This window comes from Bufo bufo, chromosome 3 (genome assembly GCF_905171765.1).
Source record: "Bufo bufo chromosome 3, aBufBuf1.1, whole genome shotgun sequence".
NCBI classification, from domain to species: Eukaryota; Metazoa; Chordata; class Amphibia; order Anura; family Bufonidae; genus Bufo; species Bufo bufo.
Window position 1 is genome coordinate 698330411 of NC_053391.1, and position 144179 is coordinate 698474589.

At 46.0% G+C, this 144179-nt stretch overlaps 1 protein-coding gene across 1 annotated transcript; it reads left to right on the top strand.

Annotated features, from left to right (window-relative positions):
• Positions 1-33734: 33734 nt before the first annotated feature.
• LOC120996610 (ecto-ADP-ribosyltransferase 5-like) lies at positions 33735-117802 on the top strand. The gene is made up of 7 exons (XM_040426649.1): positions 33735-33850; positions 91477-91535; positions 93867-94566; positions 95140-95172; positions 109542-109769; positions 110607-110741; positions 117374-117802. The coding sequence occupies exons 1-7, from the start codon at positions 33736-33738 to the stop codon at positions 117472-117474; spliced, it is 1371 nt and encodes a 456-aa protein (XP_040282583.1). The 5' UTR covers position 33735; the 3' UTR covers positions 117475-117802.
• Positions 117803-144179: the final 26377 nt, after the last annotated feature.

The following is a 144179-nucleotide window of genomic DNA, read 5'->3' on the forward strand; positions in this document are numbered from 1 at the left end:
TTCCCCCACACTGCCCCATATCGTAATTTCTCCCACACTGCTCCATATAGTAATTTCCCCCACACTGCCCCATATAGTAATTTCCCCCACACTGTCCCCATATAGTAATTTCCCCCACACTGCCCCCATATAGTAATTTCCCCCACACTTCCCCATATAGTAATTTCCCCCACATTACCCCCATATAGTAATTTCCCCCACACTGCCTCATATAGTAATTTCCCACACACTGCCCCCATATAGTAATTCCCCCCACACTACCCCATATAGTAATTTCCCCCACACTGCCCCATATAGTAATTTCCCCCCACACTGCCCCCATATAGTAATTTCCCCCACACTGCCCCCATATAGTAATTTCCCCCACACTGCCCCCATATAGTAATTTCCCCCACACTGCCCCATATAGTAATTTCCCCCACACTGCCCCATATAGTAATTTCCCCCACACTGCCCCATATAGTAATTTCCTCCACAATGCCCCATATAGTAATTTCCCCCACACTGCCCCATATAGTAATTTCCCCCACACTGCCCCATATAGTAATTTCCTCCACACTGCCCCCATATAGTAATTTCCTCCACACTGCCCCCATATAGTAATTTCCTCCACACTGCCCCCATATAGTAATTCCCCCCCACACTGCCCCATATAGTAATTTCCCCCACACTGCCCCCATATAGTAATTTCCCCCACACTGACCCCATATAGTCATTTCCCCCACACTGCCCCATATAGTAATTTCCCCCACACTGCCCCATATAGTAATTTCCCCCACACTGCCCCATATAGTAATTTCCCCCACACTGCCCCCATATAGTAATTTCCTCCACACTGCCCCCATATAGTAATTTCCTCCACACTGCCCCATATAGTAATTCCCCCCCACACTGCCCCATATAGTAATTTCCCCCACACTGCCCCATATAGTAATTTCCCCCACACTGCCCCCATATAGTAATTTCCCCCACACTGCCCCATATAGTAATTTCCCCCACACTGCCCCATATAGTAATTTCCCCCACACTGCCCCATATAGTAATTTCCCCCACACTGCCCCATATAGTAATTTCCCCCACACTGCCCCCATATCGTAATTTCTCCCACACTGCTCCATATAGTAATTTCCCCCACACTGCCCCATATAGTAATTTCCTCCACACTGCCCCATATAGTAATTTCCCCCACACTGCCCCATATAGTAATTTCCTCCACACTGCCCCATATAGTAATTTCCCCCACACTGCCCCATATAGTAATTTCCCCCACACTGCTCCATATAGTAATTTCCTCCACACTGCCCCATATAGTAATTTCCCCCACACTGCCCCATATAGTAATTTCCCCCACACTGCCCCATATAGTAATTTCCCCCCACACTGCCCCCATATAGTAATTTCCCCCACACTGCCCCATATAGTAATTTCCTCCACACTCCCCCGTATAGTAATTTCCTCCACACTCCCCCGTATAGTAATTTCCACCACACTGCCCCATATAGTAATTTTCCCCACACTGCCCCATATAGTAATTTCCCCCACACTGCCCCATATAGTAATTTCCCCCACACTGCCCCATATAGTAATTTCCCTCACACTGCCCCATATAGTAATTTCCTCCACACTCCCCCGTATAGTAATTTCCACCACACTGCCCCATATAGTAATTTCCCCCACACTGCCCCATATAGTAATTTCCCCCACACTGCCCCATATAGTAATTTCCCCCACACTGCCCCCATATCGTAATTTCTCCCACACTGCTCCATATAGTAATTTCCCCCACACTGCCCCATATAGTAATTTCCTCCACACTGCCCCATATAGTAATTTCCCCCACACTGCCCCATATAGTAATTTCCTCCACACTGCCCCATATAGTAATTTCCCCCACACTGCCCCATATAGTAATTTCCCCCACACTGCTCCATATAGTAATTTCCTCCACACTGCCCCATATAGTAATTTCCCCCACACTGCCCCATATAGTAATTTCCCCCACACTGCCCCATATAGTAATTTCCCCCCACACTGCCCCCATATAGTAATTTCCCCCACACTGCCCCATATAGTAATTTCCTCCACACTCCCCCGTATAGTAATTTCCTCCACACTCCCCCGTATAGTAATTTCCACCACACTGCCCCATATAGTAATTTTGCCCACACTGCCCCATATAGTAATTTCCCCCACACTGCCCCATATAGTAATTTCCCCCACACTGCCCCATATAGTAATTTCCCCCACACTGCCCCATATAGTAATTTCCCTCACACTGCCCCATATAGTAATTTCCTCCACACTCCCCCGTATAGTAATTTCCACCACACTGCCCCATATAGTAATTTTCCCCACACTGCCCCATATAGTAATTTCCCCCACACTGCCCCATATAGTAATTTCCCCCACACTGCCCCATATCGTAATTTCTCCCACACTGCTCCATATAGTAATTTCCCCCACACTGCCCCATATAGTAATTTCCCCCACACTGTCCCCATATAGTAATTTCCCCCACACTGCCCCCATATAGTAATTTCCCCCACACTTCCCCATATAGTAATTTCCCCCACATTACCCCCATATAGTAATTTCCCCCACACTGCCTCATATAGTAATTTCCCACACACTGCCCCCATATAGTAATTCCCCCCACACTACCCCATATAGTAATTTCCTCCACACTACCCCATATAGTAATTCCCCCCACACTGCCCCATATAGTAATTTCCCCCACACTGCCCCCATATGGTAATTTCCTCCACACTGCCCCATATAGTAATTTCCCCCACACTGCCCCATATAGTAATTTCCCCCACACTGCCCCCACATAGTAATTTGCCCCCACACTGCCCCCATATAGTAATTTCCCCCACACTGCTCCATATAGTAATTTCCCCCACACTGCCCCATATAGTAATTTCCCCCACACTGCCCCATATAGTAATTTCCCCCACACTGCCCCATATAGTAATTTCCTCCACAATGCCCCATATAGTAATTTCCCCCACACTGCCCCATATAGTAATTTCCTCCACAATGCCCCATATAGTAATTTCCCCCACACTGCCCCATATAGTAATTTCCCCCACACTGCCCCATATAGTAATTTCCCCCACACTGCCCCATATAGTAATTTCCCCCACACTGCTCCCATATAGTAATTTCCACCACACTGCCCCCATATAGTAATTTCCCCCACATTACCCCCATATAGTAATTTCCCTTACACCGCCCCCATATAGTAATTTCCCCCACACTGCCCCATATAGTAATTTCCCCCACATTGTCCCCATATAGTAATTTCCCCCACACTGCCCCATATAGTAATTTCCCCCACACTGCCCCATATACTAATTTCCCCCACACTGCCCCCATATAGTAATTTCCCCCACACTGCCCCATATAGTAATTTCCCCCACACTGCCCCCATATAGTAATTTCCCCCACACTGCCCCCATATACTAATTTCCCCCACACTGCCCCCATATAGTAATTTCCCCCACATTGCCCCATATAGTAATTTCCCCCACACTGCCCCATATAGTAATTTCCTCCACACTGCCCCCATATAGTAATTTCCCCCACACTGCCCCATATAGTAATTTCCCCCACACTGCCCCATATAGTAATTTCCTCCACACTGCCCCATATAGTAATTTCCCCCACACTGCCCCATATAGTAATTTCCCCCACACTGCCCCCATATAGTAATTTCCCCCACACTGCCCCCATATAGTAATTTCCCCCACACTGCCCCCATATAGTAATTTCCCCCACACTGCCCCCATATAGTAATTTCCCCCACACTGCCCCATATAGTAATTTCCCCCACACTGCCCCCATATAGTAATTTCCCCCACACTGCCCCCATATAGTAATTTCCCCCACACTGCCCCCATATAGTAATTTCCCCCACACTGCCCCCATATAGTAATTTCCCCCACACTGCCCCCATATAGTAATTTCCCCCACACTGCCCCATATAGTAATTTCTCCCACACTGCCCCCATATAGTAATTTATCCCACACTACCACCATGTAGTAGTTTGCCCCCACACTGCCCCCATATAGTAATTTCCCTCACACTGCCCCCATATAGCAATTTCTCCTACACTGCCCCCCATGAAGTAGTTTGCCCCCAAACTGTTGATAGAGATGTGGACTACATTCTTTGAATTCAGCTAAGAAAGCTCCCACGCTCTTTAGCTCTCAGACAACACCTTATCTTCTCCAGAGCACAAAGGTTCCATCCTGCCGAAGAGAACCCGTCTCCGTGCTACGTCATATATGCTTTTTCTGCTGTTAGAGAACTCCATTACAAGATGGCGCTTACAGCTAGATATTTACATAGTTCACATACCACAGTTAGTAAAACAATGCACAATGGGCAGATACCAAGTGTTATCTCTTGTCTTATTTTCATATTTCAGCCAATGTAACAATGCCACATGCCTCTGGGGTAATGCCCCTCTGATGTCTATATAAACTGCTGTACTTCTTGTAATAAACAAGAATTTGCTTTGACCCCAGTGTGTGTGTCACAGTTTTTTTTTTCCATGCACGTAAAACCCTTGGGTTACTATTAATTTGGAGCAGTAGAGCAAATGTGATCGGCCTTGATTAGGGGCATCTTTCTCAGTTGGCGCCCAACGTGGGGCTCAGAAGAAGTAACGTTGCTAGCAGAAGTTTTAGGGTTCCCAGAGCACGGTAGACCGCGGTTGATGAGGAGGACTGTGAGAAAATTTTGGTTATCTCACCTGCCTCTTGCTGCTCCACTGTGCTGTGGTAATCTGCTCTGCTATTGAGGTTACGTACGTAGTAGCAACTTCAGTTGATGGAAAATCCTGAGTTCCTAGAATCCTTCTTTTGACTTTGCTCTTCTGTGTTTGTGTTTTGTCTGTGTGGTTTGCATAGCAAGAGATTTACCCTGGGGCTACTAAATTATCTATCCTGTTTAGAGAGAGGGTGTAGCCCCGAGGTGCTCCGGGACGGGGCTTGATTTAGGGGTTACTGATTTATCTGTCTTAGTGACGGAGGGTGTAACCCCGGGTAGCCCTGAGTGGGACTCAAATTAAGGGCCACTAAATTATCCTAGTGATGGAGGGTGTGGTCCTGGGGAGGACTATAAATGATCTGCCTGGACTGGCGGAGAGTTAGTCCTGGACTGGCGAACCAGACGTGGTAGCCAGGGAATTCACAGTTAATAACCTGCACAGGGGTGAGCCCTGCTGCTTGGGAGTGTGAAGGAGAAGAAGGTGCCAGCTTCTGTCTTGGTTGTAAGTGAGTGAGTAAATCCATGGGAATCTTAACCCTAGGAGTACTAGTACGGTGGCACCCTGATTTAGGGAGGAAGCTCCGAGGAAGCTAGTCTGGGAAAGATTCAAAAATACACATTGTGTGTATGTTATAAAGGATCATAGATGTGAAGAAGTTGACGATTACAGGATGTGATTTTAAATGGAGAATTGAGTGCGTGGAAGTATGTGAAGCATTGTGTCTCTGTTGCCCAGTGAATATAGAGGGAGAGACAGGGGGCCGTAGCTGCACTGGGAAGGGGGGGGGGGGGGAGTGACGTCATGACATTGGAATGTGTGATAGTGAGAACACTGCAATGCTAAGATATATTGGATATAATCAAAAGAAAATGTGCGTGAGGTACTGAGTGTGTGTGTATGGAGCACATATGTATGGTATTTGTATGTTATTCGTTAATAAGTTCAAACACTTGTGTGTGTAAAAGTATGAGAAAGTGTTCTATATGGCTGTTCGACATTGAATGTTATCTCTATTTGCACCGGGAATCTGACCTTGTGTGTTGCCAACTAGAAAACTGACTAGTAGAGGAAGGTCACGCCGCCAAGTCTACTGTGAGCGAAATCAGCTCTACCGATGTGATGATGAGGTCAAATTAAGAGTTAAGTCGAGAATGAAGAAGATCATCACACAGGGAGGGGTGTGCGTTCTGGCTTTAGGCCAAAAAGGAGCAGAATTATTACAGAGTTTCTCGCAGGAGTGAACACAGGACATTCTGCCTTGAATTTAGAACATTCTATTCTTGATTATTATAAAAAACCAATGCAAGATCAACATGAAAATAATTAAGTATAAGAAATTAGGCTGGACAGAAATGTATGACGCCGCTGACACTACCCTCCAAGATGGCGCTGTGAGACCCTACCACACCTCCCCGCATCCATCTTAACTGAGGTAACTTCCTCAACAGTGGACATCTTAACTAATCCAATTTCCAGCCTGGCTGCCATCTTAACTCCTGTAACTTCTTGCAGGCCCAGCGGCCATCTTAACTGAGGGAACTTTCTGCCCGGCAGCCATCTTAGTTACTGGTATTTCTCCGGACACGGCTACAATCGTGAAACAATACCCATAGATCCAAGTAGCAAACACAAGGGGTACTCACTCGAGTCAGTACATGAAGGATACACGTATAACTATAATTAGTCATGACCGGTAGTATTGTTTAATTGTTTATTCAGATGGAATCTTTTAACTTTTATGTTTTTCAAGTGAAGTCCCCCCTCCTGCTAGAACCGCAAAAGGAGGGGATTGTGATGGAGATGGTCTCAACTGTGGTAAACTGTAGCTTTAAAGAGGACCTTTCATTACGATAAAAAATCTAAACTAAGTATACAGACATGGAGAGCGGCGCCCAGGGATCTCCCTGCACTTACTATTATCCCTGGGCGCCGCTCCGTTCTCCCGGTATAGGCTCCGGTATCTTCAGATTTTCGGCTCAACTGGGAGGAGCCTGCTCTTATTCTCCTGGGCGTCTCCTTCTCCCAGGCTGTAGCGCTGGCCAATCGCAGCGCTTAGCTCATAACCTGAGAGGTTTTTTCTCCCAGGCTATGAGCTGAGTGCTGCGATTGGCCAATTCGGAGAAGGAGACGCCCAGGAGAACAAGAGCAGGCTCCTCCCGGTTGAGCTGAAAATCTGAAGATACCGGAGGCTATACCGGGAGAACGGAGCGGCGCCCAGGGATAATAGTAAGTGCAGGGAGATCCCTGGGCGCCGCTCTCCATGTCTGTATACTTGGTTTAGATTTAATAATGAAATGAAATAAAAGGGCCTCTTTAAGCCCGGACAGGTTCATTTTTTTTTTTTCTGTATTTCATATGATGTTGCTGAAAAATGCTAACCTTGAGATAAGATACTGCAGAATGTAAACAGGCAGTGAAAAACATCAGCAAGCTAATGAAAGTGTAAACATGCCCCCAATCTCTGATGGTAAACTGAGAGTAGTAGTGAGAAAAAGCATGTAGGGAGATATAGGGTGGCTGAAAGATAACCAGCTCACAGAACGGACAGACGTGTTCCTGCGAGAGGCAAGTGTATAGAGGAGGAGGTGGAGAGAGGCAGGGAAAGTCGGGTCGTGAATGTTATCAGGGTAATGATAAACCACCTCCCCAACAGAGAACGGAAACAGTAGGTCTTCCACCCTGTAATGGTCCTGGGGGATGGACCTGCAGAGTCTGTGGGACCCAGAACCCAGATGGGAGAGAGAGTTGTGCTGTGTGTGGTACTCCTCATCCACACCACACGAGAGGATCGTATTCTGTGTTGCCTGGATCACTGTCCCCACAGACACCCATGTTTTGTCATTAGGATGACACAGGTGAGGGCGGAAAGTTAGAACAAGATTAGGAAACAGGCAATCCAGTACCTCCAGTATCGGCTGTGCTTTTAAACATTTAGCAGATTCAAGTCCAGTCCCAATGATATCCCTCACCAATGATATCCCTCACTCTGGGTGATGAAGAAGTAGTCCCATTTTGATTGATACTGGAGCAGCCAAGACAATTGTGTAGCAAATATGGCCTCCCCTGACTTAATCTCCAAGAACACCTGTCCTTGGGTAGAAGTGGATGGGAAAGTAGTACACTCCCCTTTTTAACAGAACCCATCTGTGTTAGATTTGCCCTTACCCAAGATATACTTGCCCGTCTGCTGGTCAGTGATAACGTCCCCTGTTGCCTCCTGCGTGCAGACTTGCTTGGAAAAGTACGTGCCAGCATCTCATACCAGGAGGATGGCACTGTGAAGCTCACAGGTGCCCTCAATGGCCAGGAACTATGTTTATTAGCCGTTAGTGATAGAACTCCCTGGTCCATCTGTTTGTCAGTACTCCTAGAAGATGAGAAGGAAGCCCTGCTTGCGGGAATGTCGGGCCGTCTGTGGGCTATTGGACCTATGGATGTTGGCAAGCTCCCAGTTCCTCCTGTGGAAGTGGTGATGAAACCTGGTGCCCCACGTCCCAGGAAGATGCAGTATCTCTTGGGTATGGCACAGTCAGCAGTATCTCTTGGGTAGTTCATGTCATGGACTTTCATTCCAGATTGTATTACCTTTCTTGGCTTCTCACAATTGGCACTGTTACAGACGATCATGACGTATCGCAAACTTATTTCCTGAAGCTTATAGAGCAAGTGTTTTATGTACCATCATGGATTCATCGTGTTGATTATTTGTCCTAATTACTAATATATGGGACCACTCTAGATAATATTATCTGTATAGACTTGTTTCTCTATCACAGAATTCCAGCTATTGTAACTTTTTCCATCAATCTATTCATCAAAATATTGTGCCTATCAGGGATATTATTGTGTTGATGTAGGATCATCCACTTTATTTGATTAATGTAATGTGTTTTCGTTGACAAAGGGTTTTCATATGATACCTAAAATGTTCAAAAATGTAATGTTTGGGATCGAGCCACCCTGTTGCCTCTGGAGCAAGGGGGGAGGGAAGAGTTAGGGCACTTCAACTTTTCTTCCAGACTTTCAGATCCAGAGGAAGAGGCTCATGACTGTTTGCAGATAGCGGGATTTGGTAAATCCGCTATTCGATAATCCAGATCATGTGCTCTTTGTGGATGGATCGAGGTATGGCCAGGATGGCAGGTACAACACAGGTTGGGCAGTGGTGATTAAACATGACACTAAGAAGCAGAGTCCTTACCACCACACATCTGCCCAAGAAGCAGAGCTGAGGGCTCTGGAGATGGCTTGCAGATATGCAGATGGAAAAGCAGCCAACATTTACGCTGATTCCAGGTACAGCCTATGACTATGGGCCCATTTGAAAGCCAGAGACTTCCTGACCGCTTCAGATAAACCCATCAAAATGCGAAACCAGTGAGGTCTCTGATGGAAGCCCTCATGTCGCCAACTTGAGTGGCGGTGAAAAAAACAAAGGTTACTGTAAAACAGACTCAGAGGAGGCAAAGGGAAAAGCCAAGGTAGATCAGGCGGCAACAATGGCTGCCAAATTGCCTAGGCAGACCCCTGCCTTAGTGGTCATGGCTCAGGTCCCTGAAATAACTCCTCCTGTCTCCCTGGAAGTTCTTAAGACCTTACAGAACCAGGCGGGGAAGGAGGAAAGGGACTGGTGGATGTAAAAAGTGGGGACGGCAAGGGAAACTCTGCCTTCCTAGGTCCCTCTAATCCAGGATGGCACAGGCAACCCATGGGGTGACGCACCAGTCAGAGGCTGCTGTGTGGTATTTAGTACATGGTAGGCCCCAGGGTTCAGCACTGTAGCAGTTAGATATACTCAAGGATGTAGGATTTTTGCCCAGAACAACGTGAGACAAGGTGGTTAAGGTACCCCAAAAACACACGCCTTGCCCTTTGTATCTGTTTCAACGCTTGAAGACTACCTTCACCTACCCAAGGTGGGCATGTATGAGTATGTATTGGTGTGAGATGACTTGTTTTCAGGATGGCCAGAAGCATACCCGGTCGCTAAGACCACAGCAAAGAAGATTATGGCCGAAGTTGTATGCAGGTATGGGGTACCTGAGGCTATTGAAAGTGACAGAGGTGTTCACTGCACACGTGAAGTGATGCAGGAGATGATGAAGGTTTTGGGTGTAGAACAGGCCTTACATGCTTTGTACCATCCACAAAGCAGCGGTGGAGTAGGAAAAAGGAACAGAACGGGACACTCAGGTTAAAGATTAAAAAAGCCATTGCAGAGACTGGTAAGCCATGGACAGAGTGCCTGCTGGTAGCCGTATTTTCAGTAAGGTATACCCCTAACCGTGAGACAGGCCCTTGTCCCTATAAGGTCCTTAGTGGGTCAGCCCCTAGGACAGGATTGTATTTCCCACAGCAGCTCCAGATGCAACATGGTTGTCCGACAGATTATGTGATCAGTTTGCACAAGCATTTGACTAAAATACGTTCTCGAATTTCACTTCCAGATCTTGATAAAGCGCAAGGAACCCACCCACTTGTGCCTGGAGATTGGGTGCTGGTAAAAAGACACGTTACAAAAGTCCTGTCCTCAAATCTTGGTTTGATGGTCCATTCCGAGTGTTCTTGACCACAAGCACATCAGTGAAGCTTGAAAGGATGTTTCTTGTCCCCCCTTGTGTGACTGCTGATCCTGACTAAAAGAATATGGATTCTTATTGAGATAGTAAAAATAGGTTTCTGGGCTGGGGAAGAGGTGTGCAAAAGGAAGAACAAAGTTTCTACAGTCCGATACTTCTAGCCCAGTGACCCATTAATAGTGTAGCCCAAAGACTCACAGTATTGATAGTTCTTATGTTCACACTAATCAATGACCAGGTCATGAATGCCCTAAAAGGACTTACTTCCTATTCCTGAATTTTATCTTTAATTCTGCTATTTGCGTTAATTGTTTGTTGTGTCATCCCCTACATTAGGAGGTTTTTGTTCAAAGTCGTAGCTGAGGCTACCCCAGAGACGCTCATGGAGACCTCCGTGAGGATGGGAGACAAGGTCCACTTCGCTCTGTTGCTCCCCCTACCCCCCTGCTTACGACGCCACCTGGAGATCATCGACTGACCTCTGACTTTCCCATGCTAAGTCCAGTGTCATGGGAGGCTATAGACTAGGCTAGGTTGTCATGGAAGCTGGCGAAGAGGATTCGAAGCATGGGGACACATGTGCTAGGCTTTCGTTAGGGAAAGAATGAGGACCAAGGGGGGACTGATAGAGATGTGGACTACATTCTTTGAATTCAGCTAAGAATGCTTTCACATACTTTAGCTCTCAGACAACACCTTATCTTCTCCAGAGCACAACGGTTCCATCCTACTGAAGAGAACCCGCCTCCGTGCTACCTCATATCTGCTTTTTCTGCTGTTCGAGAACTCCATTACAAGATGGCGCTTACAGCTAGATATTTGCATAGTGCACATGCCACAGTTAGTAAAACAATGCACAATGGGCAGATACCAAGTGTTATCTCTTGTCTTATTTTCATATTTCAGCCAATGTAACAATGCCACGTGCCTCTGGGGTAATGCCCCTCTGATGTCTATATAAACTGCTGGACTTCCTGTAATAAACAAGAATTTGCTTTGACCCCAGTGTGTGTGTCACAGTTATTTTCTTCCGTGGACATAAAACCCTTGGGTTACTATTAATTTTGAGCAGTAGAGCAAACATAATCGGCCCTGATTAGGGGCATCTTTATCACTGTCCCCATTAAGTAATTTGCCCCCATGTAATCATTTGCCCCCCACTGTCCCTGCAGTAATATGACCTGTTCTGCCCCCCAAAGTTGGCGCACACAAAAAAAAACAAAAAAAACGAAAGGCTAATACTTACCTGTGTCCGTGATGGTGAGGCAGGCATGCATACCTCAAAGCCCTGTGCCCCGGCCCATGCGCGCGATGACGTCATTGCACGTGATGATAGAGATGTTGATATCATTCTTGATTAAAGGGGTATTCCCATCTCGGACAATTGGGGCATATCGCTAGGATTTCCCGGGATCCGTCCACCAACAAGCGCTGCTCTCATAGAAGTGAATGGGAGCGCACCGCACATGCGCAGCCCATCCTCCCATTCATTCATTCCCAGCGCTCGGCTATTTTCGGCGGCCCCATAGAAATGAATGGAGGGCGCCTACGCATGCGCAATGCGTCCTCCATTTATTTCCCGGTTCCGTTCTCATTGTAGGTGCGGGTCCCAGCGGTGGGACCCGCACCTATCTGACAATGGGGGCATATCCTAGCAATATGCCCCCATTGTCTGAGATGGGAATACCCCTTTAAGTAAGATGGCCCCCATATTCTCCAGCTCTCAGCGCCATCTTGGAGGGTAGTATCAGCGGCATGTAAAAATAATTACTTGTCTGTCCATCATACATTTCTGTCCAGCCTAATTTCATATACTTAATTATTTTCATGCTGATGCTTGGATTGTTATTCATAATATCTAGAACAGAATGCTCTGAATTCAAGGCCGACTGTCCTGTGTTCACTCCTGTGAGAAACTTTGTAATAATTTCCCTCCTTTTTGGCCTAAAGCCAGAGCTCACCCCTCCCTGCGTCTCTGTGAGGATTTCGTTCATGGAAAGGTAACTCTTAATTTGGTCTCAGAATGAAAATGTGGGGGCGCACCGAATATACATCCTAGAGTGCAAGCTGCGGCATCAAAACCATAAGAAATGTTCGATAGACTATTGGCTCTGTCACCCCCTCTCCAGCACTGGATCGGCCAGGTGTCCTCCTGGCAACGCTCTAGAAATGGTTGACCTGGTGGAGCACTACGAGGCTACTAAGACTGTTACAGGGTTTTTTTTTAGGAGGGGGGCAGTTAAACCCCGTAAATCTCCACCCCAGACTCGGCGACTTGTACCAACCAAACCCACCCGGGGTGTACCCTCTACGGACCTGGCTCCGATAGTCTGCTGGCAGTGTCAGGAGCCGGGCCACATAAGAGCTGACTGTCCACATCAGGTGGAACCCATGGATACTAACTATGGCTACCATAAGTCGCTATATGCCAGGAAGCTGTGATCAGCAGGTACCCCAGAAACTCTAAACCACCTGTGCCAGGTGGAGGTAGGAGACACTCCATCAGAGGCCCTGCTGGACTCAGGGAATCTGGTGTCCCTAGTAAGGGCTCCCCTGGTACGATCAGCAGAGTATAATGGCCGGAAAGTCGGGGTCATGTGCATCCATGGAGACTTAAAAGACTATCCCACCGCCCTGGTGTCTCTAACCACAGCGGCTGGCAGATGGATGCACGAAGTGACAGTTGCCCCAAATTTACACTACAAACTTATAATAGGGAGAGACTTCCCGAGCTTCTTGGCACTGTGGCCTGCTATGTGACTGATACCCATGAGACAGGGATAACCCTAGTTGAGTGGCCCGGTTCAAGGGGGAGACCAGAACCCTGGGAACCTGAGACCGAAGGGCCAGCAGTAGGGGTGACCGCCACTTCAGTGGAAGAGGGGGAAACAACCACTCTAAGTGTGATGGTGGGAGACGTGGAGGACTTGCCGCCGGGTCCTAAATTGGCAGACCTCAATGTCTCCGGGGTTAATTTTAGTACCGCCCAACGTCGGGACCCAACCCTATCCCGTGTCTGGGAAAATGTGTTAATAGTAGATGGTAAACCACAACAACCAGAGTCAGTGGTTCCCCGTTTTGAGGTTTACCAGGATATGTTGTATCGGGTAAACTAACTACGGGGTGAGCCTATTGTACAGTTGGTGGTCCCCAAGGCTTATCGCAAGCTTGTTTTAGATCTAGCCCACTAACACATTCTCGGGGGGTCACATGGGGCTGCAGAAAAATCGGGATTGTATTCTACAGCGGTTTTACTGGCCAAGCATATTCAAAGTGGAGGTGTTTTGTAAGCCTTGCCCAACCTGCCAGCAGGGCCGGAGCTACCAGTAAGGTGAACTAGGCAGTCGCCTAGGGCGCCATTTAGCAGGGGGCGCCCGTTGCGGCTTAAAAAAAACAAAAACATTGGTTATAATTTAAGTTCGGCCGGCCGGCGGCGCCCCTCATGCAGCGCTGCACCGCCTGAGGGTGAGCGCTTTGCAGCTCTAAAGAATCTCCGGCCGGGCGGCTCACAGTCACTGCTGTCGTCTGAGTCTGACTCCTACTAGTGAGTAGTGAGTCAGTGACTAACTGCGGTCTGCGCCTGCTGTGCACAGTGCTAGCTTACCTTACCTGGCTCTGGCTGGCTGCTGAGGGTTATGGAACGGAGGCGGAGCTCTGCCGCCCTCCCAGGCTCCCTGAATGATCTTGAATCGATCTGAACTGTCTGAACAACCCTGACCCCTCCCACTCTTGAGCACGTCACGTGACACAGAGAATGAGAGGGGTGGAGGCGGAGCGAAGGCTGCACACTGAGCAGCAGCCCAGCAGCCACCAGCAATTTGCCTCCCCCGACCCCCAGTGCGGCAGCAGCGGCGGCAGTGCCTAAAGTCCTAGACAGTTCTTCTGGGACAGAACAGAACAGAAGTGGGCTCCAGTCCAGACCATCCTCCCTGGATTGGAGTGCAGCAGGACAGGTGCAGCTGCTTTCTTCTTCCACAGGACGGACGGATGGACCCCAGGGCGACATTGGTGAATTACTACCTACCGTGTGTTTGTCTCCAGGAGGATCAGTCCCCAGAGCCAGACTGCAGGTGAGACCAGCTCATCTTATTGTCCTGGACTGGTAAGTACTCAGTAGACAATGCAATATGTTTATTATTTACTGTATTTTTTGCCTTATAAGACGCACTCCCCCCCCCCCCCAAAAGTGGGGGGAAAATGGCCGTGCGTCTTATAAAGCGGATTGCGGATACTTCGCTGGCCGCTATGCTGCACAGCGCGGCCAGAGAAGTATCAGTGTGGAGGGAGGAGACGGGGACACTCATGGCGGGGCCCGGGGCAGTGACTCTACTCTAATACTCCAGGCCCTGCAGCTGAGGAGGGTTCTGCCGGTCTGCGCCGTCTTAATGCTATACATAAGTTACTACAGTAAGTACAGTACAGTAATTGCGGACCCATTCGGATTGAATGTACTTAACAGCTGCAGTGAGGCCCGGTGTATTAGAGTAGAATCACTGCATCGGGCCCCACCATGAGTGTCTCCGCCTCCTCCCTCCACACTGATGCATCTGATGGGGGATCTGTGGATGACATAAGTGTCATCCACAGATCCTCCCATAACAGTGCGTCACCCACAGATCCCCCCCATAACAGTGCGTCATCCACAGATCCCCCCCCATAACAGTGCGTCACCCACAGATCCCCCCCATAACAGTGCGTCACCCACAGATCCCCCCACAACAGTGCGTCACCCACAGATCCCCCCATAACAGTGCGTCACCCACAGATCCCCCCCATAACAGTGCGTCACCCACAGATCCCCCCCATAACAGTGCGTCACCCACAGATCCCCCCCATAACAGTGCGTCACCCACAGATCCCCCCCATAACAGTGCGTCACCCACAGATCCCCCCCCATAACAGTGCGTCATCCGCAGATCCCCCCATAACAGTGCGCCATCCGCCGATCCCTCCATAACAGTGCGTCATCCACAGATCCTCCCCCATAACAGTGCGTCATCCACAGATCCTCCCCCATAACAGTGCGTCATCCACAGATCCTCCCCCATAACAGTGCGTCATCCACAGATCCTCCCATAACAGTGCGTCATCCACAGATCCCCCCCATAACAGTGCGTCACCCACAGATCCCCCCCATAACAGTGCGTCACCCACAGATCCCCCCCCATAACAGTGCGTCATCCGCAGATCCCCCCATAACAGTGCGCCATCCGCCGATCCCTCCATAACAGTGCGTCATCCACAGATCCTCCCCCATAACAGTGCGTCATCCACAGATCCTCCCCCATAACAGTGCGTCATCCACAGATCCTCCCATAACAGTGCGTCACCCACAGATCCCCCCCATAACAGTGCGTCATCCACAGATCTCAGTGAAGCCGGGGGGGGGGGGGGCAATTTTTATCTTGCCTAGGGCGGCAAAAATCCTTGCACCGGCCCTGCCTGCCAGATAACTAGCCCCCAGCCACATTTCTGTAGTCCCCTAGTACCTCTCCCGATTATTGAAGTACCGTTTGACCGAATAGCTATGGACCTCATAGGCCCAGAACCGAAGTCCGCCACAGGGCATCAACACATCTTAGTCATTCTAGACTACGCGACTCGGTACCCGGAGGCTGTGACACTGCGACATACCTCAGCCAAACTCATAGCTAAGGAGTTAATGGAGATGTTTTCCTGAGTAGGACTACCTAAAGAGGTTCTGACCGATCAAGGGACCCCTTTTATGTCCAAGGTGATGATGGAACTCTGTAAGTTGCTGCACATAAAACAACTACGGACGTCCGTCCGTTTACCATCCGCAAACGGACGGTCTGGTAGAACGGTTTAACCAAACATTAAAAAATATGTTGAAAAAGGTAGTGTCTAAAGTTGGGAAGGACTGGGACCTCCTTCTGCCCTATCTCATGTTCGCAGGTTCTCGCCCTTCAAACTGCTATATGGCAGACACCCTCGCGGTCTCTTGGACGTGGCCAAAGAGGCGTGGGAACAACAACCCACTCCACATAAAAGTGTCATTGAGTACGTTACCCTGATGCAAGATCGGATAGAGACAGTGTTGCCTCTTGTTAGGGAGCATATGGAGGCAGCTCAGCGAGCCCAGAGTCGGGTCTATAATCTGCAGGCTCGGGTCCGGATCTTTAACCCGGGTGATCGGGTTTTGGTTCTGTTGCCGACCGTGGACAGTAAGTTCCTGGCTAGGTGGCAGGGGCCCTACGAGGTACTCGAGAAAATTGTATATGTAAACTACAAGGTACACCAGCCAGGGCGGCGAAAGCCGGAGCAGGTTTACCATGTGAATTTACTCAAACCTTGGAAAGATAGTGAAACCTGTACAGAAGACAGCCCGTGGCCAGGTTTTCTAGGAGAAGAGGTACTGGCCTCTCTGATGCAAAGAAGTGGCTGCCACAGTAAAAATTGCTGACAGCCTCTCCTCTAATCAGACTCAGGAGGCCAGGGAGTTCGTTAGTCGGAACACAGATGTATTCTCGGACCTCCCTGGATGCACTTCCATAATCCAGCATGACATTGTTATTAAGCCTCAGGCAAAAGTCCGATTAAAACCACTCCGGATGCCCAAGGCTCGGCGACAAGCCATGTTGGAGGAGGTGCAGCTAATGTTGCAGCTAGATGTCATTGAGAAGTCAAAAAGTGAGTGGGCCTGTCCAATAGTATTGATACCCAAGCCAGATGGGATGTTGTGGTTTTGTACTGACTTTCAAAAACTTAACGAGGTTTCCAAATTTGATGCGTATCCCATGCCCCGGGTGGATGAGCTCATCGAGAGGTTAGGACAAGCCCGGAATTTTTCTGTTTTGGAGCTTACGAAAGGGTACTGGCAGGTGCCCTTAACGGAGGCTGCCAAAGAGAAAACTGCCTTCATCACGCCTGAGGGGCTGTACCAATATAAGGTGTTACACTTTGGTCTGCATGGCGCCCCCGCCACTTTTCAGCGACTTATGGACATTGTGCTTCGTCCACATAGTCGGTACGCTTCGGCTTACCTGGACGATATTGTCATCCACAGTACCGACTGGGAAAGTCACCTACCCAAAGTGCAGGCTGTAGTGGACTTCCTTCGGAAAACTGGCCTAATCACTAACCCTAAAAAATGTGTGATAGGGTTAGAGGAGACTAAGTACCTGGGGTATGTCATTGGGCGCGGAGTCATCAAACCCCAAGTGAACAAAATTGGCCCTGACCTGACACCACTAGGCAAGTAAAGTCATTCCTGGGAATGGTGGGCTATTACATGAGGTTTGTTCCCCACTTTGTTACTCTAGCCACACCCTTGATAGGGCTCTTGAAGGGACTAAAATCAGTGATGGTTCGCTGGGATGATCGGGCGGAAGAGGCTTTTGCCGCTTCAAAGTCGTCCCTGTGTGGGTCACCGGTTTTGGTGACGCCCTACTTCAAGAGGGAGTTCGTGGTACAAACCGCTGCCTCCAAAGTAGTCTCAGGAAGTCAAGGGGGAGGAGCATCCAGTTGTCTTCCTAAGCCGCAAGTTCACCCCAGCCGAAACCAGGTACAGTATAGTGGAGAGAGAGTGCCTGGCCATCAAGTGGCACTCGAGTCTCTCCGCTACTGTTGGGGAGAAAATTCCGCCTGGTGACTGAACACTCCCCTCTTAAGTCGTTGAGCCAGGCCAATGCCTGAGTCACCAGAGGGTTTTTGGCTCTGCAGAACATTAAGTTCTCGGTAGAACACAGAGCAGGCCGGTTGCAGGGAAACGTGCATGCTCTGTCCCGGGTGCATTGTCTGGAGTCTGTCCACCCCCTCAAGGTTGAACAAAGGGGAAGGTATGTGACACAGTGAGAGGGTGTGTCTGGCAAGGCAGGTATTTTCTTCCCAGCATGTGCGGCTGGGCTGGTTTCCAGCAAGGTGAGGGCAAATACTGAACCGGAGTTTAAGTGCTGATCCAGGTTTTGGCAGCACCTGGCTGTCTAAGGCTTTGTGCCTTGCTGGAACGCTGAGATCCGCACGCTGAGGAAACAGGCCCCCTAAAGCCTGCTGTGGACTACTGGAGGCAGAACTGCCAGCAAGGTGACTTGTGTTATATGAATTTTCCATTGTGTGTGAATTAACACCAAGACTGCAAAGTTACTGCTGTTTTGTGCAATTGCCTCAAGTGTGAATAAACACTGATGTTTTGAGTTAAAAAACTTCGCCCGCTTACCCTATCTACAGAGCGAAACCCCACAATGTAGTCAGAACATGATTATATTATTCATACTAAACCTCAAATAGTCATAATTATAATACCAGGCATACACCAATAAGTAAACCCATGAGCCGGCACCAGTAAGGCACCACGTGTTAAAGGGTCAAATTGAATAAATGTTGAAGTCAAAGAGAATCAAAAAAAACATGATATTCAAGTACATTTAGTACATGTCCTATGTATATAAAGTCCTGGGGGGTCGGGGTCCACGGACTTGAGAGGGGCGGATTCTGAGATGTCCTCACAAATCCATCCGAGACTCTTCTAGTGTGCTTATTTCCGTGAGATCCATACGAAAGTGCCATGTGCTAGTGACATCCCTCCTCGGGGCAAATCCAGTCCAAACGTGCCAAACTAAGTGTGATCAACCTAAACAAATAAATAAATAAAACAAAACAAAAATGTGAACAACAACAATTACATGTAATATTGTAACAGTCACGTACACACACACACACAGGGTGAGGGAAGTGACCACTGCGCTCCACCCTTACCCCTGGCCCTGCCTACTTGCCTCGCGAGTCCTAATGACAGGGGACAACTGGACGGCAATCCCTAACTTGGAGTAAGTGCAGGGATGACAGTAGTGGCGTCGCTAGGGGGGGGGCGAGGGGGGCAATCGCCCCCCCCTATGTTGTCCTTTGCCCCCCCCGGTTGCCCCCCCGCTGATTCCCCCCACGTGAATACTAATGAGCGCTTCCATTATGGAAGCGCTCATTAGAACCGAGAGACCAGGAAGTGGTGAACGCTCTGTACTCACCACTTCCTGGTCCTCGGCTGTGAAGGGCTGCGCACAGCGTGAGGGCGCTCTGAGGAGAGGCAGGCGGCACAGTCGACTGAGGAGAGGCAGGCGGCGTCCAGGAGCAGGAGAGGTAAGTGATTTTTTATTTTATAAACTATGTGGCTGCTGGGGGCATAAGGGGGGCTAATGATGAGAGGCATATGGGGGGCCGGGGCTAATGATGAGAGGCATATGGTGGGCCAGGGCTAATGATGAGAGGTATATGGGGGGCCAGGGCTAATGATGAGAGGTATATGGGGGGCCAGGGCTAATGATGAGAGGTATATGGGGGGCCAGGGCTAATGATGAGAGGCATTTGGGGGGCTAATGATGAGAGGCATATGGGGGGCTAATGATGAGAGGCATTTGGGGGGCTAATGATGAGAGGCATTTGGGGGGCTAATGATGAGGCATTTGGGGGGCTAATGATGAGAGGCATTTGGGGGGCTAATGATGAGAGGCATATGGGGGGCTAATGATGAGAGGCATTGGGGGGGCTAATGATGAGAGGCATATGGGGGGCTAATGATGAGAGGCATTGGGGGGGCTAATGATGAGAGGCATTTGGGGGGCTAATGATGAGAGGCATTTGGGGGGCTAATGATGAGAGGCATTTGGGGGGCTAATGATGAGAGGCATTTGGGGGGCTAATGATGAGAGGCATTTGGGGGGCTAATGAGGAGAGGCATTTGGGGGCTAATGATGAGAGGCATATGGGGGGCTAATGATGAGAGGCATATGGGGGGCTAATGATGAGAGGCATATGGGGGCTAATGATGAGAGGCATATGGGGGGCTAATGATGAGGCATTTGGGGGGCTAATGATGAGAGGCATATGGGGGCTAATGATGAGAGGCATTTGGGGGGCTAATGATGAGAGGCATTTGGGGGGCTAATGATGAGAGGCATTTGGGGGGCTAATGATGAGGCATTTGGGGGGCTAATGATGAGGCATTTGGGGGGCTAATGATGAGAGGCATAAGGGGGGCTAATGATGAGAGGCATATGGGGGGCTAATGATTAGAGGCATTGGGGGGGCTAATGATGAGAGGCATTTGGGGGGCTAATGATGAGAGGCATTTGGGGGGCTAATGATGAGAGGCATAAGGGGGCTAATGATGAGAGGCATAAGGGGGCTAATGATGAGAGGCATAAGGGGGCTAATGATGAGAGGCATAAGGGGGCTAATGATGAGAGGCATAAGGGGGCTAATGAGAGTCATATGGGGGCTAATTAAGAGAGGCATTTGGGGGGCTAATGATGAGAGGCATATGGGGGGCTAATGATGAGAGGCATTTGGGGGGCTAATGATGAGAGGCATTTGGGGGGCTAATGATGAGAGGCATTTGGAGGGCTAATGATGAGAGGCATTTGGGGGGCTAATGATGAGAGGCATTTGGGGGGCTAATGATGAGAGGCATTTGGGGGGCTAATGATGAGAGGCATTTGGAGGGCTAATGATGAGAGGCATATGGGGGGCTAATGATGAGAGGCATATGGGGGGCTAATGATGAGAGGCATATGGGGGCTAATGATGAGAGGCATATGGGGGCTAATGATGAGAGGCATATGGGGGCTAATGATGAGAGGCATATGGGGGCTAATGAGAGGCATAATGGGGGCTAATAAGAGGCATAATAACAGTGTCTTCCACAGATGCCCCCATAACAGTGTGTATTCCACAGATCCACCATAACAATGCGACTGCGCACTGATGAGAGACAGAAAGAAGGGGAAAGAATCCGCAGAAGCAAGAAGAGGACGGCTCAGCAGATCACTGAATGGCTTCTTTTGTAAGTAAATAGTTTTATTATAAATGTATCCCTGCAGACCGCAATTCTCTGGTATTTTGTAATCCTATTTATATATACTTAATTTGTTTTTGCCCCCCCATTTTTGACTGTGGTATCTTTGTGCCCCCCCCTATATATTGATCCTAGAGTCGCCACTGGATGACAGACAGACAAACAACAGGACGTGAACGGACCGAGTCAATACCAGGAAAGCTGCAAAGTACAAATGGAGCAAGCAGAGAATTGTCAGGAGAAGCCGGGGTTTATAAATACCAGGAGAGCAGAGAAGTACAAGAGGAGTCCTAAGAGAGTAGTCAGGTGGAGGCCGGGGTCACAATACCAGGACGGAAGCGCAGTACAGGAGGATCAGGCAAAAGGATGGTCAGGGAACAGGATCAGGTAAGTATTCAGCAGTCCAACAAATAGCCAGGAACCTAGAAATTAACAGGCAACCTGTAGCCAGCAGGCTGCCTGTATTTATAGTGGGAAGTGAGGGTCATGTGACGTGGCCAGCGTCACATGACCGACAGACCAACCAGTCGAGCACCGAGTGATCAGCTCGGCGCTCAAGGCAGACTAGGAGCAGGGAGCCACCCAGCTAGTAAAGCCGCCCTGGGAATGAGGTCAAACACAGAACCTCATTCCAAAAGCTAAGCAACAGTTCTGCGGGTGATGGGGGACCGAGTGCACCTTCAGAACCCCGTGACAAATATCCTGTGAAAGTAGGTTCTTCATTTAAACAATGAGATGTAAGAGAATGTAGGTTATAAATCCACCTAGATTCAGATTTCAACAATTGTTGAACTACGGGTGCTCCCCTGATATTATTATAAATACGATTCAGACCCGCGATCCTCAAGCCACTACACCTACCTCCATGGTATTCCAGGAAATGTGATGCAACAGACGTCAAAGATTTATCTTTTCTGGATTTGTCTGGTGATGCCAAGCTAATGTTGGAGAGGTGTTGTATTCTCTTGCGTAGCTCCTGTGTTGTTTGTCCAACATACATTTTTCCACATGGACACAGAAGGGCAAAAACCACATTTCTAGAGCGACGGTTCACATAGTTTCTCAAAAGGATATTCCTCTGATTGCTCAAATTTGTGAAAGTATCAGAGCAAAGCATAAATTGGCATACGTTACAATTGCCACATGGGTAAGTGCATTTCAATTTGGTACCCCGATCCGTCTTACCTGTGGGACGTTGGAAATGGCAACGCACCATTTTATCCTTCAAATTAGGTGCCCTACGAGCGACTAGCCTTGGTTTGGCATCAATATATGGAGTGAGTTTTATGTCAGAGGTAAGTACAGGGTGGGCCATTTATATGGATACACCTTAATAAAATGGTAATGGTTGGTGATATTAACTTCCTGTTTGTGGCACATTAGTATATGTGAGGGGGGAAACTTTTCAACTTTTCAAGATGGGTGGTGACCATGACGGCCATTTTGAAGTCGGCCATTTTGAATCCAACTTTTGTTTTTTCAATAGGAAGAGGGTCATGTGACACAACTTATTGGGAATTTCACAAGAAAAACAATGGTGTGCTTGGTTTTAACGTAACTTTATTCTTTCATGAGTTATTTACAAGTTTCTGACCACTTAGAAAATGTGTTCAATGTGCTGCCCATTGTGTTGGATTGTCAATGCAACCCTCTTCTCCCAGTCTTCACACACTGATAGCAACACTGCAGGAGAAATGCTAGCACAGTCTTCCAGTATCTGTAGTTTCAGGTGCTGCACATCTCGTATCTTCACAGCATAGACAATTGCCTTCAGATGACCCCAAAGATAAAAGTCTAAGGGGGTCAGATCGGGAGACCTTGGGGGCCATTCAACTGGCCCACGACGACCAATCCACTTTCCAGGAAACTGTTCATCTAGGAATGCTCGGACCTGACACCCATAATGTGGTGGTGCACCATCTTGCTGGAAAAACTCAGGGAACGTGCCAGCTTCAGTGCATAAAGAGGGAAACACATCATCATGTAGCAATTTCGCATATCCAGTGGCCTTGAGGTTTCCATTGATGAAGAATGGCCCCACTATCTTTGTACCCCATATACCACACCATACCAGTCTTGGAGGGATCTATCCAATGTGGGTTAGTGTCAGACCAATAGCGGTGGTTTTGTTTGTTAACTTCACCATTCACATAAAAGTTTGCCTCATCACTGAACAAAATCTTCTGCGTAAACTGAGGGTCCTGTTCCAATTTTTGTTTTGCCCATTCTGCAAATTCAGTGCGCCGATCTGGGTCATCCTCGTTGAGATGCTGCAGTAGCTGGAGTTTGTAAGGGCGCCATTTGTGAGTAGCTAATATCCGCCGAAGGGATGTTCGACTAATGCCACTCTCCAGTGACATGCGGCGAGTGCTACGCTGTGGGCTCTTGCTGAATGAAGCTAGGACAGCCACTGAGGTTTCTTCATTAGAGACAGATTTCATGCGTCCACATTTTGGCAAATCCAACACTGAACCAGTTTCACGAAACTTAGCAAGCAGTTTGCTAACTGTAGCATGGGAGATGGGTGGTCTCGTAGGGTGTCTTGCATTGAAATCTGCTGCAATGACCCGGTTACTGCGTTCACCAGACATCAACACAATTTCTATCCGCTCCTCACGTGTTAACCTCGGCGACATGTCAATGGCTGTAAACAAAGAGAAACTTGTAAATAACTCATGAAAGAATAAAGTTACGTAAAAAACCAAGCACACCATTGTTTTTCGTGTGAAATTCCCAATAAGTTTGATGTGTCACATGACCCTCTTCCTATTGAAAAAACAAAAGTTGGATTCAAAATGGCCGACTTCAAAATGGCCGCCATGGTCACCACCCATTTTGAAAAGTTTCCCCCCTCACATATACTAATGTGCCACAAAGAGGAAGTTAATATCACCAACCATTCCCATTTTATTAAGGTGTATCCATATAAATGGCCCACCCTGTAGATACCAATGTGTATCCAAAATCTTGTATAGATCTGCCCATTGATTATTGTATCAGGTGATGGGACGCACTTTATTATCGCGAGTCTTCAGTTTTGGTTAAAACAGATCATGACGATTAGGACCTTGAGCCACATGAAAGGCTTGTGAAATGATCTTTTTCGTATATATCCCCTCTTCTGGAAACGTAAAGATAGATCAGCCGAAGTCTCCCTAAAATCTGTCATGGATTTAGAATTTCGGCGAAGTCTTAAAAACTGGCCTTCTGGTATTCCCTTTCTCAAATGTGTGGGATGGAAACTCCGATAGTGAAGTAAACTGTTGGTGGCGGTCTCCTTACGGAACAATGATGTAACAATGTGGGAGCCCTCAACCCCCCGGACTTTCAAATCAAGAAAATCGACCCTCACATCCGATATTTTGTACGTCAAGGAAATGTTAAGCCGATTTTGATTTAATAGGCCTATAAACTGTTCACACACTTCACTTGACCCCAAAAAGGTATGGTGGTATACAGATGTTCCTATTTAGAACCAGGTTGTTGTGGGCCTGTGTGTTGGATATATTGTGGATCCACACACAATGTCATACAATGATTTTATCTTGTGTTTTGTGTTCCTCAATAAATTACCTTTTTTAATCAGAGGTGCAGCTGGTGTATGCAGCGTTTCTTTTTCTCATTTCTTATGGTTTCGTTTTGATGCCGCAGCTTGCACTCTAGGATTTATATTCGGTGTGCCCCCACATTTTCATTCTTTGTCTAAATTCATTCTGCAGGGTCTTCTTACTCCTGCATTTCCTGGGTTGTGGCACCCATTGCTTTTGTTATGGCGATCAATTTGGAGGCAGGGGAGGCCTCTTGGAGCTCACACATTCAATCTGTGTTCCATGAGGAAGTTGTTGGTGATTATAGAGGGGATTTCATGGAGTCATGGAGGCACACAAATTATTTACGCGAGTGTGGTGGAATGTCAGGAGTCTAGAAGAATACCTTAAATGTTCTATTGTTCCCAGGGGATTGAGAATGCAGAAAGTTCCAGCATGGGAAGTGACCCCAGAAACTACATGGGAGCAAGGTTCACTGCAGTGCTCTAAAATATTGATGGCAATGCTTATTGATCATGACAAGGAATTATTGTGACAGACTAAAAGTAGATTGGGTGAACTTGAGTCCAGACTTATGCCATGTGATAAGGACAAGGTGGAAAGGTTTTTTGATAAATTGAAAGATACATTGGAAAATTATGACAAGGAAATAATGGTTGGTAAAAAATCTAAATCCCATCGGGATAAATTGGATTTTGGTAGGAAACAGGTCTTTAAATGGAAGCACACATGGTCAAAAGAAAAAAAGGGAATGACAATAAAGCAGCAAAAACTGTGGTCAACACTTCTGCGAGCAGCACAAGTGATGGGGATTTTTTATCCGAAACCAGCAACAACGGAGGATTAGGAGGGGATTACGCAAACCCCAAAAAAAGAGGTCCCCAGCATCGCAAGGGCAACAACTGTACGTCATTCCACAAGAAACGTCTGGAGCAACAGTAGCTCCACAAAGTACTGACTCTCTCCAAGTGATTAACCTCTCTTCACACGTTTTGATGTTGGAGAAGTCAGTATTAGAGAAAGGACTATCCCATGTGTACTCTGGATAAATTTGATTTGTTACGGACACTTATTTATTTTGTAGACAACTCTGCTTTAGATTGTTATATGATCAACCATCGATGATTTAAGATCTGGGCGAAGGTGAACGAGGGGTTTTCCTGGACCTTATGCTTCGGGAAAATGACACAAGAACAGGTAGGAGACTCTTTACATTACAGGGACCATCCACGATTACACCTTCTCTTGGCTTTTTTCCTAACATTGGCCTGTTCTTCCAAGCAATTTTGCAGGAGATTCGGAAATTGACACCAAATACCTTCTATGGTAGGAATCTGGGAAAAACAGAACTTACCACAATCTGGAAATTGCAACAGAATTCGTTATTTGTGATCAAGGAGGCTGACAAAGGTGGGAATGTTGTGCTATGGGATGTTAATTTATATACATGTGAGGCTAGGGGACAGCCTAATAATAGAGCATTATATACTCCCTTACCTTCAGATCCCACCGAAATATTCAAAAAGAAGTTAGATAAACCTTTGACTACAGCCCATAGTATGAACATCATTACAAAGAGGGGACTACAGTTCTTGGAAGTTTGCCATCCTGTCATCCCAACTTTCTATATGTTACCAAAGGTACATAAGAATTTACCTAACCCTTTCGTCCAATTGTGGCAGGAATTGGTGGTCTCTGTGAGAAGGCCGGTGTTTATTTGGATTTTTTTCTTCATCCCTTTGTATAAGACCTGGAATCTTATGTTCGTGACTCCATGCATCTGATTGAGAGTCTACATGATGTCACATTACCGGCGAGTACTTTGTTAGTTACATGCGACGTTGAATCGCTATAGTCGAACATCTCACACACAGATGGCCTTTCTGACACAAAATACTTTCTGGCTAAATCTTCGGGAGGTGACCCAGCCACCATACCTTTTTGGTAAGCTTATTGGAATTTATCCTTAACCATAATTATTTTGTTTTTGATCAAACTTTTCATAAAAAGATATCCGTAAAGGCATTGGGTGCCCGCTGTGCGCCCAACTATTTCTAGGTTGGTGGGAGGAGACATGCGTGCACCCATTGGACTTGTTCCGTTAACATGTTGTGGGCTGGTACTGGTTTATTGAAGATGTATTTTTTTTCTTTGGCAGAGGTCAAGAGAAGTGTGTGAACAGTTTATAGGCTTATTAAATCAAAATCGGCTTAACATTTCCTTGACGGATGTGGGGGTCGATTTTCTTGATTTGAAAGACCGGGGGGTTGATGGCTCCCACATTGTTACATCATTGTTCCGTAAAGAGACCGCCACCAACAGTTTACTTCACTATCGGAGTTTCCATCCCACACATTTGAGAAAGGGAATACCAGAAGGCCAGTTTTTAAGACTTCGCCGAAATTCTAAATCCATGACAGATTTTAGGGAGACTTCGGCTGATCTATCTTTACGTTTCCAGAAGAGGGGATATATACGAAAAAGATAATTTCACAAGCCTTTCGTGTGGCTCAAGGTCCTAATCGTCATGATCTGTTTCAACCAAAACTGAGGACTCGCGATAATAAAGTGCGTCCCATCACCTGATAGTATTTTTAATACTTTCACAAATATGATGCTGCCTGGTTTCTTTTTCTCTTCCGCACAAGATGGCACCGTTCTGGGTATCGCTGATGCCGCCAGGAGAACACATTCAATGCTGCAATCAAACATGATTAAAGGGGTTATCACGTTCGTGTGTATGAGACCTTATATAGTTTTATGGGTTTTGTTTTTACAGTGTTCCTTATGAGATAAAACTGACCTGTTTATTTATTTATTTTATGCACTATAACGCTACTATATTCCGCAGCGCTTTACAGACATTAGCAACCAACTGTCCCCAATGGGGCTCACAATCTAAGGTCCCTATCAGTATTGTCTTTGGAGTGTGGGAGGAAACCGGAGAAAACCCGGAGGAAACCCACGCAAACACGGGGGGAGAACATAAAAGCTCCATGCAGTTGTTGCCCTTCGTCGGATTCGAACGTAGGACCCCAGTGCTAACCACTGAGCCACCGTGGTGCCTGGACCTGTTCTCTTCATTCTCCGGGTCAGTACGATTACAGTGATACCACATTTACATCGTTTTATGGGTTTTGATTTTACAACTATAGATGAGCGAATTTCATATTTTGAAATTCGTTCACACTTCGTTTGGTGGTAAAAGCAGAATTGCGTTATGGATTCCGTTACCACGGACCATAACGCATATTCTACGACTGAATGCCTTTAGAGGCATTTGGTTATTCATTCTGTCATAATAGAAGTCTATGGGATGCAAAACGGATCCGTCCCGTTTCCGTTGTGCCGGGAAGTCCTTTCCCTATGAGATAAAACCAGGCCTTTTTTTCTGCTGACTCGCCCCGCCCCCCTTTAGTTACTGCAGGGCCGTTTCTTGGGGCGGGCGGGATGGGCAGCTGCACGGGGCGCTGTCAGAAGGGGCACAGCAGGAGATGAGCGCTGCGCTTCCATTGTGGAAGCGTTCACTCATCTCCAAAGTCATCGATCTCTTCTGTATCGTCGTCCTCAGGACGGCAATACAAATGTCTGTAATGCGGCAGGGCAGGGAGAGGTGTGTCCCCTCCCTGTTCCTCTGATAGGCTGCCGGCCTAGTGCTGGCAGCCTATCAGAGGCCGAAGCAGGCGGCACAATGACGTCATCGCGCCGCCTGAGCCAGCGAGGGACAGAGGCCGGAAGAGGCCTGCATCGCATCCTGGAGGAGGGAAGTATAAGTTTATTATTTATTTATTTTATATGTAAAAATGACAATCCTGGGACATAAGGGGGGCTGCAGGGCTGGCACAGACATAAGGGGGGCTGCTGGCACAAAACGGGGGCTACTGGCACATAAGGGGGGCTGCTGGCACAGACATAAGGGGGGCTGCTGGCACATGATAGGGGGGCTACTGGCACATGATAGGGGGGCTACTGGCACATGATAGGGGGGCATATCTTACTGGCACATGATTGGGGGGCATATCTTACTGGCACATGATTGGGGGGCATCTATTGGGGCACTTATTACTGGCACATTATTGGGTGGCACTATAGGGACATCTACAGAGGCTAAAAAGAAGGGGTATTTTATATGGGTGCTCTGTATAGGGGCATTTTATACTGGGAGGGAAGGAACGGGCCAGGCCAGGCTGCGCTGCCCATGTGTGGACTACGGCGGCCGCGGGCACTGGCAGCCTGGCTGTCACGACCGTCACTGGCAATTTTACTTGCATCCCTGTTCTCTAAAGGGGCAGTTTTAGGGGGCGGTCCTAGGGGTGGGTAGGGGCGTGGCCAGGGGAGGGGGGGTGAGTTCCACCACCTTTTCTCTGAGAAAAAAAGCCCTGGATAAAACTGAGCTGTTCCCTCCATTCTCCAGGTCTGTACGATTACAGTGATGCCACATTTATATCGTTTTATGGGCTTAGTTTTTATAGCGTTCCCTATGAGATAAAACTGACCTGATCTTTTGGGAAGGCGAGATGACAAAAAGTGATTTTGAGCGCTTCTCCTCTGCCGAGATAATCCATCCCACCTCACAGGTGTGGCAGATCAAGGTGCTGATTATACATCATGAATATTGCACAGCTGTGCCTTAGACTGCCCACAATAAAAGGCCACTCTGAAATGTGCAGTTTGATCACACAGCACAATGCCACAGATGTCGCAACGTTTGAGGGAGCGTGCAATTGGCATGCTGACTGCAGGGATGTCTACCGGAGCTGTTGGCCGTGCAATGAATGTTCATTTCTCTACCATAAGCCGTCTCCAAAGGTGTTTCAGAGAATTTGGCCGTACATCCAACCGGCCTCATAACCGCAGACCACGTGTAACCACACCAGCCCAGGACCTCCACATCCGGCATGTTCACCTCCATGATGGTCTGAGACCAGCCACCCGGAGACGGATCACTGTACAGGATTAGGGTCCATTCACACATCAGTGTGAGTTTTGCGGATCCACGCATTTTGCGGACCACACATCGCCGGCACTAATAGAATATGCCTATTCTTGTCCGCAATTGCGGAGAAGAATAGGACATGTTCTATTTTTTTTCCCAGGAAAGAAAATGCGGACCTGGAAGTTAAATGAATGGGTCCGCAATTCCGTTCTGCAAAATGCGGAACAGAATTGCGGACATGTGAATGGACCCTTATTCCGAAGTTTTGAACTAAGCGACTTTGGATGAAGCATCTGAATCTCGCTTCCCTCATCACCGGCCGTTCTAGACGTCTGCGCCCGTCTCCACGCACGGCTACAAGCGCAGAGAATACAGAAGAACGCCAAGTAATAAATTTTTTTAGAAATGAACAAAAATGTATAGAAAACATTTTTTGGGGTTTAACAATAAGTTTTTATTAAAATCAGTAAAACCAGCCGCTTTCACTGCGATTTGTACAAAATACATAAGAATAAATATCGGGTGCGGAGAAGATGGAAAACATGTCAGATACTAAGTGCCCCCCCTACAAAATCACACAGCACCGCCCCCCACAAAGAATATTACACCTTCCCCTTCTGCATACAATATTACAGCTGCCCCCCTTCATTCTCATGCCAACTTACATGGCAGCCCCCCTCTGTATACAATATTACACGGGACCCCCCTGCATACAATATTACATGGCAACGAAACCCCCCCCCCCCCTGCACACATTACACAGCCCCTCCCACCTGTGTATAAAATATTATAGGACCACCCCATACGATATTACACAACACTCCCCCGCATACAATATTAAACGGGGCCCCTCTGCATACAATAATGCTGCCTACAATTTTCCTCAGCCCCCCCCCCCCCCCGCATACCCTATTACACGACTTTCCCCCCTGCATACATTATTAAACAGGGCTCCCCCTCTGCATAAAATATTACATGACACCACCCTGCATACAAAATTAAACGAGGGCCCCCCCGCGCATAAGATATTACACAACGCCCCCCTTCATATAATATTAAATGGGGGCCCATCTGCATAAAGTCTCACACAGAATCCCCCAGCATACAGTTCTCGGCCCCCCTCAGCACATGCACCTCCAGCACTGACAGACTCCCCCTCCCCCCTCAGCACATGCACCTCCAGCACTGACAGACTCCCCCTCCCCCTCAGCACATGCACCTCCAGCACTGCCAGACTCCCCCTCCCCCTCAGCACATGCACCTCCAGCACTGACAGACTCCCCCTCCCCCTCAGCACATGCACCTCCAGCACTGACAATCTCTCCCTCAGCACATGCACCTCCAGCACTGACAGACTCCCCCTCCCCCTCCGCACATGCACCTCCAGCACTGACAGACTCTCCCTCCCCCTCAGCACATGCACCTCCAGCACTGACAGACTCCCCCTCCCCCTCAGCACATGCACCTCCAGCACTGACAGACTCCCCCTCCCCCTCAGCACATGCACCTCCAGCACTGACAGACTCCCCCTCCCCCTCCGCACATGCACCTCCAGCACTGACAGACTCCCCCTCCCCCTCAGCACATGCACCTCCAGCACTGACAGACTCCCCCTCCCCCTCAGCACATGCACCTCCAGCACTGACAGACTCCCCCTCCCACTCAGCACATGTACCTCCAGCACTGACAGACTCCCCCTCCTCCTCAGCACATGTACCTCCAGCACTGACAGACTCCCCCTCCCCCCTCAGCACATGCACCTCCAGCACTGACAGACTCCCCCTCCCCCCTCAGCACATGCACCTCCAGCACTGACAGACTCCCCCTCCTCCTCAGCACATGCACCTCCAGCACTGACAGACTCCCCCTCCCCCTCAGCACATGTACCTCCAGCACTGACAGACTCCCCCTCCCCCCTCAGCACATGCACCTCCAGCACTGACAGACTCTCCCCCTCCCCCTCAGCACATGCACCTCCAGCACTGACAGACTCCCCCTCCCCCCTCAGCACATGCACCTCCAGCACTGACAGACTCCCCCTCCTCCTCAGCACATGCACCTCCAGCACTGACAGACTCTCCCTCCCCCTCAGCACATGCACCTCCAGCACTGACAGACTCCCCCTCCTCCTCAGCACATGCACCTCCAGCACTGACAGACTCACCCTCCTCCTCAGCACATGCACCTCCAGCACTGACAGACTCCCCCTCCCCCTCAGTACATGCACCTCCAGAACTGACAGACTCCCCTCCCCCCTCAGCACATGCACCTCCAGCACTGACAGACTCTCCCTCCTCCTCAGCACATGCACCTCCAGCACTGACAGACTCCCCCTCCCCCCTCAGCACATGCACCTCCAGCACTGACAGACTCTCCCTCCCCCTCAGCACATGCACCTCCAGCACTGACAGACTCCCCCTCCCCCCTCAGCACATGCACCTCCAGCACTGACAGACTCCCCCTCCCCCCACAGCACATGCACCTCCAGAACTGACAGACTCCCCTCCCCCCTCAGCACATGCACCTCCAGCACTGACAGACTCCCCCTCAGCACATGCACCTCCAGCACTGACAGACTCCCCCTCCTCCTCAGCACATGCACCTCCAGCACTGACAGACTCCCCCTCCCCCTCAGCACATGCACCTCCAGCACTGACAGACTCCCCCTCCTCCTCAGCACATGCACCTCCAGCACTGACAGACTCCCCCTCCCCCCTCAGCACATGCACCTCCAGCACTGACAGACTCCCCCTCCCCCTCAGCACATGCACCTCCAGCACTGACAGACTCTCCCTCCCCCTCAGCACATGCACCTCCAGCACTGACAGACTCTCCCTCAGTACATGCACCTCCAGCACTGACAGACTCCCCTCCCCCCTCAGCACATGCACCTCCAGAACTGACAGACTCTCCCTCAGTACATGCACCTCCAGCACTGACAGACTCCCCCTCCCCCCTCAGCACATGCACCTCCAGCACTGACAGACTCCCCCTCCCCCTCAGCACATGCACCTCCAGCACTGACAGACTCCCCCTCCCCCTCAGCACATGCACCTCCAGCACTGACAGACTCTCCCTCAGTACATGCACCTCCAGCACTGACAGACTCCCCTCCCCCCTCAGCACATGCACCTCCAGCACTGACAGACTCTCCCTCAGTACATGCACCTCCAGCACTGACAGACTCCCCTCCCCCCTCAGCACATGCACCTCCAGCACTGACAGACTCCCCCTCCCCCTCAGCACATGCACCTCCAGCACTGACAGACTCCCCCTCCCCCTCAGTACATGCACCTCCAGAACTGACAGACTCCCCTCCCCCCTCAGCACATGCACCTCCAGCACTGACAGACTCCCCCTCCTCCTCAGCACATGCACCTCCAGCACTGACAGACTCCCCCTCCCCCCTCAGCACATGCACCTCCAGCACTGACAGACTCCCCCTCCCCCTCAGCACATGCACCTCCAGCACTGACAGACTCTCCCTCCCCCTCAGCACATGCACCTCCAGCACTGACAGACTCTCCCTCAGTACATGCACCTCCAGCACTGACAGACTCCCCTCCCCCCTCAGCACATGCACCTCCAGAACTGACAGACTCTCCCTCAGTACATGCACCTCCAGCACTGACAGACTCCCCTCCCCCCTCAGCACATGCACCTCCAGCACTGACAGACTCTCCCTCAGTACATGCACCTCCAGCACTGACAGACTCCCCTCCCCCCTCAGCACATGCACCTCCAGCACTGACAGACTCCCCCTCCTCCTCAGCACATGCACCTCCAGCACTGACAGACTCCCCCTCCCCCTCAGTACATGCACCTCCAGAACTGACAGACTCCCCTCCCCCCTCAGCACATGCACCTCCAGCACTGACAGACTCTCCCTCCCCCTCTATTCATCTGTCACCTGCTCTGCAAACAGACTGAGCTCTCCAGCTTCCGACCCTTCTAGTCACGCTGCAGTATCAAAGTCACGTGACAATAGAATGTCACATGACCCAGTGACGTCAGGAGGTCTGTTTCCTGGAGTTTCAGCCGCCAATGTCTCTGCGAGGAAGTAGATATCAGCGATAGTGGAGGTCACATGACTATGACGTCACCTCAGGTCCTTTCCCTCTACCAGGAGAGTTACTGCAGAAGAAGAAGAAGAAGATTACCGGAATCTGGAGCTTGTATTGTGAGGATTTCATCAGGAAAAGGTGACGGAGCTGTAATGGTGTTATACTGGAATCTACTGTATACTGGGGGGGCTGTATACTGGAATCTACTGTATGGGGGGGGGGGGGCTGTATGCTGTAATCTACTGTATGCTGGGGGGGCTGTATACTGGAATCTACTGTATGCTGGAGGGGCTGTATACTGTAATCTACTGTATGCTGGAGGGGCTGTATACTGTAATCTACTGTATACTGGGGGGGCTGTATACTGTAATCTACTGTATGGGGGGGGGGGGCTGTATACTGTAATCTACTGTATGCTGGGGGGCTGTATACTGTAATCTACTGTATGCTGGGGGGCTGTATACTGGAATCTACTGTATGCTGGAGGGGGGGGCTGTATACTATAGGGTGCTATACTGTATACTGTGGGTGCTGTATATTACAGGGTGCTATACTGTGATCTACTGTATACTGGGCGGGGGGGGGGCTGTATACTGTAATCTACTGTATGCTGGGGGGGCTGTATACTGTAATCTACTGTATGCTGGGGGAGGGGGCTGTATACTGTAATCTACTGTATGCTGGGGGGCTGTATACTGGAATCTACTGTATGCTGGGGGGAGGGGGGCTGTATACTGTAATCTACTGTATGCTGGGGGGAGGGGGGCTGTATACTGGAATCTACTATATGCTGGGGGGGCTGTATACTGTAATCTACTGTATGCTGGGGCGGGAGGGGGCTGTATATTATAGAGTGCTATACTGTATGCTGGGGGGGGGCTGTATACTGTAATCTACTGTATGCTGGGGGGGCTGTATACTGGAATCTACTGTATGCTGGGGGGGCTGTATACTGTAATCTACTGTATGCTGGGGGGGGCTGTATACTGTAATCTACTGTATGCTGGGGGGGCTGTATACTGTAATCTACTGTATGCTGGGGGGGAGGGGCTGTATATTATAGAGTGCTATACTGTATGCTGGGGGGGCTGTATACTGTAATCTACTGTATGCTGGGGGGGCTGTATACTGTAATCTACTGTATGCTGGGGGGAGGGGGCTGTATACTGTAATCTACTGTATGCTGGGGGGCTGTATACTGTAATCTACTGTATGCTGGGGGGAGGGGGCTGTATATTGTAATCTACTGTATGCTGGGGGGGCTGTATACTGTAATCTACTGTATGCTGGGGGGAGGGGGCTGTATACTGTAATCTACTGTATGCTGGGGGTCTGTGTACTGTAATCTACTGTATACTGGGGGGGGGGGCTGTATATTGTAATCTACTGTATGCTGGGGGGGGCTGTATACTGTAATCTACTGTATGCTGGGGGGGCTGTATACTGTAATCTACTGTATGCTGGGGGGAGGGGGCTGTATACTGTAATCTACTGTATGCTGGGGGTCTGTGTACTGTAATCTACTGTATACTGGGGGGGGGGGCTGTATATTGTAATCTACTGTATGCTGGGGGGGGCTGTATACTGTAATCTACTGTATGCTGGGGGGAGGGGGCTGTATACTGTAATCTACTGTATGCTGGGGGGGCTGTATACTGTAATCTACTGTATGCTGGGGGGAGGGGGCTGTATACTGTAATCTACTGTATGCTGGGGGTCTGTGTACTGTAATCTACTGTATACTGGGGGGGCTGTATACTGGAATCTACTGTATGCTGGGGGTCTGTGTACTGTAATCTACTGTATACTGGGGCGTGCTGTATACTACAGGGTGCTATACTGTAATCTACTGTATGCTGGGGGGCTGTATACTGTAATCTACTGTATGCTGGGGGGAGGGGGGCTGTATACTGTAATCTACTGTATGCTGGGGGGAGGGGGGGCTGTATACTGGAATCTACTGTATGCTGGGGGGGCTGTATACTGGAATCTACTGTATGCTGGGGGGGGGCTGTATACTGGAATCTACTGTATGCTGGGGGACGGGGGGGGGGCTGTATACTGTGGGGTGCTATACTGTAATCTACTGTATGCTGGGGGGGCTGTATACTGGAATCTACTGTATGCTGGGGGGGGCTGTATACTGGAATCTACTGTATGCTGGGGGGGGGGGGGGGGGGCTGTGTACTGTGGGGTGCTATACTGTAATCTACTGTATACTGTGGGTGCTGTATACTATAGTGTGCTATACTGTATACTGTGGGTGCTGTATACTATAGTGTGCTATACTGTGGGGTGCTGTATACTGTAATCTACTGTATGCTGGGGGGGCTGTATACTGTAATCTACTGTATGCTGGAGGGGCTGTATACTGTAATCTACTGTATGCTGGGGGGGGGGGCTGTATACTGTAATCTACTGTATGCTGGGGGGGGGAGGGGGCTGTATATTATAGAGTGCTATACTGTATGCTCGGGGGGGCTGTATACTGTAATCTACTGTATGCTGGGGGGGCTGTATACTGGAATCTACTGTATGCTGGGGGGGCTGTATACTGTAATCTACTGTATGCTGGGGGGGCTGTATACTGTAATCTACTGTATGCTGGGGGGGCTGTATACTGTAATCTACTGTATGCTGGGGGGGGAGGGGGCTGTATATTATAGAGTGCTATACTGTATGCTGGGGGGGGCTGTATACTGTAATCTACTGTATGCTGGGGGGGCTGTATACTGTAATCTACTGTATGCTGGGGGGTGCTATACTGTAATCTACTGTATGCTGGGGGGGCTGTATACTGTAATCTACTGTATGCTGGGGGAGGTGCTGTATACTGTAATCTACTGTATACTGTTGGGTGCTATACTGTATACTGTGTGGTGCTGTATACTATAGGGTGCTGTATACTATAGGGTGCTATACTGTATAATGTGGGGTGCTGTATACTATAGGGTGCTATACTGTATACTGTGGGGTGCTGTATACTATAGGGTGCTATACTGTATGCTGGGGGGGCTGTATACTGTAATCTACTGTATGCTGGGGGGTGCTATACTGTAATCTACTGTATGCTGGGGGGGCTGTATACTGTAATCTACTGTATGCTGGGGGGGAGGTGCTGTATACTGTAATCTACTGTATACTGTGGGGTGCTATACTGTATACTGTGGGGTGCTGTATACTATAGGGTGCTGTATACTATAGGGTGCTATACTGTGGGGTGCTGTATACTATAGGGTGCTATACTGTATGCTGGGGGGGGCTGTATACTGTAATCTACTGTATGCTGGGGGGTGCTATACTGTAATCTACTGTATGCTGGGGGGCTGTATACTGTAATCTACTGTATGCTGGGGGGAGGTGCTGTATACTGTAATCTACTGTATACTGTGGGGTGCTATACTGTATACTGTGGGGTGCTGTATACTATAGGGTGCTATACTGTATACTGTGGGGTGCTGTATACTATAGGGTGCTATACTGTATAATGTGGGGTGCTGTATACTATAGGGTGCTATACTGTATACTGTGGGGTGCTGTATTCTATAGGGTGCTATACTGTATACTGTGAGGTGCTGTACACTATAGGGTGCTATACTATATACTGTGGGGTGCTGTATACTATAGGGTGCTATACTGTATACTGTGGGGTGCTGTATACTATAGGGTGCTATACTGTGTACTGTGGGTTGCTGTATACTATAAGGTGCTATACTGTGTACTGTGGGGGGCTGTATACTATATGGTGCTATACTGTGGGGTGCTATATACTATAGGGTGCTATACTGTATACTGTGAGGTGCTGTATACTATAGGGTGCTATAGTGCATGCTGTGAGGTGCTATATACTATAGGGTGCTATACTGTGGGGGGCTGTATACTATAGGGTGCTATACTGCATACTGTGAGGTTCTGTATACTATATGGTGCTATACTGTGGGGTGCTATATACTATAGGGTGCTATACTGTATACTGTGAGGTGCTGTATACTATAGGGTGCCATACTGCATGCTGTGAGGTGCTATATACTATAGGGTGCTATACTGTGGGGTGCTGTATACTATAGGGTGCTATACTGTGGGGTACTGTATACTATAGGGTGCTATAATGCATACTGTGAGGTGCTGTATACTATAGGGTGCTATACTGTATACTGTGGGGTGCTGTATACTATAGGGTGCTATACTGTATACTGTGGGGTGCTGTATACTATAGGGTGCTATACTGTATACTATAGGGTGCTATACTGTGGGGTACTGTATACTATAGGGTGCTATAATGCATACTGTGAGGTGCTGTATACTATAGGGTGCTATACTGTATACTGTGGGGTGCTATACACTATAGGTTGCTATACTGTATACTGTGGGGTGCTGTATACTATAGGGTGCTATACTGCATACTGTGAGGTGCTGTATACTATAGGGTGCTATACTGTATATTGTGGGGGGCTGTATACTATAGGGTGCTATACTGCATACTGTGGGATGTTATATACTATAGGGTACTATATTGCATACTGTGGGGTGCTGTATACTATAGGGTGCTATACTGCATAGTGTGGGGTGCTGTATACTATAGGGTGCTATACTGTATACTGTGGGGTGCTGTATACTATAGGGTGCTATACTGCATACTGTGAGGTGCTATATACTATAGAGTGCTATACTGCATAATGTGGGGTGCTATATACTATAGGGTACTATATTGCATACTGTGGGGTGCTATATACTATAGAGTGCTATACTGTATACTGTGGGATGCTATATACTATAGGGTGCTATGCTGTATACTGTGGGGTGCTGTATACTATAGGGTGCTATACTGTATACTGTGGGGTGCTATATACTATAGGGTGCTATGCTGTATACTGTGGGGTGCTATATACTATAGGGTGCTATACTGTGGGGTGCTGTATATTATAGGGTGCTATACTGTGGGGTGCTGTATATTATAGGGTGTTATACTGTATACTGTGGGGGCTGTATACTATAGGGTGCTATACTGCATACTCTGGGGTGCTGTATACTATAGGGTGCTATACTGTGGGGTGCTGTATACTATAGGGTGTTATACTGTATACTGTGGGGGCTGTATACTATAGGGTGCTATACTGCATACTCTGGGGTGCTGTATACTATAGGGTGCTATACTGTATACTGTGGGGTGCTGCATACTATAGGGTGCTGTACTGTATATTGCGGGGTACTGTATACTATAGGGTGCTATACTGTATATTGTGGGGTGCTGTATACTATAGGGTGCTATATTGTATACTGTGGGTGCTGTATACTATAGGGTGCTGTATACTATATGGTGTTATACTGCATACTGTGGGTGCTGTATACTATAGGGTGCTATACTGTGGGGTGCTGTATACTATAAGGTGCTATACTGTGGGGTGCTGTATACTATATGGTGTTATACTGCATACTGTGGGGTGCTGTATACTATATGGTGCTATACTGTATACTGTGGGATGTTATATACTATGGGGTGCTATATGCTATAGGGTGCTATACTGTATACTGTGGGGTGCTGTATACTATAGGGTGCTATACTGTATATTGTGGGGTGCTGTATACTATAGGGTGCTATATTATATACTGTGGGTGCTGTATACTATAGGGTGCTCTACTGTTTATTGTGGGTGCTGTATACTATATGGTGTTATACTGCATACTGTTGGTGCTGTATACTATAGGGTGCTATACTGTGGGGTGCTGTATACTATATGGTGTTATACTGCATACTGTGGGGTGCTATATACTATAGGGTACTATATTACATACTATGGGGTGCTATATGCTATTGTGTGCAATACTATATAGGGTGCTATACTGTATACTATATGGTGTTATACTGCATACTGTGGGGTGCTGTATACTATAGGGTGCTATACTATATACTGTGGGGTGCTGTATACTATAGGGTGCTATACTGTATACTGTGGGGTGCTGTATACTATAGGGTGCTATACTGTATACTGTGGGGTGCTGTATACTATAGGGTGCTATACTGTATACTGTGGGGTACTATACTGCATACTGTGGGGTGCTGTATACTATAGGGTGCTATACTGTATACTATATGGTGTTATACTGCATACTGTGGGGTGCTGTATACTATAGGGTGCTATACTATATACTGTGGGGTGCTGTATACTATAGGGTGCTATACTGTATACTATATGGTGTTATACTGCATACTGTGGGGTGCTGTATACTATAGGGTGCTATACTATATACTGTGGGGTGCTGTATACTATAGGGTGCTATACTGTATACTGTGAGGTGCTGTATACTATAGGGTGCTATACTGTATACTGTGGGGTGCTGTATACTATAGGGTGCTATACACTATACTGTGGGGTGCTATACTCCATACTGTGGGGTGCTGTATACTATAGGGTGCTCTACTGTATATTGTGGGGGGCTGTATACTATAGGGTGCTATACTGTATACTGTTGGGTGTTGTATACTATAGGGTGCTATACTGTATACTGGGGGGTGCTGTATACTATATGGTGCTATACTGCTTACTGTGGGGTGTTGTATATTATAGGGTGCTATACTGTATACTGTGGGGTGCTGTATACTATAGGGTGCTATACTGTATACTGGGGGGTGCTGTATACTATATGGTGCTATACTGCATACTGTGGGGTGCTGTATACTGTAGGGTGCTATACTGTATACTGGGGGGTGCTGTATACTATATGGTGCTATACTGCATACTATGGGGTGCTGTATACTATAGGGTGCTTTACTGTATACTGTGGGGTGCTGTATACTGTGAGGTGCTGTATATTTTAGGGTGCTATACTGTTTACTGTGGGCTGCTATATACTATAGAGTCCTATACTGTATATTATGGGGTGCTGTATACTATAGGGTGCTATACTGTTTACTGTGCGGTGCTGTATATTGTAGGGTGCAATACTGTATTCGGTGTGGTGCTGTATACTATAGGGTGCTATACTGTTTACTATAAGTTGCTGTATACTATAGAGTGCTATACTGTATTCTGTGGGGTGCTGTGTACTATAGGGTGCTATACTGTATACTGTTGGGTGCTGTATCCTATAGGGTGCTATACTATATAGTGTGGGGTGCTGTATACTATAGGGTGCTATACTGCATACTGTGAGGTGCTGTATACTATAGGGTTCTATACTGTATACTGTGGGGTGCTGTATACTATAGGGTGCTATAGTGCATACTGTGGGGTGCTGTATACTATAGGGTGCTATACTGTATACTGTGGGGTGCTGTATACTATAGGGTGCTATACTGTGGGGTGCTGTATACTATAGGGTGCTATACTGCATACTGTGGGGTGCTGTATATTATAGGGTGCTATACTGTATACTGTGAGGTGCTGTATACTATAGGGTGCTATACTGCATATTGTGGGGTGCTGTATACTATAGGTTTCTATACTGCATACTGTGCGGTGCTGTATACTATAGGGTGCTATACTGCACACTATGGGTGCTTTATACTATAGGGTGCTTTACTGTATACTGTGGGATGCTGTATACTGCATACTGTGGGGTGCTGTATACTATAGGGTGCTATACTGCATAGTGCATACTTTGGGGTGCTATATACTAAAGGGTGCTATACTTTATACTGTGGAGTGCTTTATACTATAGGGTGCTATACTATATAATCTGTGTGCTGTATACTATAGGGTTCTTTACTGTATACTGTGGGGTGCTGTATACTATAGGGTGCTATACTGTTTTCTGTGGGATGGTGAATACTATAGGGTGCTCTACTGTATACTGTGGGTGCTGTATACTATAGGGTGCTATACTGTATACTGTGGGGTGCTGTATACTATAGGGTGCTCTACTGTATATTGTGGGGGGCTGTATACTATAGGGTGCTATACTGTATACTGTTGGGTGTTGTATACTATAGGGTGCTATACTGTATACTGGGGGTGCTGTATACTATAGGGTGCTATACTGTATACTGTGGGGTGCTGTATACTATAGGGTGCTATACACTATACTGTGGGGTGCTATACTCCATACTGTGGGGTGCTGTATACTATAGGATGCTATACTGTATACTCTGGGGTGCTGTATACTAGGGATCAACCGATATTGATTTTTTAGGGCCGATACCGATAATTTGTGAACTTTCAGGCTGATAGCCGATAATTTATACCGATATTCTGGGAATTTTAATTTTTGAAAAAAAAAAAAAAATCCTACACAAATCTGCTGAAAATTAATGTTTATTGTTAACGTGTATTTTTTTGGGTAAATCTTTCTTTTTCATTTATACTTAATATTTTCTTTTTTTGTTTAGTTTTTTTTTAGGGACTAGAACCCTTGTCCTATTCTCCCTGATAGATCTCTATCAGGGAGAATAGGAGCTCAAATTGTCCCTGCTGCTCTGTGCATAGTGCACACAGCAGCAAGGTTACTGACTATGGCAGCCAGGGCTTCAGTAGCGTCCTGGCTGCCATGGTAACCGATCGGAGCCCCAGGCTTACACTGCTGGGGCTCCGATCGGAGGAGCAGGGGGAGAGTGGATCCTGTGGCCACTGCCACGAATGATTAATACTGGGGGGGGGGCTTGGGCGGGGGGGCGCACTGCGCCACCAACGTTTTTAATACTGGGATGGGGGTGGGGGGCGCACTGCGCCACCAATGATTAATACTGGGGGGCTTGGGGGTCGTACTGTGCCACCAATGAAGAGAAATCTCTCATTTATTCATATACAGGAGGCGGGAGCTGGCTGCAGAATCACATAGCCGGCTCCCGACCTCTATGAACGGTAGCTGCGATCCGCGGCACCTAAGGGGTTAACTACCGCAGATCGCAGCTGCTGCTCATAGAGGTCGGGAGCCGGCTATGTGATTCTGCAGCCAGCTCCCGCCTCCTGTATATGAATAAATGAGAGACTTATCTTCATTGGTGGAGCGGTGGCCATAACCCCTCCCCTTCTTTTGTCCTCTCTCCTCTAATTGGCGGCAGCAGCATCACAGGGGGAGGGAGACACTGCTTCCTTCTCCCCTGTGCTGCTGAGGGAACACGGAGAGCGCTGAGAGCAGCGCGATCTGTGTTCCCAATACGTTATCGGTATATCGGCAAAATAGATGCCGATACCGATAACTGTCAAAATCCTGAATATCGGCCGATAATATCGGTAAAACCGATAATCGGTCGATCCCTACTGTATACTATAGGGTGCTATACTGCATACTGTGGGTGGCTGTTTACTATAGGGTGCTATACTGCATACTGTGGGTGGCTGTTTACTATAGGGTGCTATACTGTATACTGTGGGGTGCTGTACACTATAGGGTGCTATACTGTATTCTGGTGGGTGCTGTATACTATATGGTGCTATACTGCATACTGTGAGGTGCTGTATACTATGGGGTGCTATATTGTATACTGTGAGGTGCTGTATACTATAGGGTGCTATACTGTATACTGTGGGGTGCTGTACACTATAGGGTGCTATACTGTATTCTGGTGGGTGCTGTATACTATATGGTGCTATACTGCATACTGTGAGGTGCTGTATACTATGGGGTGCTATACTGCATACTGTGGGGTACTGTATACTATAGAGTGCTATAATGTATACTGTGGGGTGCTGTATACTATAGGGTGCTATACTGTATACTGGAGGGTGCTGTATACTATAGGGTGCTATACTGTATACTGAGGGGTGCTGTATACTATAGGGTGCTATACTGTATACTGTGAGGTGCTGTATACTATAGGGTGCTATACTGTATACTGTGGGGTGCTGTACACTATAGGGTGCTATACTGTATTCTGGTGGGTGCTGTATACTATATGGTGCTATACTGCATACTGTGAGGTGCTGTATACTATGGGGTGCTATACTGCATACTGTGGGGTACTGTATACTATAGAGTGCTATAATGTATACTGTGGGGTGCTGTATACTATAGGGTGCTATACTGTATACTGGAGGGTGCTGTATACTATAGGGTGCTATACTGTATACTGAGGGGTGCTGTATACTATAGGGTGCTATACTGTATAGTGTGGGGTGCTGTATACTATAGGGTGCTATACTGTGGGGTGCTGTATACTATAGGGTGCTATACTGTATACTGTGGGGTGCTGTTTACTATATGGTGCTATACTGCATAGTGGTGGGGTGCTGTATACTATAGGGTGCTATACTGTATACTGTGCGGTGCTGTATACTATATGGTGCTATACTGTGTGGTGCTGTATACTATAGGGTGCTATACTGTATAGTGTGAGGTGCTGTATACTATAGGGTGCTATACTGCATACTGTGGGGTGCTGTATACTATAGGGTGCTATACTGTATACTGTGAGGTGCTGTATACTATAGGGTGCTATACTGCATACTGTGGGGTGCTGTATACTATAGGGTGCTATACTGCATTTTATGGGGTGCCTGATACTGTGGGGTGCTGTATACTGTGGGGTGCTGTATACTATAGGGTGCTATACTGTATACTGTGGGGTACTGTATACTATAGGGTGCTATATTGTATACTGTGGGGTGCTGTATACTATATGGTGCTATACTGTATACTGTGTGGTGCTGTATACTATAGGGTGCTATACTGCATACTGTGAGGTGCTGTATACTATAGGGTGCTATACTGCATACTGTGGGGTGCTGTATACTATAGGGTGCTATACTGCATTTTATGGGGTGCCTGATACTATAGGGTGCTATACTGTTTACTGTGGGGTGCTGTATACTATAGGGTTCTTTACTGTATACTGTGGGTGCTGTATACTATAGGGTGCTATACTGGATACTGTGGGGTGCTGTATACTATAGGGTGCTATACTGTTTTCTGTGGGATGGTGAATACTATAGGGTGCTCTACTGTATACTGTGGGTGCTGTATACTATAGGGTGCTATACTGGATACTGTGGGGTGCTGTATACTATAGGGTGCTCTACTGTATACTGTGGGTGCTATACTTTATACTGTTGGGGCTGTATACTATAGGGAACTATACTGTGAGGTACTGTATACTATAGGGTGCTATACTGTATACTGTGGGGTGCTGTATACTATAGGGTGCTCTACTGTATATTGTGGGGGGCTGTATACTATAGGGTGCTATACTGTATACTGTTGGGTGTTGTATACTATAGGGTGCTATACTGTATACTGTGGGGTGCTGTATACTATAGGGTGCTCTACTGTATATTGTGGGGGGCTGTATACTATAGGGTGCTATACTGTATACTGTTGGGTGCTGTATACTATATGGTGCTATACTGCTTACTGTGGGTGCTGTATATTATAGGGTGCTATACTGTATACTGTGGGGTGCTGTATACTATAGCGTGCTATACTGTATACTGGGGGGTGCTGTATACTATATAGTGCTATACTGCTTACTGTGGGGTGCTGTATACTATAGGGTGCTATACTGTATAGTGTGTGGTGCTGTATACTATATGGTGCTATACTGCATACTGTGGGGTGCTGTATACTGTAGGGTGCTATACTGCATACTATGGGGTGCTGTATACTATAGGGTGCTTTACTGTATACTGTGAGGTGCTGTATACTATAGGGTGCTATACTGTTTACTGTGGGGTGCTGTATACTAATGGGTGCTATACTGTTTACTGTGGGCTGCTATATACTATAGAGTCCTATACTGTATATTATGGGGTGCTGTATACTATAGGGTGCTATACTGTTTACTGTGCGGTGCTGTATATTGTAGGGTGCAATACTGTATTCGGTGTGGTGCTGTATACTATAGGGTGCTATACTGTTTACTATAAGTTGCTGTATACTATAGAGTGCTATACTGTATACTGTGGGGTGCTGTGTACTATAGGGTGCTATACTGTATACTGTTGGGTGCTGTATCCTATAGGGTGCTATACTATATAGTGTGGGGTGCTGTATACTATAGGGTGCTATACTGCATACTGTGAGGTGCTGTATACTATAGGGTTCTATACTGTATACTGTGGGGTGCTGTATACTATAGGGTGCTATAGTGCATACTGTGGGGTGCTGTATACTATAGGGTGCTATACTGCATGGTGCATACTTTGGGGTGCTATATACTATAGGGTGCTATACTTTATACTGTGGAGTGCTTTATACTATAGGGTGCTATACTATATACTCTGGGTGCTGTATACTATAGGGTTCTTTACTGTATACTGTGGGGTGCTGTATACTATAGGGTGCTATACTGTTTTCTGTGGGATGGTGAATACTATAGGGTGCTCTACTGTATACTGTGGGTGCTGTATACTATAGGGTGCTATACTGGATACTGTGGGGTGCTGTATACTATAGGGTGCTCTACTGTATACTGTGGGTGCTATACTTTATACTGTTGGGGCTGTATACTATAGGGAACTATACTGTGAGGTACTGTATACTATAGGGTGCTATACTGTATACTATAGGGTGCTCTACTGTATATTGTGGGGGGCTGTATACTATAGGGTGCTATACTGCATACTGTGGGGTGCTGTATACTATAGGGTGCTATACTGCATTTTATGGGGTGCCTGATACTATAGGGTGCTATACTGTTTACTGTGGGGTGCTGTATACTATAGGGTTCTTTACTGTATACTGTGGGGTGCTGTATACTATAGGGTGCTATACTGTTTTCTGTGGGATTGTGAATACTATAGGGTGCTCTACTGTATACTGTGGGTGCTGTATACTATAGGGTGCTATACTGGATACTGTGGGGTGCTGTATACTATAGGGTGCTCTACTGTATACTGTGGGTGCTATACTTTATACTGTTGGGGCTGTATACTATAGGGAACTATACTGTGAGGTACTGTATACTATAGGGTGCTATACTGTATACTGTGGGGTGCTGTATACTATAGGGTGCTCTACTGTATATTGTGGGGGGCTGTATACTATAGGGTGCTATACTGTATACTGTTGGGTGTTGTATACTATAGGGTGCTATACTGTATACTGGGGGGTGCTGTATACTATATGGTGCTATACTGCTTACTGTGGGGTGCTGTATATTATAGGGTGCTATACTGTATACTGTGGGGTGCTGTATACTATAGGGTGCTATACTGTATACTGGGGGGTGCTGTATACTATATGGTGCTATACTGCTTACTGTGGGGTGCTGTATACTATAGGGTGCTATACTGTATAGTGTGTGATGCTGTATACTATATGGTGCTATACTGCATACTGTGGGGTGCTGTATACTGTAGGGTGCTATACTGCATACTATGGGGTGCTGTATACTATAGGGTGCTTTACTGTATACTGTGGGGTGCTGTATACTGTGAGGTAGAGTTGTTGCGATACCAAATTTTTGATTCGGTTTCGATACCATGAAAAAGTATTGCGATACTCGATACCATTCGATACCACGCGAAAAAAATAAACAAAAAAAGCCACGTGCATTCCTCATTTTTAAAAATGGCGAATCGCGCAGTTTTTATTTTATTTTTTCTGTTCCGGCATTCACCACCTAGATTTTTTTTTTATATTTTAATAGTTTGGACTTTTCTGACGTGGCGATGTAATATGTTTATTTATATATTTTATATGTGAAATTGGGAAAAGGGGGGTGATTTATACTTCATATTTTAGTGTTTTGTTTTTTTTTCACTTTTTATTTAATAACTATTTCCCCCCTTAGGGGCTAGAACCTGGGATCTTTCATCCCTTTTCCTATTCACCCTGATAGATCTCTATCAGGGTGAATAGGACTCCACACTGTCCCTGCTGCTCTGTGCTTTGTGCACACAGCATCAGGGATGTTACCATGGCAACCAGGGCTTCTGTAGCGTCCTGGCTGCCATGGTAACCGATCGGAGCCCCAGGCTTACACAGCTGGGGCTCCGATCAGAAGCTGCCACTGCACCACCAATGAGGGGGAGTGGAGAGGTCCCTGTGGCCACTGCCACCAATGATTTTAATACTGGAGGGTTGAGAGGGGCCGGCGCACTGTGCCACCAATGATTTTAATGGGATGGGGGGATTGAGGGGGGGGGGGGGGGGGGCACACTGCACCACCAATGATTTTACCCCTTTATACAGGAGGCGGGTACTAGCAGATCAGCGGCAGTTAACTGCCGCTGATCGCAGCTCCCTGTCAGGGGCAGGGTGCCGGCAATGCGATTCTGCTGCCGGCACCCGCCTCCTGTATGTGTTAAAGACTGACTACTGTATATGAGTCCAGACTTTCACTATTAGGCCACACAGAGCGGCGCCCAGCGATGTCTCAGCACTCACCATTTAGTCCTGGGCGCCGCTCCGTTCGCCCGCAGTGCCCCATTACTGTCTCCTCTCCTGCTCCACATGCTGCTGATTACTATCGGAGCGATGGGAGGAGACATCAGCTTCACTAGTGGGCGTTCCTTCTCCCTGGCTGTAGCGCTGTCCAATCGCAGCGCAGGGAAAAGGAACGCCCACTAGTGAAGCTGATGTCTCCTCCCATCGCTCCGATAGTAATCCTATCATTGGGGGCGCAGTGCGCCCGCCCCTCCTCCGCCCCTCTCTTCTCATTGCCGCCCCTCCTCCACCCCTCTCTTCTCATTGCCGCCCCTCCTCCACCCCCTCTCTTCTCATTGCCGCCCCTCCTCCGCCCCTCTCTTCTCATTGCCGCCCCTCCTCCGCCCCTCTCTTCTCATTGCCGCCCCTCCTCCGCCCCTCTCTTCTCATTGCCGCCCCTCCTCCACCCCCTCTCTTCTCATTGCCGCCCCTCCTCCGCCCCTCTCTTCTCATTGCCGCCCCTCCTCCGCCCCTCTCTTCTCATTGGTGGCAGCGGCAGCAGCACAGGGGGAGGGAGGACAGCTTCCTTCTCCCCGTGCTGCTGAGAGAGAACATGAGCGCGCCGATAGCAGCGCGCTCATGTTCAGAGATACTAGACTGCGCAGAAGCGCAGCCCAGTATCGAAAAAACGGAAATCCCGGTATCGTATCGATACCGGGACAAAAGTATCGATTGGGTATCGAAATTTCGATACCCGCAACAACCCTACTGTGAGGTGCTGTATATTTTAGGGTGCTATACTGTTTACTGTGGGGTGCTGTATACTAATGGGTGCTATACTGTTTACTGTGGGCTGCTATATACTATAGAGTCCTATACTGTATATTATGGGGTGCTGTATACTATAGGGTGCTATACTGTTTACTGTGCGGTGCTGTATATTGTAGGGTGCAATACTGTATTCGGTGTGGTGCTGTATACTATAGGGTGCTATACTGTTTACTATAAGTTGCTGTATACTATAGAGTGCTATACTGTATACTGTGGGGTGCTGTGTACTATAGGGTGCTATACTGTATACTGTTGGGTGCTGTATCCTATAGGGTGCTATACTATATAGTGTGGGGTGCTGTATACTATAGGGTGCTATACTGCATACTGTGAGGTGCTGTATACTATAGGGTTCTATACTGTATACTGTGGGGTGCTGTATACTATAGGGTGCTATACTGTGGGGTGCTGTATACTATAGGGTGCTATACTGCACACTGTGGGGTGCTGTATATTATAGGGTGCTATACTGTATACTGTGAGGTGCTATATACTATAGGGTGCTATACTGCATATTGTGGGGTGCTGTATACTATAGGGTTCTATACTGCATACTGTGCGGTGCTGTATACTATAGGGTGCTATACTGCACACTATGGGTGCTTTATACTATAGGGTGCTTTACTGTATACTGTGGGATGCTGTATACTGCATACTGTGGGGTGCTGTATACTATAGGGTGCTACACTGCATAGTGCATACTTTGGGGTGCTATATACTATAGGGTGCTATACTTTATACTGTGGAGTGCTTTATACTATAGGGTGCTATACTATATAATCTGGGTGCTGTATACTATAGGGTTCTTTACTGTATACTGTGGGGTGCTGTATACTATAGGGTGCTATACTGTTTTCTGTGGGATGGTGAATACTATAGGGTGCTCTACTGTATACTGTGGGTGCTGTATACTATAGGGTGCTATACTGTATACTGTGGGGTGCTGTATACTATAGGGTGCTCTACTGTATATTGTGGGGGGCTGTATACTATAGGGTGCTATACTGTATACTGTTGGGTGTTGTATACTATAGGGTGCTATACTGTATACTGGGGGTGCTGTATACTATATGGTGCTATACTGCTTACTGTGGGGTGCTGTATATTATAGGGTGCTATACTGTATACTGGGGGGTGCTGTATACTATATGGTGCTATACTGCTTACTGTGGGGTACTGTATACTATAGGGTGCTATACTGTATAGTGTGTGGTGCTGTATACTATATGGTGCTATACTGTATACTGTGGGGTGCTGTATACTGTAGGGTGCTATACTGCATACTATGGGGTGCTGTATACTATAGGGTGCTTTACTGTATACTGTGGGGTGCTGTATACTGTGAGGTGCTGTATACTATAGGGTGCTATACTGTTTACTGTGGGGTGCTGTATACTAATGGGTGCTATACTGTTTACTGTGGGCTTCTATATACTATAGAGTCCTATACTGTATATTATGGGGTGCTGTATACTATAGGGTGCTATACTGTTTACTGTGGGGTGCTGTATATTGTAGGGTGCAATACTGTATTCGGTGTGGTGCTGTATACTATAGGGTGCTATAATGTTTACTATAAGTTGCTGTATACTATAGAGTGCTATACTGTGGGGTGCTGTGTACTATAGGGTGCTATACTGTATACTGTTAGGTGCTGTATCCTATAGGGTGCTATACTATATAGTGTGGGATGCTGTATACTATAGGGTGCTATACTGCATACTGTGAGGTGCTGTATACTATAGGGTTCTATACTGTATACTGTGGGGTGCTGTATACTATAGGGTGCTATACTGCACACTATGGGTGCTTTATACTATAGGGTGCTTTACTGTATACTGTGGGATGCTGTATACTGCATACTGTGGGGTGCTGTATACTATAGGGTGCTATACTGCATAGTGCATACTTTGGGGTGCTATATACTATAGGGTGCTATACTTTATACTGTGGAGTGCTTTATACTATAGGGTGCTATACTATATACTCTGGGTGCTGTATACTGCATACTGTGCGGTGCTGTTTACTATAGGGTGCTATACAGCCTACTGTGGGGGGCTGTATACTATAGGGTGCTATACTGTATACTGTGGGATGCTGTATACTGTGGGGTGCTATACTGTATTCTGTGGAGTGTTGTATACTATAGGGTGCTATAATGCATACTGTGGGGTGCTGTATACTATAGGGTGCTATAATGCATACTGTGGGGTGCTATATACTATAGGGAGCTGTACTGCATACTGTGGGGTACTTTGTACTATAGGGTGCTATACTATATACTGTGCGGTGCTGTATACTACTGGGTGCTATACTATATACTGTGGGGTGCTGTATACTACTGGTGCTATACTATATACTGTGGGGTGCTGTATACTATAGGGTGCTATACTATATACTGTGGGGTGCTGTATACTACAGGGTGCTATACTATATACTGTGGGGTGCTTTATACTATAGGGTGCTATACTGTATACTGTGGGGTGCTGTATACTACAGGGTGCTATACTATATACTGTGGGGTGTTGTATACTACTGGGTGCTATACTGTATAGTGTGGGGTGCTGTATACTATAGGGTGCTATACTGTGGGGTGCTGTATACTATAGGGTGCTATACTGTGGGGTGCTGTATACTATAGGGTGCTATACTGTGGGGTGCTGTATACTATAGGGTGCTATACTGTGGGGTGCTGTATACTATAGGGTGCTATACTAGGGTTGGACGATATCAAAAATATTCCCACGATAACTATATTAAGAAATTTATCGCGATAATGATATATATATTGATAAATTACCATTTCGAAGAAAAAACACTCAAAATATGGACTCGAGCTTCAGATCTTTAATTGTAAAGTATTAAACATTGTACAATTGCTCCTATTAAGTAGGCAGAGGATTTAGAGGAAAACGATATTTCTTTACATATCCTTTTACCAGATAATAACAGTATCTGTAGTGAAAAGAAGCAGCAGATAAGAGGAGACAACCTGTCCGCTGTCGTCATAGACATTTATGTTTTTATCAGATAAAGTGGCCAATTCAGGCGTTCTGAAAGTAGTCGCCGTCTGTTGATCATTGTCTGGATGGTGATGGTTGATTTGTCAGGTTAGATATTTTCAGCTGACGGACACCTTGCAGAAAAGGTCCTGACCGTCACCTGAGCCCTTGTGCCGACTCCATTCTCTAAACCTCCTGACTGATTGGGCAGTTCTGTGGACGCTGCGACGTTCATAGGAACCAACCCAGCACCTGAGGTCGGATTCGGAACGGCCAAATGACAGACATTCGTTATCTTATGTGACAAGAAGAAACAATAGCTCAGGAATCTATCCATATCCAGATAATTAGCACCTACAAAGACGTTCCCAAAGGGAACCAAAAAATAATGCCCCAAAACAGTATTTGGTAAAATATAAACCACAATGAGATCATTCATACATGACTGGGGCAAGAAGACCTCATCGGACAGTGGTAAAGGTGCCAATATGTGCCCCACCAGGCAGTGGCAGGTCCTATAATATGTAACACACATCATGTAGCCGCAGCGCTGGGTGGGTATTACTAAGACAAGTCGGAGCCCATGTACGGTCATAAATATATACCACAGTCCGGCTTTTTCTAATCCTGTATGTTTGATCTCATTGTTGTTTACCATATACTGTTTTGGGACATTATTTTTTTGTTCCCTTTGTTTGTGGCTGCTCTTTCATGTGTATATATGGCTGCCTGAAAGCCTTTTTCAGACAAGCGGGAATCATGATCTGTTGTGGTGCGGATGGAGTCCTGCAGAATCGCAGAGCATTATACGGATTTATAATGCTGTGCGTCTCTGCATGGCCTTACGTCTACAGAATTATACTGACAGCGTAACCAAACCACCAGGGATTCTGTCACAGTAAGGTCAGGCCCTAAGACGCACAGCGTTCTTCTAAATCGGTGTTTAGAATGTGCATTCTTGCAACACAAGCAGTGTCCATAATAGAGACTCATGCACCGTGACAGTGACACACAGGACACGACACGCTGGTCTCTCGTCTGACTGCACCGACTACTGAACCCAGCCTTAAAGTCCTACAAATTAGTCCTATTTGGCTGACATATTGTTTTCTTCATTGGTTATTTTGCTCTCCCAGAATGGGATTTAAAATGCCTTACTCCTTTTTACTAAGAAAGATGACATTTGATACAGTACTGGGTTTCAGTCTTACACGCAGCCCACCTGTTATCAGCCCGCCTGTCATCAGCCCGCCTGTCATCAGCCCGCCTGTCATCAGCCCGCCTGTCATCAGCCCGCCTGTCATCAGCCCGCCTGTCATCAGCCCGCCTGTCATCAGCCCGCCTGTCATCAGCCCGCCTGTCATCAGCCCGCCTGTCATCAGCCCGCCTGTCATCAGCCCACCCTTGGACCACATTTTTTCACTCGCTACTGCAGTTGCTTGAAGTGCTACATACTTTTTGGCCAAGACACATGGCAGCGGCAGTCTTCTGATTCCGGAGGGATGTTCCCACCGCTGCAGTGGTTTAGTGTTTAGAGATACAGCTCCATTTCAGCTGTGGGGTATAAAGCTGCCTCGTCACACTTCTGAGTATTGGCATTTAATGTATTGTTCTTAGACAGAAACAAAGCCAGACCTCCAGCCCTATCAAAACGGTTTTCATTGGAAGTGCTGGAACTCTCACCAGATGGCAATGACTGTCACTGAATCTGAATGAGCTCATTTTCAATGCGCTGTTTAGTTAGGCCAGGACCAGCATTTATAACGGGGATCAAGAGCTGTACAAATCTCAAGTACAGACATTGTTTGGCTATCACTGTACTTGTAGGTTTTACTTTGGCTCTTCTTTTCATTGTTTCCGTATCTGTCACGACCGCTACCCCAGCAGCAGTCGTGTCGCACCAGACGGAGGGGAAGGGGGACTCTTATCTACGGATGGGAATAGTATGGCCACCCCTGACTAACCCTAAGCTGGCACCTGTCTGTCCTGATACCCTAGACGGGGTGTGAACCCGTGCGGCGAGCAGGATGCCTAAACCCTCAGTCGCCCTAACAAGACTGGACTGGGGAAAGGCCGATGGGAGCGCTAGTCACCATCACTCACGTCTAGGAGAACAGCAGGGGAAGACAGCAACAAACAAACAACAGCAGAGATAGACTTATCCAGTCACGAGCAGAAAAGGCGATCCCAAACACGACAGTCCACGCCGGACAAGAGCTCCACAGCAACACCATCAAACGATCTCCTTCAAAGGTCAGAGTAGCACTGGAAGTAAGGACTATATCTGGCAATGACTGCAAGTGAAACTGAAACTAATATAGTATCTGGGAGTGGCAGACAGGACTCACCTGAGAAGGATGCCTACAAACTCCCAGTCAGGACAAAAAGGTTCACAAGGCAAAACCTGGATGACATACCCTGAACCACGGAGCAAACTCACAAGCTATCGCGAGTAGCGAGTCGCTGCGACCTTCTCCTCCCAGACCTGTCTGGATCAGTCACAGTCGTGACAGTACCCCCCTTTCTACGAGGGGCCCCCGGACCCTCAAGACCAGGCCTCTCCGGATGGGAGCTATGAAAAGCCCGAATGAGTCTGTCCGCTTTTATCTCTGATGCTGGAACCCACATTCTCTCTTCGGAACCATAACCTTTCCAGTGCACCAGGTACTGAAGAGAGCGGCGAACATATCGTGAATCAACAATCTTTTCTACCTGAAACTCAAGACTGCCATCAACAACCACCGGTGGAGGCGGTAGCGGCAATGGTTCAGGAGGTTCTACATATCTCTTAAGCAGAGACCTGTGGAAGACATTATGGATCCTTAGAGTCTGAGGTAGCTCCAGACGAAAAGCCACCGGGTTAATGATCTTAATTACCCTATAAGGACCAATAAATCTCGGACCTAATTTCCACGAGGGAACCTTCAAACTGATATTTCTGGTAGACAACCACACCAAGTCATTCACCAAAAGGTCCGGACCTTCAGAGCGCTTCCTATCAGCCACACGTTTGTATCTACCACCCATTCTCTTCAAACTTTCTTGCACACTCTGCCACACTGAAGAAAGTGAAGACGCAAATCGTTCCTCCTCGGGAATCCCAGACGGCCCCCCCCTCACTAAACGTACAAAACTGAGGATGGAAACCATACGCATCAAAAAATGGTGACTTATCGGTAGATTCTTGATGACGATTATTAATGGCAAACTCGGCTAACGGTAAATAAGATGACCATTCCTCCTGATTTTCGGAAACAAAGCATCTCAAATATGTCTCTAGGTTTTGATTGGTACGTTCAGTCTGACCGTTGGACTGTGGATGGAAAGATGAAGAAAACGACAGATGAACCCCTAAACGAGAACAAAAAGCTTTCCAAAATTTAGACACAAATTGGGTACCACGATCCGAAACAATATCGGAAGGGACCCCGTGAAGCTTCACGATGTGGTCAATAAAAACCTGAGCCAGTGTGTTAGCATTAGGCAATGCGGCAAGAGCAATAAAGTGCACCATTTTACTGAATCTGTCAACAACTACAAGAATAACAGTCTTCCCCGCTGATACTGGTAGATCCGTAATGAAATCCATTGATAGGTGCGTCCAAGGCCTGTTGGGGATGGCAAGAGGTAAAAGACGCCCTGCCGGACGAGTATGATCTACCTTAGAACGAGCACAGGTAGCACATGCAGACACAAAATTCAACACCTCCTGGCGCCATTTAGGCCACCAGAACCGACGAGACACTAACTCAGAGGTTGCCCTACTACCTGGGTGTCCTGCCAGTGTGGAGTTATGGTGTTCTTTTAGTATCTCCAGTCGTAAATTTTCTGGCACAAACAGTTTACCCGAGGGGCAGGAGGCCGGGGCGTCCCCCTGAGCTTCCAACACCCTCCCCTCCAAACCTGAGTGTAATGCAGAGACCACCACCCCCTTTTGCAAAATGGGCTCTGGTACATCAACATCACCCCCTCCAGGAAAACTTCGGGACAATGCATCCCCCTTAGTATTTTTTTCCCCCAGGCGATAGGTTATTACAAAATTAAACCTAGTAAAAAATAACGACCACCGAGCCTGTCTAGGGGTGAGACGTTTAGCAGACTCCAGATATAATAAGTTTTTGTGATCAGTAATCACCGTGACGGGATGAACCGCCCCCTCCAAAAAATGACGCCACTCCTCAAAAGCCAACTTAATAGCCAAAAGTTCCCTGTAGCCAATATCATAGTTCCTTTCTGCAGTAGACAACTTCTTCGAAAAGAAAGCACACAGACGCCATTCACCAGGGGACGGGCCCTGAGATAGCACCGCTCCCACCCCCACCTCTGATGCGTCAACCTCTACAATAAAAGGAAGCGAGACATCTGGCTGTACGAGAATAGGGGCCGAGGTGAATCTCTCCTTCAGAGATGTAAAGGCAGTTTTGGCTGCATGTGACCATTTGGAAAAATCGGATCCCTTTCGGGCCATGTCCGTCAGTGGTGTAAGGAAATTATGTCTGTATCCACACACGTTCACATATATATATTAATTCAGCTTTATATGCTTGTATTAAATATGCAGAGTTCTTCTTTAAAGGTAATATTTTATACTCTTATGACAACATGGTCTAGTAACACAAGCTAAACAGGAAATGGCTGTCTGAAGCTTAAAACCGCATGGCTAAAAAGAGATATGCATGCTTTAGCAAAAGAAAGCCACATTTGTAATAGAGGTACCTGAAGAGAGAATTGCCGAATGCATGGCATCATAGCTGCAGAAACATATATATGCACATATATACCTGTTACACATATATCTAACATGTGCATTAGACATATATTTTACATTTACTGCAATACGAGTTATATATATATATATAAGCATTTTTTGTATATTAACCTTCACCTGTGGTTTAGATAAGTGCAAGACATTTTACCAGGTAAATGTTGGTACGAGATAAACAAAGATAATTCCGAGAAATATTTGAACAAAGCTAAAATCAACAAAGATTGTGGTTAGATATCTGAATACTAAGAATTATAAATGCGTCACATATGTACCTTGTTTCTAGGAAATTATCATGACTTTTTCGTTACCTGATTGGATTAAGCTTAGGGGAGGTATATGATAATCTTGTGGTTTGTATGGTAATCTTGTGGTTTGTATCTATAAATTGTCTACGATGTCAAAATAAAGTTACACAACCATTTTAAACCTATCAACGTGTATTGGTCTTCAGTGGTTGCCCGGCCGGAGGTTCACCCACAGACAAACCAGGGGCCCTTTCATAATGCCCTTCCGGAGTATTAAAAGCCGTTTTCCACTCACCCCTCTCTTTGATGCGAACCAGGTTATAGGCTCCTCTGAGATCCATTTTGGAGAACCATTTAGCACCAGCAACCTGATTAAAGAGGTCGGGAATGAGAGGAAGAGGATAGAGATCTCGGATAGTTATCCGGTTTAATTCCCGGAAATCCAGGCAAGGACGCAGGCCCCCATCTTTCTTTTTAACGAAAAAGAACCCTGCAGCCACGGGTGAAGAAGAGGGTCTGATGTGTCCTTTAGCCAAACTCTCCGAAATATAATCTTGCATAGCCTTCCTCTCCGGGCCGGAAAGATTGTATAACCGGGTTTTAGGTAGTTTTGCCCCAGGTAATAGATTAATCGGGCAATCATATGGACGATGAGGTGGTAACCCCTGACAACCCTTCTCAGAGAACACATCCATAAAATCTGACAGAAAGGCAGGTAAAGATGTTACAGAGAGTGTAGAGCACCTACTACTCAAGCAGTTGTCCTTACAATGTTCACTCCACTCCACAATCTCCCCGGCCTGCCAATCCACCACTGGATTGAGTCACCAGCCAGGGAAGCCCCAATACCATAGGAGCCGGAAGACCGTCCAGGACATAACACGAGATATGCTCTTTATGGAGGTCCCCTACCTGCAGATGGATATTATGGATGATCTGAGTTAACTCTTTCTGAGTAAGAGGGGAGGAGTCGATGGCAAAAACAGGAATAGTTCTGCATACCGGTTCCGGAGTAAAACCCAGAGCCTGAGCAAACCGTGAATCCACCAAGTTGACCCTCGCCCCACTGTCCAAAAAGACGGAACAGATCTCAGTGTTATTGCCCGCCTTAACGGTAGCGGACAACAAAAACTGAGACATGCGTATGGAGGAAACGAATACGCCCAGACTGTTCTCCTCCGCATAATCTGGGGACTCTAGTTTTCCGGCGGCTCCTTTGTTTGTGGTCTCTTGGGTTCTGAGGGACAAACCTTTACAAAATGACCCCTCCCCCCACAACGAAAACAAACCTCTGACCTACGGCGGAATTTAGGAGGATTCACCCGTCTAGTGGCGCCCCCTATTTGCATTGGTTCGACTGGACCATAACAGACCGATCCCTGCCCTATAGAGGCCTCCGTAAAATTTAATAGTCTCTCCCTGAGTCGTCTGTCGATTCTTATGGACAGAGACATAGCAGCCTCAAGAGACCCAGGGACCTCGTATACCGCCAGCGCGTCTTTTAATTTTTCAGACAACCCCTGGCAGAACTGACTCCTAAGGGCCGAGTCGTTCCATAACGTATCAGTAGCCCACCTACGGAATTCGGAACAATATAGTTCAGCAGACCGGTTCTCTTGCCGAAGTCTACGTAGCTTAGACTCAGCCAGTGAGACCCTGTCCGGGTCATCATATACGAGACCCAGGGCTTCAAAAAACTCCTCCACTGATCGTAAGGCCGGAGAGTCTGATGGTAGGGAGAAAGCCCAAGCCTGCGGATCTCCTTGCAGGAGAGAAATTACAATGCTCACCCGTTGTTCCTCACCGCCGGAGGATCTAGGGCGTAACCTGAAGAACAATTTGCAAGCTTCTCTGAAGGTTACAAATTGGTCTCTCCCTCCTGAGAACCTATCAGGTAAAGCCACTTTTGGCTCAGGAGTACCTTGGTTTCCCGTAGCAACGGTGGAACCCAAGGATTGCTGCTGCTGCCGCACTGTTGCTTTTAATCCTGCCACTTCAAGGGATAACCCCTGTAATTGTTTCGCCAAAACCGAAACCGGATCCATAGTGGAACAGACAAAATACAAAGCAAAACAGAAAGCAAAAAAAAAAAAAAGAAGAAATTTCACTTTTTTTTTTAAAAAGGCCAGATATACTGTCACGACCGCTATCCCAGCAGCAGTCGTGTCGCACCAGACGGAGGGGAAGGGGGACCCTTATCTACGGATGGGAAATAGAATGGCCACCCCTGACTAACCCTAAGCTGGCACCTGTCTACCCTGATACCCTAGACGGGGTGTGAACCCGTGCGGCGAGCAGGATGCCTAAAACCTTCAGTCCCCCTAACAAGCCTAGAGTGGGGAAAGGCCGATGGGAGCACTTGTCACCATCACTCATGTCTAGGAGAACAGCAGGGGAAGACAGCAACAAACAAACTATATCAGAGATAGACTTATCCAGTCACGAGCAGAGAAGGCGATCCCAAACACGACAGTCCACGCCGGACAAGAGCTCCACAGCAACACCATCAAACGATCTCCTTCAAAGGTCAGAATAGAACTGGAAGTAAGGACTATATCTGGCAATGACTGCAAGTGAAAGTGAAACTAATATAGTATCTGGGAGTGGCAGACAGGACTCACCTGAGAAGGATGCCTACAAACTCCCAGTCAGGACAAAAAGGTTCACAAGGCAAAACCTGGATGACATACCCTGAACCACGGAGCAAACTCACAAGCTATCGCGAGTAGCAAGTCGCTGCGACCTTCTCCTCCCAGACCTGTCTGGATCAGTCACAGTCGTGACAGTATCCCTTTCATTGAACACGCTGCTGTACAGTGTATTTAGCTGCTGGTGACCTCCTCCTCCTCCCCACGTGACAGGTCAGTCAAACTACGAACTTCTTCTAGGAGAGACAAACACTCTTAGGCTGGGTTCACACGGGCGTTGCGGGAAAATGTGCGGGTGCGTCGCGGGAACACCCGCGATTTTTCCGTGCGAGTGCAAAACATTGTAATGCGTTCTGCACTTGCGTGAGAAAAATCGCGCATGTTTGGTACCCAAACCCGAACTTCTTCACAGAAGTTCGGGCTTGGGATCGGTTTTCTGTAGATTGTATTATTTCCCCTTATAACATAGTTATAAGGGAAAATAATAGCATTCTGAATACAGAATGCATAGTACAACAGCGCTGGAGGGGTTAAAAAATAAATAATAATTTAACTCACCTTAATCCACTTGATCGTGATGCCGGCATCTCCTTCTGTCTCCTTTGCTGAACAGGACCTGTGGTGAGCATTAATTACAGGTAAAGGACCTTTGGTGACGTCACTCCGGTCATCACATGATCCATCACCATGGTAAAAGATCATGTGACGTACCATGTGATGACCGGAGTGACATCACCACAGGTCCTGTTCAGCAAAGAAGAAGTCAGAAGAGATGCCGGCTGAGGGATCAAGTGGATTAAGGTGAGTTAAATTATTTTATTTATTTTTTAACCCCTCCAGCGCTAGTTTACTATGTATGCTGTATTCAGAATGCTATTATTTCCCCTTATAACCATGTTATAAGGGAAAATAATAATGATCGGGTCTCCATCCCGATCGTCTCCTAGCAACCGTGCGTGAAAATCGCACCGCATCCGCACTTGCTTGCGATTTTCACGCAACCCCATTCACTTCTATGGGGCCTGCGTTGCGTGAAAAACACAGAATACACTGCGTGCAGAATTATTAGGCAAATGAGTATTTTGACCACATCATCCTCTTTATGCATGTTGTCTTACTCCAAGCTGTATAGGCTCGAAAGCCTACTACCAATTAAGCATATTAGGTGATGTGCATCTCTGTAATGAGAAGGAGTGTGGTCTAATGACATCAACACCCTATATTAGGTGTGCATAATTATTAGGCAACTTCCTTTCCTTTGGCAAAATGGGTCAAAAGAAGGACTTGACAGGCTCAGAAAAGTCAAAAATAGTGAGATATCTTGCAGAGGGATGCAGCACTCTTAAAATTGCAAAGCTTCTGAAGCGTGATCATCGAACAATCAAGCGTTTCATTCAAAATAGTCAACAGGGTCGCAAGAAGCGTGTGGAAAAACCAAGGCGCAAAATAACTGCCCATGAACTGAGAAAAGTCAAGCGTGCAGCTGCCAAGATGCCACTTGCCACCAGTTTGGCCATATTTCAGAGCTGCAACATCACTGGAGTGCCCAAAAGCACAAGGTGTGCAATACTCAGAGACATGGCCAAGGTAAGAAAGGCTGAAAGACGACCACCACTGAACAAGACACACAAGCTGAAACGTCAAGACTGGGCCAAGAAATATCTCAAGACTGATTTTTCTAAGGTTTTATGGACTGATGAAATGAGAGTGAGTCTTGATGGGCCAGATGGATGGGCCCGTGGCTGGATTGGTAAAGGGCAGAGAGCTCCAGTCCGACTCAGACACCAGCAAGGTGGAGGTGGAGTACTGGTTTGGGCTGGTATCATCAAAGATGAGCTTGTGGGGCCTTTTCGGGTTGAGGATGGAGTCAAGCTCAACTCCCAGTCCTACTGCCAGTTTCTGGAAGACACCTTCTTCAAGCAGTGGTACAGGAAGAAGTCTGCATCCTTCAAGAAAAACATGATTTTCATGCAGGACAATGCTCCATCACACGCGTCCAAGTACTCCACAGCGTGGCTGGCAAGAAAGGGTATAAAATAAGTAAATCTAATGACATGGCCTCCTTGTTCACCTGATCTGAACCCCATTGAGAACCTGTGGTCCATCATCAAATGTGAGATTTACAAGGAGGGAAAACAGTACACCTTTCTGAACAGTGTCTGGGAGGCTGTGGTTGCTGCTGCACGCAATGTTGATGGTGAACAGATCAAAACACTGACAGAATCCATGGATGGCAGGCTTTTGAGTGTCCTTGCAAAGAAAGGTGGTCACTGATTTGTTTTTGTTTTGTTTTTGAATGTCAGAAATGTATATTTGTGAATGTTGAGATGTTATATTGGTTTCACTGGTAAAAATAAATAATTGAAATGGGTATATATTTGTTTTTTGTTAAGTTGCCTAATAATTATGCACAGTAATAGTCACCTGCACACACAGATATCCCCCTAAAATAGCTAAAACTAAAAACAAACTAAAAACTACTTCCAAAAATATTCAGCTTTGATATTAATAAGTTTTTTGGGTTCATTGAGAACATGGTTGTTGTTCAATAATAAAATTAATCCTCAAAAATACAACTTGCCTAATAATTCTGCACTCCCTGTATAGAGGATGCTGCGATTTTCACGCAACGCACAAGTGATGCGTGAAAATCACCGCTCATCTGAACAGCCCCATAGAAATGAATGGGTCGGGATTCAGTGCGGGTGCAATACGTTCACCTACCGCATTGCACCCGCGCGGAAAACTCGCCTGTGTAAAAGGGGCCTCTGACAATACATTTCTGTCTGACCAATTCAGCTCATGATGGCCTGTCTGTGTGTTTTCTGTAAGACCAGCATTGATCAAATCTTTCTGATCCCAGATTCTGGACAGCGCGTTATATGTCGAACCCCATCTAGTTTTGCAGTCACCAACTATTTTCCGGTTAGGTACATTTTGCTCTGTTTGCTTCTCGCCTAACCTAAGCTGAAGCTGAGGAAACCATTTCCAGGCGACTGCTTGACAGCGATCATCATCTAGTGAAGCCATTACAGCTGAATGTAGGCAATGGCCAAAGCAAGGTCTTCTTTTCTGACTCCTCTCCCTCGAAGCCTTTACTATATTTGTAAGGCTACTTTCACACTAGCGTTCGGAGCGGATCCGTCTGATGTTTCATCAGACGGATCCGCTCCGATAATGCAGACGTTCGCATCCGTTCAGAACGGATGCGTCTGCATTAAAACTTAGAAAATTTTCTAAGTGTGAAAGTTGCTCAGACAGATCCGTTCAGACTTTACATTGTAAGTCAATGGGGAACGGATCCGCTTGAAGATTGAGCCATATGGTTTCATCTTCAAGCGGATCCGTCCCCATTGACTTACATTATAAGTCTGGACGGATCCGCTCGCCTCCGCATGGCCAGGCGGACACCCGAACGCTGCAAGCAGCGTTCAGGTGTCCGCTCGCGGAGCGGAGGCTGAACGCTGGCAGGCGGATGCATTCTCAGTGGATCCGCGTCCACTGAGAATGCATTGGGGCCAGACGGATGCGTTCGGGGCCGCTCGTGAGCCCCTTCAAACGGAGCTCACGAGCGGACACCCGAACGCTAGTGTGAAAGTAGCCTTAACGCAGTTACTTTGTCTTCAGGGATTTCCCATCGGGATAAGACATTTTTAATAGCCGCAGTATGTGCTTCAGGCATATAGATTGTATACAAGGTTAAAGTCGTTATCTCCCCAATCACACGATCCTTGGGACGTCCACCCATCACATGGAAGCGAAATGTTGCTGTGGTTTAAAGTTTCATTAACTTCAAGTTGTACTTTTGTAAGTACTTCATGGTACATTTTTGGGATAGCTACAGATGGAAAATATTTTCTATCTGCAATTTCATAACGGGGACTAAGTGTTCTGATCATGTCATGGAATGGTTCTTCTTGTACTGTAGATATTGGCATCGTATCTTCCACCAGCCATCTAGTGATGGCGTGTGTACATTTCTTCCATTCTGGGGAAGAGCGGTCATATGGACGTCTTTCGTCCCACATTTCTTGGATATTTGTTGTTGGTTGTGTCACTTCTTCTTCTTCTTCGCTTTCCCTTCGGACGTCCGGAGAGTATATTTCAGAGACCCAGACACACGCTTCTCTCAGTCTGATACACATTCATTGTAGCAATCATTAACAGGTGACATAGACAAGGTCGCTGAGGACAAACCATTCCCTATATCGGCTATAGCAAACCTACTTGACTGATGTCCTTGGTACAGATCAAATAGCATTTCTTTATAAATCTCCTCACTACATAGCATATGGCTTGCTTTATTTAACCCTTCAACCACCTTTGTCAGAATCACACAGCCTTTTTCCTCTACCTATTTTTAATGGATTTCTTTTTTTTTTCAATTCAGTTACTATTTGATACTCTTTTGGGTGATGGAATTGTAAGTGGGAGGTCAGATTTGATGTATTACCACCCTTGGCTTTTACATGTTTCCTACATTGGCGGCAAATTGGATCACCATCAACTATGCTGTTCTCCCCGTCCCCAGCATCTGTTTTTTCAAAACCAAAAAATTTCCATACTGGAGCTGAGCAATTTGGTTTTACTACAACCTCTTCTTGGCTGTTCGCTCAGTTTCATCTGGTAGAAGAACTAGAACACCTTGACTGCTGGAAGGCTGGCTCTGATGAATCCGAGTTGTCTGACTGTTGCTGGCCATGTTTCTCCTTTCTCACGGTAATGGTCACGGTCACCTTGTGGACTAACCGGTGTCCTTGATCTATGATGTAGTGGTCTACTAGTTTCTCTGTGCCTGGCTCAGCCTCAGGCTTGCTATACTAAAGGCTAGAAGGAGACATATACTGTTTGGATGGTGGCAATAGGAGACATTATACAGATAGTAGCCTCCGCTCCTCCCATACAGTATGTTTCCTTGTGGACTCTGAGTCCTGAGTCACTGACTCCCGAGTTGACCATCCTGTGTACAGTTCACTACAGTAATATCTCCTTGTTGCTTTGCCCCCATAGTATGGGGGCCGCCACAACAAGACGAGACATTATCTACTACATGGCTGGGATGTGGGGCGGCGGTCCACCAGGAGAGATTCTGCATGGGCTGTGGCCCGGCCGGTGGGATGGGAATGCTGGGCAAAGGCAGAAGAGGGCCAAAAGCAGTCACTTGCCGGGGCTGGCAATCGTCCAGTCCAGAGTCCAGACTCCAGCCAGGGGACTCAGGACTCGGAGACATTATCATTATACTCTCTGGACTACTATACTAGGGGCCACAAGGGGACGTTATACTGTATGGGGCGGGCAGCCAGGCCACAAGGAGACGTTATAATGTATGGGGGGCCACAAGGAGACGTTATACTGTATGGGGGGCTACAAGGAGACGTTATACTGTATGGGGGGCCACAAGGAGACGTTATACTGTATGGGGGGCCACAAGGAGACGTTATACTGTATGGGGGGGCCACAAGGAGACGTTATAATGTATGGGGGGGCCACAAGGAGACGTTATAATGTATGGGGGGCCACAAGGAGACGTTATACTGTATGGGGGGCTACAAGGAGACGTTATACTGTATGGGGGGCCACAAGGAGATGTTATACTGTATGGGGGGCCACAAGGAGACGTTATACTGTATGGGGGGGCCACAAGGAGACGTTATACTGTATGGGGGGCCACAAGGAGATGTTATAACGGACTATGGGGCAGCAGCCAGCAGGAGACATTATACTGTATGGGGGCCACAAGGAGATGAGACGTTATACTGTATGGGGGCCACAAGGAGACGTTATACTGTATGGGGGGCCACAAGGAGATGTTATAACGGACTATGGGGCAGCAGCCAGCAGGAGACATTATACTGTATGGGGGCCACAAGGAGATGTTATAACAGACTATGGGGCAGCAGCCAGCAGGAGACATTATACTGTATGGGGCCACAAGGAGATGAGACGTTATACTGTATGGGGGGCCACAAGGAGACGTTATACTGTATGGGGCCACAAGGAGATGAGACGTTATACTGTATGGGGGGCCACAAGGAGATGTTATAACGGACTATGGGGCAGCAGCCAGCAGGAGACATTATACTGTATGGGGGCCAGAAGGAGACGTTATACTGTATGGGGGCCACAAGGAGACCTGATGATGAGAGCAGCAGCCGCAGGGAGACATTACAGTATTGGGGCAGCTGGCAGCAGCCACAAAAGGAGACATTACATACAGCCACCTGTGTGACTGTGACTTGTCACCTGCCTGCTGCCACCACCATAATTCCTTCTTGTTGGTCATGTCATGGGGGAGGTACTGGAGGGCTCATGATGGCTCACTGCGGAGCATGCAGCTAGTGGCAGGCATGAAGGACTGAGTGGGCCAAGACATATAACTGGGGTAATGGTAATCCGATAAAGATAGGCAGAGTGGACAGTGACATTACACCTTTAATAGCTGCCCGTCCGGGTCTCTTCTCTCTGCAGGGGGTGGGGGTCGGTCGGAGTCGGACGGAGTGTGGGCTCTTCTGAGTTCTTCTCTGACTGACTTTCCCACGACTCGCTGCTGTAGTATATACTGCGCTGCTCAACTCAGCCTGGGGGCGTCACCTGATTCCGACGTTAGACGTCGGTCGGTGGCCGGAGACAGCACCATGGGAGCAAGCGAGGAGGAGCCGCAGCGGGAAGAAATTAGTAGATAATGATGGGGGAGGGCAGCCGCGGACTCAGTTTTCAAAGGCGATGACGTCACGAAAGAAACAGCGATATCGCCATATCGCTGTTTTTTTAATACTGCGGTATATCGTGATACCCGTATATCGCCCAACCCTATGCTATACTATATACTGTGGGGTGCTGTATACTACAGAGTGCTATACTATATACTGTGGGGTGCTGTATACTACAGAGTGCTATACTATATACTGTGGGGTGCTGTATACTACAGAGTGCTATACTATATACTGTTGGGTGCTGTATACTACAGAGTGCTATACTATATACTGTGGGGTGCTGTATACTACAGAGTGCTATACTATGTACTGTGGGGTGCTGTATACTACAGAGTGCTATACTATGTACTGTGGGGTGCTGTATACTACAGAGTGCTATACTATATACTGTGGGGTGCTGTATACTACAGAGTGCTATACTATATACTGTGGGGTGCTGTATACTACAGAGTGCTATACTATATACTGTGGGGTGCTGTATACTACAGAGTGCTATACTATATACTGTGGGGTGCTGTACACTACAGAGTTCTATACTATGTACTGTGGGGTGCTGTATACTACAGAGTGCTATACAGTATACTGTGGGGTGCTGTATACTACAGAGTGCTATACTATGTACTGTGGGGTGCTGTACACTACAGAGTGCTATACTATATACTGTGGGGTGCTGTATACTACAGAGTGCTATACTATATACTGTGGGGTGCTGTATACTACAGAGTGCTATACAGTATACTGTGGGGTGCTGTATACTACAGAGTGCTATACTATATACTGTGTGGTGCTGTATACTACAGAGTTCTATACTATATACTGTGGGGTGCTGTATACTACAGAGTGCTATACTATATACTGTGGGGTGCTGTATACTACAGAGTGCTATACTATATACTGTGGGGTGCTGTATACTATTGTTTTGGATCTGGTCAATGGTCAGTAAAGTTGATGTGCTGGTCCAAATTATAGAAGTAGGTTTACAGGCCTGGAGAGAAATGACACTGACCACGCAGGTGGGGGTCAACGTATATCTCTGGTTTATTGCGGAACAGCAGACAGTATATAGGACAGGGAGGAGTGGGGGGTGTAAGGTGGCGTATATCTTTTCTATTGGCCATAAACTCTGTATCTTCTGTCACATCTATGTGCAAGAGGAAATTCTCCCTCCCCCTTCCAGATAGGGGAAGCTCCTTCTTTCTGTCTCTTTGAAGCTGCTTGCTTGAGCAGAACGGAAACAGTCTTGTGACACATGATAAAGCAAAGAGCAGGATTCTTGTTCTAGGTATTGTCTGGTAGCCTGATCGCCATTTTAACTACAGTATAGTTCTCAACATGCAAGTATCCACTTTGTATCAATAGTCCATAACAGTCCCCCTTGGAGACTTGATTGTAGAGTTTCCCCCGCCTAGCGAATCCCCCGGGCATCCATTTCTACAACATGTGGCTTGCTGTTTGGTCTGGGTGTGTTATCTTTGGCCCTGCGGTACAAGGTGTGTTTAGGAATAGCATTTATGCCAATCTCAGAGTGTGGTACTATGAAGCTGGCAGGAGTAACCCTGGCGATGGTGCACAGTCCTGTGACATTCTCGGATAACCATTTGTACACTTTGTGTCCCCAAACTAAGTATATGTCTCCTGGAACTGCCACCGCTGTGCTATTGAATAATTGGGTAATTAGTTTGTCTAATTTTATCCCTTTCGACAGCTCATATCCTTTTAACTGACCTTCGGTGGTGTTAGCTAATATACCTGCGATAAGGTCCTGTACAGTACGGTGGGTACAGGGTAGGTCTTTTCCGTTCACGGCCTCTACACCAATACACTGCACGTGGCTGTTTCTGAGTCATTGCAACCTGAGTGTATGTGTGGACTAAATCTCATACCTTTGGTTTGTACTTGGAGACAGTAACAGTGTGTCCAGCTAGGAAAACATCTGACATTAGCCTAGTGTCCCTCTTGCCAGTGGGTAGAGCTATAATCTATCGGGGGTCCTGATCTGTTTATCATGAGCCATGGGGCATCTGCCCGCCCTGCGACAGATAGGGACACTTCCCTGTCCTTATATTTTCTGGATTTAACTCAGTATATGCTAGTGAGAAATATAGTAGAGTTAGACAGGTCAATCAGTTCAGAAAGGTCCACGGGTATTGCAACATGTGGCATACTGGCTGAGCTCACGGGACTGTGGGTACAGATCCAACAATCTCTCAGAGTCTCAGTCTCATTCAACCCCTGGACTAGAATTTGATGGTGCCGTATCAGTGAATTGTCCCATTCATCACCCAGTGGCGTGAACACTGCAGATATGCCTACAGTCACAGTCATGATAAGTAGGCGGAGCCTCATGGCTTATTGTTCCAGGGTCGTCAGGACAGCCTTTACTCTTTTTTACAATGTGAGGTGTGGATCAAGGTAGGTCTCCCTTCGAGTTTCACAGAGGTCGGGGTAGTCAGCAACACCTGGTACGGCCCTTTCGTATCCTGGTTGAGGGTGTTTCTGACGTGTTTCTTGACCACCACCCACTCTCCAGGTTTGAGAGTGTGGCTTCCCTCTAAGGAGTCAGGATCTGGAATGGAAGAGAAAACTTGTGCAGGTATGTTAGACAATTGTTTACTCAGGGCAATCACATATTTTGCAACAGATTCATAATGCATTAGTAATTGCTGTGGGAAGTACTGCCCCATCCTAGGCCCTGTCCCAAACTAAATTTCTTATGGAGTCAGTTTGTGTGGAGGCCTAGTCATTTTCAACATCTTGGACTTCAGTACCCCGTTCAGTCGTTCAACTTTGTTGCTGCTTTGGGGTCTGTAGGGCATGTGATAGGCTAAGTGTGACCCTACCATCTTCCAGACTTCTTGGGTTAAGCTAGCAGTGAATGCTGGGCCCTGATCACGTTCAAGGACCTCAGGTACTCCGAACCTACAAACAGTTTCCTGCATTAGTTTCTTAGCAGTTGTTGTGGCTGTCTGATTTCGGACGGGGTAGGCTTCTGGCCACCCAGAGAACAAGTCTACCACTACTAGCACATATTGAAACCCTTGGCACATTGGCATCTGGATGTGGTCAATTTGAATCCGTTGGAACGGGTACTGGGCTTTGGGTAGACATTTGGTTGGTGTAGGCTCAGTTCTTCCCGGGTTGCACTGCGCACAGATGAGGCAAGATTGAGTATGCCTCACCAGGACAGGGGTTATCCCTGGGGCCACCCATATTTTGTCAATTAGTTCTTTCATCATGGTCTTAGATTGGTGGGTGGACCCATGAGCTATTGAAGCTATCAGAGGATAGAAAGCTTTGGGCAGACATACTCTTTCCTTTGGTCCACAGTCCAGATTCTTTCTCTTCTTGGGCTGACTCTTTCAGCCAATCCAATTTTTCTTGTGGCGTGGCCTGCTTCTGTAACTGGACTAGCAGGTCCCAGGAGACCTCTTTTGGTTTTTGTGTTGGGTCTGCTGTGGACTCTGTTGCCATCAAGACTTGTGAGGTCTGTTCTTCTTCCTCTTTCACTGCTGCTTGGTCAGCTAGAGCATTTCCTCTGGCTTCAGAGGTGTCAGCTTGAGTATGAGCCTTTACCTTAATCACTGCCACTTGGTGGACAGGAGTACTGCTGCCATTAGAGCCGCTACTGCTGAAGCATTCTTGATTGGGGTTCCTGCGGCCATGATGTAATCCCGGGCCTTCCATATTACTCCAAAGTCATGAACTACTCCAAAGGCATATCTAGAGTCAGTGTAAATGTTGGCAGTTGAGTCTTTTGCCATGAGGCAGGTTTCAGTGAGGGTAATGAGTTCCTCCTGTGCTGACTGGTCTGGGCGCAATTGTCTTGCACACAGCACCTCATGCTCACTAGTAACTGCCATGCCTGTATGGAACTTCCCCTGGTCATCGGCGTACCTTGAGCCGTCCACAAAGAGAGTCCAGTGTGGATTCAGTAATGGAATGTCCTGAATTGATGGTGGCGTTCCTACTTCAGCCTCCATCATTGTGAGGCAGTCATGTTCCGATTCAGCATAAATTGAGTCAGAGGAACTCCATAGTTCTTATTTTTGAAGGTCCTCTTCGGCCTGTTGATCAATAAAATCTTCAGATTCTCCAGTATACTCCCCCCCCCCCCATTGGAAGAGGGAGAAGAGCAGCAGGATTGAGGATGTGACATCCTTGAATAGTGACATTATCAGGTAGGAGCAGGCTACCTTGCAACCGTAGGTGACGTTGATTAGTCAGATGCCTAGGTTGTGTTTGTTGGAGAATGGCAGAAATGTCATGTGGTTCTAGAATAGTGAGGGGGTGGCCAAGTACCATATCAGAAGTGGTGTCCAGCAGGGCACTGGCTGCATGTAGAGCTCTGACACAGGAAGGGGCTGCCCTGGCTACTGGTCCCAGTCTCTTTGTATGGTAGGACTTTGCGGTCCTTCAGGGTCACAGTGACTGGTGGGACATTGAGGCATCCGATATCCTGGGGTCCTTTGGCCCAGAGAGTATCGGGGATGAGGTGCAAAATGGTTTGCAGCGAATCCCCTTGCTCATATGAATCAGTGGAGAATTTTATTGTCAGACATCCAGCAGTCGTGAGCGTCACATAACTTGAGAGAAAACCACAAAGAAGTGAGACAGTTTCTTATCAGAAAGAGGATGTTAAACTAACACAGCAGAAACTAGCATTTGTGAGAAAAGAAAAGGTTCCCAGGGGTCAAAGTTCTGACCCTTCAGCTCAGGGATGGGAATGTGGTCCAATATCAGTGAGGAGTATTTGCCTGTCTTGTTCTCCACGATGCTTTGCAGGTCTGACCATGTGCATCCATATGTGCACCTGAGATAGTTTCCTGTAAAATGGCATTGGGTGAGTATCGGGATCTGGCAAGAGATTCACTATGGTGAACAACTGCTGTGGGGTGAAGGACACATATTTGGGCAGGCCCTGGGGACGTATTAGTGCCAGGGCTTCCCTAAGGGTTTCGTAATTGCCCCTTTCTAGATCTTGCATGTTTCTTTGCAATCCAGTAATCCCAGACTGGAGGGAAGGTGTTTGGGTTCTGTGCAGCAGGACTACCCTCGTTGGTGCCAATTGGGGAGGGGTGGGAGTCCTTGTGCCCGACACAGATTCTACCGCTTCGTCAGACTGCATTTGATTGGGCTCTTCTGTCTGACCTCCCACCATTATAGGTGTGGGGGACGTGATCTGACGGGGAGTCATAAAAGTGCCATCCGGGTTTATCATCGGGTACAGCGTAGAGACCACCAAGACACTAGGGGTGACGGGGGGATCCGGGCCAAAGGAGATTAAAAGGTCCAGCCATGGGTGTTGGCTGTGGAAAAGATGGCGCCGTAGCGGGAACTGATGAGATGTGCTGGGGAACTACAGAGGTGTGGTTATGTGCGCGTAAAGCACCACAGGCTAGGCAGGTATTACTGAAGGCGGAATTCTGTTGACCGCGCACTTTACAAGTCCAGCCTTTTTCCTGTCTGGCGGCACCATCATAGGGTGGTGGCTGCTCTCGCCCAGTTAATATACCGGGTTTACAGTAGTATTTCCGGCTGCTTTCATCATAATTAGTTCTCCCCCCGTCTTTTCAAATTCCGTACTACAGTCCAACCACACACGGACGGTATCTTAACTTTTCATCCTCCAACTTCCCTCTTTTCTCATTAAACAACGTCTGCCACGTACCAGGGCAGTGTGCCACCTTTTGGTATGTTATACATTTTTTCTAACTTGCTTAAACATTTAACAAATCGTTTTCCTCGTTTGTCCGCCACGTACTGCTCAGGGGAACAGTAACCATTCGGGACACTCCCTTGATTTCCAATCGTCTCTCGCACCTACTGGAGCCGTCTAAAGACCTTTGTATAGAGTAATCACTGGACTTGACCTTTGAGTCCCGGTCAAGCACACTCTGGGCTACCGCGGACCGCTCTCCCCCCTTCTGTGATCGTCCCCTTTTTGGAGATTTGAGTCAGACGCCGGGCTGCACTCCGATACAGGCTAATAGGAGAACTCTGTGTCAGTGTTACTTGTCAACAGAGTCTTCACAACTTATAAACGCAACACAGTACATCAAGACTCTAAAACATCTTGCCTCTCTCTGTGGAGGCCTTCGTAACCTATACTTGTATCAAGTGCTCAGATATCTCTCTAGTCAGACCTTCGACTCACTGGCTAAGTCTGACCGCCTCCTCCCCATCTGTGATCCGGGCAGACGCCTCTGGCTGTCCCGCGATACAGGCAATTGAGGTAGACTTTGGATATCTAGCGTTCAACACAGATACTCAAGGTTCTCCCTGTTTCCATATAACGAGATAACGATATTTACAACACATCAAGTTATTATCAAATACATGGGGTTCTTACTTTCATGCCCTCGAGTATGTCCTAAGCTGACACGGCACCCCTCCATCAGACATGCACGGATGGACTACACCAAAGGACACATGGAAGTAAAATAAGACTAAAGTAAGATTCAAGCTCCCACAAGTATCATCTAGACCCTTAAGCTTTGGGGACACACCATACTGACTGGAAAGCTGCTGTTTTAGTGTCATCCTGAGATCACTGACGGCGCAGGGGTGAGAGCGTGAAGGTGGCGGGTGAGGAGATCGTGGAGCGGCACTGTGTCAAAACCTGACGAAGCGGAGGAAACACTCTGCAGGGACGGCACCGTGACCGGAGTTGTTGGCTTGCAGTAAGCTGCTGCCGGGAGGAAGCACACAACTTGTGGCGGGAGTGGAGAAGGAGCCGCATGGTGAGCGCCATCTTGAAAGTAGAGGCGGTGTGCCAGAGTTCTCCTATCAGATCCGACAGACGGAGCGGAGCAGTGGGGCAGAGTGGGTGAGTGTCTCTCCCCTGATAGCGCTGCCAGTGCAAGATCTACTGTGATCCTCTCACTAGAGGATCGTTTGCATAGTCTCTATAGTGGCTGCTGGAGGATCCCCTGGGCATATATACACCTCCATAAGGTGGGACTGACCTACTTACCCCCCTACATAGTGAGGAGAAAATGATAGCAGTCTGACTGACTGATCCTCAAGTCTCACTGGACTCCGTAAAGTAATTTCCTGATATTCTACAGGAGTGCCTTACCTAAGTTGGTCATTCAAATATCTGGGGACTGTCTCTGTGGGCCGCAAAACCTCTTCTGTGGCTCCGTCAACTGTTAAACAATACATGGACGCCATGAGTCAGACAGAGAAAGAAAGTGAGGGGTCTCATGTCCCTGTGGCCTCTGCTGAAGCATCTCAAATTATGAAAGCTATTGCGGCTTGTCAAAAATAGATCATCTTCAGTCTGATCTGAGCTGTTTGCGGCACGACTTTGACAAAATACGTGAGAGAATGTCTGCAGTGGAACAAAGAGTAAGCGACGTGGAAGATGTGTCCAGAGTGGTTGGAAATGACACCAGGCAGTTATTACAGCAGGTTCAGATGCTACAAGCCAGAGCGGAAGATGCTGAAAATCATAGCAGACGCAATAACATCAGTATTCTCGGCCTACCGGAGCGTGTGGAGGGGTCTACCCCAGAAGCATTTGCGGAACAACTCATCAAAGATGTATTGCATCCTACCACTCTCTCCAGTTGTTTTGTTGTAGAGAGGGCACATCGGGTCCCGACGAGGCCTTTACCGCCGGGATCTCCTGCAAGGCCTTTCATTATGAGAATCCTGAATTACAGAGATAGAGAGGCTATTTTGTTGGCCGCCAGACAGATTGGATCAACAGGAATTTAAATGCACGGCTTTACCGCTGACGAACTGAGCCCTGGCGGTGACGATTTGAAAAGCTTATAGTTGATTACATGTCAGATTGCATTACTGGCAGAAATGTTCAGGGGGGGTGGGAGTGTTAGATTTCACTGCACTACTGTTGTTCCTGTTATAATTCCTAATCTTAGGTGTTGTCTATTGAGAGGATTTTAACCCTATATACAGTACAGACAAAAAGTTTGGACACACCTTCTTATTCAAAGAGTTTTCTTTATTTTCATGACTATGAAGGCATCAAAACTATGAATTAACTACATAAATTATATACATAACAAACAAGTGTGAAACAACTGAAAATATGTCATATTCTAGGTTCTTCAAAGTAGCCACCTTTTGCTTTGATTACTGCTTTGCACACTCTTGGCATTCTCTTGATGAGCTTCAAGAGGTAGTCCCCTGAAATGGTCTTCACTTCACAGGTGTGCCCTGTCAGGTTTAATAAGTGGTATTTCTTGCCTTATAAATGGGGTTGGGACCATCAGTTGCGTTGAGGAGAAGTCAGGTGGATGCACAGCTGATAGTCCTACTGAATAGACTGTTAGAATTTGTATTATGGCAAGAAAAAAGCAGCTAAGTAAAGAAAAACGAGTGGCCATCATTACTTTAAGAAATTAAGGTCAGTCAGTCAGCCGAAAAATTGGGAAAACTTTGAAAGTAAGGGCTATTTGACCATGAAGGAGAGTGATGGGGTGCTGCGCCAGATGACCTGGCCTCCACAGTCACCGGACCTGAACCCAATCAAGATGGTTTGGGGTGAGCTGGACCGCAGAGTGAAGGCAAAAGGGCCAACAAGTGCTAAGCATCTCTGGGAACTCCTTCAAGACTGTTGGAAGACCATTTCAGGTGACTACCTCTTGAAGCTCATCAAGAGAATGCCAAGAGTGTGCAAAGCAGTAATCAAAGCAAAAGGTGGCTACTTTGAAGAACCTAGAATATGACATATTTTCAGTTGTTTCACACTTGTTTGTTACGTATATAATTCCACATGTGTTAATTCATAGTTTTGATGCCTTCATAGTCATGAAAATAAAGAAAACTCTTTGAATGAGAAGGTGTGTCCAAACTTTTGGTCTGTACTGTACGTGTGCTGGGTGACAATACCATGAACAGGCACGCACTGGAATAGGATGAAGTGTTTACTTGCTTTTCATCACTAAAATACCTATAGGGTATACATGTTCATCTAAAGATTTAGGGTAGGGCGATCATACCCGAAAGTTTGCTAGTTAAGGGATACAAGCTCAACCATGTTAGGGAGGATTGGGCAGGGTGGGTTGGCGAGGGGTATGTGTATGTGTGCGTGATTGTTCCTTCATCGGTCTGAGACATTAGATTTTTTTTTTTCTGGTGGGGAAAATGGCGTTAATTAAACTACTTTCCTGGAACATTAGGGGTCTCAACAATAAGATCAAGAGATCTTTGGTGTTTAACTATCTAAAGAAGTATAACCCAGATATTGTGCTACTACAGGAAACGCACCTTCAAGGGAGGAAAGTACTCGCTTTGCGACGTCCCTGGGTACGCCCCACGTATCATGCAATGTACTCAAATCAGGGTTTCAGTTTTAATTGCTAAGAGTCTCCCGTTTCAAATAATCTCTGTACAATTAGATCCTCAGGGCAGATATGTGATTTTACATGCCAGTTGCAATATTTAATTGTGTGACTTTATATCCCGCCGCCGTTCCGCAGAGAAGTCCTGGACCTGATTATAGCTAAGATAGCAATGTTTCCAGTGATGCCCTGCATTATTATGGGTGAGTGCAATGCCACTTTAGATCCAATACGAGACAGATTGAATCCCCAGGCCTCTCACAACAATGCGCTTTCATGTTGGGCTGATACTTATAGTCTGATAGAGACGCGGCGTTATTTACATCCCACAGATACACAATTCTCGTGCTACTCGGCTTCCACTGGCTCATTATCCCGTATAGACTTGGCCTTTGTCAGTAAAGATCTGTCTCCCTATATCAGATCTAGTGATTATCTGCCGAGAGGCGTTTCGGTTCATGCCCCCCTCCTTCTGATTTTGTCCCAACCGTTGGCTTCAGCCGATAAACAATGGTGGTTGAATCCCATGTGTCTAGAAGTCTTACCGGTGGTGAGTGAGTGTCTAGATGTTATGTGAAACTACTGGATGGAGAATGAAGGGTCTATAAATCCCCTAGTGGAATGGGACGCTTTTAAATCAGTGATTTCTGCAATAGCAACTCATAGAAAAGAATTGAATATCAAGCGAACAAAATTGGAGAGGGAACTGGTAGATAGCGGCGAGAGGATGTACATACTAGATCCTTGCAGTGAGAACCAGAATATGTGGCTAGATTAACAACGTAGGTTTAATATGCATTTAACTGAGTACACTCAAAAGAAACTCTTGAATCAGAGACAAACCATTTTTTCAGATGGCGATAAGTGTGGTAGAGCTTTGGCATATCTGGCTCGATCTGAGACCCAGCAAACGATAGTGGCGGGAGTCCTGAAAGACCAGGGAGTGTTGTTGAGGGAGCCTAAAAATGTTTGCCGTCAGTTTGCCTCCTATTATACTAAACCTGTATGCCCCCAAAACCACGAACCCCCCGGGAGAGATTGCCAAATTTCTGGCAGGTATTAACATCCCCTCACTTGATAGGGAGGACAGAGAGGCCCTAGCGGCGGACATATCAGATTCAGAGATTGAAATTGCCATCAACTCTTTAGCAACTAAAAAGACCCCGGGTCCTGATGGATTCCCAGCTGAATGGTATAAGCAGTTTTCAAAAGACCTTGTTACTAGAATGGGGAAGCTACTGAGATATGTGCTGGAACAAGATTCACTGCCTCCTTCCTCTTCGGAGGCAACAATAGTAGTAATACATAAGCAAGGGAAGCCGTCTGACCAGTGTAGCTCTTATCGGCCTATCTCACTTCTGAATCTTGACGTCAAAATCTTTGTGAAGATACTGGCATTGAGATTGAGGGAGGTAATTCTTTCCTTAGTAAGGGTAGACCAGTTGGGTTTCATGCCTGGGAAGACTACCGATTATTAATCTCAGACGTTTGTTCACTAATCTTCAGGTTGCCTCCTTGGATAATGAAAAAGCTTTCGATTCAGTAGAGTGGGCAGTGCTAGATCGTATGGTGTTCCCTGCGAAATTTCTGCGCTGGCTACAGATGCTTTATAGATCCTCTTCAGCAAGAGTCAGAGTGAATAGGTATGCATCAGATCCCTTCTCCTTAGGTAGGCACAAGACAAGGCTGCCCTCTCTCCCTTGTTATTCGCATTAATAATGGAGCCTCTGTCGATACTCATTTCCTCTGACTCAAATATAGAAGGCTGGGAAATAGCAGGAATAAAAGAAAAACTTTCGTTATATGCTGATGACATGTTGGTATACCTAGCTGATCCAGGGAAGTCCTTAGATACCCTTTTAAAGGTTGTGGACCATTTGGGTAGCTTCTCGGGTCTACGCGTGAACTGGGCCAAGTCAAGTCTCTGCCCAATTGATGGATTTAATCCTACTCACATCTCATTGAATACTAGGCTTCAGATTGTAGAGAAATTTACATATTTGGGGATTGTTATTCACAAAGAGGTGGCGAATTTTTATGACCTAAATGTTGTTTCTACAGTACATTATATTACTAAAAAATTAGAAGCTTGGGAGAACCTACCTCTGCACCTCATTGGGCGTATCAACATTATAAAAATGATTCTTCTCCCAAAGTTGCTATACCTATATTGGGCTGCCCCGATACTTCTCCCCAGGAAACATTTCACTACAGTGGATAAAATTATCACTCCCTTTCTATGGAACAAATCCTCTCCCAGAATAGCGAGACGCACCCTTCAGGCAACCTACCTACAGGGAGGCCTTGCTTTACCCAATATGTACAGTACAGACCAAAAGTTTGGACACACCTTCTCATTCAAAGAGTTTTCTTTATTTTCATGACTATGAAGGCATCAAAACTATGAATTAACACATGTGGAATTATATACATAACAAACAAGGGTGAAACAACTGAAAATATGTCATATTCTAGGTTCTTCAAAGTAGCCACCTTTTGCTTTGATTACTGCTTTGCCAAGGTGACTACCTCTTGAAGCTCATCAAGAGAATGCCAAGAGTGTGCAAAGCAGTAATCAAAGCAAAAGGTGGCTACTTTGAAGAACCTAGAATATGACATATTTTCAGTTGTTTCACACTTGTTTGTTATGTATATAATTCCACATGTGTTAATTCATAGTTTTGATGCCTTCATAGTCATGAAAATAAAGAAAACTCTTTGAATGAGAAGGTGTGTCCAAACTTTTGGTCTGTACTGTACATGTACTATGTAGCTGTGCAGCTGAGTTACGTGGCGTGGTGGGTGCGGCTGACTCGGGGAATCCGGCGGTAGTGCTGGAGGCAGCATTGATGGGGTCTTATGAAGCACTTACGAATTTGGCATTCAGGAGAGGGGCTGGCACTGCAGAACACTATACCCAATCTATGGCTGCGTCAGTGAAGATTTGGGTTAAATGGAGTCTAGAGAATATTGCTACTTGGTCACCATATTTGCCTTTGTGGAAAAATAGAGGCTTACCAGAATTGTTCTCATTAATAGAATTTAAATTTTGGCACCAAAAAGGGGTGCGCTATCTTACCCAACTATATGATAGGGGTTTTTTCAGGTCTTTTAGCAGTCTGAAGCAAGAATTTAACCTGCCCCAACATAGTCTGTTCAGATACTTTCAGCTTAGGCATGCCTGTCATGCGCAGTTTGGTAGAGAACCTCTAAAGCTGGAGTGTGGCCCGGTGGAAGCGGTGGTCAGGAGGGTTCCTTTGGTCAAACCGGTGTCGGCTCTCTATGCATCGCTGATGACGCTACAGGATTCCCCCCTCGATAACTCATTTGTCAAGTGGAGAAAGGATGCAGAAAATCTAGAAGATACACATATTAAGGAAATTGACCCCCATCAGTGTCAGCCACAGATCCCCCATCAGTGTCATCCACAGATCCCCCATCAGTGTCATCCACAGATCCCCCATCAGTGTCATCCACAGATCCCCCATCAGTGTCATCCACAGATCCCCCATCAGTGTCATCCACAGATCCCCCATCAGTGTCATCCACAGATCCCCCATCAGTGTCATCCACAGATCCCCCATCAGTGTCATCCACAGATCCCCCATCAGTGTCATCCACAGATCCCCCATGAGTGTCATCCACAGATCCCCCATCAGTGTCATCCACAGATCCCCCATCAGTGTCATCCACAGATCCCCCATCAGTGTCATCCACAGATCCCCCATCAGTGTCATCCACAGATCCCCCATCAGTGTCATCCACAGATCCCCCATCAGTGTCATCCACAGATCCCCCATCAGTGTCATCCACAGATCCCCCATCAGTGTCATCCACAGATCCCCCATCAGTGTCATCCACAGATCCCCCATCAGTGTCATCCACAGATCCCCCATCAGTGTCATCCACAGATCCCCCATAAATGTCATCCACAGATCCCCCATAAATGTCATCCACAGATCCCCCATAAGTGTCATCCACAGATCCCCCATAAGTGTCATCCACAGATCCCCCATAAGTGTCATCCACAGATCCCCATCAGTGTCATCCACAGATCCCCCATCAGTGTCATCCACAGATCCCCATCAGTGTCATCCACAGATCCCCCATAAGTGTCATCCACAGATCCCCATCAGTGTCATCCACAGATCCCCCATCAGTGTCATCCACAGATCCCCCATAAGTGTCCATTTAGAAGCACTAGATACATCTAGCGCATCGAAGCCCTAAGGGTAAGACTGCGACAAGACTATACCTCATCATCATCATCATCTACCACACTAAATACATTGGTTAAGGACCTTTTAAAGAGCTGCAATCATGTGACTGGTCACATGATCGGGTTCCGATCATGTGACCTAGTGATGTCATCTGCCGGCGGCTATTTCAAAGCGCCGGACGCAGCCTACCGACGCTCTGTACCACTGCAGACGCCGGGAGGCTATCGGGCGCCGCATACACATGGACAGACTGCCCTACAGGTAACCTAGCTCTTACACAATAACCCAGCGCTATTGCTACATTTTTTGTGTTTGTTCATTATTTTGTTCTATGTTGGAGGGCTCCTTTGTATATTTTATATTTTAGATAATATTAAATGCTACGTTTTAAGGGTGGCAGCCTGTGAGTTTGAGGACTATCAACACCTACAGACGGGTTATAGTCTGAACTGTGATACTACATCTATGTGACAAGAGGAAGTTCCCCCCTCCCCCTTCCAGATAGGGGAAGCTGCTACTTTCTGTCTCTTTGCAGCTGCTTGCTTGAGCTGAACGGAAACAGTCTTGTGATACATGATAAAGCAAAGAGCCAGATTCTTGTTCTAGGCGTTGGCTGGGTGCCTGACCGCCATTTTAACTACAGTATAGTTCTCAACAAGGTTCGGGTCCAGGGTCCAAAAATCCTAAAGTTCGGTACGAACCCGAACTTTACAGTTCGGGTTCGCTCAACCCTACTCCTAACCTGAAAAATGTCGTCGCCAAATTTAAAATACATATAATTACGGTATAATAAAAAAAACAACAACACATGTCTTACCTAGGGTTGTCACGATACCAAAATTTTGACTCGATTTCGATACCATAAAAAAGTATTGCGAAAATAAAACGCCCAAAAAGCCGTGTGCATTCCACATTTTATGGAACGTCTAGACCATAATAGAACAGTCTGATCCTAATTTTTGTCGGGACAAGGTGACAAAAAAATGGCAAATTGCACGTTTTTTTTGTTTTTTTTGTTTTTTTTGTTACGGCGTTCCCCACATAGGAGATATTTTTTAATATTTTAATGTATTTATTGTTTATATATTTTATATGTAAAATTGGGAAAGGGGGTGATTTATAATTAATATATATATATATATATATATATTTTGTTTTTTACTTTTTATTTAATAACCATTTCCCCCCTTAGGGGCTGGAACCTGGGATCTTTTAATCCCTTGTCCTATTCACCCTCAGCTCTATTAGGGTGAATAGGACCTCACACTCTCCCTGCTGCCCTGGGCATAGTGCACACAGCAGCAGGGAGCTGACCATGGCAGCCAGGGCTTCAGCAGCGTCCTGGCTGCCATGGTAACCGATCGGAACCCCAGCAGTGTAATCCTGGGGCTCCGATCGGAAGCTGCCACTGCACCACTAATGAGAAGGGGAGGAGGGGACCCTGTAGACATTGCCACCAATGATTATAATACTGGGGGGGGGGCGCACTACGCCACCAATGAATATAGTTTATGCCTGAATACAAACGCAGGCTGCGGGTTCCGGCCATATCCCATAGCCAGCCTCTATGACTGCGCGCTGCGATCCGCAGCAAATAACCAATCAGGTGCCGCACCTGACGGGTAAATAGCGGCGGATCGCAGCGCGCAGTCATAGAGGCCGGGTGCCGGGTATGGGATATGGCCGGCACCCACAGCGCGTCCCATGTCAGTAACTCGTGTGTGAAAGCGGCAGTGCGGCTGAGGGTCTAGGCGCAAATGGCGACAAGACTACAAAGTCTTGTCGCCATTTTTCAATTCTAAGTCGCATTGGCGACCATTTTGGTTGCCATCTGGAGCCCTGCACAGTATACAGTATAGCACCCTATAGTATACAGCACCTCACAGTATAGCACCCTATAGTATACAGCACCCCACAGTATGCAGTATAGCACCCCATAGTATACAGCACCACACAGTATACAGTATAGCACCCTATAATATACAGCACCCCACAGTATGCAGTATAGCACCCCATAGTATACAGTATATCAACCTATAGTATACAGCACCCCACAGTATGCAGTATAGAACGCTATAGTGTACAGCACCCCACAATATGCAGCATAGCACCCTATAGTATACAGTTCCCCACAGTATGCAGTATAGCACCCTATAGTATACAGAACCCCAGAGTATACAGTATAGAACCCCATAGTATACAGCACCCCACAGTATACAGTATATCACCCTATAGTATACAGCACCCCACAGTATGCAGTATAGCACTCTATAGAATACAGCACCTCACAGTATACAGCATAGCACCCTATAGTATACAGCACCCCACAGTATACAGTATAGCACCCTATAGTATACAGCACCCACAGTATACAGTATAGCACCCTATAGTATACAGCACCCCACAGTATATAGTATAGCACCCTATAGTATACAGCACCCCACGCTATACAGTATAGAACCCTATATTATACAGCACCCCACAGTATACAGCATAGCACCCTATAGTATACAGCACCCCACACCATACAGTATAGAACCCTATAGTATACAGCACCCCACAGTATACAGCATAGCACTCTATATTATACAACACCCCACAGTATGCAGGATAGCACCCTATATTATACAGCACCCCACAGTATACAGTATAGCACCCTATAGTATACAGCACCCTATAGTATACAGGACCCCATAGTATACAGTATAGCAGCCTATAGTATACAGGACCCCACACTATACAGTATAGCACCCTATAGTATACAGCACCCCACAGTATACAGTATAGCACCCTATAGTATAGCACCCTATAGTATACAGCACCCCACAATATACAGTATAGCACCCTATAGTATACAGCACCCCACACTATACAGTATAGCACCCTATAGTATACAGCACCCCACAGTATACAGTATAGCACCCTATATTATACAGCACCCCACAGTATACAGTATAGCACCCTATAGTATACAGCACCCTATAGTATACAGGACCCCACAGTATACAGTATAGCACCCTATAGTATACAGCACCCTATAGTATACAGCACCCCACAGTATACAGTATAGCACCCTATAGTATACAGCACCCCACAATATACAGTATAGCACCCTATAGTATACAGCACCCCACAGTATACAGTATAGCACCCTATAGTATACAGCACCCCACAGTATACAGTATAGCACCCTATAGTATACAGCACCCCACAATATACAGTATAGCACCCTATAGTATACAGCACCCCACAGTATACAGTATAGCTCCCTATAGTATACAGCACCCCACAGTATACAGTATAGCACCCTATAGTATAGCACCCTATAGTATACAGCACCCCACAATATACAGTATAGCACCCTATAGTATACAGCACCCCACAGTATACAGTATAGCACCCTATAGTATACAGCACCCCACAGTATACAGTATAGCACCCTATAGTATACAGCACCCCACAGTATACAGTATAGGACCCTATAGTATACAGCACCCCACAATATACAGTATAGCACCCTATAGTATACAGCACCCCACAATATACAGTATAGCTCCCTATAGTATACAGCACCCCACAATATACAGTATAGCTCCCTATAGTATACAGCACCCCACAGTATGCAGTATAGCACCCTATAGTATACAGCACCCCACAATATACAGTATAGCTCCCTATAGTATACAGCACCCCACAATATACAGTATAGCTCCCTATAGTATACAGCACCTCACAGTATGCAGTATAGCACCCTATAGTATACAGCACCCCACAGTATGCAGTATAGCACCCTATAGTATACAGAACCCCAGAGTATACAGTATAGAACCCCATAGTATACAGCACCCCACAGTATACAGTATATCACCCTATAGTATACAGCACCCCACAGTATGCAGTATAGCACCCTATAGAATACAGCACCTCACAGTATACAATATATCACCCTTTAGTATACAGCACCCCACAATATACAGTATAGCTCCCTATAGTATACAGCACCCCACAGTATGCAGTATAGCACCCTATAGTATACAGCACCCCACAATATACAGTATAACTCCCTATAGTATACAGCACCCCACAATATACAGTATAGCTCCCTATAGTATACAGCACCTCACAGTATGCAGTATAGCACCCTATAGTATACAGCACCCCACAGTACACAGTATAGCACCCTATAGTATACAGAACCCCAGAGTATACAGTATAGAACCCCATAGTATACAGCACCCCACAGTATACAGTATATCACCCTATAGTATACAGCACCCCACAGTATGCAGTATAGCACCCTATAGAATACAGCACCTCACAGTATACAATATATCACCCTTTAGTATACAACACCCCACAGTATACAGTATAGCACCCTATAGTATACAGCACCCACAGTATACAGTATAGCACCCTATAGTATACAGCACCCCACAGTATATAGTATAGCACCCTATAGTATACAGCACCCCACAGTATACAGTATAGCTCCCTATAGTATACAGCACCCCACAGTATACAGTATTGCACCCTATAGTATACAGCACCCCACAGTATACAGTATAGCACCCTATAGTATACAGCACCCCACAGTATACAGTATAGCACCCTATAGTATACAGCACCCCACAGTATACAGTATAGCTCCCTATAGTATACAGCACCCCACAGTATACAGTATTGCACCCTATAGTATACAGCACCCCACAATATACAGTATAGCACCCTATAGTATACAGCACCCACCAGTATACAGTATAGCACCCTATAGTATACAGCACCCCACAGTATACAGTATAGCACCCTATAGTATACAGCACCCCACAGTATACAGTATAGCACCCTATAGTATACAGCACCCCACAGTATACAGTATAGCTCCCTATAGTATACAGCACCCCACAGTATACAGTATTGCACCCTATAGTATACAGCACCCCACAATATACAGTATAGCTCCCTATAGTATACAGCACCCCACAATATACAGTATAGCACCCTATAGTATACAGCACCCCACAGTACACAGTATAGCACCCTATAGTATACAGCACCCCACAATATACAGTATAGCTCCCTATAGTATACAGCACCTCACAGTATACAGTATAGCACCCTATAGTATACAGCACCCCACAGTATACAGTATAGCACCCTATAGTATACAGTGTGAAGGAAAGCCCGTTATTATGCCCTCCATCATGAACACTGACTCTTGCTCACAGTTTTACCACAGCCAACTACGGATGTGACACATGGGGAGGGGGTTGGCTTATGTTTTCACTCCATTATCTCCCAGGATACTGGGGGAGGAGTTATGTGCACTGTATAAACTTGATGTTTGTGTGTCAATAAAGTTCAGTTCATGGTTTAGGCTACTTTCACACCTGCGTTCAGGTGTCCGCTCGTGAGCTCCGTTTGAAGGCTCTCACGAGCGGCCCCGAACGCAGCCGTCCGGCCCCAATGCATTTTGAGTGGACGCGGATCCGCTCAGAATGCATCCGCCTGCCAGCGCTCAGCCTCCGCTCCGCTCAGTGAGCGGACACCTGAACGTTGCTTGCAGCGTTCGGGTGTCCGCCTGGCCGTGCGGAGGCGAGCGGATCCGTCCAGACTTACAATGTAAGTCAATGGGGATGGATCCGTTTGAAGATGACACCATATGGCTCAATTTTCAAACGGATCCGTCCTCCATTGACTTTCAATGTAAAGTCTGGACGGATCCGTCTGAACAACTTTCACATTTAGAATGTTTTCTAAGTTATAATGCAGACGGATCCGCTCTGAACACAAGTGTGAAAGTAGCCTTACCCAGCAATAGGCCTCAGCTGATGTGTGGGATCATTTCATGCCTGAGGGAGTACGCCTGACAGGATTATTTCTGATCCGGGCAGGAATAGGGGGACCCGTGATGGTGGGATTTGACCAGACCGTCACATACAGTACCCCACAGTACACAGTATAGCACCCTATAGTATACAGCACCCAACACTATACAGTATAGCACCCTATAGTATACAGCACCCCACAGTATACAGTATAGCACCCTATAGTATACAGCACCCCACAGTATACAGTATAGCACCCTATAGTATACAGCACCCAACACTATACAGTATAGCACCCTATAGTATACAGCACCCCGCAGTATACAGTATTGCACCCTATAGTATACAGCACCCCACAGTATGCAGTATAGCACCCTATAGTATACAGCACCGCACAGTATACAGTATAGCACCCTATAGTATATAGCACCCCACAGTATACAGTATAGCACCCTATAGTATACAGCACCCCACAATATACAGTATAGCACCCTATAGTATACAGCACCCCACAGTATACAGTATAGCACCCTATAGTATACAGCACCCCACAGTATACAGTATAGCACCCTATAGTATACAGCACCCCACAGTATACAGTATAGGACCCTATAGTATACAGCACCCCACAATATACAGTATAGCACCCTATAGTATACAGCACCCCACAATATACAGTATAGCTCCCTATAGTATACAGCACCCCACAATATACAGTATAGCTCCCTATAGTATACAGCACCCCACAGTATGCAGTATAGCACCCTATAGTATACAGCACCCCACAATATACAGTATAGCTCCCTATAGTATACAGCACCCCACAATATACAGTATAGCTCCCTATAGTATACAGCACCTCACAGTATGCAGTATAGCACCCTATAGTATACAGCACCCCACAGTATGCAGTATAGCACCCTATAGTATACAGAACCCCAGAGTATACAGTATAGAACCCCATAGTATACAGCACCCCACAGTATACAGTATATCACCCTATAGTATACAGCACCCCACAGTATGCAGTATAGCACCCTATAGAATACAGCACCTCACAGTATACAATATATCACCCTTTAGTATACAGCACCCCACAATATACAGTATAGCTCCCTATAGTATACAGCACCCCACAGTATGCAGTATAGCACCCTATAGTATACAGCACCCCACAATATACAGTATAACTCCCTATAGTATACAGCACCCCACAATATACAGTATAGCTCCCTATAGTATACAGCACCTCACAGTATGCAGTATAGCACCCTATAGTATACAGCACCCCACAGTACACAGTATAGCACCCTATAGTATACAGAACCCCAGAGTATACAGTATAGAACCCCATAGTATACAGCACCCCACAGTATACAGTATATCACCCTATAGTATACGGCACCCCACAGTATGCAGTATAGCACCCTATAGAATACAGCACCTCACAGTATACAATATATCACCCTTTAGTATACAACACCCCACAGTATACAGTATAGCACCCTATAGTATACAGCACCCACAGTATACAGTATAGCACCCTATAGTATACAGCACCCCACAGTATATAGTATAGCACCCTATAGTATACAGCACCCCACAGTATACAGTATAGCTCCCTATAGTATACAGCACCCCACAGTATACAGTATTGCACCCTATAGTATACAGCACCCCACAGTATACAGTATAGCACCCTATAGTATACAGCACCCCACAGTATACAGTATAGCACCCTATAGTATACAGCACCCCACAGTATACAGTATAGCTCCCTATAGTATACAGCACCCCACAGTATACAGTATTGCACCCTATAGTATACAGCACCCCACAATATACAGTATAGCACCCTATAGTATACAGCACCCACCAGTATACAGTATAGCACCCTATAGTATACAGCACCCCACAGTATACAGTATAGCACCCTATAGTATACAGCACCCCACAGTATACAGTATAGCACCCTATAGTATACAGCACCCCACAGTATACAGTATAGCTCCCTATAGTATACAGCACCCCACAGTATACAGTATTGCACCCTATAGTATACAGCACCCCACAATATACAGTATAGCTCCCTATAGTATACAGCACCCCACAATATACAGTATAGCACCCTATAGTATACAGCACCCCACAGTACACAGTATAGCACCCTATAGTATACAGCACCCCACAATATACAGTATAGCTCCCTATAGTATACAGCACCTCACAGTATACAGTATAGCACCCTATAGTATACAGCACCCCACAGTATACAGTATAGCACCCTATAGTATACAGCACCCCACAGTATGCAGTATAGCACCCTATAGTATACAGCACCCCACAGTATGCAGTATAGCACCCTATAATATACAGCACCCCACAGTATGCAGTATAGCACCCTATAGTATACAGCACCCCACAGTATACAGTATAGCACCCTATAGTATACAGCACCCCACAGTATACAGTATAGCACCCTATAGTATACAGTGTGAAGGAAAGCCCGTTATTATGCCCTCCATCATGAACACTGACTCTTGCTCACAGTTTTACCACAGCCAACTACGGATGTGACACATGGGGAGGGGGTTGGCTTATGTTTTCACTCCATTATCTCCCAGGATACTGGGGGAGGAGTTATGTGCACTGTATAAACTTGATGTTTGTGTGTCAATAAAGTTCAGTTCATGGTTTAGGCTACTTTCACACCTGCGTTCAGGTGTCCGCTCGTGAGCTCCGTTTGAAGGCTCTCACGAGCGGCCCCGAACGCAGCCGTCCGGCCCCAATGCATTTTGAGTGGACGCGGATCCGCTCAGAATGCATCCGCCTGCCAGCGCTCAGCCTCCGCTCCGCTCAGTGAGCGGACACCTGAACGTTGCTTGCAGCGTTCGGGTGTCCGCCTGGCCGTGCGGAGGCGAGCGGATCCGTCCAGACTTACAATGTAAGTCAATGGGGATGGATCCGTTTGAAGATGACACCATATGGCTCAATTTTCAAACGGATCCGTCCTCCATTGACTTTCAATGTAAAGTCTGGACGGATCCGTCTGAACAACTTTCACATTTAGAATGTTTTCTAAGTTATAATGCAGACGGATCCGCTCTGAACACAAGTGTGAAAGTAGCCTTACCCAGCAATAGGCCTCAGCTGATGTGTGGGATCATTTCATGCCTGAGGGAGTACGCCTGACAGGATTATTTCTGATCCGGGCAGGAATAGGGGGACCCGTGATGGTGGGATTTGACCAGACCGTCACATACAGTACCCCACAGTACACAGTATAGCACCCTATAGTATACAGCACCCAACACTATACAGTATAGCACCCTATAGTATACAGCACCCCACAGTATACAGTATAGCACCCTATAGTATACAGCACCCCACAGTATACAGTATAGCACCCTATAGTATACAGCACCCAACACTATACAGTATAGCACCCTATAGTATACAGCACCCCGCAGTATACAGTATTGCACCCTATAGTATACAGCACCCCACAGTATGCAGTATAGCACCCTATAGTATACAGCACCGCACAGTATACAGTATAGCACCCTATAGTATATAGCACCCCACAGTATACAGTATAGCACCCTATAGTATATAGCACCCCACAGTATGCAGTATAGCACCCTATAGTATACAGCACCCCACAGTATGCAGTATAGCACCCTATAGTATACAGCACCACACAGTATACAGTATAGCACCCTATAGTATACAGCACCCCACAGTATACAGTATAGCACCCTATAGTATACAGAACCACACAGTATGCAGTATAGCACCCTATAGTATACAGCACCCCACAGTATGCAGTATAGCACCCTATAGTATACAGCACCTCACAGTATGCAGTATAGCACCCTATAGTATACAGCACCCAACACTATACAGTATAGCACCCTATAGTATACAGCACCCCACAGTATGCAGTATAGCACCCTATAGTGTACAGCACCCAACACTATACAGTATAGCACCCTATAGTATACAGCACCTCACAGTATGCAGTATAGCCCTATAGTATACAGCACCCAACACTATATAGTATATCACCCTATAGTATACAGCACCCTATAGTATACAGCACCCCACATTATACAGTATAGCACCCTATAGTATACAGCACCCCACAGTATACAGTATAGCACCCTATAGTATACAGCACCCCACAGTATACAGTATAGCACCCTATAGTATACAGCACCCCACATTATACAGTATAGCACCCTATAGTATACAGCACCCCACAGTATACAGTATAGCACCCTATAGTATACAGCACCCCACATTATACAGTATAGCACCCTATAGTATACAGCACCCAACACTATACAGTATAGCACCCTATAGTATACAGCACCTCACAGTATACAGTATAGCACCCTATAGTATACAGCACCCCACAGTATACAGTATAGCACCCTATAGTATACAGCACCTCACAGTATACAGTATAGCACCCTATAGTATACAGCACCCCACAGTATACAGTATAGCACCCTATAGTATACAGCACCTCACAGTATACAGTATAGCACCCTATAGTATACAGCACCCAACACTATACAGTATAGCACCCTATAGTATACAGCACCTCACAGTATACAGTATAGCACCCTATAGTATACAGCACCCCACAGTATACAGTATAGCACCCTATAGTATACAGCACCTCACAGTATACAGTATAGCACCCTATAGTATACAGCACCCCACAGTATACAGTATAGCACCCTATAGTATACAGCACCTCACAGTATACAGTATAGCACCCTATAGTATAGGAAGGGCTATGTAGAGTACAGTACAGTCTCTGTGTTGGGGTACTTTCACACTAGCGTTGTTAGAACCTGGCAGGCAGTTCTGTTGCTGGAACTGCCTGCCGGATCCGGAAATCCGTGTGCAAACAGATATCTTTTTTTTCTGCATCCGAATACAGATCCGTTAGACTTATTCATTGAAATACCAGATTCGTCTTTCCAGTATCATCCGAAATAACGGATCTGGTATTTAATTTATTCAAAGCTAGAAATAATGCGCATGCGCGTACTGGAAAAACTGGATCCTGCGATTCAGCAATTTCTGGAAAACTAGGTGTTCAATGGAAATGAATGCCGGATCCGGCAAGTGCGGTAGTGTTCCTGGATTTTGGCCGGAAAAAATACCGCTGCATGCTGCTGTATTTTGTCCGGTCAAATACCGTACAAGGGACGGAACTGAAGACATCCTGATGTATACTGGACGGATTGATTTCCATTCAGAATGCATTGGGACAGAACAGAAGCGTTTTTTTTCCGGTATTTAGACCCTTTACTGGATTTCAATACCGGAAAAGAATAACGCTAGTGTGAAAGTAGCCTTACAACCCAACCTGGTGGAGACTCGTGCAGTGGTTGAGATCCCCGACAAACATTGGATTCAATGGAAAGGTCATCAGGATTGTTGAGCAAATTGAAGTGAAACTAATTAAACCAGAACATTGTGAAAAATCATGGCCCATTACTTCTGCCCACATCCTGATGTCACCCACCTGCTGCCTCTGCTGCCATCTTCTCCTACTGCCACCCACCATCTTGTGCTGCTACTGCCACTGCTGTTGCCCCCCCCCCCCCCCCACTCTGTTCCGGGGCACTATTGTCCCTGTCAGAAGAACAGAAAAATAACAAAAAAATGGATGCTGCCTTTGGAGCAGCCATAAGACCTCTATCACATGGTCCCTATTTTGCATCAGGATTGGCTCATGATTTGGTAACCCTCTATCTATTATCTATCGATCGATCTATTCATCATTTTATCATCTACCTACCTATCTAGAGCTGGGAGATTTCAGCTGTGAAGCTTGCAGACTGCAGCTCCTGAATATAATACAGCCTGTCACTCTCTTCATTATGACTGGTATACGGTACATATCAGATTTATTTAATATATTTGTTCTTGTCTTGCAGAAATGCTTTGTCTCACTGGTGCCATCTTCAGGCTTCTGGCCGCCTTTCAGTGTCTACAGGTACAGGACATGCTGCAATTGTTTAATATACCAATGTGTCTGAGCCAAAAATCTCTCTAAATTTTTTTAGCTAATTGGTGCATCTAGGGATTCAACACTTGTTCAAAAAGGGGTGGGGCTTAATAAAAATGAGGTGGGGTTTAATAGAAAGGGGCTGAACGTTGCAGGAAAGGGGCCAAGCTTAAGATTGTGCCACAATTCTGGTCTAAAAGTCTTTCTCAAAGTAAGACAACCAATAGTTGTGATAGAGTGAGTGAGAAGTGTCCGCCCCTGCACCAGATCTATCCTCCAGCCAGAGCCCCTGTGATCAGTCCGGTACAGGGATAGACAGCCGGACTAATCTTACACCATCTGCAAGGATTCAGAAAATGGAAACCTCAAAACCTGGAAACAGTTATTCCTCAGGAGAAGATTAGTGAACAGGGAAGACCAACTGAAGCAGATATATGTACAGGGAATACTAACTGGAGCAGATCAGGGAAGACCAACTGAAGCAGATCAGGGAAAAGGGAAGACCAACTGAAGCAGATCAGGGAACAGGGAAGACCAACTGAAGCAGATCAGGGTAAAGGGAAGACCAACTGAAGCAGATCAGGGTAAAGGGAAGACCAACTGAAGCAGATCAGGGAATGGGGAAGACTAACTGGAGAAGATATATGTACAAGGAAGACCAACTGGAGCAGATCAGGGAACAGGGAAGACTAACTGGAGCAGATCAGGGAACAGGGAAGACCAACTGGAGCAGATCAGGGTAAAGGGAAGACCAACTGGAGCAGATCAGGGTAAAGGGAAGACCAACTGAAGCAGATCAGGGTAAAGGGAAGACCAACTGAAGCAGATCAGGGAATGGGGAAGACTAACTGGAGAAGATATATGTACAAGGAAGACCAACTGGAGCAGATCAGGGAACAGGGAAGACGAACTGGAGCAGATCAGGGAACAGGGAAGACCAACTGGAGCAGATCAGGGTAAAGGGAAGACCAACTGAAGCAGATCAGGGAATGGGGAAGACTAACTGGAGAAGATATATGTACAAGGAAGACCAACTGGAGCAGAACAAGGAATAGGGAAGACAAACTGAAGCAGGTATGTGTACAAGGAAGACCAACTGGAGCAGAACAGGGAAGACCAACTGGAGCAGATCAGGGAACGGAAGACCAACTGGAGCAGATCAGGGAACAGGGAAGACCAACTGGAGCAGATCAGAGAACAGGGAAGACCCACTAAAGCAAAACAGGGAAGACCAACTGGAGCAGAACAGGGAAGACCAACTTAAGCAGATAAATGTACAAGGAAGACCAACTAGAGCAGATCAGGGAACAGGGAAGACCAACTGGAGCAGAATAGGGAAGACCAACTGGAGTAGATCAGGGAACAGGGAAGACCAACTGGAGCAGATATATGTACACGGAAGACCAACTGGAGCAGAACAGAGAACAGGGAAGACCAACTAGAGCATATCAGGGAACAGGGAAGACTAACTGGAGCAAGTCAGTGTACAGGGGAGACCAACTGGAGCAGATAAAATAACAGAGAAGACCAACTGGAGCAGATCAGAGAACAGAGAAGACCAACTGGAGCAGATCAGAGAACAAATAATACCAGCTAGAGCAGATCAGAGAACAGGGGAGACCAACTGGAGCAGATTATAGAAAAAGCTGGAGCAGATCAGGAAACAGGGAAGACCAGTTGTAACAGATCAGTGAACCATTAAGACCAACTGGATCATTGGCCTAGTCATACTAAAACAAACAATGCCAATACATGGAGAAGAGGGCCTCAAGTACAGACAGAATATGATGTGACAGCATTTGCAGATTGGTTATTTTTCTTCCTGTCTCTCCTGCTTATTTGTTCAGATCTACTGCAATAAGGAGGCCATGTGTAAATCTGCAAACAGGAGACAAAAATCCTTATGTCCACTATAGCTTCTTGAAGACTAGTGAGGCACACCTACAAAGTTAAAGGGGTTGTCTGGCAAAATGTTTTTATTTTAAGGGCAATGGGTTAAAAAAGAAGAATCATTACTCCCCTCACAATCCCACACCGCTGGTCTTCTGAATCTTACCAGGTTCATTCTGGTCGCTGATTCTTGGTCCCTAGCTAGCCACTATCTAATGCCTTTCCCTTTGTGCCGACCCAGGGCCAGTAAGTGGAGACTAATGAGGACCCGGCAGGAATTGAAATGGCAGCTGCAGAAAATTCATGAGTAATGTTTATTTTTTATTTTTTTTTTACTCATTCTGACCCTTCTATGAATACTGTTATCCCATCAGACGACCACTTCAAGTTCTCTATGTCACCACTGAAGCTTTTTCTCTCTCTCCCCAGGTTTATGGTGAAATTCATAAAATGACATCCAATCCCAATGTATTTGATGACCAGTACATTGGCTGCTATGATAAACTGGAGAAGAACATTATGCCTAAGGTGCTTCATAAGGAGAAGGAAAATAAGCAGTTTAAGGAAGCGTGGGTCAATGCAGCTGAGTGGTGGTACTACATAAAAGATAATCTTGAACTTCCGGAAGGGTTTCAAGATGAGTATGGAGTAGCTCTACTGACTTTCACCAAAAACTATCCAGAGGGAAATCCTATAGGCCAGCAGATGAATGGAAACCTCACCGTGGCAGGAGCCTCACAGAAAGATTACATGGAGAAGTTCCACTTCAAAGCCCTTCACTTCTACCTAACAAGAGCTTTGCAAATGCTAAAACCCAACTGTGAAGAAAGCTACATAACGTATAGAGGAAGTGAACACTTCATCCACATACAACCAGTTTCTAGATTTGACAGTTTCACCTCATCTTCTTTGAATCCTGAGGAAGCACAAATGTTTGGCAGTAAATCTCTCTTTCAGATAACAACTTGCTTTGGTGCCAAACTTGGTAAATTGTCATTTTTTCCATTAGATGAAGAAGTTCTGATTCCTCCAACAGAAAAGTTTGTATTTGTGACAGAACACAATTCATTCTATATGCTGAAAAGTACCGGTCAGATGTGCAGCTACTTCAACTGTGCCTATCTAGAAGGTAAATGTCCCACAATCTATTGAGGGTGATGTCCCACCTAGCCTTGAGTCCCACCTAGCCTTGAGTAATAGCCAGAAAATGTTCCTTTCATTTATCGACCAAATATGTTCAGAGCTTTGGAAGTCCAGAATCCTGGATCTTCAATGATGCCAAGATAAGTTTGACTCCAGTTTCTGGTGGACAGGTGGTGACACAAGTGATGTGGCATGTATGGCCAGGTTGAAGCCTGTGTACTCATGGAACTGAACAGGGTTTCAGCTACAAGACCCCCACAAGGCCTCTTCTATCAGTGGGATGTTCAGAGACATTCCTATGTCCACAATGTCCCTCTTTTCGAAGATCTCTGAAAGGGTCAAGGTACTCAACTAGCTTCGGGGCTTAAGTGCCTCTGGCTGGAGAGGATTTACAAAAGACAGGAACTGCACATTAGTCTGGCAGTCTGGAGGTAACCAACACAAGCCTAAAAGAGACAGTTGTGGTACCAGGGAGAAATAGTTCATCGTAGTGACATAAACTGGTTAAGATAACAGTTATAGTCTTACATTCATTGATTTTTTTTTTCTTCACTTTCAGCTGAGAAGCGAAAAGATCCTATTTGTCGATCAGGTAAGAAGATAACTTATAAGGGATTCTCTGGAGCAATAACATCAATGGCCTGTCCTTAGAATGGTCCATCAATGTTTGACCTGAACATATGAGCGCTACCTGTTAAAGGCCAATATTTATAAAGAATTATGAGGCCACCAGGGTCACAAGGCCTTCAAAGGTTAGAAGTTCCATTTATTGGATTAATATAGATTATAAAGCACACTAGATGACCAGGAATTACAACCTATTCTCAAAGCCGTACAGTCCAGAACCCAGACAAGCTCACTGACTAACCAGGTGATGAAGAACCCCAAATTAAAGGAAACCTAAACCCTGAAAAAAAACTTCTGCTCAAACATCTGCAAACTGCTTCAGGATGTAGTTTTAGGAGATTTCCTGCAGTCAGACGAGTGTCTTCTTCTTCGCTGCCTCTCCATCTTCAGATCTTGACTGGCTGATATCAGTTCATGTGCGTTGGCCTGGCCTCACAGTCACACGGGAAGTTCAGGGAAAAGGGCGTATTTGGCAGCACTATACAGACATTATCATCACTCGCTGTCTGGTACTATGTATCTACTGAAGCTGGTATAATGGGCACTATGGCTAGTACTATGAACACACTACAGCTAATACTGTTAGCACTTTTTCTGGTACTATGTACAGTATATAATACAGCTGGTACTATCGGCACTATGACTGCTACTATGTACAGTATATAATACAGCTGGTACTATTGGCACTATGACTAGTACTATGTACAGTATATAATACAGCTGGTACTATTAGCACTATGACTGGTACTATGTACAGACTACAGCTGGTACTATTGGCACTATGACTGGTACTATGTACAGACTATGACTGGTACTATGTATAGACTACAACTGGTAATGTTAGCACTATGGCTGGTACCAGGAGCGCACTGGGAACTTAAGGTGGCCCTGGAGAAAATACTGAAAGTGGCCCCATTTTGTAGTTGGGTCCAAACTCATGAAAGGCAAGGCCACAAATACCATAATGTGGCACATTTATACCACCCCAAAAGAGCCAAATGCCACAGTCCATCACAAAATACTGCCAGCAGCACAAAATACATCCCCAAAAACTTCCAGTGGCCGGCAATGAGGAGGGCCCAGTTGGCCCTCTGGGCTTCGGCCCACCGGGAAACTTCTCTGTAAGGTCATTGGCCAATACAACCCTGGCTGGTACTATGTACAGACTACAGTTGGCACTATGGCTGGTACTATGTACAGTATAAAATACAGCTGGTACTATTGGCACTATGGCAGGTACTATTTACAGTATATAATACAGCTGTTAATATTAGCACTATGACTGGTACTACATACAGACTACAGCTGGTACTATTGGCACTATGACTGATACTATGTACAGACTACAGCTGGTACTATTGGCACTATGACTGGTACTATGTACAGACTACAGCTGGTACTATTGGCACTATGACTAGTACTATGTACAGACTACAGCTGGTAATGTTAGCACTATGGCTGTTACTATGTACAGACTACAGCTGATACTATTGGCACTATGACTGGTACTAAGTACAGACTACAGCTGGTGCTATTGGCACTATGACTGGTACTATGTACAGACTACAGCTAGTACTATTGGCACTATGACTGGTACTATGTACAGACTACAGCTGTTACTATTGGCACTATGACTGGTACTATGTTGTACAGACTACAGCTGGTACTATTGGCACTATGGCTGTTACTATGTAAAGACTACAGCTGGTACTATTGGCACTATGACTGGTACTATGTACAGACTACAGCTGGTACTATTGGCACTATGACTAGTACTATGTACAGACTACAGCTGGTACTATTGTGCCAATAGTACCTGGTACTATGGTACTGGTACTATGTACAGACTACAGCTGGTACTATTGGCACTATGACTGGTACTATGTACAGACTACAGCTGGTACTATTGGTACTATGTACAGACTACAGCTGGTAATGTTAGCACTATGGCTGTTATTATGTACAGACTACAGCTGGTACTATTGGCACTATGACTGGTACTATGTACAAACTACAGCTAGTACTATTGGCACTATGACTGGTACTATGTACAGACTACAGCTGTTACTATTGTCACTATGACTGGTACTATGTACAGACTACAGCTGGTACTATTGGCACTATGGCTGTTACCATGTACAGACTACAGCTGTTACTATTGTCACTATGACTGGTACTTTGTACAGACTACAGCTGGTACTATTGGCACTATGACTGGTACTATGTACAGACTACAGCTGGTACTATTGGCAATATGACCGGTATTATGTATATAATGCAGCTGGTACTATTCGCACTATGGCTGTTACTATGTACAGACTACAACTGGTACTATTGTCACTATGACTGATACTATGTACAGACTACAGCTGGTACTATTGGCACTATGACCGTTATTATGTATATAATGCATCTGGTACTATTGGCACTATGGCTGCTACTATGTACAGACTACAGCTGGTACTATTGTCACTATAACTGGTACAACATACAGACTACAGCTGGTACTATTGGCACAATGACTGGTACTATGTACAGACTACAGCTGGTTGTCACGCTGGGTAAGATACAAAATACAAAACACACAGAATCCCACAAAACAAGCATCTAGGCCAGAAGCTGGCACGTGCCCCTGTGCCTAAGGCTGTAGATTCCCTAAAGTCCCTAAGATGGTGGAAAGGGGGAAAGAGGCAGCCTGCTTCCTCAGGACCTGGAGGAGGCAGGTGTCTCTCTAACAGCCTAGACAGAACACACAAAAAGGAAGACAAAAACCAACTTATCTTGTAGCTGAGCAGAAACAGCAAATCCACCTTTCCTCAGAGCAAGATAGAAGCTATAACCCGCACAGGACGATGGGAAGGGGCGTAATTTAAACTCACACAAATGACCCCACCCAGTACACCTGAAGGAAGGCGGATACAGCTCAACTCCAATCCCAAACAAACAAAAAAACTACACACGTGCTGCTAACCTGAAAGACCTCCCACATAACCTGAGCAGGGCATGACAGTACCCTCCCTTCTACGGGTGACCTCCGGACACCCCGGCCCAACTTTATCCGAGTGGGCCCTGTGAAAGGCCCTCACCAGTCGGCTGGCACTAACATCCCCAGCCGGAACCCACATCCTCTCCTCGTGGCCGTATCCCCTCCAGTGTACCAGATACTGAAGGGAACCCCGAAGAACACTTGAGTCGAGAACCCTAGAGATCTCAAACTCTAAATTGCCATCAACCAGAACAGGGGAAGGAGGCAATGGCGATGGTTCCACCGGTTTCACATATTTCTTCAGTAAAGACCTGTGGAACACATCATGGATCCTCCAGGTCTGCGGAAGATCCAGACAAAACACCACTGGATTGACAACCGCAGATATTTTGTAAGGTCCAATAAATCTTGGACCCAATTTCCAAGATGGTACTCTCAGTTTAATATTCTTAGTAGATAACAACACCAGATCACCCACACACAGGTCCGGACCAGTCATACGTCTCCTGTCAGCCATTCGCTTATACCTCTCACCCATCTTCTCCAAATTCACTTGGATCCTCCGCCAAATAGAAAACAAGGCAGAAGAAAATCTCTCCTCCTCTGGCATCCCAGAGGAACCAGTCCCAGAAAAGGTACCAAACTGAGGATGAAAATCGGATGCGTCAAAAAATGGCGACTTACCAGTGGACTCCTGTCTACGGTTATTCAAGGCAAACTCTGCTAGAGATAAGAATGAGGACCAGTCCTCCTGGTTCTCAGCCACAAAATACCTCAAGTAGGTCTCCAGGTTTTGGTTAGTACGCTCTGTCTGCCCATTCGACTGCGGATGAAAAGCCTAAGAGAACTAAAGTTGAATACCAAGACGAGAGCAGAACGCCCTCCAAAACCTGGAAACGAACTGCGTGCCCCTATCAGAAACCACATCTGAGGGAATGCCATGTAATTTCACGATGTTATCAACAAAAACCTGAGCAAGAGTCTTAGCATTGGGCAGACTAGCTAACGATACAAAGTGAGCCATTTTACTAAAACGGTCCACAACCACCAAAATCACAGTTTTCCCGGAGGAACTCGGCAGATCAGTAACAAAGTCCATAGACAAGTGCGTCCAAGGATGAGATGGAATAGACAAAGGAAGAAGTTAACCAGAAGGTTGAGTGTGAGCAACCTTTGACCGTGCACAGGTCTCAAGCTGCTACGTAATCCTCAACACTTTTACGTAACCCGGGCCACCAGAACCTCGGGGAAATAAGATCAAAGGTGGGCTTGCCACTAGGATGTCCAGCCAGGACAGTATCGTGATGTTCCTTGAATACCTTGTATCGCAGTCCAGCAGGAACAAACAACCTCCCTGTGGGAGAAGAATCAGGAGCCCCCTCCTGGGCTCCCAACACCTCCATCTCCAACTCAGGGTACAGAGCGGAGACCACCACCCCATCAGCCAAAATCGGAGCAGGATCCTCTGAATCACTTCCCCCCCAGGAAAACTACGAGACTTGACGTTTTTAACCCCCGGGCGAAAAGTAACCACAAAATTGAACCTAGTAAAGAACAGTGACCATTTAGCCTGTCTAGGATTCAGACGCTTGGCAGATTGCAGGTAAGCCAAATTCTTATGATCCGCATATACCGTAACGGGATGAGACGCCCCCTCCAACCAGTGACGCCATTCCTCAAAGGCCAATTTGATGGCCAGCAATTCCCTATCTCCTATATCATAATTCCTCTTGGCGACCGAGAGCTTCTTGGGAAAAAAAGCACACGGACGCCATTTGCCAGGAGATAAACCCTGTAACAACACTGCACGAACCCCCACCTCTGATGCATCCACCTCCACCACAAATGGCTGAGCCACATCGGGCTTCAGCAGAATGGGAGCAGACGCAAAACATTCCTTAATAGCCGAAAAGGCCTGCAAAGCCTCATCTGACCAGACAGAGAAGTCGACGCCTTTCCTAGTCATATCGGTCAAAGGTTTTACATTGGTAGAGTAGTTCAAGATAAATTTTCTATAATAATTGGTAAACCCCAAAAACCGCATAAAAGCTTTCTGATTCTCCGGTCGGTCCCATTCCAGAACCGCCCGGACCTTCTCGGGGTCCATACGAAAACCAGAGTCAGAAAGCAGATATCCCAGAAACGGAAGCTCCTGAACAGAAAACACACATTTCTCCAATTTAGCATATAATTTATTCTCCCGAAGGATCGCCAAAACCTGTCTCACGTGATCCTGATGGGTCTTCAGATCAGGAGAGTAAATTAGTATGTCGTCCAAGTAAATTACAATGAACCTTTCCACAAGATGATGGAAAATGTCATTGACAAATCACTGAAATACCGCTGGCGCGTTAGTTAACCCAAAAGGCATAACCAGATTCTCGAAATGACCCTCGTGCGTGTTGATGGCCGTTTTCCACTCATTCCCCTCCTTGATTCTGATCAGATTGTAGGCCCTTCTTAAATTTAACTTGGAGAAAACCTTGGCTCCAACAATTTGATCAAAAAATCAGAAATCAAAAGAAGGGGATACGGATCACGGACCGTAATTCGGTTCAATTACCGGAAATCCAGACAGGGTCTAAGCGATCCATCCTTTTTCTTTACAAAGAATAAACCAACTGCGACTGGAGACTTAGATGGCCTAATATGACCCTTTGCCAAACTCTCGGCAATATACTTTCGCATGACCTCTCTTTCGGGTTGAGAAAGATTGTATAGCCGAGACTTTGGCAACTTAGCCCCTGGGATGAGATTAACCAGACAATCATATTCACGATGAGGAGGCAACTCCTGAGCCCCACCCTCCGAAAAGACATCCGCAAAATCTGAGAGATACTGAAGTAGAACCGTAGTAGACACTCCTGAGATAGATGCACCAAGACAATTGTCTGAACAAAATTCACTCCAACCAATGATCTGCCTTGCCTGCCAATCTATAATTGGGTTATGATTTATCAACCACGGTAAACCTAAGACTATAGGAGCGGGCAAGTCCTTCATGACAAAACAAGACATAATCTCAACATGTGGATCACCCACCCTTAACTGAATACCATGAGCTATATGAGAAAGAGTGGAAGAATCAATTGCGAAAACCGGAATCTCTCTTTCTAAGGTGCAAGTACTTAAGCCCAGATTTTGAAGAAAAAGAAAATCAATAAGGTTTACCCCAGCGCCACAGTCAATGAATACTTCAAAATTAAATTTTCTTGAGTCTAGCGCCACCATAGCTGGAAGGAGAAAACGAGTATTGCAGGGAGATTGCATACCTGCTTGCTCCGTCACCCCATTTACACTACCAAGAGTCAGGGATGTTTTTTTATTTTTTATTTATGTAAACCTCTTTGTGATTCTTTATCATCAACATGCGGTTTAACAAAAGGACAAGCATAAACAATATGACCACTTTCTCAACAGTAATAACATAGTTTATGCAACCTCCTAAAGTTCCTATTACCAGAACGGAAAGGCACCTGACCCAGCTGCATGGGTTCCTCCCCTTCCCCAGAATTACATGTCATATCACCCTGGGGAACAGGTGAGACGAAACCACTCACAGAAGGGATTCCTCGCGCGGAAGGAACCTTACACCTCTCTCTAATGCGTCCATATAACCGTACTGCCAAAGACATAGCATTCTCCAACGTATCCGGATACTCATGAAAAGCGAGGGCATCTTTCAATCTCTCAGACAACCCCTGACAAAACTGACTACGTAGCGCGGGGTCATTCCACTCTGATTCAGTAGCCCATCTCCTAAACTCAACGCAGTACGCCTCTGCAGTATGTTCTCCTTGTAATAAATTACGCAACTTAGATTCCGCCATCGAGACCCGATCTGGGTCATCATAAATGAATCCCAAGGCTTTAAAAAATTAATCCACCGACCGGAGAGCCAGAGAACCGGTCGGCAGAGAAAAGGCCCAGGACTGTGCGTCCCCTTTAAGCAGGGATATGATTATCCGTACTCTCTGATTCTCATCACCAGATGAAGACGGCCGCAGCCGAAAATAAAGCTTGCATGACTCTCTAAAGCGGATAAAGTCATCCACACCCCCTGAAAATCTATCAGGGAGAGCGACTCTAGGCTTCCCATAAATTTGACTTCCTCATATATCACCTGATGCCAGAGCATTCTGACACGGTGCGACCGAATTACGCAAATCAGCAACCTCAAGGGATAATCCCTGCATGCGATCAACTAACGCATGAATTGACTCCATCTCAAAGCAGCTGAGAAATGGTAGTCTAGGTATTGGCGGGTTATAATGTCACGCTGGGTAGGATACAAGATACAAAACACACAGAAACCCACAAAACAAGCGTCTAGGCCAGAAGCTGGGGATAAAGGTCACCTCCTGACAATTCCCTACCAGCTCTCCCTGCACTTCTGTGCCCACGTTCAGACCCGAAAGGTGGGAATCAACGTGCCCCCGTGCCTAAGGCTGTGGATTTCCTAAAGTTCCTAAGATGGGGGAAAGAGGCAGCCTGCTTCCTCAGGACCTGGAGGAGGCAGGTGTCTTTTTAACAGCCTAGACAGAACACACAAAAAGGAAGACAAAAACCAACTTATCTTGTAGCTGAGCAGAAACAGCATATCCACCTTTCCTCAGAGCAAGATAGAAGCTATAACCCACACTGGGAAGGGGCGTAATTTAAACTCACACAAACGACCCTACCCAGTGCACCTGAAGGAAGGCGGATACAGCTCAACTCCAAACCCAAACAAACCAAAAAAACTACACACGTGCTGCTAACCTGGCAGACCTCCGCACATAACCTGAGCAGGGCATGACACTGGTACTATTGGCACAATGACTGGTACTATGTATATAATGAGGCTGGTACTATTGGCACAATGACTGGTACTATGTACAGACTACAACTGATACTATTGACACTATGACTGGTACTATGTACAGACTACAGCTGGTACTATTGGCACTATGACTGGTACTATGTACAGACTACAGCTGGTACTATTGGCACTATGACTGGTACTATGTACAGACTACAGCTGGTACTATTGGCACTATGACTGGTACTATGTACAGACTACAGCTGGTACTATTGGCACTATGCTACTGTGTACAGACTACAGTGGAACTATTGGCACAATGGCTGGTACTATGTACAGTCTACAACTGGTACTATTAGCAGTATGGCTGGTACTATGTACAGACTACAACTGGTACTATTAGCAGTATGGCTACTACTATGTACAGACTACAACTGGTACTATTGGCACTATGACTGGTACTATGTATATAATGCAGCTAGTACTATTGGCACTATGTCTGGTACTATGTACAGATTACAGCTGGTACTGTTGGCACTATGGCTGGTACTATGTACAAACTACAGCTGGTACTGTTGGTACTATGTACAGACTACAACTGGTACTGTTAGCGCTATGACTGGTACTATGTATATACTACATCTGGTACTGTTAGCACTATGGCTAGTACTATGTGTATAGTACAGCTGGTACTGTTAGCAATATGACTGGTAGTCAGTACAGACTATGGCTGGTACTATGTATATTGGCATTATCACTGTTATTATGTATATACTACAACTGAAACTGTGGGTACTGTGGGTGTTACTGTGTGTATACTACAGCTGGTATTATTGGCAATATGGCTGTTACTATTGCCACTATGGCTGGTACTGGTGGCGCTATGGTTGGAACTTTGTATATCCTATAGCTGGTACTATTTATACAATTCCTAGTACTATGACTATAATATAGATGGTACTATTGTCACTATCACTGGTAGTATCTATACTAGAGCTGTAATAGAATACTTGAGCTTGTATTATGTACAGTATACTACAGCTGGTACTTTTGGCTCTATGCCTAGTAATATATACTACAGCTGGTACTACTGGCACTATAATTGTTACCATGTACAGACTACAGCTGGTACTACTGTATAATCTGTATGTAGTGAGCTCCCTCTAGTGGTGACTGTATAATCTGTATGCAGTGAGCTTCCCCTAGTGGTGGCTGTATAATCTGTATGTAGTGAGCTCCCTCTAGTGGTGACTGTATAATCTGTATGTAGTGAGCTCCCTCTAGTGGTGACTGTATAATCTGTATGTAGTGAGCTCCCTCTAGTGGTGACTGTATAATCTGTATGTAGTGAGCTCCCTCTAGTGGTGACTGTATAATCTGTATGTAGTGAGCTCCCTCTAGTGGTGACTGTATAATCTGTATGTAGTGAGCTCCCTCTAGTGGTGACTGTATAATCTGTATGTAGTGAGCTCCATATAGTGGTGACTGTATCATCTGTATGCAGTGAGCTCCCCCTAGTGGTGGCTGTATAATCTGTATGTAGTGAGCTCCCCCTAGTGGTGGCTGTATAATCTGTATGTAGTGAACTCCCTCTAGTGGTGGCTGTATAATCTGTATGTAGTGAACTCCCTCTAGTGGTGGCTGTATAATCTGTATGTAGTGAGCTCCCCCTAGTGGTGGCTGTATAATCTGTATGTAGTGAGCTCCCTCTAGTGGTGGCTGTATAATCTGTATGTATTTAAGTCCTCTATTGGTGACCTGTATCATCTGTATTTAGTGAGCTCCCTCTAGTAGTACAAATTGTATGTGGTAAACTCCTCTAGTGGTGACTGTATAATCTGTATGCAGTCAGCTCCCCCTAGTGGTGGCTGTATAATCTGTATGTAGTGAGCTCCCCTTAGTGGTGGCTGTATAATCTGTATGTAGTGAGCTCCCTCTAGTGGTTGCTTTATAATCTGTATATAGTGAGCTCCCTCTAGTAGTACAATTTGTATGTAGTAAACTCCCTCTAGTGGTGAATGAATAGTCTGTTTGTAGTGAGCTCTCTCTAGTGGTGACTGTATAATCTGTATGTAGTGAGCTCCCTCTAGTGGTGGCTGTATAATCTGTATGTAGTGAGCTCCCCCTAGTGGTGGCTGTATAATCTGTATGTAGTGAGCTCCCTCTAGTGGTGGCTGTATAATCTGTATGTAGTGACCTTCCATTAGTGGTGGCTGTATAATCTGTATGTAGTGAGCTCCCTCTAGTGGTGACTGTATAATCTGTATATAGTGAGCTCCCTCTAGTGGTGGCTGTACAATCTGCATGTAGTGAGCTCCCTCTAGTGGTGACTGTATAATCTGTATGTAGTGAGCTCCCTCTAGTGGTGGCTGTATAATCTGTATGTACTGATCTCCATCTAGTGGTGGCTGTATAATCTGTATATAGTGAGCTCCTTCGAGTGGTGGCTGCAGGGGCGGACTGGGAACTTAAAGTGGCCCTGGAAAAAATACTAAAAGTGGCCCCGTTTTGTAGTTGGGTTCAAACTGATGGAAGGCAATAACATAGTAACATAGTTTATAATGCCCAAAAAATCCCTCTGTCATCCAGTTCGGCCTGTTATCATGAAGGTTGATCCAGAGGAAGGCAAAAAAAAAAATGTGAGATAGAAGCCAATTTTCCCCACTTTAGGGGAATAAAAAATTCCTTCCCGACTCCAATCAGAATAACTCCCTGGATCAACGACCCCTCTCTAGTAGCTATAGCCTGTAATATTATTACACTCCAGAAATACATCCAGGCCCCTCTTGAACTGTTTTAGTGAACTCACCATCACCACCTCCTCAGGCAGAGAGCTCCATAGTCTCACTGCTCTTACCGTAAAGAATCCTCTTCTATGTTTGTGTACAAACCTTCTTTCCTCCAGACGCAGAGGATGTCCCCTCGTCACAGTCACAGTCCTGGGGATAAATAGATGATGGGAGTGATCTCTGTACTGACCCCTGATATAGTTATACATAGTAATTAGATCTCCCCTCAGTCGTCTTTTTTCTAAAGTGAATAACCCTAATTTTGATAATCTTTCAGGGTACTGTAGTTGCCCCATTCCAGTTATTACTTTAGTTGCCCTCCTCTGAACCCTCTTCAGCACTGCTATGTCTGCCTTGTTCACAGGAACCAGAACCGTACACAGTCCTCCATGTGTGGTCTGACTAGTGATGTGTAAAGTGATAGGACTATGTTCTCATCACGGGCATCTATGCCCCTTTTGATGCAACCCATTATTTTACTGGCCTTGGCAGCAGCTGCCTGACACTGGTTTCTACAGCTTAGTTTGCTGTTCACTAAAATTCCTATGTCCTTTTCCATGTCAGTGTTACCCAGTGTTTTACCATTTAGTATGGACGGGTGACTTGCATTATTCCTACCCATGTGCATAACCTTACATTTGTCAGTGTTAAACCTCATCTGCCACTTCTCTACCCAAGCCTCTAATCTATCCAGATCCATCTGTAGCTGTATATTGTCCTCGTCTGTGTTAATTACTTTACACAGTTTAGTATCATCTGCAAAAATTGATATTTTACTGTGCAAGCCTTCTACAAGATCATTAATAAATATATTGAAGAGAATAGGGCCCAATACTGACCCCTGAGGTACTCCACTAGTGACAGTGACCTAATCTGAGTGTGTACCGTTAATAACCACCCTCTGTTTTCTATCACTCAGCCAGTTACTTACCCACATACAGATGTTTTCTCCCAGTCCAAGCATTCTCATTTTATATACTAACCTTTTATTTGGTACAGTGTCAAATGCTTTGGAGAAGTCCAGATATACGACATCCATTGATTCCCTGCTATCAAGTCTAGAACTTACCTCCTCATAGAAACTGATTAAATTAGTTTTACATGACCGATCCCTTATGAAGCCATGCTGATATGGCATTATTTACTTATTTTCATTGAGGTACTCCAAGATAGCATCTCTTAGAAAACCTTCAGTTTACCCACGACAGTTGTTAGACTTACCGGCCTATAGTTTCCAGGCTTTGTTTTTGGGCCCTTTTTGAATATTGGCACCACATTTGCTATGCACAAATTCTGTGGAACACTCCCTGTTAGTATAGACTCTTTAAATATCAGAAATAAGGGTCTGGCTATGACATTACTTAATTCTCTTAGAATACAGGGGCCATCTGGGACCGGCGATTTGTCTATTTTAATCTTTTTAAAACGCCGCTGTACTTCTTTCTGCGTCAGACAGGGCACTTTTAATGGGGAATTTACTTTTACATTCTGCATTTCATCTAACAGTTTATTTTCCTTGGTGAATACAGTGGTCTGTTCATACTTATAGTAGTCAGGGCTCGGGTTAGTGATTCACTAGGTGGTAACCTTTTTCCCCTTTCTTAGTTTCCAGGCCTAGAACCTTTTCCCTTCCCTCTTGTGGTTGGTGTAGAGTTATCCTCCCGCGCCGTGACACATATCTTCTCGGACTGTGGCCTTTAGACAGGACTTTACATAAAGGCAGACCCCTCCCCCTCTCTGGTTTTTGCGATACTTTCTAAACAGACTGTAACCCTGTACATCAACTGCCCAGTCATAGCTATCATCCAGCCATGTCTCAGTTATTCCCACTGTCATAGCTATCATCCAGCCATGTCTCAGTTATTCCCACTATGTCATAGTCCTCCTCACACATCACTAATTCCAGTTCACCAGTTTTATTAGTTAGGCTTCTGGCATTAGTATACATACAATTAAGAGGTTTATGTATATTTTTTACCCTACAACTTTCCTTCTGAACTGTTCTAGTCCCTCCTTCCATTCCTCCCCCAGTCCCACTACCTGCCCCCGGTCTCTATCTGCCCTATCTTCCCCTCCTGTAACGTAATTACCCCCCCAGTCCCTAGTTTAAACACTCCTCCAACCTTCTAGCCATCTTTTCCCTCAACACAGCTGCCCCTTCCCCATTGAGGTGCTGCCCATCCCTACGATAGAGCCTGTAGCCAACAGAGAATTTCGCCAAGTTCTCCAGGAACCCAAAGCCCTCCTTCCTACACCAGTTCTTGAGCCACTTGTTAACCTACAGGGCCAGCAATACCATATTGTGGCACATTATACCACCCCGACAGAGCCAAGTACCACAGTCCATCACAAAATACTGTCCCAGCAGCACAAAATACATCCCCAAAAACTTCCACTGGCCAGCATTGAGGAAGGCCCTTCGGGAAATTTCCCTGTAAGGTCTATGGCCAATCAGCCCTTGGGTGGCTGTATAATCTGTATGTAGCGAGCCTCCCCTAGTGGTGGCTGTATAATCTGTATGTAGTGATCTCCCTCTAGTGGTGACTGTATAATCTGTATGTAGTGAGCTCCCCCTAGTGGTGGCTGTATAATCTGTATGTAGTGAGCTCCCTCTAGTGGTGACTGTATAATCTGTATGTAGTGAGCTCCCTCTAGTGGTGGCTGTATAATCTGTATGTAGTGAGCTCCCTCTAGTGGTGGCTGTATAACCTGTATGTAGTGAGCTCCCTCTAGTGGTGATGACTGTATAATCTGTATGCAGTGAGCTCCCTCTTGTGGTGCTAGCTGTATAATCTGTTTGTAGAGAGCTCCCCCTAGTGGTGGCTGTATAACCTATATTCAGTGAGCTCCCTCTAGTGGTGGCTGTATAATCTGTATGTAGTGATCTCCCTCTAGTGGTGGCTGTGTATTCTGTATGTAGAGAGCTCCCCCTAGTGGTGGCTGTATAACCTGTATATAGTGAGCTCCCTCTAGTGGTGGCTGTATAATCTGTATGTAGTGAGCTCCCCCTAGTGGTGGCTGTATAATCTGTATGTAGTGAGCTCCCTCTAGTGGTGGCTGTATAATCTGTATGTAGTAAGCTCCCCCTAGTGGTGGCTGTATAATCTGTACGTAGTGAGCTTCCTCTAGTGGTGGCTGTATAATCTGTATGTAGTGAGCTCCTCCTAAAGGTGGCTGTATAATCTGTATGTAGTAAGCTCCCTCTAGTGGTGGCTGTATAATCTGTATGTAGTGAGCTCCCTCTAGTGGTGGCTGTATAATCTGTATGTAGTGAGCTCCCTCTAGTGGTGGCTGTATAATCTGTATGTAGAGAGCTCCCTCTAGTGGTGGCTGTATAATCTGTATGTAGTGAGCTCCCTCTAGTGGTGGCTGTATAATCTGTATGTAGTGAGCTCCCTCTAGTGGTGGCTGTATAATCTGTTTGTAGAGAGCTCCCTCTAGTGGTGGCTGTATAATCTGTTTGTAGTGAGCTCCCCCTAGTGGTGGCTGTATAACCTATATTCAGTGAGCTCCCTCTAGTGGTGGCTGTATAATCTGTATGTAGTGAGCTCCCTCTAGTGGTGGCTACAGGTAATCTGAATGTTATTGTGTATCTATATTTCTAGGCAGGGGATTTGGAGATTTGTATTAGAAAAATAATACTCCCATCATGGTAGAAATATAATATAAATCAGGCCAGTGCTGCGCTGTAATACAACATGTAACCAGCGGTCAGGTGGGGCGCTGCTTTCAATGTAAGCTACTTTCTATGTTTTAAGCTACAACTGAACCAATGGGAGGAACAAAATATGGAGATCAGCTGAATGTGATGTCTGCAGCTGAAATGGATGAGCGGATGAAGGTTTTTGAGGAGAAAATCAATCAGAATCAACTCTTCTGGAAGCATCACCACGCCGAGCTGGGTGACCTATTCCAGCAATTTACTGACAGTGATAATCAAACCAACATGTACCGTTCCCTGAGGCAACTGAGCGATTTTATAAATGGTAAGTGCTGCATGATGGCAGTGCAAGGACAGATAGAAAGATAGATAGATAGATATGAGATAGTGAGGGATTCTCACTTCAGGAGACTGTCTGATCTCTGCCCAGACTTCACCTCGATGGAGGAGGAAGAGAGACTCTCCATACTGCTGGGGGAAGAGGAGAACACAATATATTACTGCCTGCCATAGACTGAGAGGAGCCTGATATACCATGGACTCCCCACCCTGGACGTGTCCCCATCCCCCAACCCTACCCACTTATTTCCCACTTGCTTTGGCAATGCTAAAATGTATTTAGTCCTGCCAATAAAGCTGATTTGATTAGATAGATAGATAGATAGATAGATAGATAGATAGATAGATAATAGATAGATATGAGATAGATAGATAGATAGATATGAGATAGATAGATAGATAGATAGATAGATAGATAGATAGATATGAGATAGATAGATAGATAGATAGATAGATAGATAGATATGAGATAGATAGATAGATAGATAGATAGATAGATATTAGATAGATAATAGATACATATGAGAGAAAGAGATAGATAGATAGATAGATAGATAGATAGATATGAGATAGAGAGATACTGTAGATGGAGAGAGATTCTGTAGATGGATAGGAGATAGATACTGTAGATAGATTGATATGAGATAGATAATAGATATATAATAGATAATAGATAGATAGATAGATAATAGATAGATAATAGATAGATAATAGATAGATAATAGATAGATAGATAGATAGATATATAATAGATAATAGATAATAGATAGATAGATAGATAATAGATAGATAGATAGATAACATTATTACTTTGTGTTTTCAGCTCTAAATAACCTGACAGATTCTATATCGAACGAGGTGAAAGCGGTGCAACAGAACGAGGGGAAGATTGTTCATCTCCTCCTCCTACATGAGGAAGCCTTTAAAATTCTGAGTAAAGAAGTCAAACAACAGCGAGGTAAGGGGACAGCGGCCGATCTGTGACCCTACAGCCAGGGGCGTAGCTATAGGGGGTGCAGAGGTAGCTGTCACTGCTGGGCCCAGGAGCCTGCGGGGGCCCAAAGACCCTTGTGCTGCATAAGAAGACACCAGAATTATAAAAAGTGCATGAAGTTACATCTCTGGCTGGAGGAAAGGGGTTAGGTCGAGAATTTGGCATGGGGGGTAGGTACTCCCCTGCCTACAGCACACAGAGCGTACACAGGATATACAGGTTGAGCCAAAGTATGCTAAACTGTACAAATATACACTAATATAAACTATACATTATGCACAACACTTATCTAGACTCTAATAGTATGTGCAGCTTTATATCACACCGCTACATTGTATGAAACATTACAGTACATGAAACCTTTCTGAATTTTATAACCGTACACTGTAGTCCGCGATACACAACACAACCACCGGGTGGCAGTGGATAGCGCACAGGCATCTGACAAACTATCAAGAACTCATGCTTTAAAAAAAAAAAAATGAGTCAGACTTCTTGGGATATCGTGAACTAAGAGTAAAAGGTAAGGAAAGACATATTTGTATACAACTGTACACTACAACATACTGTACAAACGATGCTACAGTACATAACAGTACACTGCACTATACAAACACCAATGGCGACTACCAATCCATAAAGAGAACCCGCTCTAACTGAAAAATAACTGCTGCAGAAAATAGAACCGACCAGCTGCACGGTCTACATTTATCATCATTATTGTTAAAGTCACAGTACAATAAGAATCAGAGTGCAAACCACACAATACAAGAGTAATAACCAAAAACAAAAAGAGAATGTAAAAGATCAATACATAAAATTCAGAAGTAATCAGGTGAAAGGAGCTCAATATAAAAGAGCAGAACATATAATAAATTCCAAATTAAATCTATTCCCAAAAGAGACCGTTTTGAACAAAGAACCAACACAAATATGAAACCTGATGGACAAAGCAGGAGTTGTGCAGCTGTGTAGGTATAATGGTAGCAGCAGTAGGGGTAGTAATAGTTGCATCAGCAGTAAAGTATGGAGCCTGATGGATAAGGCAGGAGATATGTGGCTTTGTAGGTGTTGTAGTAGCGACAGTAGGGGTAGTAATAGTGGCAGCAGCAGTACAGTATGGAGGCTAATGCATAAGGCAGGAGATATGTGGCTGTGTCCGTGTAGTAGTAGTAGCAATAGGGGTACTGTAGTTATAGTGGCAGCAGCAGTATAGTATGGAGCCTTATGGACATGGCATGAGTTGTGCAGCTGTGTAGGCATAGTAGTAGTGGCAGTAGAAGTAGTAGTAGCGGCAGCAGCAGTACAGTATGATACATGATGGACACGGCAGGAGTTGTGCAGCTGTGTAGGCAGTAATAGTGGCAGTAGGGGTAGTAGTAGCGGCAGCAGCAGTACAGTATGATACATGATGGACATGGCAGGAGTTGTGCAGCTGTGTATGCATAGTGGTAGTAGCAGCAGGGGTAGTAGTAGCGGCAGCAGCAGTACAGTATGATACATGATGGACACGGCAGGAGTTGTGCAGCTGTGTAGGCATAGTAGTAGTGGCAGTAGGGGTAGTAGTAGCGGCAGCAGCAGTACAGTATGACACATGATGGACACAGCAGGAGTTGTGCAGCTGTATAGGAATAGTAATAGTGGCAGTAGGGGTAGTAGTAGCGGCAGCAGCAGTACAGTATGATACATGATGGACACAGCAGGAGTTGTGCAGCTGTGTAGGCATAGTAGTAGTGGCAGAAGGGGTAGTAGTAGCGGCAGCAGCAGTACAGTATGATACATGATGGACACGGCAGGAGTTGTGCAGCTGTGTAGGCATAATGGTAGCAGCAGGAGGGGTAGTAGTAGCGGCAGCAGCAGTACAGTATGATGCATGATGGACACGGCAGGAGTTGTGCAGTTGTGTAGGTATAATGGTAGCAGCAGAAGGGGTAGTAATAGTGGCAGCAGCAGTACAGTATGATACATGATGGACATGGCAGGAGTTGTGCAGCTGTGTAGGTATAGTAGTAGTGGCAGAAGGGATAGTAGTAGCGGCAGCAGCAGTACAGTATGATACATGATGGACACGGCAGGAGTTGTGCAGCTGTGTAGACATAGTAGTAGTGGCAGTAGGGGTAGTAGTAGCGGCAGCAGCAGTACAGTATGACACATGATGGACACGGCAGGAGTTGTGCAGCTGTGTAGGCATAGTAGTAGTGGCAGAAGGGGTAGTAGTAGCGGCAGCAGCAGTACAGTATGATACATGATGGACACGGCAGGAGTTGTGCAGCTGTGTAGGCATAGTAGTAGTAGCGGCAGCAGCAGTACAGTATGATACTTGATGGACACAGCAGGAGTTGTGTAGGTATAATGGTAGCAGCAGTAGGGGTAGTAGTAGCGGCAGCAGCAGTACAGTATGATACATGATGGACACGGCAGGAGTTGTGCAGCTGTGTAGGCATAGTAGTAGTAGCGGCAGCAGCAGTACAGTATGATACTTGATGGACACAGCAGGAGTTGTGCAGCTGTGTAGGTATAATGGTAGCAGCAGGAGGGGTAGTAATAGTGGCAGCAGCAGTACAGTATGATGCATGATGGACACAGCAGGAGTTGTGCAGCTGTGTAGGTATAATGGTAGCAGCAGGAGGGGTAGTAGTAGCGGCAGCAGCAGTACAGTATGATGCATGATGGACACGGCAGGAGTTGTGCAGCTGTGTAGGCATAGTAGTAGTGGCAGAAGGGATAGTAGTAGCGGCAGCAGCAGTACAGTATGATACATGATGGACACGGCAGGAGTTGTGCAGCTGTGTAGACATAGTAGTAGTGGCAGAAGGGATAGTAGTAGCGGCAGCAGCAGTACAGTATGATACATGATGGACACGGCAGGAGATGTGCAGCTGTGTAGGTATAGTAGTAGTGGCAGTAGGGGTAGTAGTAGCGGCAGCAGCAGTACAGTATGACACATGATGGACACAGCAGGAGTTGTGCAGCTGTGTAGGTATAATGGTAGCAGCAGTAGGGGTAGTAGTAGCGGCAGCAGCAGTACAGTATGATACATGATGGACACGGCAGGAGTTGTGCAGCTGTGTAGGCATAGTAGTAGTAGCGGCAGCAGCAGTACAGTATGATGCATGATGGACACGGCAGGAGTTGTGCAGCTGTGTAGGTATAATGGTAGCAGCAGTAGGGGTAGTAGTAGCGGCAGCAGCAGTACAGTATGGAGCCTGATGGATAAGGCAGGAGATGTGCAGCTGTGTAGGCATAGTAGTAGTGGCAGTAGGGGTAGTAGTAGCGGCAGCAGCAGTACAGTATGATACATGATGGACACGGCAGGAGTTGTGCAGCTGTATAGGAATAGTAGTAGTGGCAGAAGGGGTAGTAGTAGCGGCAGCAGCAGTACAGTATGATACATGATGGACACGGCAGGAGTTGTGCAGCTGTGTAGGTATAGTAGTAGCAGCAGTAGGGGTAGTAGTAGCGGCAGCAGCAGTACAGTATGGAGATAAGGCAGGAGATGTGCAGCTGTGTAGGTATAGTAGTAGCAGCAGGAGGGGTAGTAGTAGCGGCAGCAGCAGTACAGTATGACACATGATGGACACGGCAGGAGTTGTGCAGCTGTGTAGGTATAATGGTAGCAGCAGGAGGGGTAGTAATAGTGGCAGCAGCAGTACAGTATGGAGCCTGATAGATAAGGCAGGAGATGTGCAGCTGTATAGGCACAGTCAGAGCAGCAGTACAGTATGGAGCCTGATAGATAAGGCAGGAGATGTGCAGCTGTGTAGGTATAGTGGTAGCAGCAGTAGGGGTAGTAGTAGTGGCAGCAGCAGTACAGTATGGAGCCTGATAGATAAGGCAGGAGATGTGCAGCTGTGTAGGCATAGTGGTAGCAGCAGGAGGGGTAGTAATAGTGGCAGCAGCAGTACAGTATGGAGCCTGATAGATAAGGCAGGAGATGTGCAGCTGTGTAGGCACAGTCAGAGCAGCAGTACAGAACGGTACATGATGACAGGCAGACAGTGTCAGTGCCATCATTGGGCAGGCATAAATGGCCACTGTCAGCAATGGCAGATCTTTTCTTTGGCCTCAGCCGGAGTTGTGTGAAAATCCTCCCAGATCCATGCCTGAATCACTGTTCTCCACACCGGCGGAGGACAATTTGTCCACTTGGGGGTGATGACACCACCTGCCGCACTGAATACCCCCTCTGGCCGCGCACTGGAGACTTCCCCTTCTCCTGAGCAAGCGAGTTGTAGAAACAAATGTTCAATTGGACAAAGCCCAGTACAAAATATGGTGACTGGGATGCAGGAAAATAGTGGTGGCTGTGATGAGGGCCATTTTTGAGTCCACTGTTACGATATACGGCAACTGTGATGCAAACCGAAAATGTCAGCCCAGGTACACTAGTCTGCGCTGAAGAGAATGCTTGTGATAAAATGTGTAATGTGACAGAGTCTACGACATCACGTCAGGTGCACTGGTCTGTGACCGGCCGACTATTGTAATTACATGTGCAACTGAACCCAGTCTACAGTAACAATCTACGCGGACACCGCGCCGTGTATCCAGTCAGGTTTTACACTTATAATTGAAGAAACTTTGCAACAGATTTTTTGGGGGAAAAATTGCAACTGGACATTGTCTACAGCAAATATTTACTGACTGCGATGCTACAAAATTGAAGAAACTTGAAGAAACACCTCAACAGCTTTTTTTTGAGAAAATGCACAGTTGGACAATGTCTAGAGGACAAATGGATCCTTAGGAAATCAGCAGCCAGTACATATGACATTTTAGATGTATATTGGGCTTCTATTAGGCCCCTTTCACACTGGCGAGTACTCCGCGCGGATGCGATGCGTGAGTTGAACGCATTGCACCCGCACTGAATCCCGACCCATTCATTTCTATGGGGCTGTGCACACAAGCGGTGATTTTCACGCATCACTTGTGCGTTGCGTGAAAATCGCAGCATGCTCTATTTTCTGCATTTTTCACGTAACGCAGGCCCCATAGAAGTGAATGGGGCTGCGTGAAAATCGCAAGCATCCGCAAGCAAGTGCGGATGCGGTGCGATTTTCACGCACGGTTGCTAGGAGACGATCGGGATGGGGACCCGATCTTTATTATTTTTCCTTATAACATAGTTACAAGGGAAAATAATAGCATTCTGAATACAGAATGCATAGTACAATAGCGCTGGAGGGGTTAAAATAAATAAATAAATAATTTAACTCACCTTAGTCCACTTGATCGCGATGCCGGCATCTCTTTCTGTCTCATTTGCTGAACAGGACCTGTGGTGAGCATTCATTGTAGGAACAGGACCTGTGGTGATGTCACTCCGGTCATCACATGATCCATCACATGATCTTTTACCATGGTGATGGATCATGTGATGACCGGAGTGACATCACCAAAGGTCCTGTTCCTGCACAGAGCAAAGAAAGAAGACAGAAGAGATGCCGGCTGCGCGATCAAGTGGATTAAGGTTAAATTATTTATTTATTAATTTTTAACCCCTCCAGCGCTATTTTTCTTAGCATTCTGTATTCAGAATGCTATTATTTCCCCTTATAACCATGTTATAAGGGAAAATAATGCAATCTACAGAACACCGATCCCAAGCCCGAACTTCTGTGAAGAAGTTCGGGTTTGGGTACCAAACATGCTGATTTTTCTCACGCGAGTGCAAAACGCATTCCAATGTTTTGCACTCGCGCGGAAAAATCACGCATGTTCCCGCAACGCACCCGCACATTTTCCCGCAACGCCGGTGTGAAAGAGGCCTTAGGCTTCTGATCATTAGGAAAAAAAGGAGTACTGTAGCTTTAAATAGCAAATCAATCGCAGGACTGTCAGAACAGTAAATGTACACTGGTTCCGTCCAGTGCTTTACATGACGTGTTCAATGTGTCCACCATTCTGTCGGATGCTCATGGTTTAACATTTGATCCAGTCTTTGTGAACCCGCTGAAGAGCCACAGGCGATACTTCTTCATGGCGCTGCAGGACTCTTGCGTAGTATGGCTAACCTGAAATGGTGAAGAAGTATCACCTGCAATTCTTCAGCGTGTTCACGAAGACTGGACCAACCATGGTGAACCATGTGCCTCCAGCAGAAGAGCGGACACAGGGAACATGTTGTCTAGAGAACATTCCCCTCGCTTTACTTTTAAACATGTAAAAATAGGGTCAAAACGGACACCTCCAGTAAATTCTAGCCACAGATTATGTATCACATGACCCCCTTCCCACTGGAAAAAACAGAGCTCGATATAGTATAGCGGATTTCAAAATGGCGGCCAAAAATGTTTCCACCACCAAATAATGGAATTACATTTTCTACAAATTAAACCAGTTAAACTTCTGCCTCGCCCTGTACTTGTAGAACAGTATACATTACACTACAATACACCGTACATAATACTCTATGGCTATCCCCATCATCCCTACAAGGTGCAATACTGTGACGTATAGAACTTCTGACCGCGGACAGTATTGACACCAGAGCTCGTTAAGTAGCCATAGGGGCAGGGTGCCCACTGTGAACATGGCATCATGGCGCTAAGCTGAGGTCGCTGCCACAATGACTGTTTCTCATCTCTTCACAGTCTCCATCTTCGGCCTTGTCATCTGGTTTTTAATATTTGTTATCACTGGTGCTGCCATTTTGATCTATAAGACCTGCATGAGGAATCCTGGAGCTCGATGATGACATCACATCTGAAGCACTGGTTGTGACAGTATTAGGTTCATGGATGCAACCAACCCCCCCACCGGCATCCATTTCCTTCCACAGTGTGAGTGATATCATAACCCTGGGGCAACGTCCTGCTGAAAACTGTCAGTACTGTGTGAAAGGCCCTGGGAGAGCACAAGTGAAGCTTCTTTCTATTACCGTATATAAGGATGTGGCTGGAGCTCATTGAAGATCAGAAGGTTCAGCTGCTTCACACTTTCATAGTTAATATGGTTAAAAACAGACATAAGTCCTTCAAGTTCAATCTTTCTTCAAATAAATTAAAGTTTTTCTAGGTTTCTCATTTGTGTTTGGTGTTTTTTTAGTGATTAACAAACCCCTCGGGTAAGAGGGTTGTCCAGAGGGGAAACATGTTGTGCCAAGGAGTTCAGAATTGGGAAGCCATATTTACCTCACCGTTCCCCTGCCAATCCCGGTTTGACATTCACCGTACCGTCACTGATCTCAGAAATGACCCCAAAGCCAACCAATGGAAACAGTGGTGACCAGCCTCAGCCGGTGAGCTGGCCGACCGTAGCATCTCCTGTGTGCTGAGATGAGACCAGGAAATGGATACTCTCCCCCAACATGTTTCGCCAGCTAATCTGGCTTCATCAGGGGTAACGGACAGAATTGAATAAGGCCGCTGCCCATGAACCTTATCAAGGCTGCCTCCACCTTGGAAGCAATAGATTCAAAGAATGAGAACGAATAGGTATCCTGTAAACCATGCTACCAATGAAAAACCTATAAGTCACAATGACACTCACCACCGTCATCCAGATTTTTCGGCTGCGTGCCCAGTATCTGCGCCTGGACTTACCTTCTGCGAGCGCCGCTGCACTGCACTACCATTGCGCAGGAACATTGAAGTACCAGAAGCGCCTTTAATCACACTGCGCCTGCGCTTAGTCTCAGAGCGCACTGCTCTGCGCGCTGACTTAGTCTCACAACGCACACGCACCACTGCACTGTACTGCGGCTGCACAGGAACTTAGAGGCCAAGACGGGCGCTATAAACAGTAATGTGCTTGCGCTTGTACTTAGCCTCAGAGCCCATCGCTTCCACTACTGTGTCTCTATTAACTTAGTCGTGAGCCAAGAAACGCCTGCGTGCGGACTTTATCACAGATAAGCTCAACTCCTTCCTACTGCGCTTGCGCACCCGCACTGTAGCCTGACTTGCAGGTTACCCTTTAAACATTACAGCATATATATGTAACATTGTTAAAAGAATACTTATAATACCCCTACCTTTAAAGGGATGTATCAGTATCTATAGAAGTATATGTGGTCCCTCATATAGCTATATAATAAAATGTTCTCATAGGGATGGAATACCGATATATCTCACCAAAATCGGTGTCATACATGTGACATAATAATCACGAGAGAGCATTCTTGCTGTACATAACGTACTTGGGGCAGTCAGATTGAAGTAGTTATAACAGCGTCTAATACTGCTCACAAATTGATGAAAATACAATATGATCAATTAACTGAAATGTGCAGATAACTATTATAAAAAGGAAGAAAAAGTAAAGCCTTCATTGAGGCCTTTTGGGCTGAGACTATCAAGGTGGTAAATCCACCTTGTCTCCTCTTGAAGAAGAACTCTATCCAGATCACCTCTACGTGCACCAAGTGTCCTTCTACAAAGGCCCCAAAATTTGAAACCGTTCGGATCCCCCTTATGGAAAGCTCTAACATGCCTGGATATAGTAGTATCTGATTTTGTGTTAATACTGCTTAATAGATCAGAACGGTAAGTACTCTTTGCTCTATGAAGAGCTTTATGTAAGGTCTTCTTTGGGTATCCTCTTTGATGGAATCTTTCAAACAATGTATCACATTCCCGAAGGAACGCAGAGACATCTGAGCAATTACGACATGCCCTTATGTACTGTCTAGTGGGTATTCCTCTTCTCAGAGGTAAAGGATTATGGCTCTGCCAATGTAGCAGGTTATTTGTAGACGTAGGTTTACCGTAAACTTCACAGGAAATGTCAGAAATGACCCCTCAGCCAACCAACGGAAACAGTGGTGACCAGCCTCAGCCGGTGAGCTGGCCGACCGTAGCTTCTCCTGTGTGCTGAGATGAGACCAGGAAATGGTGACCCGTGGGAACTTGGTAAGCGCCAGAACATGACCAGAGGGGCATTAGTGAGTTATAGAGTATACAGAGATGAGATGAGGCTGGAAAAACTCATCATGGAGGTCTGGGCCAACTGGAGAAGATGAGGAAAGGTAAAGTGGCCAATCAGAGGGATTGTGACGGTTCAGTCACCAGACTTAACAGGTATGTGATGCTGCATTCCCCGGTAGAGTTGGTAGAGCTGAATTGAATTTAAAAAATAATATTCATTCAGCATAAACAAAAAAATGGGCAAGATAACTATATAGATAGGATAGGGCTGGTACAGACATGAATATATACTTTTCTACAGTATTTCAGAAAGTTCTGTTGTTCTTGTGTTCAGGGGTGGATTAAGTGCATGATAGACCCCCCGGGGCTGTCTACCCAACTGGGGCCCCTCCCTCCATTTTAGTTAAATGTTTCTGTATGAAGAGACTGCGGTGCTTCGTGAGCGTCACAGTCTCTTCCTCGGCCATATGACATCACATTCATCGTTCACATGGCCTCGGTGCAGCTCTGTCCCATCTGAGTGATCGGGTCTGATCTGTAATACCGAGCGCAGTGCTATCACATGGACAGCGCTGTGCTTGGTAAGGAGCAAAGAGGCTGCGGCGCTCACTGCGACATCGCGGTCTGAAACAGCGGATTGGCTGGGGTGCCAGGAGTCAGACCCCCACCATCTCATAACTCTCTGAGTACAGATGTCATAAATGTTACCTGCAGTCCTATGTAACACCCCATATAACACAGTGAATTATTGTGCCCCAGGTAATAATGTCCCCTAATATGTCATGTAATAGAAAGGCCCCAGCAGTGCCTCCCCAATAGCAATGTCCCCCATACCACATTGTAATTTCCCCCACACTGCCACCCATGTAGTAGTTTGCCCCCACAAATAATTTTCCCCACACACTGCCCCATGAAGTATTTTGACCCCACACTGCCCCCCAATAAGTAATTTGTCCCCATGTAATAATTTGCCTCCATACCCCACTGTACCTGCAGTAATATGACCTGTACTGCCCCCCAAGGTTGGCACACACACAAAAAAACAAAAAACTAAAGGCTAATACATACCTGTGTCTGTGATGGTGAGGCAGGTGCGCGTACATCAAAGCCCTGTGCCCCGACAAAGGTGCACGATGACGTCATCGCACGTGATGATGATAGAGATGTGGATATCATTCCTAATTAAGATGGCCCCCATATCCTCCAGCTCTCAGCGCCATCTTGGAGGGTAGTATCAGCGGCATGTAAAAATAATTACTTGTCTGTCCATCATACATTTCTGTCCAGCCTAATTTCATATACTTAATTATTTTCATGCTGATGCTTGGATTGCTATTCATAATATCTAGAACAGAATGCTCTGAATTCAAGGCCGACTGTCCTGTGTTCACTCCTGTGAGAAACGTTGTAATAGTTTCCCTCCTTTTTGGCCTAAAGCCAGAGCTCACCGCTCCCTGCGTCTCTGTGAGGATTTCGTTCATAGAAACGTAACTTATAATTTGGTCTCAGAATGAAAATGTGGGGGCGCACCGAATATACATCCTAGAGTGCAAGCTGCGGCATCAAAACGAAATGAGAAAAAGAAACGCCACGTACACCAGCTGCACCTATGATTAAAAAAGGTAATTTAATGAGTGTGGCGAAACTAACCTCGCCACTGGGTTTTGGAGGGGCCTGTTTGCCAGCCTCTTGCCTCAGGATTATGGCCCATATACTAACTTTGAAGGAGAAGACAGACCGGCCGCACAGCCTAAATCTGTGGAACTGTTTTGGGCAGGAAAGCCATGCTTGCGGACGGCCAAATGTGACTTCCATGGAATTCTGTAACCCCTGCTCAGATCTGGGTGATGTTTGGATATGTTGTTCACCCAGATCAGAGCTATCCATGGATGTATAAATTATGGGGATATGTGGGGTTTTGAGGTGTTTTCTGTGTTTTGGGGGAAAATTTGTGTTTTCTGCCTGAGTGATTAAGTTAGCCCATTATGTTTGGTAATTGTATCACAGGCAGAGCCCATTGTGTTTTGGTAATTGTATTTTGTTGATTGTGTCAAAGACAATGCCTATTCTGCTATTGAGTGTGTCACAGACCTTGACATTGTGTTTGTTAATTGCGTCACAGACAATGCCATTGTGTTGTTGATTGCGTCACAGACAATGCCATTGTGTTTGTTGAATGTATAGTTTTTGTGTTTAAACTGTAAGGATTGGCTGCTATGTTATGTCCTCAGTTCCCAACCAGGTCTACGGGGGTGGTACCCTTGTTGGAAAATGTGTACAGGGTGGACCATTTATATGGATACACCTTAATAAAATGGGAATGGTTGGTGATATTAACTTCCTGTTTGTGGCACATCAGTATATGTGAGGGGGGAAACTTTTCAAGATGGGTGGTGACCATGGCGGCCATTTTGAAGTCGGCCATTTTGAATCCAACTTTTGTTTTTTCAATAGGAAGAGGGTCATGTGACACATCAAACCTATTGGGAATTTCACACGAAAAACAATGGTGTGCTTGGTTTTAACGTAACTTTATTCTTTCATGAGTTATTTACAAGTTTCTCTTTGTTTACAGCCATTGACATGTCGCCGAGGTTAACACGTGAGGAGCGGATAGAAATTGTGTTGATGTCTGGTGAACGCAGTAACCGGGTCATTGCAGCAGATTTCAATGCAAGACACCCTACGAGACCACCCATCTCCCATGCTACAGTTAGCAAACTGCTTGCTAAGTTTCGTGAAACTGGTTCAGTGTTGGATTTGCCAAAATGTGAACGCATGAAATCTGTCTCTAATGAAGAAACATCAGTGGCTGTCCTAGCTTCATTCAGCAAGAGCCCACAGCGTAGCACTCGCCGCATGTCACTGGAGAGTGGCATTAGTCGAACATCCCTTCGGCGGATATTAGCTACTCGCAAATGGCACCCTTACAAACTCCAGCTACTGCAGCATCTCAACGAGGATGACCCAGATCGGCGCACTGAATTTGCAGAATGGGCAAAACAAAAATTGGAACAGGACCCTCAGTTTACGCAGAAGATTTTGTTCAGTGATGAGGCAAACTTTTATGTGAATGGTGAAGTTAACAAACAAAACAACCGCTATTGGTCTGACACTAACCCACATTGGATAGATCCCTCCAAGACTGTTGGAACAAAAAAATTGATGGTATGGTGTGGTATATGGGGTACAAAGATAGTGGGGCCATTCTTCATCAATGGAAACCTCAAGGCCACTGGATATGCGAAATTGCTACATGATGATGTGTTTCCCTCTTTATGCACTGAAGCTGGCACGTTCCCTGAGTTTTTCCAGCAAGATGGTGCACCACCACATTATGGGTGTCAGGTTCGAGCATTCCTAGATGAACAGTTTCCTGGAAAGTGGATTGGTCATCGTGGGCCAGTTGAATGGCCCCCAAGGTCTCCCGATCTGACCCCCTTAGACTTTTATCTTTGGGGTCATCTGAAGGCAATTGTCTATGCTGTGAAGATACGAGATGTGCAGCACCTGAAACTACAGATACTGGAAGCCTGTGCTAGCATTTCTCCTGCGGTGTTGCTATCAGTGTGTGAACAGTGGGAGAAGAGGGTTGCATTGACAATCCAACACAATGGGCAGCACATTGAACACATTTTGTAAGTGTTCAGAAACTTGTAAATAACTCATGAAAGAATAAAGTTACGTTAAAACCAAGCACATCATTGTTTTTCTTGTGAAATTCCCAATAAGTTTGATGTGTCACATGACCCTCTTCCTATTGAAAAAACAAAAGTTGGATTCAAAATGGCCAACTTCAAAATGGCCGCCATGGTCACCACCCATCTTGAAAAGTTTCCCCCCTCACATATACTAATGTGCCACAAACAGGAAGTTAATATCACCAACCATTCCCATTTTATTAAGGTGTATCCATATAAATGGCCCACCCTGTATATCAAAATAACCATTATTATAAAAATATAACACCAATTAAATGTAAATGTTGTGACACATTGAGGGGTTGTGTCTGGCAAGGCAGGTATTTTCCTCCCAGCCAAGGAATTGATAGTGGCTCTCCCAATTTCTCGCTTTGGGTTGGTGCTCTGTCTTAGGTGACTTACCCAGCCACTAGTGTGCGAAAAATCTATGAATAAATATTAGGCAGGCACTCTATATCTGGTTAACACGAATTATATTTATTTGATTGTATTTTAAAATATGGTAAAATTGTAGAAGCATGGGTATAGTAGTTCAACTGGCGTTTGGTTGATGTGTCTTTTTGCTGGTAAGTACTGGATGTTCGTTCATTGATGTGGATACATAATGCGATTTGATTGAATGCAGGTAAATGTCCAAAGAAATGGAAATTATAAAGATAGAAAATGAAAAAATATAAAAATAATAATCTAGAATAAGATATGGATGATAAATAATAATGATAAAATCGTTGGATAGATCCTTGATAGTATAAGTAATATGCACCAACAGAGTGAGTAATGGTTATGCCAGAAGAAACAGTGTGTGGTATTGTGAACTTGTAGTTACTCACTGTATTTTCGGTAGCTCAATGTCTGCTACTGCTGGTGGCGTCCCACACTGCAGTCAGGTGGTACTCACCCTGTGGTCAGGCTTGTCGCTGTGCGATAACAGTGCTGTGTTAGGTGATGGTCCCTGGCGTACTGCTGCTTCACGCTGTAAGCTGCGCGGCTTGTGTGGCCAACTCGGCGTCTCACGTGATCTGTCACATGGTCTCCTCTGTGCCGGTCAACTGATGTTTGTATCTTGCGCTTAGTTGACTGTATTCCTCCTTTTGGTTATGGGGCAATCTGAAATCCTTCAGTGACGATGTGGGTAATGGTGGGTAGTCTCTTCAGTCATAGGTGATGCCAGGTAATGCCAGATGCGTTTCGAGGTACTCCAACCTCTTCCTCAGTGGCCTTATTAGAACTGCTAGGACTGCCCTCTTTTATATCCACTTTGTCTAATGACCTACCAAAAACCTGACCTGGATTTAATTCTCTGGGATTTGCTACTCATATTATGTCCTCATTGAGACATTTCACTATAGTATTTGTGGGAAAAATGAAGGAATTTTTATGGGCAAAATAAAGAGGATAGTGGTTAGTGTCTTGGTCATAAGGTTGTGTCTGTTTTTATGTGAAAAATGCATTTGCGTTTTATGTGCGTTTTTCGTGCTTTTTTGTGTATATGCAGTACTTACCAGCAAAAAGACACCTCAACCAAACGCCAGTTGAACTACCATACCCTATTCCAAATTTTTTAGCTTCCACAATTTTTTATCATTTTTAACATATTTTAAAACACCATCAAATAAATTACTTATTTTATATCTATTAAATAAATATAATTCATGTTAACCAGATATAGAGTGCCTGCCTAATATTTATTTTCCTCCCAGCATGTGCAGCTGGGCTGGTTTCCAGCCAGGTGAGGTCAAATACCGGACCGGAGTTTAAGTACCTGTCTGTGTTTTGGCAGCCCCTGGCTGTCCTTAAATAGGCAGCTGGGCTCAGCAGAGATGTCTCCTGTTTTTGGGATCTGAGGCTTTGTGCCGTGCTGGAGGGCTGAGAGCTGCACGCTGGAGAAACAGGCCCCCTAAAGCCTGCTGTGGACTACTAGAGGCAGAACTGCCAGCAAGGTGACTTGTGTTATATGAACTTTCCATTGTGTGTGAATTAACACCAAGACTGCAAAGTTACTGCTGTTTTATGCAATTGCCTCAAGTGTGAATAAACACTGAGGTTTTGAGTTAAGAACTAGTATTTTGCCTCTGTACCGCGCCCGCTTACCCTATCTACCGGAGAGAAACCCCACAATGTAGTCAGAACATGATTATATTATTCATACTAAACCTCAAATAGTCATAATTATAATACCAGGCATACACCAATAAGTAAACCCATGAGCCTGCACCGGTAAGGCACCACGTGTTAAAGGGTGAAATTGTATAAATGTTGAAGTCAAAGAGAATCACAAAAACATGATATTCAGGTACATCTAGTGCATCTCCTATGTATATAAAGTCCTGGGGGGGTCGGGGTCCACGGACTTGAGAGGGGCGGATTCTGAGATGTCCTCACAAATCCATCCGAGACTCTTCTAGTGTGCTCATTTCCGTGAAAGTGCCATGTGCTAGTGACATCCCTCCTCGGGGCAAATCCAGTCCAAACGTGCCAAACTAAGTGTGATCAACCTAAACAAAAAGATAAATAAAACAAAACAAAAATGTGAACAATTACATGTAATATCCTGTGAAAGTAAGTTCTTCATTTAAACCATGAGGTGTAAGAGAATCTAGGTTATAAATCCACCTAGATTCAGATTTCAACAATTGTTGAACTACGGGTGCTCCCCTGATATTATTATAAATACGATTCAGACCAGCGATCCTCAAGCCACTACACCTACCTCCATGGTATTCCAGGAAATGTGATGCAACAGACGTCAAAGATTTATCTTTTCTGGATTTGTCACGTGATGCCAAGCTAATGTTGGAGAGGTGTTGTATTCTCTTGCGTAGCTCCTGTGTTGTTTGTCCAGCATAATTTTTTTCCACATGGACACAGAAGGGCATAAACCACATTTCTAGAGCGACGGTTCACATAGTTTCTCAAGAGGATATTCCTCTGATTGCTAAAATTTGTGAAAGTATCAGAGCAAAGCATAAATTGGCATACGTTGATGCAAAACAGGCCTACTTCTCATCTTCCCTGGCCCACAGCCCTAAACAACTTTTTAACACTTTTAACTCCCTTTTCCGTCCCCCTCTCCTTTCATCTCAGCTGAGGACTTTGCCAAATACTTCAAACAAAAGATAGTCAACATCAGAGAAATCTTCAGTGCACAGTCCCCACAGACCCTCTACACAACTGCTCGGTCCTCTCCACTCTACTCTCCAGATCACATCTGACCACCTGTGCACTTGACCCAATCCCATCCCACCTCATCCCTAACCTCACCACAGTGTTTATCCCAGCCCTGACTAATCTCTTCAACCTATCACTAACCTCTGGTGTCTTCCCCTCTGCTTTTAAACATGCTACCATTACACCCATCCTCAAAAAGCCTTCACTTGACCCATCTTCTTTGTCCAGTTATCGCCCCATATCACTCCTTCCGAATGCCTCAAAGCTACTTGAACAACATGTCCATTCTGAACTGTCCTCTCACCTCTCCTCCTGCTCCCTCTTTGACCGCCTGCAATCTGGCTTCCGACCCCACCACTCGACCGAGACTGCCCTTACCAAAGTCACCAATGACCTACTAACAGCCAAAACCAAAAAACATTACTCTGTCCTCCTTCTCCTTGACCTGTCCTCTGCCTTTGACACTGTTGACCACTCCCTTCTGTTGCAAACTCTCTCATCTCTGGGCATCACTGACCTGGCCCTCTCCTGGATCACATCATATTTCACAGACAGGACGTTTAGTGTCTCCCACTCTCGCACCACCTCCTCGTCTCATTCCCTCTCTGTTGGTGTCCCGCAAGGCTCTGTCCTAGGATTCCTGCTCTTCTCTATCTACACTTTTGGCCTGGGACATCTCATAGAGTCCCATTGCTTTCTGTATCACTCTTATTCTGACGACACACAGATCTACCTCTCTGATCCAGACATCACCACCTTACTATCCAGAATCCCACAATGTCTATCTTTTATATGATCCTTCTTCTCCTTTCGCTTTCTAAAACTTAACATGGATAAAACAGAATTCATCATCTTTCCCCCATCTTAATCAACCCCCCCAACAGACCTATCTATCACGATCAATGACTGCACACTCTCCCCGGTCACCCAAGTCCACTGCCTTGGAGTGACTTTGGATTCTGCCCTCTCCTTCCGACCGCACATCCAAGCCCTTTCCAACACCTGCCGCCTCCAACTCAAAAACATCTCCCACATCCACGCTTTTCTTAACTTTGAATCAGCGAAAATGCTTGTATATACCCTCATCATCTCCCGCCTAGACTACTGCAACATTCTCCTCTGTGGCCTTCCATCTAGCACTCTCGCACCCCTCCAATCTATCCTCAACTCTGCTGCCCGACTAATCCACCTCTCACCCTGTTACTCCTCTGCGTCTCCCCTCTGCCAACCCCTTCACTGGCTCCCCATTGCCCAGCGAATTCAGTTCAAAATACTAACAAATACATACAAGGCTGTCCATAACCGGTCCCCTCCCTACATCTCTGAGCTACTTTCCCGATACATCCCCACACGCACTCTCCGATCCTCACAAGACCTCCTTCTCTTCTCTCCTCTTATCACCTTTTCCTACAATCGCCTCCAAGATTTCTCCCGTGCATCCCCCATACTCTGGAACTCGCTACCCCAACATATCAGACTCACCTACAGTGGAATCCTTCAAAAGAAACCTGAAAACCCACCTCTTCAGACAAGCCTACAACCAGTGACCCTGCTGCCTCTATACCGCCATGACCAGCTTCACCCTCACCTACTGTGTCCTTCTCCCATACCATGTAGATTGTAATCCCTCACGGGCAGGGCCCTCTCTCCTTCTGTACCAGTTTGTAACTCGTCTTGTTTATAATTAATGCAATTTTCTGTATTATGTATGTGCACCGCTCATCATATGTACAGCGCTATGGAAGGAATGGCGCTTTAATAATAAATAATAATAAAATAATAATAATACATTGCAATTGCCACATGGGTAATTGCCCTTCAATTTGGTACCCCCATCCGTCATACCTGTGGGACCTTGGAAATGGCAACGCACAATTTTATCCTTCAAATTAGGTATTCCAACGACCAACTATCCTTGGTTTGGCATCAATATATGGAGTGGGTCTTATGTCAGAGGTAAGTAGATACCAATGTGTATCCAAAATCTTGTATAGGTCTGCCCATTAATTATTGTATCAGGTGATGGGACGCACTTTATTATTGCGAGTCCTCAGTTTTGGTTGAAACAGATCATGACGATTAGAACCATGAGCCACACGAAAGGCTTGTGAAATAATCTTTTTGGGATATTTCCTCTTCTGGAAACGTAAAGATATATCAGCCAAAGACTCCCTAAAATCTGTCATGGATGTACAATTTCGGCCTTTTGGCATTCCCTTTCTCAAATGTGTGGGTGAAGTAAACTGTTGGTGGCGGTCTCCTTACGGAACAATGATGTAACAATGTGGGAGCCATCAACCCGGACTTTCAAATCAAGAAAATCGACCTCCACATCCGATATTTTGTACGTCAAGGAAATGTTAAGCCGATTCTTCTCGAGACCCGTGCCAAAGAAAAAATCATCAATAAACTGGTACCAGCCCACAACATGTTCACGGAACAAGTCCAATGGGTGCATGCATGTCTCCTCCCACCAACCTAGAAATAGGTTGGCATAGGAGGGCACCCATTGCCGTTCCGGATATCTGTTTATAAAAAGTTTGATCAAAAACAAAATAATTATGGTTAAGGATAAATTCCAATAAGCTTACCAAAAAGGTATGGTGGCTGGGTCACCTCCCGCAGATTTAGCCAGAAAGTATTTTGTGGCAGAAAGGCCATCTGTGTGTGAGATGTTCGACTATAGCGATTCAACGTCGCATGTAACTAACAAAGTACTCGCCGGTAATGTGACATCATGTAGACTCTCAATCAGATGCATGGAGTCACGAACATAAGATACCAGGTCTTATACAAAGGGATGAAGAAAAAAATCCAAATAAACACAGGCCTGCTTACAGAGACCACCAATTCCTGCCACTATTGGACGAAAGGGTTAGGTAAATTCCTATGTACCTTTGGTAACATATAGAAAGTTGGGATGACAGGATGGCAAACTTCCAAGAACTGTAGTCCCCTCTTTGTAATGATGTTCATACTATGGGCTGTAGTCAAAGGTTTATCTAACTTCTTTTTGAATATTTTGGTGGGATCTGAAGGTAATGAAGTATAGAATGCTCTATTATTAAGCTGTCTCCTAGCCTCACATGTATATAAATTAACATCCCATAGCACAACATTCCCACATTTGTCAGCCTCCTTGATCACAAATAACGGATTCTGTTGCATTTTCTGGATTCTGGAAAGTTCTGTTTTTCCCAGATACCTACCATTCCCTTTTTTTCTTTTGACCATGTGTGCTTCCATTTAAAGACCTGTTTTCTACCAAAATCCAATTTATCCCGATGGGATTTAGATTTTTTACCAACCATTATTTCCTTGTCACAATTTTCCAATGTATCTTTCAATTTATCAAAAAACCTTTCCACCTTGTCCTTATCACATGGCATAAGTCTGGACTCAAGTTCACCCAATCTACTTTTAGTCTGTCACAATAATTCCTTGTCGTGATCAATAAGCATTCCCATCAATATTTTAGAGCACTGCAGTGAACCTTGCTCCCATGTATTTTCTGGGGTCACTTCCCATGCTGGAACTTTCTGCATTCTCAATCCCCTGGGAACAATAGAACATTTAAGGGTATTCTTCTAGACTTCTGACATTCCACCACACTCGTGTAAATAATTTGTGTGCCTCCATGACTTCCACAGTCAAAGATCTGAAATCCCCTCTATCATCACCAACAACTTCCTCATGGAACACAGATTGAATGTGTGAGTTCCAAGAGGCCTCCCCTGCCTCCAAATTGATCGCCATAACAAAAGCAATGGGTGCCACAACCCAGGAAATGCAGGAGTAAGAAGACCCTGCAGAATGAATTTAGACAAAGAATGAAAATGTGGGGGCACACCGAATATAAATCCTAGAGTGCAAGCTGCGGCATCAGAACGAAACCATAAGAAATGAGAAAAAGAAACGCTGCATACACCAGCTGCACCTCTGATTAAAAAAGGTAATTTATTGAGGAACACAAGACACAAGATAAAATCATTGTATGACATTGTGTGTGGATCCACAATACATCCAACACACAGGCCCACAACAACCTGGTTCTAAATAGGAACATCTGTATACCACCATACCTTTTTGGGGTCAAGTGAAGTGTGTGAACAGTTTATAGGCCTATTAAATCAAAATCGGCTTAACATTTCCTTGACGTACAAAATTTCTGATGTGGAGGTCGATTTTCTTGATTTGAAAGTCCGGGGGGTTGAGGGCTCCCACATTGTTACATCATTGTTCCGTAAGGAGACCGCCACTAACAGTTTACTTCACTATCGGAGTTTCCATCCCACACATTTGAGAAAGGGAATACCAAACAGACAGTTTTTAAGACTTTGCCGAAATTCTACATCCATGACAGATTTTAGGGAGACTTCGGCTGATCTATCTTTACATTTCCAGAAGAGGGGATATCCGAAAAATATTATTTCACAAGCCTTTCGTGTAGCTCAAGGTCCTAATCGTCATGATCTGTTTCAACCAAAAACGAGGACTCGCGATAATAAAGTGAGTCCCATCACCTGATACAATAATCAATGGGCAGACCTATACAAGATTTTGGATACACATTGGTATCTACTTACCTCTGACATAAGACTCACTCCATATATTGATGCCAAACCAAGGATAGTCGCTTATAGGGCACCTAATTTAACATAGTAACATAGTACATAAGGCCAAAAAAAGACATCTGTCCATCCAGTTCAGCCTGTTATCCTGCAAGTTGATCCAGAGGAAGGCAAAAAAAAAACCTGTGAGGTAGAAGCCAATTTTCCTCACTTTAGGGGAATAAAAAATTCCTTCCCGACTCCAATCAGAATAACTCCCTGGATCAACGACCCCTCTCTAGTAGCTATAGCCTGTAATATTATTACACTCCAGAAATACATCCAGGCCCCTTCTGAATTCCTTTATTGTACTCACCATCACCACCTCCTCAGGCAGAGAGCTCCATAGTCTCACTGCTCTTACCGTAAAGAGTCCATAGTCTCACTGCTCTTACAGTAAAGAGTCCATAGTCTCACTGCTCTTACAGTAAAGAGTCCATAGTCTCACTGCTCTTACAGTAAAGAGTCCATAGTCTCACTGCTCTTACAGTAAAGAGTCCATAGTCTCACTGCTCTTACAGTATAGAGTCCATAGTCTCACTGCTCTTACAGTAAAGAGTCCATAGTCTCACTGCTCTTACAGTAAAGAGTCCATAGTCTCACTGCTCTTACAGTAAAGAGTCCATAGTCTCACTGCTCTTACAGTAAAGAGTCCATAGTCTCACTGCTCTTACAGTAAAGAGTCCATAGTCTCACTGCTCTTACAGTAAAGAGTCCATAGTCTCACTGCTCTTACCGTAAAGAGTCCATAGTCTCAGTGCTCTTACAGTAAAGAGTCCATAGTCTCAGTGCTCTTACAGTAAAGAGTCCATAGTCTCACTGCTCTTACAGTATAAAGTCCATAGTCTCACTGATCTTACAGTAAAGAGTCCATAGTCTCACTGCTCTTACAGTAAAGAGTCCATAGTCTCACTGCTCTTACAGTAAAGAGTCCATAGTCTCACTGCTCTTACAGTAAAGAGTCCACAGTCTCACTGCTCTTACAGTAAAGAGTCCACAGTCTCACTGCTCTTACAGTAAAGAGTCCATAGTCTCATTGCTCTTACAGTAAAGAGTCCATAGTCTCACTGCTCTTACCGTAAAGAGTCCATAGTCTCAGTGCTCTTACAGTAAAGAGTCCATAGTCTCACTGCTCTTACAGTAAAGAGTCCACAGTCTCACTGCTCTTACAGTAAAGAGTTCATAGTCTCATTGCTCTTACAGTAAAGAGTCCATAGTCTCACTGCTCTTACAGTAAAGAGTCCATAGTCTCACTGCTCTTACAGTATAGAGTCCATAGTCTCACTGCTCTTACAGTATAGAGTCCACAGTCTCACTGCTCTTACAGTAAAGAGTCCATAGTCTCACTGCTCTTACAGTAAAGAGTCCATAGTCTCACTGCTCTTACAGTATAGAGTCCATAGTCTCACTGCTCTTACAGTAAAGAGTCCAGAGTCTCACTGCTCTTACAGTAAAGAGTCCATAGTCTCACTGCTCTAACAGTAAAGAGTCCATAGTCTCACTGCTCTTACAGTAAAGAGTCCATAGTCTCACTGCTCTTACAGTAAAGAGTCCATAGTCTCACTGCTCTTACAGTATAGAGTCCACAGTCTCACTGCTCTTACAGTAAAGAGTCCATAGTCTCACTGCTCTTACAGTCAAGAGTCCATAGTCTCACTGCTCTTACAGTAAAGAGTCCATAGTCTCACTGCTCTTACAGTATAGAGTCCATAGTCTCACTGCTCTTACAGTAAAGAGTCCATAGTCTCACTGCTCTTACAGTATAGAGTCCATAGTCTCACTGCTCTTACAGTAAAGAGTCCATAGTTTCACTGCTCTTACCGTAAAGAGTCCATAGTCTCACTGCTCTTACAGTATAGAGTCCATAGTCTCACTGATCTTACAGTAAAGAGTCCATAGTCTCACTGCTCTTACAGTAAAGAGTCCATAGTCTCACTGCTCTTACAGTAAAGAGTCCATAGTCTCACTGCTCTTACAGTATAGAGTCCATAGTCTCAGTGCTCTTACAGTAAAGAGTCCATAGTCTCACTGCTCTTACAGTATAGAGTCCATAGTCTCACTGATCTTACAGTAAAGAGTCCATAGTTTCACTGCTCTTACAGTAAAGAGTCCATAGTCTCACTGCTCTTACAGTAAAGAGTCCATAGTCTCACTGCTCTTACAGTATAGAGTCCACAGTCTCACTGCTCTTACAGTAAAGAGTCCATAGTCTCACTGCTCTTACAGTAAAGAGTCCATAGTCTCATTGCTCTTACAGTAAAGAGTCCATAGTCTCACTGCTCTTACCGTAAAGAGTCCATAGTCTCAGTGCTCTTACAGTAAAGAGTCCATAGTCTCACTGCTCTTACAGTAAAGAGTCCATAGTCTCACCGCTCTTACCGTAAAGAGTCCATAGTCTCACCGCTCTTACCGTAAAGAGTCCATAGTCTCACTGCTCTTACCGTAAAGAGTCCATAGTCTCACTGCTCTTACAGTAAAGAGTCCATAGTCTCACTGCTCTTACAGTAAAGAGTCCATAGTCTCACTGCTCTTACAGTAAAGAGTCCATAGTCTCACCGCTCTTACCGTAAAGAGTCCATAGTCTCACCGCTCTTACCGTAAAGAGTCCATAGTCTCACTGCTCTTACAGTAAAGAGTCCATAGTCTCACTGCTCTCACAGTAAAGAGTCCATAGTCTCACCGCTCTTACCGTAAAGAGTCCATAGTCTCACTGCTCTTACCGTAAAGAATCCTCTTCTATGTTTGTGTACAAACCTTCTTTCTTCCAGACGCAGAGGATGTCCCCTCGTCACAGTCACAGTCCTGGGGATAAATAGATGATGGGAGTGATCTCTGTACTGACCCCTGATATATTTATACATAGTAATTAGATCTCCCCTCAGTCGTCTTTTTTCTAAAGTAAATAACCCTAATTTTGATAATCTTTCAGGGTACTGTAGTTGCCCCATTCCAGTTATTACTTTAGTTGCCCTCCTCTGGACCCTCTCTAGCTCTGCTATGTCTGCCTTGTTCACAGGAGCCCAGAACTGTACACAGTCCTCCATGTGTGGTCTGACCAGTGATTTGTAAAGTGGTAGGACTATGTTCTCATCAACGCCATCTATGCCCCTTTTGATGCAACCCATTATCTTATTGGCCTTGGCAGCAGCTGCCTGACACTGGTTTCTACAGCTTAGTTTGCTGTTCACTAAAATTCCTAGATCCTTTTCCATGTCAGTGTTACCCGGTGTTTTACCATTTAGTATGTATGGGTGACTTGCATTATTCCTTCCCATGTACATAACCTTACATTTGTCAGTGTTAAACCTCATCTGCCACTTCTCTGCCCAAGACTCCAATCTATCCAGATCCATTTGTAGCGGTATACTGTCCTCTGTAGTATATATACAGTATACTGTCCTCTGTAGTATATATACAGTATACTGTCCTCTGTAGTATATATACAGTATACTGTCCTCTGTAGTATATATACAGTATACTGTCCTCTGTAGTATATATACAGTATACTGTCCTCTGTAATATATATACAGTAAATTGTCCTCTGTAGTATATATACAGTATGTTACAATAGAAAAGAATTGTGATGGCACACTCGCATTTGGATTAAATACGGGGATTTTTTATTATTATATGAAGTAAAAAAGTATTTGATGTTGAATGTTTATATTATATAGATGATGCTATAAATATAACAATAAAAATAAAGATAAAAATAAGTCTATTCGGCAATAGTATATAATTCAATGGGTATTGATGGAATAGGATTCCCTAAAATTATGATTAAAAATAAGTAAAATAAAATAAAAGTAGTGTCCAGAGGGTAGTGTCCAAAAAAATATACTAGAGAATGTTCAAAGAGTTTTTTAAGAGGTCCTGGAATCAATAAATGTGGTCCAAGAAGTTCTAATAGTAGATGTTGTCTGTCTTCAGTAAGGTAGTGGTGTTCTTGAGAAGAGTGCAAAATATGCGCATATAAAATCCAATTAATAAAAATAGGAATAAAGTGCAGTGCAAAAATAGAGAATTGGTGAAAAAATAATAAATATATGTGCTCAATGGCATAGAATATGTTGTGCACAACAAATGTTTCCTTTTAGTATACAAGTGAAAAAATGTGTTAAAATCGTTGTTGGTACTGATACAGCTTGGTTAGGACCTGTATTCACCGAATTGTCAAGTGTCGGTGTCCGCCTTTTAAAGAGAGAGCGACTCTCCTGGCAGTTTTCCAATTCACTTGGATTTGGATGTAAAATTTCCCGATATTGTTATTACATATGGCCGTTCTCACGGGCAAATAGCATATGTTGTTGGTGGAGGAATGGTGAAAAGATAAAGTTTACTTTACCCCTCTTCAGTTGGTTACGGTATCTCCCGTTCTGCAAGGGCCTGCGTGGCGTCCCACGTGATCGCTTGCCTTACCGTGTGATGCTGCACGTGATGGTGATGCAGCCTGACGTCACACGATGGTTGCTTTCTGATTGGCCAATCTCTTTAGCTGCGGGAAATTTGAAAATATCACGGTGGCAGGTATTTTCTTCCGATGAATTTTAGTTCATTGTAATTGATTTCCTTGTGGTCCTCACTGCTTCCTCTTGACCAGACGCGTTTCGGGACACTTTCTGGTCCCTTCCTCAGTGGTCACGTAGTGATGAATCCGGAGCAAGTGAGGTCTTATGTGCGTTCTTCTTTAAGGGGTGTTGCCCTAATTTTGTTGGGTTAGATATAAGTCCTGGACTGGATTTTATCGGCAGTCAGGTGGATTTATGTCCGTACAATTCATTCTTGGGATCCCATAAAGAATATATTTCTACAATAGAGATCTTTGTCTATAAGTTAATAAAAAACATCGATTTCCACTAAAACTTGTTATATTCTATGTGCGGTTTGTTTTTGTGCGGTTTCAGTGCGGTTTTTTATAATAAATTACAGTGCGGTTTCAGTGCGTTTTTTGAAAATTTATGTTGTTTTAGGATTAAATCATTTGTGTTGTGGATGTATGTTCCTGTCATGATTTTGTGCAGTTTCATTGCGGTTTCAGTGTGTTTGTTTTTTTTATATATATATTAATATATATTATAGTGCGGTTTTAGTGTGTTTTTTTTGGAATTTGGGGTTGAGTCATTTGTGTTGTAGATGTATATATGTTACTGTCCTGATGGTCCATATCGATTGACCCTAACAAGCGTTTGTGGTTATAACTTGTATTTTGAATGATCTTTCACTATATGTTTTTCAAGTTTAACCTGATGGATGGTCATTATCTTTCTTTTTTATTCATTAGCTTAATCTGGTTTTTCAGATTATGTATGGATGTGTCATTAAGGGAAAGGTTTTTTTTGGGGATGTTTACACAGTCCTTACGTTTCTGGTGCGGTTTCTGTGCGTTTTATTTGGGTTTTTGCTTTTTTATGGTATTTTTGTGATATCTAGGCTTTGTTTGTGGTTAGGAGTTGTCATGTTTTTTTTCCCTTTTATGTCCTGGGTCTGCTTCTTTGTCTTTTCATTGGTAATTGTCATTATGATGGTCTATTACGCAGGGATTTCCTTGATTCCATATATAGTATTGGTCTCGTGGGTTTCTTGGTGAGGATGAGAGGTGTGTGTGGGGGAGGGGCCTCAATAGGAGAGGGGATAGAGGTGCTGGTAAAACAGCCTGACCTCTATTTCTCTTTTCCAAAGAGGCACATCCCCATCTATAAGAATCCAAAAATTTCTAATTCGGCATTTAGACCTACGGGCATTAGGTAGTGATGTCGCGAACATAAAATTTTCAGTTCGCGAACAGCGAACGAGAACTTCCGCAAATGTTCGCGAACTGGCGAACCGGGCGAACCGCCATAGACTTCAATAGACAGGCGAATTTTAAAACCCACAGGGACTCTTTCTGGCCACAATAGTGATGAGAAAGTTGTTTCAAGGGGTCTAACACCTGGACTGTGGCATGCCGGAGGGGGATCTATGGCAAAACTCCCATGGAAAATTACGTAGTGGACGCAGAGTCGGGTTTTAATCCATAAAGGGCATAAATCAACTAACATTCCTAAATTGTTTGGAATAACGTGCTTTAAAACATCCAGTGTGTGTATACGATCAGGTATGATGTTGTATCGATCAGGTAGTGTAAGGGTTACGCCCGCATCACAGACATTGACAGACCAAACTCCCCTTTTAATGCACCGCAAACAGTTCATTTGCACAACCGCAAACTCCCCATTTGCACAAGGTTGGATACCAAGCTAGCCACGTCCCGGTGATGTCATTGAAGGTTTCTTCCTCCACCCAGCCACGTACAACACCAAGGGTCCCCGAAAGGTCAATTGAATTGATTTTTCGAACGGGGAGATGGTTAAAAAAACGCTGGCTCCCTCCCCTTTGTTTTTATCCACGGTGACTGCGTCTGCGCCGTGCAATTTACTGTCACACCCGATATGAGTGGTATTTTCTGTAGTACTATTCTCATCAGTTTAATCCCTCTAACGTCCCCGACTCCCCAATCTGGGGGCCATTTATTAAACAGATTTTTCGGACGGGGAGATGGTTAAAAAAACGCTGGCTCCCTCCACTCTGTTTTAATCCACGGTGACTGCGTCTGCGCCGTGCAATTTACTGTCACACCCGATATGAGTGGTATTTTCTGTAGTACTATTCTCATCAGTTTAATCCCTCTAACGTCCCCAATCTGGGTGCCATTTATTGAATAGATTTTTCGAACGGGGAGATGGTTAAAAAAACGCTGGCTCCCTCCACTCTGTTTTAAACCACGGTGACTGCATCTGCGCCGTGCAATTTACTGTCACACCCGATATGAGTGGTATTTTCTGTAGTACTATTCTCATCAGTTTAATCCCTCTAACATCCCCAATCTGGGGGCCATTTATTAAATAGATTTTTTGAACGGGGAGATGGTTAAAAAAACGCTGGCTCCCTCCACCGATATGAGTGGTATTTTCTGTAGTATTATTCTCATCAGTTTAATCCCTGTTACGTCCCATATCAGGAATTGCCTTTTATGCAAAAAAATTTAGGCCGGGTACCTTCGACTGCCTTCACAGTGACAGACCAAACTCTCATACACTAAACTGAATTGATTTCAGGAACCGGGAGATGGAAAAAGCAGCTTGGTCGGTCCTCTTACTCCCAAATTGGGGCACTGCGCGTGCACAGAGCAATGTGCTGTGACACCCTATATGAGTGGTGTCTTAACTAGTACTATTGCTATCAGTTTAATCCCTGTTACGGACCCTATCCGGTCGAATTGATTAACCATTGTCGAATCCCCCATTGACATCCCCCTTATAAGCTGTGTAAAGCATATTTTTTAGTTTGGTTTTGAACTGCTGCATCCTTTCCGACTTTTGGTAATTTGGTAACATTTCTGCCACTTTCTGCTTATACCGGGGGTCTAGTAGCGTGGCCACCCGATCGCTTTTGGTCTGACCATAATGAAGCAACGGCCTTATCATCTGGGGTGTGGCAACATTGCCAACACACTTTTATAGAGGTGATGATGATTGCTTCATTGTGATACGCAAGCCCCTTCACCACAACAAGGTAACGATCACGAAGGGGAATTGACACTTGTATGTGCCTTTTTTTTTTGGTTTGTTTTTGCAGCCACAGTGCTGCACCATAGGACAGAAAAATTAGGCATGTACACATGCCTGAAAAATAATGGCACTGTTGCAGACGCTATTGTAGCAGCGGCCGGAAAAATTTATGTTTTCCAGGCAGAAAAGTGACTAAAACATTACGGCTTGAACCCTAGTTGGTGGTGGAGAATTCACGAAAGTCATCCGGTATGCAGACATTAAATACAGCAGCGTGGGGACCATTTTGAGGCCAAGGCATGTAATCAGGCCTTTTGTTAGTCAAACGTATCCCCCACTGTCAGTCCCTTCGGGATCCATGCCTCATTCATCTTTATGAAGGTGAGGTAATCAACACTTTTTTGACCTAGGCGACTTCTCTTCTCAGTGACAATGCCTCCTGCTGCACTGAAGCTCCTTTCTGACAGGACACTTGAAGCAGGGCAGGCCAGAAGTTCTATCGCAAACTGGGATAGCTCAGGCCACAGGTCAAGCCTGCACACCCAGTAGTGAAGGGGTTCATTGCTCCTCAGAGTGTCGATATCTGCTGTTAAGGCGAGGTAGTCTGCTACCTGTCGGTCGAGTCGTTCTCTAAGGCTGGATCCCGAAGGGCTGTGGCGATGAGTAGGACTGAAAAAGCTCCGCATGTCCTCCATCAACAACACATCTGTAAATCGTCCAGTCCTTGCCGCCGTGGTAGGAGGAGGATTACACTCACCTCTTCCCCTGTTAGATTCCCGTTGTGCTGTGACATCTCCCTTATAAGCTGTGTAAAGCATATTTTTTAGTTTGGTTTTGAACTGCTGCATCCTTTCCGACTTTCGGTAATTTGGTAACATTTCTGCCACTTTCTGCTTATACCGGGGGTCTAGTAGCGTGGTCACCCAGTACAGATCGTTCTCCTTTATCCTTTTTATACGTGGGTCCCTCAACAGACATGACAGCATGAAAGACCCCATTTGAACAAGGTTGGATGCAGAGCTTCTCATTTCCCGTTCCTCGTCCTCACTGATGTCATTGACGGTCTGTTCTTCCCCCCAGCCACGTACAACACCATGGGTCCCAGATAGGTGACAACAACGAGCACCCTGGGGTGCCTGCTGTGGTTGGTCTTCCTCCTCCTCAAAGCCGCCACATTCCTCCTCTGACTCCTCTTCCTCATACTCCTCTTCCAGCGTTGCTGCAGGTCCGGCAAGCGATGATGACAAGGCTGTTTCTGGTGGTGATGGTGACCACAACTCTTCCTCTTCCTCTTCACGCTCATCTACAGCCTGATCCAGAACTCTTCGCAGGGCACGCTCCAGGAAGAAAACAAATGGGATGAGGTCGCTGATGGTGCCTTCGGTGCGACTGACTAGGTTTGTCACCTCCTCAAAAGGACGCATAAGCCTACAGGCATTGCGCATGAGTGTCCAGTAACGTGGCAAAAAGATTCCCAGCTCCGCAGAGGCTGTCCTAGCACCCCGGTCATACAAATACTCGTTGACGGCTTTTTCTTGTTGGAGCAGGCGGTCGAACATTAGGAGTGTTGAATTCCAATGTGTCGGGCTGTCGCATATCAAGCGCCTCACTGGCATGTTGTTTCGCCGCTGAATATCGGAAAAGTGCGCCATGGCCGTGTAGGAACGCCTGAAATGGCCACACACCTTCCTGGCCTGCTTGAGGACGTCCTGTAAGCCTGGGTACTTAGACACAAAACGTTGTACGATGAGATTCAACACATGTGCCATGCACGGCACATGTGACAACTTGCCCAAATTTAATGCCGCCAACAGATTGCTTCCATTGTCACACACCACTTTGCCGATCTCCAGTTGGTGCGGGGTCAGCCACTGATCCACCTGTGCGTTCAGGGCGGACAGGAGTGCTGGTCCTGTGTGGCTCTCTGCTTTCAGGCAAGTCAACCCCAAGATAGCGTTACACTGTCGTATCCGGGATGTGGAATAGCCCCTGGGGAGCTGGGGGGAATCAGTTGATGTGCAGCCAGACGCCGCAGCAGAAGAGGACTCAGCCGAGGAGGAAATTAAAGAGGATGGAGTAGGAGTAGAGGAGGTGGCAGTAGGTCTGCCTGCAAGTCGTGGTGGTGTCACCAACTCCGCTGCAGAGCCACGCATTCCATGCTTGTCAGCCGTCAGCAGGTTGACCCAATGCGCAGTATACGTGATATACCTGCCCTGACCGTGCTTTGCAGACCAGGTATCAGTGGTCAGATGGACCCTTGCCCCAACACTGTATGCCAGAGATGCCATGACTTCCTTTTCAATGACATGGTAGAGGTTTGGGATTGCCTTTTTTGAAAAAAAATTTCGTCCGGGTACCTTCCACTGTGGTGTCCCAATAGCGACAAATTTTTTGAAGGCCTCAGACTCTACCAGCTGGTATGGTAAAAGCTGGCGGGCTAAGAGTTCCGTCAAGCCAGCTGTCAGTCGCCGGGCAAGGGGGTGACTTTGTGACATTGGCTTCTTATGCTCAAACATGTCCTTGACAGACACCTGACTGTGGGCAGATGAGCAGGAACTGCTGAAGGTGAGAGATGGAGTGGCGGGTGGTTGAGAGGGGGCAGGGAGGACAGCAGTGGTTGACGTGGCTGAAGATGCAGGACCAGGAGGAGCATGGTGGCTTTGAGTTTGTGTGCTGCTTGTACTCATGTGTTGATCCCATAGGCGTTTGTGATGTGAGATCATGTGCCTTCGCAAAGCAGTTGTACCAAGGTGGGTGTTGGACTTCCCACGACTCAGTTTCTTTTGGCACAGGTTGCAAATGGCATTGCTTTTATCAGAGGCAGACACACAAAAAAAATGCCACACTGCTGAGCTTTGCAATGACGGCATTCTAGTGGTGGCAACAGCATGCGTTGACTGGCGTGCTGTCTGGCTGACCCCAGGTGCCGATACATGCTGTCTGACTGTGCCACTAACTCCTTGCGACGACCTCCCCCTGCTTCCAACTCGTCTCCTCATTCTCTCTGTCTCCCCTTCAGAACTTTCCCCCTCTTCTTCTCTTCGAGCAGGCACCCACGTGGCATCCGTGGACACATCGTCATCATCAACCGCTTCACTTGTATCTGACACCTCAGCAAAGGAAGCAGCAGCGGGTACAACATCATCATCATCACACCGTACGTCCATGTGTGTAATCCTGCCTGACTGAGACATATCCCCGTAATCTACATCATCTGGCAATAATGGTTGCGCATCACTAATTGCATCCAACTGATGTGTAAATAACTCCTCTGACGGATCAAGTGAAGCGGCTGTGGTGGCTGTGGTGGTAGTGGCGACGGGCGGGTGCGTGGTAACTTGAGAGCAGGTGACCGAAGCTGAGTTGGAGGAGGATGGTGCGTCAAGGTTCTTAGCGGAAGCTGTTGAAGATTGGGTGTCCTGTCTAAGCCAGTCAACTACGTCCTCTGAATTTTTCGGGTTCAGGGTACGTGGCCTCTGAAAACTGGGCATTATTCCAGGGACAGTGGAAATCACAGCACCACGACCACGACGGCCCCTGCGGGGTGGCCTGCCTCTGCCTGTCATTTTTTTTTTAGATAAGTGGTACTACGCGTGCTAGGTACTGTGCCACCCGGTATGAGTGGTTGGCACTGGCAGTGGGCACACTACAGTCTGTGGAAGCGGGCCTGACACACACTGGCAGCAGGCAAGCAACTGAATTTAGACTACTGTCTAAAAATTAAATGCCTTATTTATCGGCAAGCTACTGTGCCACCCGGTATCAGTGGTTGGCACTGGCAGTGGGCACACTACAGTCAGTGGAAGCGGGCCTGACACACACTGGCAGCAGGCAAGCAACTGAAATTACACTAAAGTGTAAAAATTAAATGCCTTATTTATCGACAAGCTACTGTGCCACCCGGTATCAGTGGTTGGCACTGGCAGTGGGCACACTACAGTCAGTGGAAGCGGGCCTGACACACACTGGCAGCAGGCAAGCAACTGAATTTAGACTACTGTCTAAAAATTAAATGCCTTATTTATCGGCAAGCTACTGTGCCACCCGGTATCAGTGGTTGGCACTGGCAGTGGGCACACTACAGTCAGTAGAAGCGGGCCTGACACACACTGGCAGCAGGCAAGCAACTGAAATTACACTAAAGTGTAAAAATTAAATGCCTTATTTATCGGCAAGCTACTGTGCCACCCGGTATGAGTGGTTGGCACTGGCAGTGGGCACACTACAGTCAGTGGAAGAGGGCCTGACACACTGACTGGCAGCAGGCAAGCAACTGAATTTAGACTACTGTCTAAAAATTAAATGCCTTATTTATCGGCAAGCTACTGTGCCACCCGGTATCAGTGGTTGGCACTGGCAGTGGGCACACTACAGTCAGTGGAAGCGGGCCTGACACACACTGGCAGCAGGCAAGCAACTGAAATTACACTAAAGTGTAAAAATTAAATGCCTTATTTATCGGCAAGCTACTGTGCCACCCGGTATCAGTGGTTGGCACTGGCAGTGGGCACACTACAGTCAGTAGAAGCGGGCCTGACACACACTGGCAGCAGGCAAGCAACTGAAATTACACTAAAGTGTAAAAATTAAATGCCTTATTTATCGGCAAGCTACTGTGCCACCCGGTATGAGTGGTTGGCACTGGCAGTGGGCACACTACAGTCAGTGGAAGAGGGCCTGACACACACTGGCAGCAGGCAAGCAACTGAATTTAGACTACTGTCTAAAAATTAAATGCCTTATTTATCGGCAAGCTACTGTGCCACCCGGTATCAGTGGTTGGCACTGGCAGTGGGCACACTACAGTCAGTGGAAGCGGGCCTGACACACACTGGCAGCAGGCAAGCAACTGAATTTAGACTACTGTCTAAAAATTAAATGCCTTATTTATCGGCAAGCTACTGTGCCACCCGGTATCAGTGGTTGGCACTGGCAGTGGGCACACTACAGTCAGTTGAAGTCGGCCTGACACACACTAGCAGCAGGCAAGCAACTGAAATTACACTAAAGTGTAAAAATTAAATGCCTTTTTTATGCAAAGTCCTGTGCCAGCCGGTATGAGTGGTGGGCACTGGCAGTGGGCACACTACAGTCAGTGGAAGTCAGCCTGACACACACTGGCAGGCAACTAACCTTAGATTAAAGTGTAAAAATTAAGTGCCTATTTTTTAAGCAAAGTCCTGTGCCACTCGGTATGACAGGGGTGGGCACTGGCAGTGGGCACACTACAGTCAGTTGAAGTCGGCCTGACACACACTAGCAGCAGGCAAGCAGCTGAAATTACACTAAAGTGTAAAAATTAAATGCCTTTTTTATGCAAAGTCCTGTGCCAGCCGGTATGAGTGGTGGGCACTGGCAGTGGGCACACTACAGTCAGTGGAAGTCAGCCTGACACACACTGGCAGGCAACTAACCTTAGATTAAAGTGTAAAAATTAAGTGCCTATTTTTTAAGCAAAGTCCTGTGCCACTCGGTATGACAGGGGTGGGCACTGGCAGTGGGCACA

Coding starts and splice junctions, on each gene's coding strand:
- LOC120996610 (XM_040426649.1), top strand. CDS start 33,736: ATGACTATGACGTCACCTCAGGTCCTTTCCCTCTACCAGGAGAGTTAC. Junction 109,770..110,606: donor ACTGAGCGATTTTATAAATG/GTAAGTGCTGCA, acceptor TTGTGTTTTCAG/CTCTAAATAACCTGACAGAT. Junction 110,742..117,373: donor AGAAGTCAAACAACAGCGAG/GTAAGGGGACAG, acceptor ATCTCTTCACAG/TCTCCATCTTCGGCCTTGTC.